Below are 144,179 nucleotides of genomic sequence, written 5' to 3'. Positions count from 1 at the left end.
GGACTGAGGTCAACACTGCTCTAGATAGTCCTCAACAACAAAAGAAATTTCAGATTTTTTAACTGAGTTGAAAAAAAATGAGATGACGCACTAATAACTGGCCATTTTGATGGCTGTGTTAGTTTTAAAATTCAGAGAAGGACTCATTGAGGAGGTGATCTTTAAACTGATCCTTATATGATTAAAAAAAACAGATTGCCATGGAAAGAACATTTTGAACAGAAGACACAGCAAGTGCAAAGGCCTTTGAGAAAAGTAAGAATAGGATGTATGAAAGTGTGTTGGAAGGGTTGAGATGAGGTGTCACGGAAGATCTGAGTAGGCAGAAACCAGAAGGATAATCTTCTGATCAGGAGAGGGTGAGAGAGACATTTCAGATAAAGAAATCAGTCTAAGGAAAAAGAGACAAGTAGTGTGACTGGAGCATATTAAAGGATATGGTCAAGAAATGAGGCTGGGGGGCCGGCCCCGTGGCTTAGCGGTTAAGCACTCACACTCCGCTACTGGCGGCCCAGGTTCAGATCCAGGCGGGCACCGACGCACCACTTCTCCGGCCATGCTGAGGCCGCATCCCACATACAGCAACTAGAAGGCTGTGCAACTACGACATACAACTATCTACTGGGGCTTTGGGGAAAAAAAAGGAGAAGGATTGGCAATAAATGTTAGCTCAGAGCTGGTCTTCCTCAGCAAAAAAAGGAGGATTAGCATGGATGTTAGCTCAGGGCTGATCTCCCTTACAAAAAAAACCCCAGAAATGAGGCTAGATAATTAAGTAATAGCCAGATCTTGAAAGCATTTTACTTCATGCTAAGGTTTGGACTTTATTCTGAGAAAAGTCGGATGATATTGAGGGAGTCTAAGTAAGGGAGTAATGTGAATTTTTTAAAAAATCACAAAAGACTTCTGCTTCCACTACGCACAGCTAAAAAGACTGGACATTATATAAAACAAACTTAAGAAGATTCTGAAAGAAGACAGAAGACCAGCTAGGAACTTCAGGAACCAAGGAACAAGTTGTAAGTTCCCTGGGTTTACCTTTTGCCTTATATATTCCAGACTCGGAGCTGAAGAATATAGCAACCTGGAAAGGCGAACAAGCATAGATAAAAATAGCCCTAACAAAAGCCTGCTCTCTCTAGCAAAAGGGCGAGGAGAGGAATAGCCTAACAAAACAGAAAACTCTTAGGAAATAATCACTGTATTCAAGTCAAATACCACAGGAAAAAACTAGCCCCACCACCACCCCCGCCAGTGAAAGCTCGGTGAAGAGCCAAGATTTCTGTCCTAACCAAACTGTAACAAGGCACTGGAACACCCCGGCTGCTGAGTAAGGAAAAGGGGCTTTCGCTCCCGCAGGGCGGTAACTTGGCCCACTCCCTCTCGTCAGTTAAGACCACGTGAGGATCCTGGACTTCCACTTTTACCCTGCAGTGAAAGATGCCACCTCCCACTCCCCACCCTGCAGTGAAACATGCCACCTCCCACTCCCCACCCTGCGGTCAAAGATGCCGCCTCCCACCCCCTACCCTGCAGTAAAAGATGTCACCTCCCACTCCCAGGTGTGGTGGGGTCAGAAGCGTTGAGGCTTTCACCATCACCAAAGGTAGTGAGGGAATCCCCCCCAAGCAGTAATAAGAAACCCCTCATTGGGTACCAATGGAAACTGATGGGGAACTGAACCTCTACGCCTACTAGGCAGTTATGAGAGAGTGCTCTCCTTTTCCCTACAACCTTGAGGAATGAAGGGAAAGTCAAGACACACTCAGATGAGAGAAAACTAAGAAAAGTTGTCACCAACAGAACTACCCTAAAATATTAGTTAAAGGAAGTCATGTAAACGAAAAGGAAACCATAAAGTAAGGAACCTTGGAACATCAGAAAGGAAGGAAGAATAACCAAGAGTAAAAACATGGGTAAATACAGAACATTTTCTTTCTCTTCTTGAGTTTTCTAAATAACGCTTGACGGTTGAGGCAAAATTATAATACAGACTGATTTGGTTCTAAACGTATATAAAAGAAATATTTATGACAATTTTATCATAAATGGAGGAATTAAAAAGATGTAAAGGGAAATACTTGAACTTGTACAATGTTAACAGCAGTAGACTGATAAATTATGTAGAGCAATCACAAAAAAAGCTATACTAAAAACACACTTAAAGACACTATAGATAAATCAAAATGGATTCTAAAAAAATATGCAAGAAACCTATAGGAAGGTAGGGAAAAAAACATGAAATGAAAAACAAAGAAACAAACAGAAAACAAAAAAATAAAATGAAAGACATAGTGATATATCAATAATTATATCATTTACGTGATATATGCACCTATTAAAAGACAGATATTGGCAGAATATATTAAAACAAAAAAACACTACCCAGCTCTATGTTGTCTACAAGAAACACACTTCAAATAAACGATATAGGTAGGTTGAACGTCTAGTTGTTCTATCTGTTATCGACAGAGTGGTGTTGAAGTCTCCAACTATTATTGTTCAATTGCCAATTTCTTCATTCACTTCTATTAGTTTTTCTTCATGTACTTTTAAACTCTGTTGTTTGGTGTGTATTTATGCTTGTTGTTAGGTGTATGTTTATAATTGTTATATCTCTCTGCTAGATTGAAACTTTTTTTTTTTCTATTGATGTTTTAATGGTTTCTAACATTGTGAAATTTTGGGTTGTACATTTTTGTTTGTCCATCACCACATATATGACTCCCTTCACCCCTTGTGCCCACCCCCCACCCCCACTGCCCTGGTAACCACAGTCCAGTTTTCTCTGTCCATGTGTTGGTTTATATTCCACATATGAGTGAGATCATACAGTGTTTGTCTTTCTCTTTCTGGCTTGTTTCACTTAACATAATACGCTCCAGGCCCATCCATGTTGTTGCAAATGGGACGATTTTGTCTTTTTTATGGCTGAGTAGTATTCCATTGTATATATATACCACATTTTCTTAATCCAATCGTCAGTCGAGGGACACTTAGGTTGCTTCCACTTCTTGGCTATGGTGAATAATGCTGCAATGAACATAGGGGTGCATAAGCCTCTTTGGATTGTTGATTTCAGGTGCGTTGGATAGATTCCCAGTAGTGGGATGGCTGGATCATAGGGCATCTCTATTTTTAATTCTTTGAGGAATCTCCATACCGTTTTCCATAGAGGCTGCACCAATTTGCATTCCCACCAGCTGTGTATGAGGGTTCCTGTTTCTCCACATCCTCTCCAACATTTGTTGTTTTTTGTCTTGGTGATTATAGCCATTCTAACGGGTGTGAGGTGGTATCTTAGTGTTGTTTTGATTTGCATTTCCCTGATGATTAGTGATGTTGAGCATCTTTTCATGTGCCTATTGGCCATCTGTATATCTTCCTTGGAGAAGTGTCTGTTCATTTCCTCTGCCCATTTTTTGATCGGGTTGTTTGTTTTTTTGTTGTTCAGTTGTGTGAGTTCTTTATATATTATGGAGATCAACCCCTTGTCAGATGTATGTTTTGCAAATATTCTCTCCCAGCTGGTTGGTTGTCTGTTCATCTTGATTCTGGTTTCATTTGTCTTATAAAAGCTCTTTAATCTGATAAAGTCCCACTTGTTTATTTTTCTTTAGTTTCCCTAGTCTGGGTAGGCATGTCATCCGAAAAGATTCCTTTAAAACCAATGTCAAATAGTGTGTTGCCTATATTTTCTTCTATGAGTTTTATAGTTTCAGGTCTCACCTTCAGGTCTTTGATCCATTTTGAGTTAATTTTTGTGAATGGCGATAGCACATGGTCCACTTTCATTCTTTTGCATGTGGCTGTCCAGTTTTCCCAACACTATTTATTGAAGAGACTTTCCTTTCTCCATTGCATGTTCTTAGCACCTTTGTCGAAAATTAGCTGTCCGTATATGTGTGGTTTTATTTCTGGGCTTTCAATTCTGTTCCATTGATCTGTGTGTCTGTTTTTGTACCAGTACCATGCTGTTTTGATTACTATTGCTTTGTAGTATGTTTTGAAGTCAGGGATTGTGATGCCTCCTGCTTTGTTCTTTTTCTTTAGGATTTCTTTAGCTATTCGGGGTCTTTTGCTGCCCCATATAAATTTTAGTATTCTTTTTTCTATTTCTGTGAAGAATGTCATTGGGATTCTGATTGGGATTGCATTGAATCTGTAGATTGCTTTAAGTAATATAGACATTTTAACTATGTTTATTCTTCCAATCCACGTGCATGGGATATCTTTCCATTTCTTTATGTCATCATGGATTTCTTTCAATAATGTCTTGTAGTTCTCATTGTATAGGTCCTTCACCTCCTTGGTAAGATTTATTCCTAGGTATTTTATTCTTTTTGATGCAATTGTAAATGGTATTATCTTTTTGAGCTCTCTTTCTGTTAGTTCATTATTAGCATATAGAAATGCAACTGATTTTTGTAGATTGATTTTGTACCCTGCAACTTTGCTGTAGTTGTTGATTATTTCTAATAGTTTTCCAACAGATTCTTTAGGGTTTTCTATATATACAATCATGTCATCTGCAAATAGTGAGAGTTTCACTTCTTCGTTACCTATTTGGATTCCTTTTATTCCTTTTTCTTGCCTAATTGCTCTGGCCAAATCCTCCAGTACTATGTTGAACAGGAGTGGTGAGAGTGGGCAGCCCTGCCTCGTTCCTGTTCTCAGAGGAATGGCTTTCAGTCTTTCCCCGTTGAGTATGATGTTGGCTGTGGGTTTGTCATATATGGCCTTTATTATGTTGAGGTACTTTCCTTCTATTCCCATTTTATTGAGAGTTTTTATCATAAATGGATGTTGTATCTTGTCAAATGCCTTCTCTGCGTCTATTGAGATGATCATGTGGTTTTTATTCTTTGTTTTGTTGATGTGATGTATTCACGTTTATTGATTTGCGGATGTTGAACCATCCCTGCGTCCCTGGTATAAATCCCACTTGATCATGGTGTATGATCTTTTTAATGTATTGTTGTATTCGGTTTGCCAATATTTTGTTGAGGATTTTTGCATCAATGTTCATCAGGGATATTGGCCTGTAATTTTCTTTCTTTGTACTGTCTTTGTCTGGTTTTGGTATCAGGGTGATGTTGGCCTCGTAGAATGATTTAGGAAGTGTTCCATCTTCCTCCATTTTTTGGAATAGTTTGAGAAGGATGGGTATTAAATCTTTGAATGTTTGGTAAAATTCACTGGAGAAGCCATCTGGTCCTGGACTTTTATTTTTGGGGAGGTTTTTGATTACTATTTCAATCTCTTTACTTGTTATTGGTCTATTCAGATTCTCCATTTCTTCTTGGTTCAATTTTGGGAGGTTGTATGTCTAAGAATTTATCCATTTCTTCTAGCTGTCCAATTTGTTGGCATATAATTTCTCATAGTATTCTCTTAATCCTCTGTATTTCCATGGTATCCGTTGTAATTTCTCCTCTTTCATTTCTAATTTTATTTACTTGAGCCTTTTCTCTTTTTTTCTTAGTAAGCCTGGCTAAGGGTTTGTCGATTTTGTTTATCTTCTCGAAGAACCAACTCTTTGTTTCATTAATCCTTTCTACTGTTTTTCTGGTCTCAATTTCATTTATTTCTGCTCTGATTTTTATTATTTCTCTCCTTCTGCTGGCTTTGGGCTTTGTTTGTTCTTCTTTTTCTAGTTCTGTTAGGTGTAATTTAAGGTTGCCTATTAGGGCTTTTTCTTGTTTGTTAAGGTGGGCTTGTATCGCTATGAGTTTCCCTCTCAGGACCGCTTTTGCTGCATCCCATATGGTTTGATATGGCATATTATCATTTTCGTTTGTTTCCAGATAGTTTTTGATTTCTCCTTTAATTTCATCAATGATCCATTGGTTGTTCAGTAGCATGTTGTTTAATCTCCACATTTTTGTCACTTTCCCAGTTTTTTTTTCATGGTTCAATTCCAGTTTCATAGCCTTATGGTCTGAAAAGATGCTTGTTATGATTTCAATCTTCTTAAATTTATTGAGGCTTGCTTTGTTTCCCAACATATGGTCTATCCTAGAGAATGTTCCATGGGCGCTTGAGAAGAATGTGTAGTCAGCTGTTTTTGGATGGAGTGCTCTGTATATGTCTACTAGGTCCATCTCGTCCAGTTTTTCATTTAAGTCTACTATTTCTTTATTGACTTTTTGTCTGGATGGTCTATCCATTGCTTTAAGTGGGGTGTTAAGATCCCCTACTATTATTGTGTTGTTGTTGATTTCTCCTTTTAGGTTTGTTAATAGTTGCTTTATGTACATTGGTGCTCCTATGTTGGGTGCATATATATTTATAAGTGATATGTCTTCTTGATGTAGTGTCCCTTTTATCATTATATATTTCCCTTCTTTGTCTTTCTTAACCTGTTTTATCTTGAAGTCTACTTTGTCTGATATGAGTATGGCAACACCTGCTTTCTTTTGTTTGCCATTAGCTTGGAGTATTGTCTTCCATCCTTTCACTCTGAGCCTGTGCTTGTCTTTAGTGCTAAGATGTGTTTCCTGAAGGCAGCATATTGTTGGGTCTTGCTTTTTAATCCATCCTGCCACTCTGTATCTTTTGATTGGAGAGTTCAATCCATTTATATTTAGGGTAATTATTGATATATGAGGGCTTAATGTTGCTGTTTTGTCACTTATTTTCTGGTTCTTTTGCATTTCCTTTGATTCTTGTCCCATTTGTTTTGGACTGCCAATTCAGTTTGGTTGTTCTGTCTTATGACTCTTCTAGTTTTCTCTTTGTTTATCATATGTGGTTTTGCTTTGATTATTTGTTTAGTGGTTACCTTGAGGTTTGGGCAAAAATATTGTGTATGAGATAGTCCATTATCTGATAGCCTCCTATTTCCTTATACTAAGTCAATTCAGTCACTTTCCTCTTCTCCTTCTAAGTTGCTCTTGTTATACCTTATTCTATCTTGTGTTGTGGCTGTGTGTTTACAGTGATGAGGTTAAATTTATTTTTGGTGAATTTCTTCCTTTGATCTTTGAGTTTAGTATTTAAGTGGTTGCTAACCTATTCCGGTAAAGATCTACTATTTTTCTGAGTTTGTCTACCTACTTTTCTCCTTCCTCCAAGCTTTGTGTTCCCTTTCTCTTCTTTTTTTCAGGCCTGAGGGCCTTCTTGAGTATTTCTTGTAGTGGGGGTCTCGTGGCCATGAACTCCCTTAGCTTTCGTTTATCTGGGAGAGTTACTATTTCTCCATCATATTTGAAGGATATTTTTGCTGGATAGAGTATTCTTGGCTGAAAGCTTTTGTCTTTCAGTATTTTGAATATATCATTCCAGTCTCTTCTAGCCTGTAAAGTTTCTGTTGAGAAATCCGCTGAGAGCCTGATGGGAGTTCCTTTGCACGTTATTTTTTGTTTTTGTCTAGCTGCCCTTAATATGGTTTCTTTGTCGTTGACCCTGGCTAGCCTTACCACTAGGTGTCATGGTGAAGGCCTTTGTCTGTTAATATATATAGGTGTCCTGTTGGCTTCGCTTACTGGTATTTCCTGCTCCTTCCCCAGATTTGGGAAATTTTCAGCTATTATTTCCTTGAATAGGCTCTCTGTTCCTCTTTCCCTCTCCTCTCCCTCAGGAATACCTATAATTCTTATGTTACATTTTCTAATAGAGTCAGATATTTCTCGGAGTCTTTCTTCATTTCTTTTTAGTCTTAGTTCTCTCTCCTCTTCCATCTGGAGTATATCTGTATTCCTATCCTCTAAAGTACTAATTCTTTCCTCCATATTGTCAGCTCTGTTCTTTAAAGATTCCAGATTCTCCTTTATCTCCTCCATTGTGTTCTTCATCTCCATCAGCACTGATTGGTTTTTCTTTATGATTTCAATCTCTTTTGTGAAGAAACTCCTAATCTCATTGAATTATTTGTCTGCGTTGTCTCGTATTTCGTTGAGTGTTTTTATGATAGCTATTTTGAAATCTCTGTCATTTAGTTTATGGATTTCTGTGTCTTCGGGGTTGATTTCTGGGTACTTGTCATTTTGTTTCTGGTCTGGTGATTTCATATATTTTTGCATTGTGGTTCCTGTGTTGGTTTTGTTTTTCCTCATCCTGGAAGTCTCTGGTTGCAATTTCCACCTGCCGCCACTGTCTGGTGGTAAAGGGCTGTGTAGTCTAAGCCCCCTGTGCTCTGCCCCGGTTTTTCTGCTGCGATCCGCAGTTTTGTTTTTTTTTTTTTCCCGCTGCGATCCACGGGTCCAGTCGTTTGATCAGGTCTGCCTCGGATGGCTAGGTCTGGTCTGGTCGAGCTGCAGAGTCCAGGTTGCGGGGAGGGGGGAGCTCTCTCTTTTGCCCTCTGGGTCCCTGACATGGGTGGCTTCTCGTTTGTCCCTCTTTATCTGCTCTCTGGGGTGCTCAGATGTTGATGGTAGCCCTGTGGCTCCTCTGAGTCCTCTGTGCAGGAGTTTCCCACTGGCTGAGAGAGTCCGAAGAGCCACGGTTTCCCCGCCGAGGGCCGCCCCTCCCCCCTCTCTGGGAGCCACGCGGACCGGGATCGCTGATCTGATGGGGAGGGAGCGGAGTTCTCCTTACCTCTCCCCACTTCCTCCGGGGGCCCAGCACGTTCCGCTCTCAGATGTGCGGCAGTGTGGATACCTCCGCTCTAGGTTTTCACTGTCTGGGATTCCGTTGTTGGTCTGTGACTGTTGCTTTTGTTGTATCTTGTCGGGGGAAGAGTTCACGGGAAAGCTTACTCCGCCATGATGCTGACGTCACTCCCTAGATTGAAACTTTTATAATTATTAAGTGTCTCTCATTTTCTCTCATAGCATTTTTTGTTTCAGAGTCTATTTTGTTTGATATTGGTGTAGACACTCCAGCTTTCTTATGGTAAAAATATATATTTTTTTTATCTTTTTACTTTCAATCTATTTGTATCTTTGAATCAAAAGTATGTTCTCTGTAGATTGCATATAGTTGAATCATGTGTTTTTTCTTCTTAATCAGCAATCTCTGCCTTTTGGTTGAAATTCTTAATCATTTATATTTAATGCTATTATTGATATAGTTGAATTTAAATCTGCCATTTTACTTTTTTGTTTTCTATATGTTTCATATCTTTTTTATTCCTGTATTTTTCCTTTTACATTTTTTAATGCATTAACTCTATATTTTCTAATGTATCATTTTAATTTCTTCATTATTTTTAGCTATATTTTTTGAGCTGCTCTAAGGTTTACTATATATATGTTAACTTATCAGAATAAAGCTTCAGATTTATACTAATTTAATTACATTGATATATAGAAACATCACTGCTATATAGCTCTGTTCCTTTCCTCCCCTTTTGTGGTGTTGTTACACATACCATATCTGTTAATGTTACAAATCCAACAACACATTGTTATAATTATTAGTTTGCCACCTATGGTCATCTTCTTGGTCTAATATACTTACCCACCTACTTTGTGCAATTATTGGCAAATATTACACATATGTGACATTTCTGTATGTCATAGACTTAATAATACATTGCATACATATTATTTTATACAATATCTTTAAAAAATCAATTAAGAGGTAAAGGGAAAAAATATGCATTTCTACTGTCTTTTATAACTACAGTAACCAGTACTCTTTATTTTTTATGTGAATTTGAATTACCATCTCGGGTCACCTGCTTTCAGCCTCTAGAACTTCCTTCAGTATTTCTTGTAAAGTGGGTCTGCTAGCAATAAATTCAGTTTGTGATTATTTGGGAAAGTCTTTATTATGCCTTCATTATTGAAAGATAACTTTGCTGAATATAGGATTCTTGGTTGACAGTTTCTTTCTTTGAGTACTTTGTATATGTTATCTTACTGCCATCTTGCCTAAATTATTTCTGCTGAGAAGTCAGTTTTTAATTTTATTGGAGTTCCCAACTAAGTTATAAGTTGTTTTTCTCTTGCTGCATCCGATATTTTCTCGTTGTCTTTTATTTCCAACATTTTTGCTGTGATTTCTCTGTTCGTGGATATCATTGCATTTATTGTACTTGGAGTTTGTTGAGCTTCCTGGATGTTTAGGTTATTTTTTTCTTCAATAAATTTGAGGCATTTTCAGTCATTACTTATTCAAATATTTTTTTCTGCTCCTTTCTCTCTCTTCTCTTTCTGGTATTCTCATTATGTGTATGTTGGTGTGCTTAATGGTGTCTCACATTTATCCGAAGCTCTGTTCCTTGATCTTCATTCTTTTTTCTCTCTTTTCTTTGGCTTACATAATCTCTATCAATCAGTCTATCTTCAAGTTCCCTAATTCTCTCTTCTGCCAGTTCAAATCTACTGTTGATCTCTTCTATTTCCTGTTTCTTTGCATGCCTCATAAATTTTTTGTTGTAAACTAGACCTTTTAAGTGATATATTGTTTTAACTCTAGGTTCTGCTTCTCCACCTCCAGAGATTGTTATTGTTATTTACTTGTTTATTTTTTAGTGGCAACTGGATTATTTTAGTGAAGTCTATCCCTTTTCCCTCCCCACAGCACACATACGGTGTTCAGACACCATGTTGTTGCTTAGGTAGAAACAGTTTTTGGGTATGCCCTGGGATGACAGTAGTATTGGTAGAGTTTTCTTTCTCTCTTTTCCTGGACACACCTAGCTGCTAAACTCCACTAATTGCTGGCTGATTGATCTGCTGTTTAGAACAGTGCTATGGGGCATGAATTGCTCTACAAAGTAATCCAACCAAATTGTGGCTCCTTTGAAGGAAAGATTTTTTTTTTTTTTTTTTTGCTGAGGAAGATTAGCCCTGACCTAACAGCTCTGCCAATCTTTCTCTACTTTATATGGAGCTTGCTGCACAGCATGGCTGACCATGGTGTAGTGGTGTAGGTCTGTGCCTGGGATCCAAACCCGAGAACCCAGACTGCCGAGGTGGAGTGCTCCAAACTTAACCACTAGGCCACAGGGCCAGCCCCAAAGAATAACTTTTAAAGTTAGCATTTGATGTTTGTTGTGACCCTAGAAGGGATCTTCCCAGCTGGCATGTTCCCTAGTTCTCTCTTGCAAACTAGTCAGTCTATAGTCTAAATTGTGTCTTCTTTAAATCCATCAATCTCCTTTCTTTTGTCGTCCACCATAACCTCCACTGCTTTTAAGAGCACTCTTAGGTTTAAACTTTTCCATGCTCTGTTACAAATGAAGTCATTTCCTTTGAAACAGATTAAGAGCTATCTGTCTTATGGCCTGCTTCTCCCCCAAGGCAAAATCTATAAGCAGGGCTCTGCAGCTGGGGATAGGGAGGATGCCAAACTTCTCTCTGAGTGACATCTCTGCTGTAGAAGCTAAGTGCTCCGTGTCGGGGCAGGCAGCAGCCTAGAGGTCCTCTGAGTTGCCTCTTCTGATGTAGAACCACCACCTTACAAACTAGGGCAATGGTAATCCAGGTCCCAGGATTCTCAGTATGTTGCAGCCAAGGCAGAGCCTCCACTTCACAAAGGTGGGCTGAGTAGAAGAAGTGAGCCCCCAACTCTCAAATGCACTAGCCGGGGCAACAGGTAACTTGGGGCAAGATGAGAATTGCTGATCTCCTTTTCCTTTCTGGAAGACAGTCTTCTCTCTGGGAGCTGGGGAGAAGGGGAGGAGAGGGAGCCCTGTGCTCTTGGCTGCAACAGTCTCCAGTGGAGTTTCCACTTCATTGAGCTGGGAGTGAGAAGGGAGGGTCTGGGTTGAAATATCACAGAGTTTTGCCTTTCTTACACACTATTCATAGGTTATCTTTAATAGAGTTTTCTTCATTTCCTGTTTGCCCTTAGGGGAATTTCCAGAGCATTTAAATGGTTGTTTTTTAAATAATTTTCATCAGTTTCACTGGGGAGCAAGTCAGTGGAGTTCCTCACACTTCCATCACTGTTTTACTGTAAATCGATCATCAAGGTATTATTTCTTACAACTGTATGTGAATCTATAATTATCTCAAGCTAGAAGGTTTATTTTTTTTAAAAATCATAGAATAACAGCCTAAGTACTTATGCAGGATAATTATTCAATCCATTGCTCTGTTTACAAGGAAGATTTAAGTAGACAAGCAAACTAATTTTCTTTTTCTAAGATCTTACCAGAGAAAGATCTCTTTCTACTTTCTGCAATTCATTAATATACTGCAAATAGCAAGTTACTTTTGTGAATAGAGTTGGTTATTATAAAGTTTGTTGACGACAGGTTAAAAGAGAAGATCAAGGTATATATACTGAACACCCAGCACTTAGTATCTTCATCAATTGTTTGTTAAGTGAATTATTGATTGTCCAAATAAGAAAGAGAGTAAGTCAGGTTAGCAGTAATCGTGTTGCATTCTCAGTTTATCTTCCTTATCAGCCTCCTAATCCCTCACCACCACCCTCATTTAAAACTCACTTAAAATGTCATGAGCAAGACATTGTGTTAAGGTCGCTCAGAGTTATTCAGTAGTGGCACTGCTGAAAAGGTTGTCATGGTCTGTTTTATAAACCTGTCATGTGAAATGAGAACGGTGGAAGCACTATTTTGTCGATTTTTATCCAGTGCCTGTGTGCCTGTGACAATCTGTTTTTCAGAGATTCTTATTTCACAGCTTTTTTTTTGTCCTCTGGTCAGAGGGTCAGAGCCTAAGAATGTGAAGACAAGTGTAGAGAGGCAGATCAGACACTGAGAGTGCAGCAGCCTGACAAGCCACTGGAGCAAGGAGGAGGAGCCTAGTGATGACAAACACAGCCGAGTTTGGGACCTGCTAACTGCTGCCTAATCAGAATGCGAGAGCCTCTGCAATGCCTCTAGTCCTTTTGCTTTTTCTTTCTTTTGGGCCAAGGCTAATTTGCATTTTGAAATAAGACATTAGCAGGCTTAGAACATTACAACGCATACCACGTGTGGATGGCATGAGGCGAAAGCAAACGGAATCAAAATGGACTAAATCATTTCTAACCCAGAAAAGAAAGCTGGTTTGGAAACGCAGACCACCAACACTGAATAATTTCATCTCACTATAAATAACACATTAACTGAGAAGGCAAATCAGCCAGGCAAGAATGCTTGCTTTATCTCTTTTGGAAATATGTTTTTTGACTGCAGTAACTGGTGAATTAAATGATGTCCTGACTGCATGGACATCTAGCACAATCTAAAGAGATTTCTTGGTTATCTTATTTGTTTAGTGCAGAAAATCAAGTTGGAAAATGCAGATAAAAATGCATTTTTGTCCTAGGACTCAAATGACCTCTACTGGATATCCACGTCAAACCAACTAGATAATCCTCAAATCTGATTTTGTTCTCCATAGACAAAGCATAAATGAATAGAAATAGTTTCAGCCAGAACAATAACACTCTCTTATCTAGAAGGGGTTTATTAAAAACATTGCCTATTCTAAAATTGGCCAAGTAGTGGAAAGTAAGGAAAAAAAATGAATATTTTAATTTATGCATGAAGAAGCCCTCCGTTTTTTATTCCCAGTCAAATGAACTATATATTTAATATAAAAAATTTAAAGCAGTGTTCCCTCTTATAGCTGCTTAGAAGTAATTAGAAATTAGAAGCAGAGGACTAGAGAGAGCTATTGGGGCAGAGATATTGAGAGCAACAGGGATAGCCAACAGGCCAAGCTTTCATCTAAGATTTGACCCCTCATTCTAATAATTTGTTAAATCTGTGTCCTACCTGCCAGGTTCCAAGCTTGCAAGACTCTTATTCATTGCTGAATCCACAGTTTTAAAAACACTGCCTAAAGCATATTAGCTCTAATCAATAAATGAATAAAATTCTGAGATTTTTCCAATAAATAAAGCAATGTTTAGGTGGTAAAGCCACAGACTGTCATCTTTCTCTTCGTTTTCTAGAGTCAGCAGTATCAGGGAAAGGCAAGTTGGAGTCCACATGGAGCAGAGTGTCAGCTTCTTGGTTTGGGGTCCAGGTTACAAACCGGTGTTGTAGTCATTAGAGCTACACATAAATATTCTGCTTCTTCTCCAGCTGAGAACATGAGAGGCTCGCTCTTTCTCACTTCCTTTTAAGATGTAATTGTTTTCACCAATGAAATGTGAACAGAAGTGTCATGCTACATTTCTGAGAGCCTGTGCACAAGTCTTCACTTTTCCTGCCGTGGTCATTCTGAAAGCATGACCATAGGGCCGGCCCTGTGGCTTGGTGGTTAAGTGCGCGCGCTGCAATGCTGGTGGCCAGGGTTCGGATCCCGGGTGCGCATCGAGGCACCACTTCTCCGTCCATCCTGAGGCCGAGTCCCACATACAGCAACTAGAAGGATGTGCAGCTATGACATACAACTATCTACTGGGGCTTTGGGGGGAAAAAAAAAAAATCTTTGAAAGCATGACCATCAAGTTTAACCTCCATCAGCCAAGGTTCCTGAGTGACTAGGGAGAGGAGAGCCTTCCCACCCCTGTAAACTTACATACTTTCAAAAGTTATTGCTTCCTTTTGATTCTGCAATCAAAAACATTTTCTCTACTTTTTTTTTTTTAATTAAAAATGAATGAGAAATCAGTTAAAACAGTACAGAAGAGCTAACAAGGGGCGCGTGAACATATAAGACTAGGTCAGCCTATAATATTGCTCTAACAGCCAGAGTGCTTATTTGGCAATTTGGGTGGTTGGTTAGACTGTTAAAAAGAAACACTGCGGGGGCTGGCCCCATGGCTTAGCGGTTAAGTGTGCGTGCTCCGCTACTGGCGGCCTGGGTTTGGATCCCGGGCGCGCACCGACGCACCACTTGTCCGGCCATGCTGAGGCTGCATTCCACATACATGCAACTAAGAAGGATGTGCAACTATGACATACAACTATCTACTGGGGCTTTGGGGAGAAAAGGGGAAAAGAAGGAGGAGGATTGGCATGGATGTTAGCTCAGGGCTCGTCTTCCTCACCAAAAAAACCAAAAAAGAAACACTGACTTGCTGCAATTAGATCCATTTTATGTCCAGTTTCACTTGTCTTACATTTTCTTACAATTACTGTCACAAACCTTAAACTGCAGGGTATTAGTGAAGTTTCTAGGGAATATTCTATAGCTAATAAACATAACAAATACTTTACATGTAAAACATTATGAGAATAAAAATACTTGTAATATAACAACATAAGATATTCTTGTAAAATAAGACAAGCTATATGATTTAATATTCTTCTTATTCTTCATCCTTAGGGTATTCTGCAAAGCTGAGGGCCAAAATGAGTATAAATATAATTACAAATAAATAACCTATTTAAAAATATCTATAGCAATAAACAATAATTTAAGGACTTGGTCTTCAACATGAATAACCTAGTTCTTAATACTTGATTTAATTGTATGTTTCGGATAGCATTGGGAAAAATTATTAGGTTTAGGTTTTTGGCTTCCTGTTTTTGACTCATTCATGGAAGAATTGCTTTGGTCATTTTTTTCTACTTTTTCTCTTTTTTCTAAACTAAATTCCCAGGAACTCTAATATCCATATACTTAGTAATAATAATCATAATAACAACAGTACACATACACCTCCTAATATGCAATGTCAACAACAGTAACATCATATTTATTTTGAACTTTAGTTTTAGCAACTCATTTATGTCCCATGACAACCTGATGAGGTAGGAACTATTATTATTTTTGTTTTAATGATAAGAAACCAGGTCACAAAGAGTGTTCTGAACAATACACCATACATTTGCTCTGTCTTTTCGACTTTCCCCCACACCCACTGTGTCGGCTCCAGGTGATCTGCCCCCACACAATAGAACGAAGAAATGGTGGGCCTAGGATTTGGACTTAGCACACCTGCATTGTAATTCATAGTCTACCAGGTACCAGCTATCCTTATTCTAAAATGGAGAAAAAAAATCAATACAATAGGGCCTTTGTAAGAATTAAATGAGATAATATATGTTAAGCTCTTACTTCAGTACCTGCCACATAGCAAATTCTCGATAAATTATATCAATTATTATAAATTCTTGCTTCTCAGCCGCTAAGAATATTTAGGATATGAAACTATATTCAGAGAATATTTAGGAAACTATGCTGATTGCCCCTATTATAAACTACTACTATGTAATTACAACCAACTTCAAGCTCATTTTCTGTGTATTATTTAAGCTATTTGCCAAAGCAGTATTTCAAATGTTACTCATACCTAAGCCTACGCTAGAGCCACTCATACCTTACCACGAAGGTCCGAAGTCACACAGCATGAATTTCTTCATCCACAATGCACAAATTATTGAGTTTACAAGAAGGCAGTGTGGTGTAGAGTTTAAGAGCTCAGCTTTTGGAGCCAGATTCCTCAGTTCCAATCCCAGCTCTGCCACTCTCTGTACCTCAGCTTTCTCATTTCTAAAATGAAGATGCTCATAATTCCTGCCTAATAGATTTGTTTTGAGGCTTGAATGCATTAATATATGGAATGTATTTTGAACAGTACCTGGTACATAGTGAGCGTTATATAAGTTTTGCTAATATTAGTTAATATCTATTAGATATCAACTATGAGCTAATATACTAGTGCTCAGGATTCAAAGAAAAAAGGTTTTAACTCCTATATGATATCTATTCTCAAAGCATTTCGAGGTTTTTAAGAAGCTAAATATGCTGATACACAACTAGAAGACCAGGTGGTAAGTACAACAGAAGAAGATGTACAAAATATTGCAAGGAGGCAGTGTAGTGTTCTACAGTGATGGAGTGGTTAGAATAGACATTATTATTTCCACTTTGTGGAGAAAGAAATCAAAATATAGAAAGATTGAAGTGGTTATGCAGCTACTGAGTGTTACAGGAGACACTTGAACCTAAATTTCTAATTATAAACCCCAGTGTTTCCACATCATGCGGTTTCTAGTTGTTTTCCCTCTATTTCTCCTTTTCTCACTCACAAATTTTTCTATCTGACAAGCCAGAAAAAAAAAATTGCAAGAGAGTCTTTTTCATCTTGCCACCAAAGTAACTAACCTATTTATATTTGCAACCATACTTGCTAGTAACAATTCACACTCCTATGTGAGGTCGGCCCCCAATTTGGGCATTTTAATCTGTTTTCTCTTAGCTCCTCAAGTGCTTTGCTCCTGAAATTCTTCCTTTTCTCCCCTGCACTATTGTTTTCTCTTTTTCAAAGTGTTCCTCTTGTCATACTAACATGCTATAAATCACGTCCCCTTCAGCTTGTCCTATTTTTCTGCTTCATTTTATAGGAAAATTTCTTGATATAGTTTATAGTCACTGTCCCACTTCCTTACCTCCCATTCTCTCCTGAGACCATTAAAATTAGCCTATTTTCCCATGACTCCTATGAAACTGCTTAACGTCATTTATGAGCTCGATGTGGCCAAACCCAGATTATTTCCCAGTCTATCTCATGCAACAGAGTTAAATAAGTGGATAAATCAATGAAGAGCTGAAAGCCCTAGAGGCTACCAGAGGAAACTATCACAGAAACTGAGTTTATGAAACTTTATGACCAAGAAAACACCACCCAGATGAAGTCTTAGTACATCTCAAAAGGAGAGGGATACTCCTAGGGTGTAGGGGTTGGGGTTAGTCATAGGGTCTTTGCAGAGTGGAAGTTGGTAAGTGCAGTGTAGTATGTAAGGCCTGAATTTGTAAACTGGGTGAGTTGTGTGTGTGTGTGGGGTGACGTGCAGAGTGTGTGGGAGAAAGACAGTGGTCTTATTTTTGAAACAGGAGTCCATTCAGAGTTTATCTCTGGTCTTGTCTTGGAAAATATGAATCTCAAGAGCCACTGTTAAAACTTCTGAGCTTAGATAGTTTTGTGTTTTGCTTTGGTACAGGTTATCTGTTTTGAGAATCATAGTCTCGTTTGTTTTGCAAGTTGGGGCTTCTATTTAATTTCTCAAAAGGATTCTTAGCTCTTTCTTATGCAAAGGACCTAGAACAGTTGGTCTGGCTACTCAAGTAGTTAGCCCCTTAAGAATGTGTTGATTCCTATTCTGACACTTAAACTCGCTAATAATCATGCCAATCTATATATTTCCACTTCTAAGAATCCGTATTTTTAGATGTATTTTCAAGCATACATCCTTATTGCCTTGTACCGTGCTTCTTCAATTATAGTCACGTGTTGCCTGACGTTGGGGATACATTCTGAGAAACGCATCTTTAGGCAATTTCGTCATTGTGCGCACATCATAGATTGTACTTACACAAACCTGGATGGTTATCGCCTACTACATACCTAGGCTATATGGTACTAATCTTATGGGGCCACCGTCATATATGCAGTCTGTTGTTGACTGAAACATCTTTATGTGGTGCATGACTATATATAAATAGCATCTTGTCTGAAGTGGAAACATTGCCATGACCTGAATTAATAATTGTGACTCTTGCAGGCTTCCTCTCATCTCAGCCTTCTAGAACATTCCTAAAATCCTAAAAGTACCAAAAAGACCATTGAGGGTGGAAGCAAAGTTAATGTTCTGTGGTTTGTATCACTTACCCCATAGAAAAGATTTAGACCAACTGATGATTATATCACTTTATTTTCTATCCCATAGAAAGGTAGAAGCTAAAGATTAGAAATGTTAGGAAGATCTTTTAGGTACTAGTAAGTACTCTGTTAGCAGTGAGCAGTGATCACTGAATATCTACCAGCAGAGAAAGACAGAAGAAAGAAAAAGAGAATCTGAAAGGCTAATAAGAACACATTTGCCTCTCTAATATGTATTACATATTTTATGACTCCTGATAAGGCTGCGTATAACGTAATTTAATATCTTCTTGATGATTGAAAGTTATCATTATCAACTATTTTAATTATCATATTACAATACACAAAATCCTTCAGAATATGGCTGAAAGTGTTTTATTTTATTCCAAAAAAGTAGCTTCCAAAGGTTTTACTGGACTATGACACAGTATAACAATGAACAAAAGTCATAGAAATATGGAATATATTTTAGAAAGATTTTAATAAAAATGAATAATTTTAAAACAGTCAAATATCAGGGCTTAAAGAATTGCCCATTGGTTATCTGGAAAATTGGCTTGGGATTAAGAGTTCATTTGTCAGCGGTGCCAGAGAGCTGACTCCTGGCTCTATCTGAGCGTTTGAATGCGTAAGGCAGAAAAAACCAAGACTGTTGTACTGAGTTATCAGCATGTATTGTAGTCTATGTCGGTCAAGAGCCAGCAGGGCTGTTATCATCTTCCAGTAGTGGGAACATCATTACACAGTTCCTACAAAGAGATAGCTATTATTTTAATGCAATTCTAATTGTACCATTTGCCACAATAAGCTACATAGGCTAAGAATACTGTCAACAAAAGTGCTAATCAGACGATTATTGTAACCACTATATTTAAGATTTTTTTAAAGCTGTTCTGCAGCTCAACAAACATGTGGCTGGCATGATCTTTCTTTGGCAGCAGCAAGTTGTATTCGCTGGAGGACAGTAAGTACAGGAAAGGAGGAGCTACACATTTTTGTGCTTTAATTTTGCTTTGCTTTGTTTAAAGCTTATGCAGTTGTGCGGCTGCTTCATGGTATCCTTCTCCTCTGCACCTGATGGAAGTACTTTGAATTAAATAAGATGCACAACTTTCCTTTTCAACATTTCAAAAGCATGCCCCAAGAGCAACTCCCTGTATTATCTTTGCTCATGTTATTTCCCAACTTATTGTCAATACAAATTTTGCAAACACAATATTGAATTCATACTTTCCTGTGATAACCTTGTATTCTTGTCTATAAACCACGTTTTGACCATATACTATTTTGATTCTTCACATGTGTGTGGTTTATCAAGCAGTCATTTCCTGTAATTATAGGATCATATGTTTGTATCATCTGGCATGGTAGAATATTCTCAAGAAGTGGCCTGATCCCCTTTTTTGGTATGCCTTCAGAAATACAAACCAGGACAAAATAGCGCTGATTCGAAATTATAAACATCCTTGTGTGTCGTAGACTTGATGGAAATAAAAATTAACTAGCAATCCTTCCTTTAGAAATAAATTAGGCACTTTAAGAGAAACATTAATGAAATGAAAGAAATAGTTTAGTCTCATGTTGTATATTAAAGCAGTGGTTTATTTAAGAACTGGTGACAGGAAAAAAATATTACATCTGTGAAAATATAAGTCTACAGTTCTGTTTATGTGCAATTACAAAATAGGCTATTTTGATTGAAATCAGCTTTTTTCTTTTCTGAGCAAAATTAACAGTCATTCTTTGTACAATCAATTGGACAAACCTGTAGTGTACCCAACTCAGCATTTACTGTGACAAAATAAGTGACCTACCTTCAGACCTGGTTATTAGATAAAGAATGTCATATATTAAGGTAAAATCTTACTGAGAAGCCTGACTAGTGTCTGGAGCTAGATTTTATCCAAATATTTCAATGTACAGCACATATTAAAGACATTTTCTTTGAATCCACATAAGCTATAGATTAAGAAAGCTCTATATTCAGTCAAAAAGTAAACCCTGGGAAGTGTGCCAAAACGTAAAAGAAATCAAGGAGTGAAAATGAAAATCAAAGAGCAGACCTAAAAGGATGTCGTGTCCAGTGTCTTGCCTTGTTTTATCTTCATAGAAACCCATGTCACCTTCAACTGGGAGACATAGTGCAGGCCCAATACCTTGTGCTTGACATTTGGCTTCAGAGCCAGTAAACACAACTGTCTTCCAACTTCACTCAGTTCGCCTGACTTTAAATATCTCAATCATCTCACTATAAAAAGTTACAAAAACAATTGTAAAGACAAAGAACACATCATAAAAAGGCATCTTGAATCCCTGCACTACTCTCCATCCCCGCTGCTTTCCTAGTGTCAGCCAAAAGTCCTCATTTAACAGTACATCTCAGCAGCTATCCGTGGTGCAAATCAATGCCTGCCATGTCGACTGAAATACTGTAAGATCCTGAAGGGTTTTTGGACCTACCAAAAAGTGGTAATTTTTGTAAAATACATTGTCGGCACCTCTTTTTAAATACAATTTCCAACAGAACTCGATTGTATAAAAAAGACAAAAGCAGATATTCCGTGGTAGAATCACAGATGTCAGTTTTTGAACACCTCGGAGGAGCTGCTGGGCTCCCTGAAACTATGTAAAAACTATCAGGTAGCACAGAGGAGGTGGTGCGATGCAGTGGTTAGAAGAATGGCCTCCGGAGCTCGATTCCCTGGTGTTGAATCCGAGCTCTGCCGTTGTCGAACGGTGTGAGGCCACTTGAGTCACTTGACTTCTCTGCGTCTTGCTTTCCTCATCTGTAATATAGAGTTATAAGAATTAAATGAGTTAACATTTGTAAAACATTTAGAGTAGTCATACACCAGTGTTTGTTTAAAGAAAAAGTCTTCCTTCCTTCATTCATATTAATATTCTTGGAAATGAGAAGTATGAACAACCTAGTGTTATGGGGCAAGATTTTATTGACTAGGATATTGTACTTCCTAACCAGATTACTCCTCCTAAATCTACTATACACTGGTTAATGTTATCCTCGAGGACCACTCACACAGTGATTCCAGACCTGGACTTGCATGTTCTATGTGTATACGTGTGATCTTTTCCCAGGTGGGCCGTGTCATATCACATTTGAAGATTAACGAGAATTTTAAAATAACTATAAAAATAATTATTTCTAATTTAGGAGCAGTTTCTTAATCTACTCTTCTTTGAGTTTCTCTACATATTAATTCAATTAACACCTAAACTAATATGAATTCATACTCCCTCAAAGAAATCCCAAGACATTTTCAATGGCCTCCAGCAATTATTGTGCAATTTTCACTCAGTCTGAAATAGAGGAGAGTCAAGCAAGAGTCCTTTACCAGCAAAGCTGTGTTTCCTACTTCTGTATATGGAGTTTGAATAAAGCCATTATAAATCAGACAGGATTAAAATCTAGGAAGTGATTACAGTACTAGTTTTCATTAGGTTTTTGTTGGTTTTTTGTTTGCTTGTTTGTGATAACTTGTAAGCCATTTATTTAGACCTAAAATTAAAACAGCCAACTATGGCAGGAGAGATGAAGGGAGACAATGCCTATCCCACAGAAATGTCTGCTTGTCATGACTAATTTATCTGCTGCACACTGGAAGTTTCACTTATACCTAGCTGACAACTTTGGCTATTTGGGGGTCTGTCTACAGCTGACAATGTTTTTTAACTTTGACAAAAATACAGCTGATGGTGAGGTATAAAGTTTCTGACATGTGAGAGAGAAATAGGGCATTTAATAGCATTTATTTAGGGAGGAAATTACAAGAATTTGCATTGAATTTGAGAAAATGACTGCAAAACAGAGACAGCACACTGTGCTACAGAGAGCAAAAAGCACATTCAGTCCTTGAACGTTCATTACCCACTGAGTTCAAACGGAGCACAGCTTTTTCCAGAGCCACCTCCATGATTAGGGCTTTAAAGGATGGTGGCACAGGAAAATAAGAAGCTGATTGGGAAAATTGCTAGTTGGTAGAACACATGTTTTAAGGTTCATGTAGGTATTGGGCTTACATAATACCATCATTACCTGTGACTACATCTGCTTGTGCTTGGTTAGAAAAAAGGTCATTTAATTTGAGTCATCTCAAAAAATATATGGCTAAAAGAATAAGATGGATAAATTGCTAAAATAATACCAATAGCTATTCAAAACTGCATGCTTTCAGTTACTTTAATATTGCATGCTTGGCTCATAGCAAACATTTCCCATTTCATTCTGTTTAAAAGGATATATCATGTTGGAAACAAGCAAACAAACAGGAAAACAAACAAAATACTACAAAAAGATAGTAGTTTTTAAACTCTTATTTTATAAAATAATGACTATTCTGATTACAAAAGTGATATATGCTCACTGTGTAATACATGGAAAAAAGAAAAGTAATCATAAGGAAATAAAAACAACCATTAGTCTACTGCTAATATTTAAAGCAGATTCTTTTTTCCCTCCATTGGTGTGTGTGCGTGTGTGTGTGTGTGTGTGTGGGTGGGTGGGTGTTGGGGGATATGAGAGTTGATATTTCTATACCCTTTTATTTTACTTAAACTATACCATAAACTTCCCCACATCATATATATATATATATTACACTATGTATTATATTTATGGACTTGCTATGATTTATTTACCTTTTTGCAATTATGAGCATGATGGGCATTTAAATTGAAATTTTTAAACAGTATTAGGATGAATATCAATGCACAGCTGTCTTGTACATAAGTTATTTCTCTAAGATAAACTCCTAGAAGTTCAGTGCACTATCGGAGTGAATGAGCATTTATAAGTCTGTCAGTAACTTGACACCACTTTCCAGGTATGTTGAACAATTTATACTAGCACCATCAAGTTATGCCACAAGGTTCACCATGTCAGCCAACTATTATTATTAAATATCTACGTATTTATATTTATGGCAAATATATATTTGCAAATGTGAATTAACAGAAAACCAATATCATTTTGTTTTAATTGACACTTGATTTATAATCTAATGGTTATCTCTGAGACTTAGGTAACATGAAGAATGGAACAAGCACACACAGCCTTGCAGAAAGTCCCAGGCTTGCAGAGAATCCCATGGAGTCTTTCTTAGTGGACGTAAGATCTTTAGTAACAGCTATTGACCATGACATAAGGCTGCTGAACCAGAGGTGGTTTTGACGTAAACCAGAGGTGGTTTTGACGTACAGTGGTGAGCTACGTGGCTTTGAGGGTAATAGAGCCCAAGTGAATGTGCTTCCGTTCACACAAGCATTACATTCTGAGAACTTGTAGAGTGATTGCATGTTTCTTTTAATTTTATTTATTTATTTTTTTCCCCCAAAGCCCCAGTAGATAGTTGTATGTCATAGCTGCTCATCCTTCTGGTTGCTGTATGTGGGACGTGGCCTCAGCATGGCAGGATAAGCGGTGCGTCGGCGGGCGCCTGGGATCCGAACCCCGGCCGCCAGCAGCAGAGCGCACGCACTTAACCGCTAAGCCACCGGGCTGGCCCTGCATGTTTCTTAATTGAGTCACATTTCAAGTATCTCAAAGTAGTGCCCAAAGTAAATGAACTTAGAAATAAATCATTTAAATATATTTCAAAAAATCCAAGAAATAATCTTAATGTTATACATAAGTCATCTAATGTGAGCCTTACAAAAACATTATGACCAACCCTTTGAGGATGGCATTTTTATTAGTTTCATTGTATAATGAGGAAACTGAGTCTTATGATAACGTATGATAAGATGATATGGAAACTTATCACCTACAAGTAAGCAACTTGCCCCACATCACACAGCTACTGGGTACTGGCTAATGTATTCTCTCTCTCACATATATATACACTATATAAATATACACATGCATATACATATATAAGCATATATTTATATATACACACACATCATACATTCATATACAACACATATATATTAATTCAAAAATGTACACAAATATATGTATATATTTGAATTAAGTGTTTATTGAGTTCAAATGGGTATGTGTGTGTTTGTGTTTTAAGTTTGTGTGTATATACATTTTATAAAGAATAGTATTTCAGAGTTTCAGAAATATTCCCGCATTCACTAAAGACTAGATATGATAAGAAGATTCACTGCTTTTCGATTCTGTTTGGTTTTCCAACTTATCTGTGACTCATCTTCAAAATGAACTTTCTTGCCCTTCGTTAATTGCAGGTTAAATATATCCAGGCCAGAAGAGGTCTGTCTTGGTGTCTCCTTGTACGTGGAAGAGTATAACAGGAGGATATTTATGCCTAGGGTCTGTGCAGTGCAGTCACCATCAATAGATCCAGAGAATTCCATTTGCATAATGAACTCTCCGAGTTGTCTTTAAAGCCTCTGCCAGCAAATATTAGAGAATAACCACCAAAGGATTATTGCTACACCCATTCAATGAGCTCTCACATGCTGCCCAATCTGAGCTGAGTTGCTGACCCTAATTTGAGGGCTAAATGAGTATTAGTGGTTTTCTAAGAGATCTTAAGTGCTGAGAGCTTTGGTTATCTGGTTGACACCTGGAGAATGGGTGGCAGGAAGTCCAGCCAGGCTAAGAGGGTAAAAAAAGGGTTTCGCATTAACTATGCGAAACTATGCGCATTAACTATGACGAACTATGTTCGTCAAACAGTTGAGAAATTGAATCTCAGTGTTCAATAAATATTTATTGAGTACCCAATATTAGAAAAATTTGGCCAGGTAGTTTTGGAAAGAAAAAATTACCAGAGATTGACTAAAAATTCCCCTTTTCACTGCTATTAGAACTGCTTCACCATGTAAACTGTGACCCCAAACATCGTTTGAGTGAGGTAAGTATTTACCTTACTGAGATATATTTAAAAGTAAATAAAATCCATTGTTTAAAAGATATTTCAAATTATAATGAAAGTAATGTATGTATATGTAATACAAACATAGATATAGAGAGCTATAAAAGTCAAAACTTTTCTTCCTTAGAGAACACTTCCTTGACTGTTTCTATTTTAAGACTCCTAATTGTAAACTCAATAACTCTAAGTAATGTATTTAAACCATTAATTCTTGACTTATAACTTTGTAGCTGTATTTATTATCTATTATGAAATATTCTTTAGTCGTACTATCCCCTGCCATCGTCCCTCCTCCCAATGGCTTTTTAAATATACACAGTTGTTTTAGCCTGTTGATTATTGTCTATAAATTTAAAAATAATCTTAATATTTATTTACTGGTTCAGGAACTTTAGATGGTATCTCAATTTCCTCCTGTACAAGAAGAAACAGTATCTTTCTCCTTCCATCTACTTCTTCTTTCCCCGTACCATCACGCAACTTCTGTCAGCTGTACCCCTCCTTTAATGTATTCAAAATTTATAACATTTACATGGTTTGTTCTTTTTTAGATTTAAAAAAATACTTCCATGCTTTGTCTACAGTAGTCGTTCTCAACTGGGAGCAATTTTTTTTTTTTTTTTTTTAAATTTTTTGTTTATTGCAGTAACATTGGTTTATAACATTGTAAAAATTTCAGGTGTACATCATTGTACTTCTATTTCTGCATAGATTACATCATGTTCACCACCAAAATACTAATTACAACCCATCACCACACACATGAAAAGATGTTCAAAATCACTAACTATCAGGGAAATGCAAATCAACTGGGAGCAATTTTGCCACCTCGCTGTGAAGGGACATCTGGCAATGACTGGAGATATTTGAGATTGTCGTTACTGAAGTGCTAAAGGCGTGTAGTAGGCCAGGGATGCTGCTAAACATCCTACAATGACCAGGACCGCCTCCTACAGCAAAGAGTTACCTGGCCCAAATGTCAATAGTGCTATGTTTAAGAAACCATTGCCTCTCTAGATTTGTTCTGAAAAATGAAAACCAAAAGTGACAATTTTTAAAATATCATGCAGTAGGACCCATGAAGAGCCAGGTCATAGGTTTTGTGTTGTTCAAAGGAGAATCTTGAAAGCACCGAGGTTGAATGACATCCATTTTCTTAAACTTCATCATTCAATAGAAATCATGCCACATTTCTTCCTACTTGGATCATAATTTTTTTCTGTACATTTTTGTTATTCCTGGAATTTATAATTGCTTATTTTAATCTCACTGAAAAAAGAAATATATTCTTCTTTATTATAGCACTAGGATTATGCAGCCTCTTGATAAAATGTCAGTTTTGGACAGACTGCTTTTTATGACTGCTGCATAGCTGTCATTCAGAGATTTTTTTCTCTCTTTCTTTCTCTCATGCCCCTCCCCAATCTTTCTTAGATTTGACATCTTCATATCTTAGATTCTTTTTTCATTTTGCTGATATATATCTTCACGTAATTATTTCAAGAAAGATGGAGGAGAGATAAAAAAGTTTGAATACCTTCATACTTGATGGTTTAGCAAGCTATAGAATCTCAGTTTCAAAACCGTTTATCTCAAAACTTTTGGGGTATTATTCTATTGTCATCAAGTATTTAGTGATCCGGAAAAGAAGTTTCATGTCCATCTCATTCTAATTCCTTTGGGGATACTCCCCCCCTTCAAAATTTTTGCAGCTTCTCTTAAGTCTTAGTTGTACTTGTTAGGTTATTTTTCGCTGCAGCTAAGAAATACAGGATTAAATTAACATAAAAAGGTGTTTATTTTTTTTTTTATAAAACAAAATATGAAGATAGGTGCTTCTGGGGTTGATTTGAGGGCTCTCAGCTGGCTTTTCTGAGATCCTCTAGGCTGTATCCTTATAGCTGCAGGTTAACTGCAGCAACTTGAAGCATCATGACCTCCTGGACACGCAACAAAGCATGAAGGACTTCTCTTCTTCCTCCTCCTCTTCCTCTTCTGTTTCCTCCTCCTTCTCCTCTTCCTCCTCTCCTCTATCTTCTTCTTTTTCTTCATCCTCTTCCTCTTTCTCTTCTTCCTTCTCTCTCTCTCTTTCTCTTAATCAGAAAGAAATTCTTTCCCTCAAAACCCCCTTTAGCCAACTTCCCTCTTTCATTTCATTGACCATAACTGGCAAACATCTTCACTCAATCACTGATCAAGTAGACGGTATATGGCTTATCTCCTGTGGTTGGGAGAGTATTAACCTTCTCTTATGATATTGTCTCCCACTAGATATCTGAACCAATTCAGATTCCTCTGAGTAAGAAAAAGCAGACTACTGAGTAAGCAAACGACAGTGTCTGCCACGAAGTATAATGAAATTTCATGTATGGGCTGTTTTTCATTACTTTTCATTGGTATTCAATGGTTTCTTTCAATACAAAGAGCCATATTTTTATTAGCTTTGGGGAATTTTTTTCCTACAATGTATCTTCCCATAATTTCTTTTTCCTCTTTTTCAGAAACTGCTAATAGAGAGAAGCTGACCGTCTTGAACTGATTAACTTTGACTTTTATTTTTTTCTCAAATTGTTTTATGTCTCTTTTGTGACATGCTCTGAAAAAGTTCTTCTAAACTTTCTTCCTTACTTTCCTGTGATATTTAATTATGAGACTAATTTCAATTCCATGAAGTCCCGCATTGCTCCTTTTTCAATGTAAGTTGTTCTTATGTTAGTGCAAGATCTTGAATCTGTCATAAAATACTGTTAGATTTTTTAAAGCTTTATTTTCTTCCAAAATTATCATTGTTTGCCAGAGGGCCACATGTCTTGGTTGACTAATTCTTGGTCATACTCTTTCATGCTGAGGATTTTTCTCACATCTTTGGTAACATTGAAACATTAATTCTATGGAGAGGTTCACCCTCACCCCTCCTTCCCCCACTCAGTATTCCTGGCTTCTGCTATGAATGAGAACATTCATAAGCTCTAAGCATGAGGGCAGGGAAGAACATCCAGCAGACAGTGCCCCCATACCACCACCAGAGCTACGAGGGGAAGGATCCTATACTGGAGCACCAAATCCCACTCTGATAGCTTTATCCACTTCCAAAAGGTCACTCTGTTTTTGTAGAGGATTTTCTTTAGTTCAGACTGAAAGCAAAAATTTATATATATATATATATGGTATGTTTATTGGTTTGGGGAATGGTTTAACAGATGTGACTGATAGTAGTTCATTCGATCACTCCCATTTCTGCCGTTCTGCCAACATTCATTCTTCATACCTGTCGAATCTAAGGGTAAGACTATGAAAAATGGCTCCAATCTCCATTCAAGACTTCTCTGCATGCCATGGCTGTGACTTTCTCCACTGTTGTAATCCATAAATCATACCACAATAGTCTTCTATCTTCCTGAAATTCATCCGTCTTTGGTTTACTCGTGACCTCTTTCCCCATTCACATTTTTAAAAATAAAAGTACATAAACATATACTTCCTAGATAATATTTCAATGATTATTGAAAAGATATGGAAAATAAGAACTGGCATTTTTCTGCAGTATTGAAAAGGGAATCAAGTCAAATTTAATTTTATTGATTGTATACCCTGTCCAGGCTGAGAGAACAGATTGTTGAATACATAGGTTACACAATTTCTACATGGTCATGCAAGACCATATATAGCTCCACAGTTCTATTCTTTGCTCATAAGAGGATTAGACATAAGTCTAATCCTCACAACATTGTCATCACTGTGTTCTGTGATATGCTTACATTGTTTACACCAAAACTGCATCTTTAGCATAGCGACTGACACATGGTATAAACTCAGGGCATATTATCTCTATTAATAGATTAATGAATGCTCACTAATCCCAAAATATTCCAGAAGAAGAGCCAGCATTGATGGTTGCTCAGAAGCAAAACAATTCATGAAATATCATCATGAATATTTTTCATAATTTGTCTGTGTGTCGCATAACTATCAATTGCTATTGGTGTTGGTTCTCCTTTGGCCTTCTCATTATCTGTCCACATTGCTCCATAGGTCTTCACTAAGCAGTCCCTCTATGGCTTTAACCAAATACAAATCATTTGGTGTCCCCTACTTTGGCAAAATGCTCCAAACATTTTCCTCTTTGGGACTTCCTCTATTGCCCACTACGTTCAATTCTCAATGTTTTCAGAAAAATTGAGGTGGTTCACAGTAATATTTATGTGGTTAAAACAAGAACTTTGTAGTCAAATAATTTTTGTTTATTTTTCCACTCTGCCACTTACTAATTGTGTAAATCCAGGCAATTACTAAACCTCTCTGAGCCTCAGTTCTGCTTTTCTGTCAAATGTGGATACAAACAGCACATTAGTACACCAGATATGATGGGGAGAACCAAGTGAGATATTGAATGTAAAGCACTCAGCAGTTTCTGCCATATAGTTAGTGCTGAAAAAAGTTAGAAAATTATAGAGCAAATATTAAGGCAGTTCAAAAAGAGTAAATTGCAGTCATAATATGTCTAGCACCAAAGAGAAAGAAAGATTGGAAATTTACAAGCAAGCTGGAAGCACCAAGGGCCTAAATGGGATAAGCACTCCTAGATTAATGATGTCATGTTTGCACCTGATAAATAGAATGTGTTCAATAAACGAGGGTACCTCTTACTAGTATAGATGGTAAAGGTATATAATTTAGTAAAAGTATTATCTTTGGTAAATGAAAGCAGTCATTTGCAGACTAAAGAAGCAAAATAAAATTTATCCTTGATTCAATCTGAGCCATTTCTGATCAGTTTTATTTTTGGTATCCTGGGAAATCCTTTGGGAGACGTACAATATCTAAAGGAGAATCGATTTAAGTAAATAGTACTCATAATTTTGATTTTATACTTCAGTAGTAAAAATTTTTCAGGACCTCCCTATCTTTGGATACATATGGTAATTTATGAAGTTTATATATGTAGTACTGCTCTAAATAATAACAATACTGTACAATAAAAAAGCACAAAACTAATGAAGTAATAAATACACATTATAATATACACTCCTGTGTTCCAAAGCACTTATTTTTATATGTACATTCCATAAGGGAAAAGGAAAAAAAAAACATATTCTCAGAATCCAAAAATATGATGAAGTACACCAACAGCCAGGTAGGTTGGTTCTGCTGTTTTTGACCATCAGGCTGTATCCAAGTCTATCTGTGACCTTGCACTGCTGAAGTTCATCGGAAGTGGATACCTTACAAGTAGAGGTAATCTTTTAAAATCTATTTCATCCTTTGCCTCAAGTGGCACTGTTTGAGTCATAAAGACAACATAGTGAAAATTAATGGTGCTTGATTGTGCTTCCAAAAATTTTCCTGTCATGTCCTCATAGAAATGAGAATATTTGTATAGCATTTAGGGACAAATAATCAAGACTTCTTGCAGCCAGAGGTGACCGGCTGCAGGTCTCTGTCCACCCATGGCTCTTCAGGCTGCCCCGAGGACTGATGCTAGGCACACCCCGGGAACTGACTTCTGGTATACCAGAGCTTTGCCTGAGACCACGGATTGCTCCTGTGAGGAAGTGATATCTGAGTTGTGCTTTTCAAGATGTGAGTCAAAAGTGGTTTCTAGTACGTAGGACATCTTTCACGTATTATGCAACAATAGCATTTTCAGACTTGATTGTTTTTGTGTCTTTGTAATCCTCCCCTTTGGACTCGACATATCCTAGTACAATTTGAGCTATTTAACCTTCCTGATACTATGTCCTCCCAATCTACTCCCCATACTACTGCCAGATTTGTTCTTAAGCATTACTTTCAACAAGTCTCTTCATTATTTCAAAACCTCACTGACCCTCTGTCTTGATACATCAAATTCCAACACTTAAGCCTGACTTTTACAGCATTCATCCATTTATGCACCACACATGTATTGAACCCCTCATATGCACCTATTGTTGTGTTAGGCATTAGGAATTTAGAAATTAATAAGACATGCCCTCAATGAACTAGCAGTCAAATGTAGGAAAATAGATACAGAGAAAGATTATTATACACAGCATGATAAATGTCCTGATAGAGATATGAATAAAGTGCAGAGGAAGGGGTTATCCTTTACTGGCCATTGCTCTTGTGTTAATGAGGCCACATTACTGAGGGTTTTAGTAGTGTTTTATTATTTAAATGTTTTCATGTTCCTTAAAACGTCAACCAATGGAAAGGTTTTATTTCAGAAATGAATCTGCTGATTGTTTACAGGAAAAAGGTGGCAGGCAGTGTGATACAGTGCAACAAGCTCTGAAAAGTTAAATTCCAAAACATGATTAACTTACTATTTGACATAGAATAAGTTATTTTACAGGTTTAGGCCTCAGTTGTCTCATCTATAAAATTAGGACTTGGCCAAGTCACCTCTAATGACCATTTCCGGATTAGTAATTTATGGTTGTATATTTGGCCACTGTGGTATCTGCCCTCCCAGATGCCCAAGTAAGAATATTTATGACCAGTTGCAAACAGATGGATTTGGGATCTGGGATCCTCAGGTAAGGGTAGTTATGAAACACACTTGGACTGGGCTTCCTAACTTCATATATAAGGGAATCAGCCAGAAATACTTATAGGACTTGCGAAGTGTCACATGCACCCTTCCTTCTTCTGGCCTGGTCATGAAGGTAGTGGTCTGGAGCACAAAGTGACTACAGGAGGCTCTGAGATGATGCCTCCTCTCAGGCCTTGATGCCTATCCTCCTGGAAAGGCCACTGGCCAGATGAAGAAATGACACTCCTTGCTGGGAAAACATTAAAAGGAGTGTGCTCAGATAGAATTGGAATGAACTGTATTTGTTCTTCACTTAAGGCAGCAGCTCTAAAGTGGTTGGATATTCCCCACCTGAGTCCAAGCTCCTCTTCCATTTACTCCTTAAATCCTCTGAAAGCTCTCTAACATTCTATTTTACCCGCAGACAATACTTTCCAAAGATAACTTGCATTTCCTTGTGTTTATGAATGTTTTAAAGTTTTTCTTTATGATTAGAGTGTGGGTAGATAGAGTTCAGCTCCTTTCCCAGAGGCTTTGATTAAATATATGTAAGTTTGTCATTTGTCTTTAATGTGGACAACTAATATTCAGAAAAACAAGTGCCTCAAACCTCCATCTTTGCAGTCAAGATGTCGGGAGTTCCTTTGTCTATCTGGAACTTACTCAGATTCGTTGTCTATGTCCCAAATGCCAAGACGCTAAAATAAGAAAAAAAAAGAAAACTGGATAAATCTTTAAAGACTAAAAAGTCCAAAATTGAGGTGAAGGCCAAATATGAGGGCTCACTCTCTCCACCTTTACTATGAAAGGTTCTACTGTGTGTTATACAATAGAGTATCATGGAGAGAGGAGGAAACTGAAATGGGGAGAATTAGCCAAGACTTCACACTTGGAGAACGGGAGTATTTTCTCTATATAAATTTTTATAAAACATACCTATTTGAAATGGACTTGCGACATCATGGCACCTGTTTCCGTGATGGTGGTAGGCATCATGACATCAGTAATTTTTCTAAGATTCTGGTAGTCATAACTGATTAGTCCTCTCACTAAGCTATCCCAGGAACCCCTAGAAAATTATAACCCCTAAAGTGATGTGCTAACACCAGCAAAAATTCCTATTGATCTTGTCCCAGACTGTGACAGAAAGGCCACAGCTAGTCTGGCTGCCTAGAGAAATGTCTCTTGAGTGAGAAACATCTCTTAGATCTCGAGGGAGCCGTAGTTGAGGTAAAATAGAGAGAGTGAACAAATCCTCAAGGTGAGTCTGGGGAGCAGCAGGATCAAGCAAAATTGGGGACACAAAAAAGACACAGAGAAGAGGCAACATGGGTTGCCAACACAAGAGTGAGGATCTAGAATAGATATTAGTAAATGGAACATGAATCCAGAAATAAAAAGAACAGATAAATGAAAAGCAGATCCAGTAGTGGGAATAGGCAAGTTGGAGGTTGTTAAGGTTGAATGCTAGATTTGGGCTCTTTCCCAAAGCTATATTCATTTGCTCTCTTTGGCTGGCTTACTCCTTTAAAAGGGCCAGGAGGGGTACTTACTATAATGTTCCAAGATTCTGTGATGAAAGGACTGGATACTAGGAGAATAATTCTCATTAGGAGAAAACAGTTTCTGGAGTTTGAGTCAGTAGAAAGATCTGATAGAGAACATAGCTTTACCAAGCATAAATTTGAATCCCAGTGGAACAAAATGCCTCTTCAGATTATATAGGTGCCAGAGAACAATATCTGCAAGAGATAAGAGTACAGGAAAGTACCTAAGCAGGAAAAAAAAAAAAAAAAAATCAAGGAAATATCAGTGGACAAGAAAAGGCCCACCTTCAATGAGATCAGAGAAATAACAAGACTAGAAATAGGGGTAGACATGCCAAAAGTCACGTCTTTCCTTCTCTGTCTTTTATGCTCTAAACTTTGTGAGGGACAATAGGTTTATATTTGGGGCTAGAGGCCGAAAAGAACCCTGCACATGTGGTAGCTCTTAACGATAATTAGAACAAAAGAGTGGGACTAGGATAGGATTTAAAACCTTAGAGATTCTCTCTCCTGGACGTGTGTTGAAGATTTTTAATTTCATAAGCAATGCACTTACGTGAAATGCTGAGAATGTGGATTTATTTAATAACTTTAGAAAAATATGTATTATAATATTTTAAAATTGTAATTGTAACAGATATATAATTTTTCTGTTTGTTGTTTCTGACCGTCACACAGATCCACACCTAACGACCCACTCCATGTGGTTCTGGATGCCAATCATAGCACTCTACCACCACTACTAATTCAGGAATATCCATGTGACTCAAGAATATCCTATTCTCCTGGCCACAATGATTGACCCATGGGTAGTATATGATTTAATCCAGGCCCATTCAGGATCTTACTCTAGGTTTTGTATACTAACATTGGAATGGAAATTTTCCGCAACCCACCGCCTGATACCCTCAGGAAGAGTTGAATGTGCATTGTTGTTTAGCTGGGATGATGCAGCCCTAGGGCTGCCTACAGCCATTTTCCAACCCCAGGATATAAAGCTGTGTGTAGAAGAGAAAAGAGCCAATACCCAATGTAGTAGGGACAGGAATGGAGAGCAGTTGGATAAAAGCTAAAACACTTTTAAATCTCTAGATCCTGGTGTTTCTTAAAACAAACATCACTGCTGTTATTCAGAGTTAATGGAGCCCAAAATTATCCCCATCGATTTTTTACTAAAACTAGTTTAAATCAGATTGTTACCTGTAAATGAAAAAAAAATTATGAAAACATAGTATCTTGAAGGTAAATCATTGCTTCTGAGGAGATTGCATTTTGTGACTTATTCCAGAGTAGCTGTGTATCAGAGCTAAACAGTTACAGTAAAGACAATACTATGTCTTTATGACACTGATGTAATCCTACTGGTAGAAACATTAATTTGGTGCTTTTTATAGGCTAAAGATAAAAGTAGGAAGGAAAACAAACAAGCACAAAAATAAGCAATAGCCTTTCTTACCCATAAAATCGATTTGTTTACCTCTGAATAAAACGTTCAGTACCAGAGTTATTATTCTATTAAACCTGATAATTATATTGTGGTATGCCCCCACGATTTGTACATTAAGGATAGTGTGGAAGACAGTTGAACCATTAATTTATGACTAATCTTAAAATAGTAGTTTCCTTTGCCATGGATAATACATTCAGGCTTTTCTCCATTGTCCAAGACAGATGTTCCTTTGTAGCAAGTTCTAAATAGCTGTTTTGTAAAGTTTATGGTCAATGCTATTTTTCTGCGGTCACTTGTCAGAATTCAGTTAATGAAATATTTTCTCAGCATTTTGCAAGCTAGACTGGTCTTCTAGGATCTTAAATCTCTGGTTAAGAAAAAAAATGAATATCCATAACATTAATGTTCCATCAAATAATGACATATTTTCATTTTGCATTTTATCCATAGAAAATCAAAGGAATTGTATATTTATGAAATGCTTTTAAGTGAGTGTGTAAATTCCTTCTATATCTTCAGCGTCTGCTAAATGTCAACCCTTCTTTAGAGTTCTTGAAGCTGACGTTAGTAAGGAAAACTGGAGAAGAGGAAGAATGGGGAGGAGCAATATACTTACATTTATTTGTGATAGCTCCATGAAGGCTGCATCTATCCTTCTCATCATGACATGCCCAGGGCGTAGTACAGTGCTACCACGCACATTTAGGTACTTAAGATGCTCCCTAGCCTGCATGGCCGTAAGTCAACTGCCACAGTCTCTTAACTGATGGTCCTCCTTCTGATCTTGCCCTTCTGCTTTCCCTGGCCAACCTATCTAAGAAAGCCATGCTGAATAAGTCATATTTCTGCACCGAATGTATCCATACCTGAAGTTATACAATATTTCTACTTGTTCACTTCATTATTATGAAAGGTAAAGTCATGAGAGTAGGCAATTTCTTTGGTTGGTTCATAACTGTAGCTCTGGGAAGCTACCTTGGGAGTGCCAGAGGAGCCATTCTATAAGTACTTTTTAAAAAAAATGAATAAATAAATTAATAAATGTAGTTTGAAAGGAAAGGAGGGAATAGATGCAAGAAATATTAAGATGGACATTTTCATAATTTTCATAATACTGGATAATTTAATGTATAGAGGGGGAGAGATGAAGTTCAAGCTATCTCCAAAAGTCACTAGATGATTGGAAGAATGGGTTGTCATTAACTGAGACAGACAGCAGATGTAGAGGTGAAGGTGGAAGAAAGGGCAGAGAAGGTGTTTATTTTGAGAGCCTGCCCTGCTGCCCTCATGGAGAAGTCCATTAGATAGGTAGAAAGGCAACTTTGAAGCCTACAGGAGAAATATGACAGAAAAGTAGATTGAAATATTATTATCATGGAATTCATAGTTTACATTTTCACATGTATTATTCCTTCTGCCTGGAGTGATCACCTTTTCTTCATATATCTTGACAAACATTGGATTTGTTCTTCATGGTCCAGATCACTGGTGTCCTCACTTGAGAAGTGTAATTGACAGAGGATATTTCGCCATTTCTCCTTGGTACCATCATTATATTATTCCTTGAACACAGTAATATACTTACGGCACGGCATTACAAACAATAAGTTTATATTCTTGTCTGCTCTAATCCCCATGTTCACACATATTTAGCTAATTTTGAGGGCAAGGAACATATTTATCATTGAATAATAGTAATAAAACTTTAATAATAATAATGAGCACTTTTATAGCTGAATAAATGAAAGCAGTAAATGGAAGCAATAAACAAGAGATTGAAGAGAAGCTGGTAATGGAATATTGGAATAAGCTATATTAAAATGGATGAAGAAACGGAATTTATGATTGACGAAGAAAGAGCAGTAAAAAAAGATTGAGATGGAGCAGAGGGGTAGGAAATGAAGCAAGAAAGTTACTTGCTACTTCTTAGGAAGGGAGATTTCAACAACAAGGTTCTATACAGGTCAAAACATGCAAGAAGTTCAAGTAGTACATTGCCAGGGACAAGACCTGTGCGTTCTTAGTGACTCAGGGCACTGGTGACCTATAAGAGGACTATTTGATGGCATAAAAGGGATAGAATCAAGGTTGAATAAAGAGTGGGAGAAATGCAATAATGAGCAGAGGATGTAGTCCAGTCTTTCCAAAAAGTTTAAGGGCAGGATGAAAAGAGATGTAATGATAATTCAAAGAGTTGCAAGATCCTTAAAGATGTTATTTTAATTAATTTTAATACAGAGGAGAATTGAGACATTGTGTGCTTTTAAAAGAAGATATCCAGTGTAAAAGAAGACACCAAAACTCCAAGAGAAAGAGACACTTGATGGAGCAACATCTCAGAGCATGTAGGAGAGGAGAGGAACATGAACAAAGGTCGGGGCTGGGGGCAGATTTGACTGGCTTTGGAAACAAGGAAGGATAACTCTCTGAAATGGGAAGAAAGAAGAAATAGTGAAAATAAAAGGATTTTATTTCTGCCGGAAGGAAAAATTGCGGGCATTGCATAAAATAAGAATTTTTTAAATCAATGTTATTAGATAGATACAATGGCAATAATTGTATCTGTGTCAAAAAGATTGCCAGTTAGATGTGAACAGAAACGTACAAATAATAATAGTCTTCCCAAAATGTAATTGAAATACAGTAAAAAATTTAATGACATTTACAAAATCTTTTAGAAACCCAGAAAACCCCTTTTGAGCTTTTGATTATCTTAGTATTTTAATATTATAATTACAGCATGTCAGTACTCTATTTAAAATGTAATTATCAAAGCTCAGAGGAAACTGATTCTTGTGCATCCATAATTTCATACAATATAATTTTAGAGCTTGAGCTATTTTTATGTTATCATTTTAGTCATAGAAACATAGTTGAAAGTCTAAGGACTTGTATTTTTCATTTTTCAATAGGCTTTTCAAGATAATCTTTGCTTTTAAAGTGGCCTTGTCACTGAATACACGTTTATCTGAAATAAATCAAATTTCTTCCGGTGGAATAAAATGGTTCATGTGGTTTTCATAAACATATCATAACAACAAAACTGTATCCTCCAAAAACCACGTTTTATCAAACTCTTTCATGGAAACCATTTTACCTACAAGAATTAGGAGGACATTTTTAATTATATTGACTGATGGATGCTTTATTGATTTCGTTTGTGTATTTACTTAAATGTCATCTCAAAGTGGCCTTCCCCAGCTATCCTATTTAAAATAGCCCCTCAACAAAGCATAGGCTCCTTGACATCTGGGGCTTTGCCTTGTTCACTAGTGCATCCCTAGGGCCCAGAAAGAGGCTCTTTCATGCTGAATCAACAACTGTTTTTAGGAGATGCATCATTGATTGAAACAGTGGTAGTTCTCAAGCTAACTGATAACAGAATCACCTGGAGAGACTTTTAAATACTGAGATTTCCAATCTTCACCTCTTGGAGACAAGATTTTGATGGGTTTGAAGTTCAATTTAGGATTTTTTAAATAATTTTGTAGGTGTTTCACATGATCAGTTGGCAATCAACCAGAAGCAACAGCTAATTTATTTTTTTATAAAGAATTGCATAGCCTATGTCCCTTTCCTTCCTTCCTTCCTTCCTTCCTTCCTTTCTTCCTTCCTTCCTTCTTTCCTTTCCTCTCTCCGCATATATTATCAAGCACACTAAATACTAGGCGTTGTGGATACCAAAATCAAGTAACTAATTGTCCCTGCCCTTAAAATGCATACAATAAACCAGAGGAAAGTTTTTACCCTTTGAGAGTGGATATGCTTTTTGCAAAGAGTCAAAGATGAGCAAATAATGAATGATGAAGCTGGTTAATATAGCACGCACGTGTGTATGTGTGTGTGTGTGTTTCAAAAATGAAGTGTGAATGAAGTAATGAAGCTAATCTTCTCATGAGATTTATGACAGAGACGGGAGACAACGCAAAAGAGACACTGTAAACATATTGTGAGAAAGAGCATAGGTTTTGAAATAACTGTGGAAAAAATCCCCAAATGCCTTGACCCAGTCTCCTACCCAAGCACAGATTCCCTATACAAACAAACTCTTTGCATTTACCAGAAACATATATGGTTGTTAGGTTCTTTGGCCAACTAAATCTAACTAATACATTAACTGCTTCAAATAGATAGGACCCAGAACCTAGCAACTATGTCTAACAATATTTCCCATCACATTCAAGGCACTCAAACAAGATGGCAGGAACTTATTACTTTTCCTTGCAACTCTGGCCCATAAAAGGATTCTTCTCTTCTCCCTGTAACTTCCCTGCTGAACAGTTCTTATCACAGTTCTCATCACAACCTTGATAAGCTGAAGCCGAGTTTACAGCAAGGTGATGACTTGGGCACAAGAAGGGGCAGCAGAGGAAAGGGAATCTCTCTTGTTCCCTTTGTCACCATTCTTTCTTCATAGGCATCCCCTTTCTGCACCAAAATAATCAGCTCTAAAACAAGGCAAGAAGGAGAGACTAGGACTAAAGAGTCGTGACTGAAGTTGCTCTCGGCTGGTAAAAGAGAAGGAAAGGACGATGGGAGGAAGAGTGGGTAATCCCCACTGATGGCAAGTGGGATCAGCCATTTTTGAGTAAGGACATAGAGAATTCAAGAGCTGCCCATATTTGGCAGAGCAAAGTTTATTTGTATGTGTAAGTTCAGTTGTGCATACTGATAACCAGCTTCATTATTGTAACACCTCATAGTAGCATTGAGAATGATAAATGATTTTCTATTTAAAATAAATATATGAAGGAAAGCTATTTTCAGGTCATTAAAAAAGAAGAAATTATTCAACTAAGGAAAGGAGTTTTATCTTATTTTGTCTAGGGGTTGCTGTGTTGGTTTGAAGTCAAATCTGTTTACCATAGTTTAAAATGGAATAACAGAAAATCTCAGAAACCTTTGGTTTTCAAAGAATGTCAACTTAAGAGGCACAAATAGGTATTAATAATTTTTTTTATTTATTTTTTTCCCCCAAAGCCCCAGAGGATAGTTGTATGTCATAGCTGCACGTCCTTCTAGTTGCTGCATGTGGGACGCAGCCTCAGCATGGCCGGAGAAGCAGTGCCTCGGTGCGCGCCTGGGATCCAAACCCGGGCCGCCAGCAGCGGAGCGCACGCACCCAACCGCTAAGCCATGGGGCCGGCCCGGCACAAATAGGTATTGACATCAAAGTGGAAACCAGAGCTTGCATTAACCTCACCTCTGCGTTCCTCTGATGGGCCCTTAATTTTAGTACTTGTTATATTGAAACAATGTTGAACTGAATTAAGTCTGTTGGATCATCCACAAGACTAAGATTCTTGGTGGCTGAGGCAGTGGTGTTCTGATGAACATGTTCTGGAGTGTGGGGGCCCTGATTTGTACCATATTCCAATTTTATTGGTGTAAATACACCCACCATCACTGATTTCAACTTCCCAAGGGTTTAACAATTGCCTCACAAAATTCCTGAATATTTAACTATTGGCTCCAGCAAATACTGGCTGGGACAGAATCTTTGCACCATCCTTGCCTAATGAGTGGCCCTGCACAGACTGTTAGACAGTAAACATTTGCTGAATTCTAGTTGAGAGAGTTTTAAAACAATCGTTATGTGAATATCGGCTTTGCCAATTCCTGCATTGTCTTACTTCAGGCCACGCCAGTTTTTGTGGAAGCAATTTTACTTTCTCCAGCCAGTACTATCCCCTTTTATGGCCTGTGAGAGATGAGAAGATAGAAGTTTAGGGAAATAGTGTCCTAGGTACTGCATCACAAAGTCCGTGAACATTTCCAAATGCAGTGGACTTCAAAGGCTGCTTTGATGGCTAAGGCAGGCTTGTCTTATGTCATTAAATGGATAGTAGTTAAGCGTATAAATGGATTCTTTCAAGATTCCCTGTAACTAACATTTTTATAACAGAGTGCCAATCGATGACAAGAGTGTCTGTCTTTTTGTTACCAAAGAGGACAAAGCATATTTTGAGTGACTTAAATATGCCAGGACTTTAATCTTATATCTGCTGCCACCTATTTTACAAATTAAAACAGTCACTTAAAGACAAAGTTGAACGAGTCAGGCAATTGCAGCAGAATGAAGACTAGAAACTTGTTTGATAATGTCAAAGCCTTTGCTTGTGCGGTGAGGACATAGCAGAGCTGTGTGTGATAGGAGTTGGATAGGGGTCTAAACATAGCCTTTCCTGCTCCTGGCCTTCTGAAGAGGACGACGCTCTGTTTACTGCTCAGTTCCACTAGGCTCTCCGGGCTTCTGAATGGGTCAAGACACAGAATTTAAGAAGTCAAAAGGGAAAGCCGAACTAATCTTTATGAGAAAAAATCATTGCATAACTAGTAGAAAAATTTCTAGTCGTGGAAATTGGGTAGAGTGGTGGCAGGGGCAAGGTGCTATTTTAGGAAACTCAGAGAAGGAAGATAGAGGATGGGGTAATGCTCTGCTGAACAGCACTTCACGGGCAAAAAAAGATGCATAGAGGATTTTTTAGGGAGTTTTGCTGAATGTTGGCAATGTAATTCTCCCCACCCCCACCCCTCTGCTACTGATTTAAGACACTTCAGGAAATATCTTTCCTAATTATTTTCAAGGCTTTGGAATGAGATGGGTGTTTACATTATACGCACCGCCTTTACTGAGACTTGCCTAAATGCAGTCCCGCTTTATTTTGGTGGTTACTAATCAACAAGAAAAAAAAAAAGGAAGATTGCAAATGATTAGTCTGTGGAAGAACTTCTGCTTCCTGGGGAAGTGAGATATTAAGTGTTTGATGCCAGCTATTTGTCTATGATTTCATACTCTTTTTAAAGGTAAACAGTTGTTATAGATTTTTTTTTAGTCATTTCAAGTACAAAGGAAGGATTTTCATGAGACTTCAAAAGCATAGTACTTCAGCAATTTTACTAGAGTTATATATTTGACATATAATTAAAAGGTAAAATATGCATAGCTTTCCCTTCTTACCTGAACATCAGTAACATTTTTCAGTTTAGGCAAAAACATAAAGTTGCTCGCCATTTGTTATTCTACCAAAGAAATATTTCATTTAACATTTTTCTGCTTGTTAGTTCTTGAGTATCTTAGATTATTTATTGACTAGAAATTCTGGCAGTCACAACAAAAAAGGAATCCAGCCAAGTTCCCTCAAATATTAAAATTTATAGCCTTGAATATGTCAGAGGCTAACTTTGATAGATACCGGCCTCTGTGAAGCCAGTTCTTCTTTTTGATTTATATGGTCACGTACAATGATTTTTCAGGAAATTGATTAAAAAATATTTTAAGAGTTTCAAAACATCATGTTTCAGTTCACAGACATTGAAAATGTAAATAGAGCTTCAAGGCCCAAGACCTCATGGTATCTCAAACAGCAAATGTAAATAACATGATCAGCATGTGTTTTTTGCCTCCATTGCACATATTCTTCCTTAGAGCCACTCAAAGATCAAATCTACAGACCTTACACCTCAAAACCAACAAACTGCCTCCTCTTAAACTTCTTTCCATCTTGCCCTTCTTTTGGGGTGTATCTAAATTTCCATGGATAAAAGTCACTAAATACAAGGCAATGACCCCAGGGAAATCAGATTCTCTGGATCTAAGTGTGCTTGTATGTGGTGGGGGGCAGTTGTGCTGTTTACTGAGGGCATTATCATTATGTCAGTGAAGGTATCTGGTCATTTCCCTCTCCATGCCCCTCAGATAAGACTCTGCACACAAGTCTTCATGCAAGGTTTACTTCACAGCCAGCTTTTAGTGGTGGCATTAAGTGAGGAATGTGCTGGTGGGCTTGATTACGAAGTGTTAGTATGTCAGAAAGAAATCAAGAGACATTTGGAAACCTAATAATAAAACTGAAAATGTAAAACTTTGAGCAGCAAAGTAAACCAAATTTGGGGGTTATTTTTAGAATTTTTTCTTAAATTTTCAGATTTTTATTCCCTTAGGAATTTTGGACGCTGTGTCAAGAGAAGACAAAATAAAAACTTTAAGCGTGGAATTGTATAAATTTCTCATGATTATAGTAGGTTTAATATTAGTCCACAAAAAAAACATATTTTTAAATATCTTTCTTTCTGAAGGGCCCTTTAATTTTTCTTTGTTTGAGAGATAATACGAAGTTTTGTCTTGGTTAAGGGTTGTCTTTTTTTACAGAGCCCTCTTTGTTTCGGGGTGTCTGAGTCAGTATTCTCATAAAGGTGAGATGAGCTTGTATTTACAAGGCTTCTAAGTCAAGCCTTGTGACCTTGTTTTTCTTTTAACATTTATTAAAACAATATAAACTGAGTGCTATATGACAACACTGTTCTGGACATTTTTATCACATTGTTATCCATGTTTTCCTTCTGTAGCAATTCTAAACAGGAATTTGGAAGGTCTCTGGCAGTTCTTCTTTATAAGTCACATCCCATGGAACATGAAGATCAGAAGTCCTGGGGACCAGAAGTGAAGTTCACTCGGGGCTGCTATGTCCAAAGCCGGGCTTTGGAATATCCTCGGAATTGCGTTCTGGGATCCAGCCACACCGTCCTTGTTAGAACCATTTAGAGTTCTTGATAACTCACTCTGCTAAATTGATGTTCATGTGGAGACACTGACCTACGCCAGAATTTTCCAGGACATTGTGTCTAATGCTAGATAATGTGGTAATTACTAGCTCAATGACCTTAAAAGTCATTTTACCTCTGGGCTTTAGTTTTTTTTTAACGGTGAAATGAACCAGATTGGTACTAAGATTCCATCTAACTCTAAAATCTAAACTTCTAAAAGGACACTTTAGTTAGATGACATGTGCAGTATTCATTCACTAATTTTGTTATTGACCAGGCTTGGCCATCAACACCTCATGGTATATAAGACAATACATAACAATCTCTACTTCTCTTTTCACTGAACTTAGTCAATGAAATAAGTCTGGACAATGGGATTACCTGAAGATCAAGCCTGAGATACTTTGCTTTGACTTTCTGTGATATTCTTTGGTATACTTTGAGATAACCAAACACCAAGTCTGGACTTGCCAAAGGGGCTTCTGCTCCAAATGCATCTCCTCTGGAAGGGATAACTGTAAACAGACTCCAGCCTCTTACGGGCAGGATTGTATTAGCTTGGATCAGTGCTGGCCATTTGTGCGATGTTAAATTATTAAGAGTTTGCTACTGTAACAGTAGATACAGTGGCAAATTGACTCAAGAATGTATAATGACTCCAACAAATAGATGCTTAATTTTTGCACATGTAACAGTACTTGGCAGGTTTATAGGCTGAGGGAGGGGGTGGCCCTACCTCACGAAGTTCTTTAAAGACCTAGGTAGATGGAGGTTCTATTCCTTTCAACACATACCTTCTGAGGTTACCCTGGGGGTCACCTCCATGTTAGCTAGCTAGTAAAAACAGCATGAAAGAGTACCAAAGTGGAGATTTGTATGCCCTGGGCTTGCAATTGGATTACATAATCTCTACTTCTCTTTTATTCTCTTGGTTAAAATAAGTCACTGACTCAACCTAACTAGATGAAATCTGTGAAATGCTGTACCTGGCTGGGCAGCCAATAATTAGCAACAACTCTACACAATGGAAAGGGCAAATACAAATTTTTGGTGGACAGCTACCTGTGCCCAGCACAGTTCACCCCTTTGCTCACCAAATTTTTATGCATGACCTTCTTCCCACACATAGAGCACACTTGCCACTCCCCAAAGGAGATGACCCCAAATCTCATCCAGTTACTGTATTCAGCTCAAAGCCCATGATCTCTCCTTATGGTTAAGGAACTTATTATTTAAAGATAAATTAATGTGCCTCTTTTATATCCATTTTACACTAGTAGGGGAACAACAAAGTGTCAACAAATAAACAATTCCCATTGATAAATGGGAGATGAAGAGTAGTCATAGATGAAACCCTGCTGGTAGTCAGAGATGAAATCATCACCACCACCACTACTTCTAGACATGAAGTAATGAAGCTTCCAGGCCTGAAGCTGGTGCTAAGGCATAGCAATGGAAAGTTGGAATGGATGCTAAGTGCTAATCCTTCCTACCTGCTACAATCAGTGAGGAGACTTGTGGAACTGGAGCATAGTGACAAGAGAGGAAGATGGTAGAAAATGAGGGTGAAAAGATGTTATGGATTTGGATTTTATTTTAAGTGTGATGGGAAGCCATTGGGCGGGAGGGGAGTACATTTTCTGATTTATATTTTAAAAGGATCAATCTGCTGCTATGTGGATAATAAGCTCCAGAGGAGCAGAAATGGATGCAATGAGACCAGCTAGTAGGCTATTATAATTTCTATGGTTTGGACAATTAGCAGCTGAGATTAGATGGTAGCAATGAAAATAAGACTTGGTTAGATTAAAAATATATTTTGAAGATAAAGCCAACACTATATCTTTCTTCATCCATTCTCTGTGGAATTTGGGTACAAATAAGTCAAATTAAACAATGACCTAAATATCCCAAGCTCTTATCTATACCAGTTCACAAAATACTTCCTCTGCTTTGGGATTTCTAGAGCCCCAAGGAGTGTCCCACACATGCTCACAAACAAATCATTTCCTACCAAGTGTTGCAATTGTCCTTCCCTTCCCTTCCCTTTCACAAGTATTGACAGATACCAAGGGCACTCACTAATGGATGTCCTGTATACCAAACTTCACCTCAGAGTTCACTTCCAGAACCCCCAAATACACATAATTGAGCAAAAGGGAGTAGAAAAGTCAGACCTCATAAAATTTAGATACCAATGGTTCTTAGAAAAGGAGGGATAGAGCTGATCTGGTATCATTTTAAAGTTGGAGTAGTTTGTCATGGGTGCTTTTTCTATGTTTTAATTCCTAGTCCTTCTCTCCTCAAGTAGCTTTTCAGTATTAAAACTAACAGAGCAAAACAACAACAACAGAAAAACTAAAATCAGAATAAAGCAGTTCCCAAATAAAATCTCGTTCTCTTTCCTCCCAACATACATTTCTTTAATGCAGGTGTTAGAAAAGATAAATATAGGTACTTTTGTTAGTTTGTAAACATCTAAGGTATACATCGTCCCAGACAGACTATAACTTATTAAAGTTCATTATAGTGCTATGTGTTATAATTTTTTATTTCTATTTTATTACTACTTGTGATAGGTGTTGCAAATGTAGCAGATTTTGCAGCCAGGTCTCAACTACCTCTCCTGTTCCCTGTACCTTCTGAGTGTTGGAAAGCCCCTGCAGGGTCTCTGCCCTGCCTCCTGTCATACCACACAGAGATTCCCCTGTCATCTTCATCTCCTAATGGAAGCTGAGATCAGCTTTCTGGAGATAATTATTCTTTTCTTTTCTTCTCAGAAATAGGACAATTCTTCAGTAGAGTTTTGCTTCTTTCCAGAAGCTCAATTTTCTGGCAAGTCCCAAATACCAAAAGAACTTGCTATCACAGCATACAATGTCCTTGTATTGCAAGAACCTGCTCTCTGTTTTGACCGTCATATTGTGATTAAAAGGTTGTATTTTGAAAATGCACAGAAAAACCAATAAATTCTGGAGTCATGTCATCTTGATTCAGGATGAGGATAGGTGATAGAAGAGTTTGAAAGTGTATTTATCTATTAACTAGAAGTGCTTATATTTCAACAAAGTCTTACCACAAAAAATCTTTATTTTGTCTCTGTTCTTAGCACTTTGTGAATTGGAATTGTTGGAGTTTTTATGAAGTATCTCTTTCACTTCTATACCCTCTAGGACAAGTTGGTTTTCTTTAAGTGAAATAACTCTCTAATTGAGATTTTAGGAAGCTGGGGGAAGGAGTTGGGGACAGGGGAACTATTCGATCGATCAATTGATCAATTAATCAAACATGTATGGAGTGCATAGTATGTGTGAGAGTCTAAGTAGACTAAAGTCTTTTCTATTCATAATCTTTCTCTGGGAAGAGAAATAGGGAGAAAGAAATGCAGAATCAGATGAGCAAGAATGTGTTCTGAGACCTCTAGATATTCCTGGACCCCTATACCACAAAAGAACTGTTGTGTCTGAGTTGTCTCAGTGCAGGTGTTTTGGACATCATCAGTAAAATAGACAGTTTACCTTCAGGTATTGAGAGCTTGGGCTACATAGACAAATGATACTGATTCTTATAATAGTAATTATACTGATTTACTAAAAAGTGTTTGTTGTTTATGATTTATGTATATCACTAAATAAATCAGATTAATCGTGTTTTAAGTCATTCTTGCAGAATCCATTCCTACATGCACCACACATGTGGTGAAGATCTTCCTCTATATTAGATACTGTTCTAGGCAAAGGCTAGAGATACTTCAGTGAACAAGTCATGAAGAACTTTGTCTCATGAAGTTCAGTTGTTAACTATTCAATCTTAAAAATAAATTAGAAATGGGGCTGACCCAATGGTGTGGTGGTTGAGTTCGCATGCTCCACTTCGGTGGCCCTGGGTATGCAGGTTCAGATCCTGGGTGTGGACCTACACACTGCTCATCAAGCCATGCTGTGGCGGTGTCCCATGTGCAAAATAGAGGAAGATTGGCACAGATATTAGCTTTGGGACAATCTTCCTCAAGCAAAAAGTGGAAGACTGGCAACAGATGTTAGCTCAGGGCCAATCTTCCCCATAAAAAATAAATAAATAAATTAGAAATTATATAATTCAACACATTTTTTTTCTGTCTTTCATAATCTTTATAATCTAAATTGAAGTATTCAAAGTGTGGTAGTGTCAGAAGATAACAACTTGCAAAAAAGATCATTTAAACCTTAACTTTACCTCTAAATCCTTATTCTAGAGTTTTCCAAAGACTCGCAGAATAAAAGTCATATTCATAGCAATGTGAATTTAAAAGACTTCTGAGAAGCATAGTTGTTTATAAATTATAAGACTTCAAATGGTATTTAGATAAGGGATTCTAGTTCTAATAAAGATTTTAAAAAATTAATGGGATGAGTAAAAATAATTTTTCATGTACATATATCCTATCATAAAATATGAGGTATTTATAAAATAAAAGTTAAACAATGGAGCAGTCAGGATCAATAGGCTGCCTTCTCTGTTTCTTTTGGCAGCGTTACAATTGAAGTGTGTAAATCTAATCTGATTAGGGCTAGAAAATTCTGACTTGAGATTTACAACATAAGTGAAATAGATTTTCTGGCCTTGTTTTATTCTTAAGTCAGTTTCAGTTCTATTCTGAAATTCCTTATTGATGGGAATGTTCTGGATTCTAGCTAAAAGTGCAGGATCGTGGCTTTAGGGAGACTCCCATCATTAGCACAGATAGTATAGAAACCTTCCCTATTGAAAGTAAATTTTTGTAGTATATTTAAACTTGTTCATTTATTTAAAGAAAATAAAAACTATAAACACATTGCATTGTTTTTAATCAAATCCAACGTTGTGAGGTTTCTAGTTCACTTTCAGATTATAGATCATTTTAAGATGATCTCAAATCATATGTCTACTTTTATTGCCTTTCATTTATAGTATTTAAGTGTTTAGTGTGTAAAGGGGAATCAATAATTGTGAAGGTCGCATTTAAAAGAAAATTGGAAGTTTTTCTTGACAAGATGACTTCAAAGTTGCTATGCATTTAATGATGGAAATCAGTAAGCTTCTCAGGGTGACTTATTTGGGAATAGAATGAATGGAAATACAATAACGCAAAATGATTACATAGACCAGAAGTGCAAGAACGCTTATCTTTAATTTTATTCTTTCTCTCTCTTCAAGAGTTTATGGTCCTTTCCTAATCTGAAATAATTTCCTCTGAGGCCTTTGAATGCAATGAGTTTTAATTTAGTAACTGATAATTATAAACTACTCAGCCTTACTTTTTTAAATTGAATTATTGTTGCTTTCAGCCCATTTGATACGTTTTTATTTCTATCCATAAGTTATTTTATTTCTAATAAAAGGAACCAGTAGCATGGAGTGGCTTATAAAGGCTTATTGACCTTGAAATTTTCCCACATCTTTTAATCCAATCTTTCCACATTGCAAAAAGGGCATAGATGTATTTCTGTATGATTACACAGCTCTGTGTCACATATGCTGCCCAAGTTAATGATGACCGTATGATCTTACAGAGCTCTTACCACATGCCAAATGCTAAGCTAAGCGCCTTTCATGCATTGCTTCCTAGTCTTACAAATGCAGTGATGTCATATTCTTATAGTACCCATTTTAAACGTGTGGTAACTGAGGCTCTGAATGGTGAAGTAATTCATTCAAGGGCTTATTAATGATAGAATCTGGATTTGAGGCGGGTGTGCCTGATTCCAAAGCAGGCGTGCTACCTCTGTGGTATGCTGCCCCGCACGCACCTACAACTACTTAGTTGTAAAAGAACTCAGTTGGATTCTCACTAAGAAGTTAATATCACTCCTAAGTTGCCATTGTTTAGGGGTGCAACATTTACTAACAGTAAACTTCCTGACAGCATCTCTCAAAAAAATAAAAGAAAAGAACAATGAAAACCTCAATCAGTTTTTTGCCTATAATTTAAACCTAAAGTACAGTATTATTAGGCTTATATAATAGTTGTGAAGGTGATTCACTAATGTATGTAGCATATTTAATGGTAGTGATCTCTTTCCTGGCCTCTTCCCTGTGTCCTGGAACCTGTCTTCTTGCTATATCTTTTATGTTCTCATATGTATCTTTTGGGTCTAACAATTAATAAATGATAAAAGGCATACCTCATGCTGATCCAGCTTGGCCCCCAGGACCTTCTCTGAGATTCTGTCCCTGTGCACTATGCTTGCAGAGATCAGGATTTGAATAGAGACTCCGGTAAAGAAATGGGTGTATTTTTTTTCCTTCTGAGAGTGAAGAGATTCAGAAAGTGAAGGAATAGGCAAGATGGTGACAGAAGGTAACAATAGAAATAAATGGGGATACGTTCTTGGTGTGGCTAGGATTCTAATCCGCTGGGGGCAACAGCATTGAAGTCGGGGAATATCTCCACTGAGTGACAGTTCAGAACGTTCTTTGAGTCTTTTCTCAAATTACATATTTTATTCTTTTCACTTTATTCTTACTCTTCCACTCACACACAGATTCTCATGTCAAGACTCCCCATGCCCACCCTGGGTAGATATTTTCCCCAGTAGGGAATCATGCAATTTAATGAGAAATGTTGGTGGGAATACTTGGCAGGTGAAAGGTCCAAATACTAAGCCATTACTAAGAATCATTTTACAAATATTCAAGCCTGAGGGACAGAATTGCTGAATTGAATGTTAAAGGTACCTACTAGGGTGACAATATTGTGGCTAAACTCACAGATTTCATATTGACTTGGGAAAGTCACGAATTCCGTAAGCCTGTTTCTTTATCTAGGGAAGGGGAAATTTTAACAATATCAGCCTGGTAAGGACATCGTGAGGTTTAAATAAGTTTATTGTAAAGACCATTAAGCATGACCTTTGGCACACTGTAAGTACTCAATGAAAGGTAGCTATTACTACAGGGAACAATAATTGGCCCAGAAGAGAACGATACGGAGCCTTCTTTCATCTAAACTTTACCTTGTATGACTTTATTTCATGAGGTATGCAATAGTAGAGAATTTAAACTGTATAAAACATTTAACCTGAATATATAATCTGCATTTTAAATATTTGGGATTTCTCTTCCTCTGTTTCTATTACTCTGTTGAGCCTAGTTGCAAATGAGGCTGAGGAAGAGGCAAGGAGGATATGCTGACTGTTCAGAAGAGTGGATAATATGACATATGTATGGTGAGACTATGCCAAATAAAGTGGAATATTTCTAAAAACAGTCCTCTGAACCCTTTATGAAAGCAATGAAGCAAGTTCCAATGAGAAAGTTACAGAAGTGGTGGGTGGGGTGTTCTTTCTGAACAGCTGTTTTAGAATACTGGACAAATTATTTTACCAACTCTGATGGTAGTTTCACCTGTCTTTCCTTAAATTCTATTTCCAAATATGGAAATATATAAGGAGATTAACTTAATTCAAATTTATATTTAATTACATTGTGTTGTTCTATTATAAAAGAAGACATTTGTAGGATCTGAGGGAAGTAACCTATGCATTTTCCCATAGAATTATCCGCATGCTACTGTGTCTTACTTTTAGTTTAATGCATTAATTTACTTTGCTTATAAGGATGTCATTCTAGAAGTCTCTTGGATGTGTAACCATGGACCCTTTGGGACCAGTTCAACTGACTCCATCTTATCAACAGAGTAATTAAGAGTGGTTTTCCAGGAACTGAGACCCCTTGTCCAGTTCAGGCTGATTGAGACCATCAACTGGGGCTGCACAAATGCTCAATAAGTGACCTTTTTGACATGAAGGAGCTAAAAACTCCACCCTCAGATCATGGTAATGCCGCCATTTTGTGAACATGCATCCTATGAAGAGCCATTAAGCTTGACTACACTTGCACAGATCATCAATTACCTCGCTTCTCCTTACCTCTAATCATCTATCTCCACACTTCAGACCACCCTGCCCTTCATCCCATAAATTTTGCCCCAAGCCATGGGTTGGGAAGACAGATCTGAGAGCATATGCCCCTGTCTCCTTCAGATTGATCTAGCAATAAAGCTGTTTTCTTTTCTCACAGCTGATGCCATAATAAATGGCTTTTTTTAATGTGCATCAGGCAAGAGAACCCCAATTTTGTGTGGTAACAGATGTACATACCTGATGACCTGGCAATTCTATTCAAAGATGTATATACTCAACAACGAGTACAAATATCACCAAGACATGTACAAATATATTTATTTCAACATTATTTGTAATAGCCCCAAACTGGGAAACATCCAAATGTCCATCAACATTATAATGAATAACATGATATATTCATAAATGGAAACCGATACATCAATGAAAATGAACTAGCTACAGTTACATTTAAAGATTTTATTTATTTATTTTTTCCCCCCAAAGCCCCAGTAGATAGTTGTGTGTCATAGCTGCACATCCTTCTAGTTGCTGTATGTGGGACGCGGCCTCAGCATGGCCAGAGAAGCAGCGCGTCGGTGCGAGCCCGGGATCCGAACCAGGGTCGCCAGCAGTGGAGCGCGCTCACTTAACCACCAAGCCACGGGGCCGGCCCTACAGTTACATTTAATCACGTGAAGGAATCTCACATATTATTGAGCAAAAGAAGTCAAAAACAAAATCAAATAAATATTATATGATTCCAGTTATAAAAATTATCCAAAACTAGCAAGACTAAACTACTGCACTTGGAATGCTTGTATGGATAGAAAAATATGAAGAAAGAAAAGGAAGTAATTACCATAAACATCAGGATAATGATTATCTTTGGATGGGAGAATTCATGAAGAAGATTTCTGGGGTCCCAGCAACATTTTATTTTTTTAAACCTATTTCATGATCACATAGTATTTTGCTTTTGCTAAGTCATTAAGCTGCACATTTTTGTTTTGTACACTTTTGAGTATGTGTGTTAACAATTCAAATAAAAAAAGCCCACATCATCAAACATATTTCTAATTCATTTAATAAATTGTTACTATTATTTGTTATATATACATGTATATTATGTACATATGTACTACATGTACATATAATAAGATATATTCCATTTACACTTTCTTCTTTATTATGTTAATGAGATCATGATTTTTTTAAGGAAATTATTTAGAGATATTTAAAGCCATTATAACTTATTGGTTCTTAAATCAGTCAATTAGAAATTCACATGCGTGTAAATATAACTTCATTGCCTTTCTTTGATTTATATTACAAAGAGATGTTTCTAATACTTAAATATCTCAATCAAAAACTTTTCTAAAAATTGCATTTATTTTCTGTTTTTCTTTTTAAAAAAAGCTTTGATGTTGAAATCAATATTTCAGCAGTTTTTTTCCTGGTACATATAAAGTTAATTTCCAATTTATAAGAAGAATCAATATATACTCACTGTTGAATAAGAATAGTAAGGCGAAGGAATTTACCCTATCACTTACCAGATCTTACAAAGTTATGGCAATTAAGTACAGGAAAAGACAAATAGAATAATGAGAGAAAAATCAAGATGCAAGAAACAAATCCACACATAAATGAACTTTTAATCTATCCCAGAGATGGTATTGAAAATCATCTGGAAAAGAGTGAACGCTTCAATAAATGCTGTTGTGATTATCTGTTATCCTTCATGAAAAAATGTAATTGAATCACTTTCATACTGTAACCAAAAGGATTTCAAGATAAATTAAAGACAAAATACTAAAAGTAAAACTATGTAATGTTTAGAAAAAGTAACAGAGAATGAGTTAAACTTATAGCATGAAAAACCTTCTTAAACATAACACAAAAAGCACAATCCTGAAAGGAAAAGATTTTGAAATTCGACTGTATTATATTTAAGAAGTTCTCTTCCTCAAAAGCTGCCTAAAGGATGTTTTTGAATAGTTATTGTAATGCAACTATTCTGCTGATGAATTCATTCTGTTTTTGCATGTCTGAAATATTTGTATTTCATCTTCATTTTTGAAAGATTTTAATATTTTAAAAATATTGCTCCTTTTCTTCTAGCTTCCAATGTTTCTGATAAGAAATCTGCTAATTATACTTACTTTTGTTTCTTTGTATGTAATGTGTCTTTTTGCTTTGGTTGCTCTTAAGATATTCTCTCTTTCTCTCTCTTTTTTTTTTTTGTGAGGAAGATCAGCCCTGAGCTAACATCCGATGCCAATCTGCCTCTTTTTGCTGAGGAAGACCGGCCCTGGGCTAACATCTGTGCCCATCTTCCTCCACTTTATAGGGGACGCCAGCACAGCACGGCTTGACAAGCGGCGCGTTGGTATGCACCAGGGATCTGAACCTCGGGCCGCTGCAGCAGAGTGTGCACGCTTAACAGCTAGACCACTGGCTAGCCTCCAAGATACTCTCTTTATTATGGGTTTTAAGCAATTTGATTGTGATGTGCTTTGATGTACTTTTCTTCTGATTTCTTGTTCTTGGGGTTTGATGATTTTATTGAGCTGTGGATTTATTGTTTTCTTCAAATTTAGAACATTTTCTACCACTATTTTTTTCATATATTTTTCTAATTCCTCCTTTTTTTCTTCTTACCTTCTGAGACCCTAGTTACACATAAATTCAGGTACTTGCAATTGTCCTGTATTTCACTATGGTCCATTCATTTTTATGACAATCTTTTGTTGTCTCTGTTTCATTTAGAATACTTCCTATCTATTACTATGTCTTCACACACACTAATCTTTTATTCTGTATCATTTAATCTGCCATTAAACTCACCCAGTCTAATTTTTATCTCAGATGTAGTGTTCATTTCTAGAGATCTATTTGCCTCTTTTTAATATTTTTTATGTCTCTACTTAACATGTTCAATCTTTCCTCTAGTTTCTTGGGCATACTGAACACATTTATAGTATCTGTTTTAATGTCCTTGCCCAATTCTCTCATATCTATACTTTTTTGGTCATTTCTGGTTGATTTATTTTTCTCCTTATATGGGTTTTATTCTCCTGTTTACTTGAAAACCTATTAATTTCTTATTTGATGCCAGATTTTGGAAATTTTACCTTGCTGTCTGATAAATAGATTTGTACTCCTATAAATATTCATGAGCTTTGTTCTGGGACATGCTTAAGTTACTTGGAAATAGTGTAATCCTTTTTTGTCTTGCTTTTAGTTTTTTTAGGTAAGACTAGTGCTCCTTTTAGCCTAGGTTTAAATTTTTCACTGCTAAGCAAGATTCTTCTTAGTAATCCAACTAATGAGCCCTGAGTAATGGCTGTTGGGAACAGATACTATTCTCAATCCTGCGTGTATTTTGGTCACTAATTCTTTCAGGTGATTCTTTCTCCATCATTGAGTAATTTCCTCACAAGCATATGCTGATCAATACTCAACTGCATACTTGAAGGGGATGCACAAGATCTCTGGAATTCTCTTTATGTGCAGCTCTCTCTTCTCTGATAATCTGCCCTGCAAACTCACACTACCTTGCCTCCCCTAGATTTCCCATCTCATCTTCTCAGTTCAGGGAGACTCTTGAACTCTACCAAGCTGCTTGCTCTCTGTACTAAAACCTAAAAATTTTCTCCAGGAAGTAAACTGGTCAATCACAGGCCTCTCCTCATTTGTTTCTCTTCTCTCATGGGTCAATCTCCTTCTTTGCCTGATGTTCAACATCTTGAGTGCCATTGTGTCTTATATTTGGTTTGTCTCTTCAGTTGTTTCAAGAGGGAAAGTAAATTTATTACCTGTTACTCTATCTTTACTGTAATTCGAAGTTTGTTGTTATGTCTCTTCAATCTCCTTTATTATAGTTTGTTACCTTCCTTTGTCTTTTATGACTTTGACTTTTTTGGAGGGTGGTGTTCAGGAAGATTGGCCCTGAGCCAATATCTGTTGCCAATCCTCCTCTATTTTCTATGTGGGACATTGCTACAGCATGGCTTCACTAGTGGTATGTAGGTCCGTGCCCGGGATCTGAACCCACGAACCCTGGGCTGCTGAAGTGCAGTGTGCAAACTTTACCACTATGCCATCAGGCCGGCCCCTATGACTTTGACTTTTTTATGAATCCAGCCAGTTATTTTGAAGAATGTCTTTTGATTTGAGTGTCTGATGTGTCCTCATGGTTAGAGTAACGTTATGAATTTTTATCAGGAATACCACAACAGTGATGCCATGTCCTTCTCATGGAGTCATTTTAGGATGATACACATGATAATAACTTCTTCTATTACTTGTAATGTTAACTTTAATCACTTGTTAAAGTGGTGCCTGACAAGTTTCTCTACAGTAAAGTTACTATTTTCTCTTTGTAATTAATAAATACCTTGTGGAGATATAATTTGAGCCTAGGAAAGTATCCTGGTTTTCATCAGACTGTCACCAACTAGATTTAGCATTCATTGATGATTATTGGCTGAGTCAATTATTACTGCTGTTTTCTAATGTCATCATTTCTTTTTGGTTGGCAAGTGAGTGAAGTAAGAGCTTTCCCTTTTCCTTTATTTATTTGTATATGCATTTAATCATTAACAAAATTGTGAATTTATGCATTTAAATATTTCAACTCAAGAATTCCTTACAATTGGTTATGATTTATTGTAATTATTTATTTTGATATTCAAATCATGTTATATTTGGACAGTGGATGCCCCATCAAGCTGACTGTCATTCTTTTTTCATGTCCCCTTTATTCTTAGATCACTTGCTTAACTTCTGGCATAGTAGGATTTCCAAGTTCATCCTAAATTTATTTTCTCAGCCCCAACAATGGAATCAACATTTTCTCCAAGAAACTCTTGGCTCCATTTATGGCATACAAAAAATATCTGGGTGCTAATTGTTCTCATTGCTACTAGGCCCTCTGAGTGGATACACTTAGAAATGTAGATAGGTGATATGCATATTATATATGTACATACGTATGTATTTTTTCTATCTCTATTTATCTAGTCAATTGTCAGTTATGTTTCTTCTATCTGCTTTTACTATGGAGTCTCTTTCCACATTTAGAAAGTTTTTAAAAAATTTCCTGGATTTTACATTCCTCCATAAAGTAATTTTATTCTTATCCTTAAAATATTTCTGTGCTGTCCTAGGTTTATTTGGTCCCCAACAACTTTCTCTAGTCTGGTAGCCACTAAGCTGCCTTGTCTTTTTTTAGTATCATCTTTAAATTAATGATCTTTTGATATATATTTCTATTTTTTCTCTTTCATGCATCCTTAACTTGGCCTTCAAAAAACTTCAGTGTTCTTAAAAATTACCTTCACATATTCCTCATTACTTCCATAGTTTATTCTCTGTCATTTCCAAAAATAAAACCATTTCCTGAGCCAAAATTCTCTGTTCATGTAAAGCAGAGAGCAGCAAACTTTTTCCATAAAGAGTCAGATAATAAATATTTTAGTCTTTGTGTACCATCCAATTTCTTCCACAATTATTCAAAGTAACAATACGTAATACATAAATGAATAAATGTAACTGTATTCCAATAAAACTTTATTCACAAAAACAGGCAGTGTGCCAGAATTGGGCTGCAGATTGTGTAGTTTATTGATTCCTAACCTAAAACATCCTGAAATTTTTCTTTCTTAAGAATTTTATCTGTTTCTCTGCAAACATAATTCCTCAAATTAAGGTTTCATTAGTACAAGCTTGCTTTCTTTACATTTTGGACCTTTAGAATTATCATAATTTCATTCAAATTTCCTTCTGTCATCTACCAAAATGGAGGTTATATCTCCCAATTTAGTTTGGATAATTAAGCTTGTATGACAGAGTCCTCAAAAAACAGTGACTCAAAGCATATGAAGCTCATTACTTTTTCTCATAGAAGCTTGAATTGAGTATTTCACGAGGATGGGCATCACATTGCCACTGACGGACCCACGCAAATGCTGAGTTTGTTATCCTCAATGATGGCTTCCCAGGATGCTGTGGGAGTCACCATGCCAGCCAGGGGGGAAAGGGTAGGAGTGTATAGGGTAGGCACACACACAGTCTTACCTTGCCCCAGAAATGGCATACATCTCTTATACTCACATTCCGTTGGAGATAGCTTAGTCATATGACCATAATCAACTGCAGGAGATACTGGAGGATGTAGTACAGCCACATTCTCAGCAATAATTTTATCACTACGAAAAAAGTAGAAGATAGATTTTAGTGGACAATAACAATCTTTTCCATCTTCAATGTTGGAACCATTTCTATTTCCCTCTGATAATAAATTCTACCACATTTTTAGTGGGTCAAATTGCAACCTGGTCTCCCAAATTGACAGGCACGATTAGTACTTGATGAAAAGAAGGGAATCAGAAAGCAAACAAAGGCTAAGAAGATGAGTCAGGTTAGCCTTGGCCCTGGTAAATCCTTACAATATGAAGACCAAAAAAATACATAGTCTTCTATTGGCTATAGTTCTGGCTGAGAAACACAATAGAAGGGTGATTCTACTTCACTTGGCAATAAGTGGACTGCCAACATTCAGAAACTGTTCTAAAGTAGAAAACAATGTGAAAAAAAGAAAACAAACATATAAAGTCTAAAACTAAATGCATAAATCCTCCCTTCATTGACCCCATCAAAAACTCCTGGCATATAAATTTGATCCCTAAATGCTCTGTAACCTCTATTTCTCAATTAACCAGATGTTGGGGCCACAATTAGTCATTAGGGCCAGTGGCCAGGAGAAACAGCTGAATGTGGCACGGAGGAGAGTGTAGGCAAGCTAGAAGCTACCCAAACTGCATCTGTCTGTCTCTGCATCTAAGCATGACAACCTTCAGAGAATAATGACTGTTGCTTCACTTGCTCCCGCCACATCTCTTTTGGTCAACTCCAATGTAGAACTTTATAGGGAAGCATATACCAGTAAATAAAGTCCCAGCCTAAATGAGCTGACAAGAGTCCAAAACGCTACAGATGTGAACATGCCTAGCAGATTTTTTTCAAATAAAAAAGTAGATATTTGAATTTTTTTCCTCTGCACTTTAACTGTCTCCTTCTTAATCTAGAAAAAGTTTTGTATGCCTATTTTACAAGATTTTCTAAGACATGGATTACAGTTGTCATTTTATCACTGACAGGATCAGCATCCTTAGAAAGATGCTTAGTTTATCTGCAAGGTAATAACCTTATTTGAAAAACGAAGGGGTTGGAATGGATGATTTCTAAGATCTCACCTTGCTCTTTGTTTCTAAGTGTACATGTGAAGTGTTTCTTTCTTTTGAATGAGATTTTCACAGAGCTCAATTCTTAATAATAGAAACCCAGATTTTTTTCTAATATTATTCCATTTAGAAAGTCTCTCTCATCATAAACACAATATAATTCTACTTTCAAATGCAAGAAGTCGTGTTCAAATACAACTTTGATCTGCCTTCACATTAGATCTGTATAATAAGGTAATTGACAAAAAAGACAGAAATATAGTACATTATGGAGCTTCAATTAAATTTCAGAGCTGGAATATGCACAGAGGGAAACAGTCAACCACAGTTTAATGCATTTAAATTGCAGATGTCATTAGTGTTGTACATTAACAAAGTACAAATGAACTGTCTCATGACATTAGGTCTTAAAAACCACTTCAAATGCATTTATATTCAAAATCCAAATACATTCATTATTTTAAACAAGAAATTGTATCTTATTTGTGGCTTATAATATGAACCAATATGAATATATCCTCTTCCTTTCATTTTCCTATTGCGAAGAATGATATAATGTACATAGAAACACTCAATATACATATTAACATTTCACTTCAACCAAAATAAAAGAATGTTATGGGTCAATGGATTTCACTAATTTTTCTAGATTGAATATCAGACTTTTAATTTAGATGTTCTTGAGTTATATTTCCTATTTTAACCAAAATTTTAAAAATAAACAAGTGCTAAAAATAGAGTTTACACAGGGTTTTACTCTTTTAACCAATTTTTTCTTACCATTTCTTCTGTGTTTGAATTAGTCAAACAATGACATGGTTCTCAACCTGAGGTCTTTGTATGCCAAAATTTTTGTTCTAAATTATCTAAAGCTTATGTTAAAAATTCATATTCCTTTGGTCCTACTTCATTCCATATCGTATTCTGTTTGGACAGAACCTGGAATTCTGAATGTGAACAAATTCCTCAGCTTATTTTCATGCATATCCAAAATTGGGAACCACTACTCAAATATTTCCAAACACAGCTATATTTGTCAAATAATAAAAGAGACTTTAAAATATATAGCCTCTGAATTTCCAGTCCCTGTGTCCGTATCAGTCTCTCACCTTATACTACTTGATTGGTTTGGGCTCTCGCCGGTTCTTTCCTAGGCTGACAGAAATAGTCCCAATTCTGTTCTCTTTCCCTCATCTCCCATTTCTCCTTTTACTCATTCTTCATTGCCATCAATGTACATTTTCCTCAAATGTAAGTATTATCATGTGATACTTTTCAAAATCAAGCCACAGATCTATCTCCCTAGCCTTATGTCCTAATACTAAACTTTAAGCAATCTATATTCATACAAAACGAGGATTCTCACTGTTATCTAAATATAACGTGTCCTGACTGGATTATGATTAGTGTTACCTTTGCCTAGAATGTCCATTTTCTCCTTCACTTTCTAATTTATTAATTACACTTATGTTTAAATAAGCTTATTGTTTTAAAAAAATTTTAGATTTATAAAAAAATTACCAAGATAGTAAAGAGTTCCCACATACTTCAAGCCCAGTTTCCCCTATTATCAAAATTTTACATTAGTTTGGTAGATTTGTCACAATTAATGAACAAACATAAATACACTATTATTAACTAAAGCCTACACGTTTTTTATGTTTCCTTAGTTTTTATCTAATATCCTCTTCCTGTTCCAGGATCTCACTCAGGACACCACACTACATTCAGTGGTCATGTCTTCTTGGGCTCGTCAGTGGTTCCTTGCTTTTCATGACCTTGACAGTTTTGGAGTGTACTGGTCAGATATTTTGTAGCATGTATCTCAATAAAGATTTTATAATGTTTTTCTTATGATTAGACTGAAGTTATGAATTTGAAGGAGGAAGACCACATAGATAAAGTGCACTCTTATCGTATCATATCCAGAGTAGACACTATCAACATGACTTATCACTGATGATGTTAGTCTTGTTAACTCCCTGGCTGATATAGTGCTTCTCCACTGTAAAGTTACCCTTCCTGCGAACCCCTTTCCATACTATACTCTTACAAGAAAGTTACTGCATACATCCCACACTTAAAGACTGGGGAGTTATGCTCCACCTCCTAAGGATGGAGTTTCCACACAAATTATATGAAATCTTCTGCCCAGGGGATTTGTCTCCTCTCCCCCATTTATTTGTTTATTCAATCATTTATTTATCAATATTAACTCATAGATATTTATTTTATATTCTTCATTATAATCCAATATTTCACTATTTATTTGGTTGCTCAAATTGCTCCACCTTGGTCTCTGGAAGCTCTTTCAGTTGGCTCCTGCGTCTCTTTGTCTGTGTCACATCCCCATCGTTGCGGGCTTTTTTAATTTGGTTAGAGCACTTCCTTGCTTTCAGGAACTATAAAATGCTCCGGGCTGATTTTCTGTATTTCCTCACCCAGTTCTAGGATCAACTCGTTCTTCAAAAAGCTCTGGTTCCTTTTATTGGAGAATGTTATTGGACACCAAGGTCTGTGCACTAGGTATGCTCATTGCTAGTGAAGTGTGATTGCTTCCAAGCCATCTCAGCTGTCAAAACAAGGAAATATATGTGCATACTGTATTAATTTCCTATAGCTTCTGTAACAAATTACCATAAACTTAGTGGCTTTAAACAGCACAAATTTATTCTCTTACTGTTCCAGAGGTCAAAAGTCTGAAATGGGTCTCAATGGGCTAAAATTAAGGTATGGGTAGGACCGTGTTCCTTTCCAGAAGTTATATAGGATAATTCATTCTCTTATGCTTTCCAGATTCTAGAGATTGCTCCTATGTCTTGGCTCATGACCTCCTTCCATCTTCAAAGCCAGGAATAGCTGGTCAGTCTTGCTTACGTCACACTATTCTGACACTATCTTTGCACTTATAAGGACCCTTGTGATTACATTGGGCCTGTCAGATAATCCAGGACTATCACTCCATCACATGGTCATGTTAAATAATAAACTATTTTAAGTGAAATAGAAGGCATTAGAATCGTTGTTAAAATTTATTTCAAATAAACTAAAATAATTTATCATAATGTTGACAGGGTAAGCTTTTTGTTAATTTAATCTTATTAAAAATAATTTTAGTAAGCCAATTAAATAAAAGCATTGCTTTAGTTATTTAGAGAGAATTGAAATCTATAAGACAGATTTGAATAAAAACCAATGTATAAAATTAGGTCTGATATAACTATTATATTTGAATTGGTCAATTAAACAAGGCAAGTTTAAGATTGGGCTGAAAATAAGAATATAACAGAGTTTGGCAAGAGGAAAAGACATACAATTCATATATCTCTGATGAGAATAAAATATTCTCTGAATGCTCAAGTCTTTGGAACACAAATTCTGAAAGCTAATAGGGTTGATTTTAATTATGAGAAATAGCACCAGGAGATCAACAATCTTTCTGCTTTATAACTATGATTTCCTTGAGTTTACTCTAAAGAAAGTAGGATCTACTTAGATTCCTCAACATATATATATATATATATAATTTTTTGTGTGTGTGAGGAGATCAGCCCTGTGCTAACATCTGCCAATCCTCCGCTTTGTTTTATTTGCTGACGAAGACTGGCCCTGGGCTAACATCCGTGCCCACCTTCCTCCAAGATTCCTCAACATGTATTTTTAATTGTTTATAGTTACATATCATTAAGCTTCTATGTTTTATGGAGTAGGAGGCAATATAATACAGTCCCTAATTGTTTAAACCCTGGAGGTGACGTTCGTATTTAGACTTTATCACCTATCAACCATATCAACCATATGAACTTGACAAAATTATTTAACCTTCATAACAGTCATTATCTTTTAGTTGTTGTTGTTGGCTTTTTTTGGAGGGAGGGGAGGGGGTGAAGATTAAATAACACTATACAAATAGAGAGTTTAGCACATAAGTACTCAAAAAAGGTGAGCTATTATTTTTAACGACATTACAACCAGAGTTATGTTCAAAGTGGCAGAAAATTCTAAAGGGTATTCGAAAAAAGGAATACCATGGGCTACAAAATATGATTTTTAAGAAAAAGGACGTGGCCAGAGGATTTGTCGAAAGGAAACTCCTGTTGGCCTTCACCCCAAGAGAAAATCTATTGAGGCTAAAGTATTCATGTTTTCTTCATCTTGATGGTTCCTTTCTGACTCAGTAATCAACAAAATTAAGGGAACTTTTGGACTGTAATTTTAACAAAAGTATGGTAACATTGTGAATCCTAGCTATTTCACCCTCCAAAGCCATCATCCCATAAGTTAACCCCTACTCTGTCCAATTGAGTAACCCCTTTATTGACAGCACTGTACTTTGCTGCTTTCTTCCACCTTTAGGCCTATGGGTACACTGGTCCCTGGCCTGTAACACTTATTTCTCTCTGTTTGTGCTCCTCTTCACACTTTAGCATGGCTGATTCCTACCAGCTAGATCTCACTTCCTCCAAAAAGCCTGCTGGTGTGATGTACCTCCTAAAATCTCAACAGCATTTAGTACTTCTCCTACTAGAACACAGATGCTCTATTTTATAACTGCCAGTTCACTTGCCAGTTTGACCCTCTAAACTGGTGATTTCGATATCAGCTCTACTGACATTTTGGGCTGGATGATTCTTGGTTGAGGGGTGGGCGGTGAGGGGTGGGGAGTGAGGGAGAGCTATCTGTGCACTGTAGGATATTCAGCAGTATCCCTGGCCTCTAACTACTAGATGCTGATAACACTCACCTCCATCCCCAGTTGTGACATCAATATGTCTCTAAACATTGCCAAATGTCCCTGGGGGGGAAATTGCCCCTGGTTGAGAATCACTGCTCTCGACAACTGGATCTCAATCTTGATTGCTAATTAGAATTTCCTGGAGAAATAAAAAAAATAAATAAATCTATGCCTGAATCTCCCTCAAAAGATTCTGTTTTAACTGGTTTGGTTTGAGATGAAACCTAATCAGGATTCAAAATAAAGATTAAGAAAAAGAGAAAAAAACACCCTTGACATTTAGCTTGCATTAGTCACCAAAGCAAGGGGTTTGTCCATCTCATTTATGGAATATTACCAGCACAAAATAAAACTTGACAATTTTTTGGCAATTACCAGATATTGTGAAATGATGAAATGAAAAAAACGAATGAATTCAGCTGCCTGTGCTTGTCTCTATCACAGACACGATTCTACATTTTATTAGCAGTTATCTGTATATTTGTTTATCTCTATATTATGCATTCTTTGCAGGAATTTGTCTCTATATTTCCATTCTAGCATAGTACTTGGCATATATTTGACAATTGATGAATATTTTTGAAAGGATGCAATAACGAATGAATGAATAACTGAAGGACCATAGCATTTTGCACTTACCTCATTGCTATTGTGGCAGAGACTGCTGGTTGTAGTTTGTTATTATCATTAAAAATTTGCCAATTCAATATCCATTCTCATTTTTTTCTCAAGCAAAAAAATGCTGATTTTATTAGGGAAGGAACGTGCCAGCTCAAAGACTGGATTTCCTAGGCTTTTTGTAGCTGAGTGTGGTTATGAGAATACATTCGGCCAGTGAGATGTACGAAGAAATTATGGAATGAGGTTTCTGGGGAAGCTTATTAAAAGGGGAAAGAAAATGACACCCATCTCTTTCTATCTTCTCTCTTTTCCTTTTCTTGCCCCTTAATCCAGATGGTGGGAGCTCCAAATGTTTTCGTGGACTGCAAGATGACTTTAGGAAAGCCATTTGCTCAATGGAAGAAGCAAAAAACATAAGGATCACATGCTGTCATACCAGCCCTGGACTGTCCACCTTTGCACCTTTAGATTTAATTGAGAGAAAAATAAAATTCAATCTTGTTTCTGATGTTACTAGTAGTTTAATGCAATTCTTAACTGCTATAACAGTCAATTGAACACACTATGTTAAAAAAGCCTATTTTCTTTATCTCTTCCTCATTATATTAGGTCCTTTTCAGGAGAAGAGGGCATACATTTCAATTATGTTTCATTTTATCATAATGTTTATGAGGATGAATATATCATCCCACGGTTTGGGCAAATGCATTTTTATCTGGCTTCTTATATTAAACTAGTGTGTTCCTTTATGAAAATCATGTCTAGAGTGTTCTTTCAGAATTCCAGAACATGCCTTCAATATATGTCTAAATTGCACTTCATAATGTTCACTTGCCTTTAATGGGAATTTTCTTACTGTGAACTGGCTGTCCATGTAAGAATGCTTCCTTTCAGAGCTTGTATTAAGGATTGTAAGCTACACATATAAAAAATGACTGGCATGCCTGCTGTTAGTAATTGTTTTTAGAAAAATAAATCTTTTCCTTCCAGCAAGATTCAGCTATCTAAATTCACTCAAATGGAATGGAAATTGCCCTCTCAACTAATTGTACACTTAAAAATGTTCACTTAACGATAATTGTCTACTGGTAATTACCCTCACCATCCACCATGTTTAAGAGGTAAGGAACTAATTGTCCAATATCCTATTGAATATTTGAATGGAGAAATTGTAAAAATAATTGTATGCTTTTGCTGACAGAACTCTGAAATATTTATAGGCCTCAGATTCTCCCCATAATTGCTTTAAAATGTGGGCTTATTAACATGATCACTCATTTCCTCTTAGCTCCCCAAAATATAAAAGTAATAAGCTTTGTCAATTTATTTTTTTGTGGAACTTAACAGTTTTCAAGAACTTAAAACAAAGCTGGATTTTTTGTTACTCACTTATATTTTAATGATGTGTTTGGGTCTTATTTTCTCTTGCATGGGCAAATCAGAAAAATATTATTCTAATGGGGAAAATAAGAAAAACTTTTGAGTTGAAAATAAAATTTATATGATAGCAATTCCATCACAAATACAGCAGTAATCATTTGAAAGGCACTTTGTTTAGTCTATAGAACAGGGATATGGATAGAGGATACATTCCCACATTATAGTCATTGCCCAAAAAATAAAAGTAATGGAATATATTTAATCCAGCTGTTTTAAATCAAATCAAAAGCAATTAATGTTGTAGTAGTTCTAAAATGTCTTAAGTATAATTTTGTTATTAATCTATTGGAACTATATTAGAGAGACGACTTCAACATTTAGCTTTTAAATCTGTTACCATTCCTCGGGATATAGTTACGATATAGTTGGGCAGAGTTGTTTGCCATTCATATGGATAGTACATGCTACTAGGTGCTTAAGAGGCATTTTAGTTTATTGAACAACATGGTCCTTGCTTTGGAAAATTATACACATTACATTCTTGTTTTTTTAAAATGATTATAATTAATAGTTTTCTGCATATCTTCCCCCTGGACTGGGTGAAATTGATTAGGGAGAGTGTGTGTCCTGACAAGTGGGCCCAGAGTGTAGGGAGAGGAAGACAGCAGCTGAAGGAGACGGTAGAGGAAGTGGGCAAATTAGAAACCATGGACTGAAAGTATTTTGAGACAGGATTTGTCAACACTGTCAACAACTGCTGAGAAGTCAAGCAAAATAAGGAATGAATAGTGGACATGAATTCTAGTGTCAGATGGGTAATTGGTATTGTGACTATATACGTTGTTACGGTCCAGATTGGGACACCTTAAAGTGAGACTGTAACACCTATGTAGAGTATTGTTGTTTCTACCCTTAAAACCAACAGAAGTCACCAATTTTCTTTACAAGGAAAATAATTATTTCCTCATTAGGATTTTATTTTACAGTTTATATATTTTAATGTCTTATTAAAAGTACAAAATATGAGTAATTACAAAATCTCAACATATGCTGTGAAATGGTGGCATATGTTGACACAGTATATTATGAAGGCCCAACCTTTAACGGCATTCATCACCCAAAAGATCAAAATCACATTTGTTGTTCTCAATATATTTCATTTTATTTTAAAACCATTTTATTTTAAAAACCAGAAAAATTGAACTACATTATATTTAAGGCTTATTCTGAATTATGAACCTACAGTTTAGTAAGTGGTGGCACTGTCTAAATGCATCCATACACATGCATAGGTATAAATTCATATACCTACACACAAACACATATATACATCCACACACATATTGTTTGAATACACATATTCATTGTGTGGATTCCAGTTACTATCTACTGGCCTTTCATTTTAGCCTAAAGGACTTGCTTTATCATTTTTTAGAACAAGTCTGCTGGTAATGTCAATTTCTCCTTCATTTTTGAAGGATAGTTTTACCAGATATAGAACTCCTGTTTCATGTTTTTTTTTTCTCTCAGCACTTTGAATATGTTATCCTACTGCCAGCTGGCCTCCAGGGTCTAATGAGAATCAGCTATTGATCTTTCTGAAGATCCCTTAAATGGAATGAATCACCACTCGCTGCTTTCAAGATTCCTTGTCTTTAACTTTGAAAGTGTGATTATGTTTCTCAGTGCGGATCTCTTTGAGTTTATCCAATTAGAGTTTGTTGAGCTTCTTGGATGTGTATATTAATATTTTCCATCAAATTTGGAGGTTTGTAGCCATTATTTCTTCAAATATTCTTTCTGTCTCTTTCTCTCTCTTCCCTCCTGCTTGGACTCCTACTATGTGTATGTGGATGTGGTTGATGTCAGTGTCCCACAGGTCTTTTAGACTCTTTTCATTTTTATTCTTTCTTTTCTTTTTATTGTTTCTCAAACTGTAATTTCAATTGTTCTACTTTCAAGTTTGCCAATTCTTTCTTTGATCTGCTCAAATCAGCTACTGAGTGCCTCTAGTACATTTTTTGATTGTTATATTTTTCAACTCCAAGATTTCTATTTTTTATTTTTGAAATAATTCCTACATATTTATTGACATTTTCTATTTCGATACATTGGTTTCATGCTTTCCTTTAGTTCTTTAGACATAATTCCCTTCAATTCTTTGAAGATATTTAAAATAGCTCATTTAAAGTATTTATTTAGTAAGTGCAATATCTGGGCTTCCTCAGGTACAGTTTCCATCAATTGCTTTTTTTACCTCATGTGTGGGCCATAATATCTTCTTTCTTTGTATGCTTCATAATTTTTGGTTGAAAACTGGACATTTCTCTTATTACAATGTGGCAACTCTGGAAATCATATTCTCTCCCATTCCTAGGGTTTTCTGTTGCTGCTTGTTATAGTTGTTGCTGTTTGTCTGTTTAGTGACTTTTCTCATATAATTTTGTAAAGTCTGTGTTCTTTGTCTTTTGTGGCCACTGAGGTTTTTGTTCATTAGCTTAGTGGTCAGCTGATCACTGGATCAAGATATCCTCAAATGCCTGGAAACAGAAAATCTCTGTCTTTGCCGAGGGGCTCTATGTGTGTGTTGGGGCATCCATCAACATTTAGTCAGGCAGTTTACATCTCTGCCTTAGCTTTCACTTCCTCGTGCTTACACAGAGTCTCAAGATCAGCCAAAAGTAAGAGGTTCAGAGCCTTCTCAGGTCTTCCCTGAGCGTATGCACAGCCCTGGTCACGTGTGCATGACCCTCTAGATTCCTGGGAATATGTCAGAGCTTTTCAATGCCCTTATTTTCCAAAACATCTCATTCCCCCAGCCTTTCTTCCTAATCATTTAGGTCAGTTCATTGTTTGCCCCAACCATTATCCATTGCTTTAGGCAGCAGTGATTAAAACATTTGCCTGTATGTATATAAATATATATATATATTTCTTTTTTTTTTTTGACAAATGACCTACTCCCCCACCTCAGATAGAAGCTTTACCACTAAGCAAGTTCTAAGTTACGTAAGATAAAGACAAGCCTTTTGAACTGGTCTTCCAGGGAGTCACCAGATAGATCAGCTAAGGTCAGCTTTTTGCAAATGAGGCCGATTCTGATTACTCCAGAACTGGTAATGGGATTGTGGGCTGTTATTTTATTTTTGTGTGTGTGTGATGAAGATCAGCCCTGAGCCAACATCCATGCCAATCCTCCTCTTTTTGCTGAGGAAGACCGGCCCTGAGCTAACATCTATTGCCAATCCTCCTCCTTGTTTTCCCTTTTTCTCCCCAAGGCCCCAGTAGATAGTTGTATGTCATAGTTGCACATCCCTCTAGTTGCTGTATGTGGGACGCCACATCAGCATGGCCGGGCAGGCGGTGCGTCAGTGTGCACCCGGGATCTGAACCCGGCCGCCAGTAGCAGAGCGTGCACACTTAACCACTAAGCCATGGGGCTGGCCCCTGTGGGCTGTTATTTTTAAGGCCACTGCTGATCTGCGGATCAGGGGATGGGACCAGGATAAATTAGAACGGCCACAAAGCTTGCCGTTTTTCCTGAGATCCAGCTGGGTTTGTTTGTTTGTTCGTTTGTTTTTTAATAAGCAGTCCCTGGGATGCTGCAAGCTTTTGATAAGTTTCAGAATTCCAAAAGGAGACCATTTTACCAATTTATAAGTTTCCATGGCTTCATATCTTATACTTAGTATTATCAGCCTTTTTAATTTGAACCATTCTAGATAGTGTGTAGAGGACTTTCATTTAATTTGCAGATCCCTATGGACAATTGGAATATCCTCTTTTGTCTAGTTCGTTTTCAAATATTTTTCCCATTTATCTATTGAACTTTTTAACATTGATTTGTGAGATCAAATCACTAATTGGTTATATACACTCTAAATATCTTCTCCAACAGTTCAGGCCAGTCTTTTTCTCCTTATGATAATATCTTTTGATTAGTAGATGATCTTAAATTTATTGTAGCTGAATTTAACATTTATTACCTTAATGCTTATCTCTTTGTGTTTCCTATCTAAAGAATTTTTGCCCACCTTTTGAGGTCATTAGAAAATCATTTGGCAGTAATTATTAAAACTAATACATAGTCATTAATACCATAATTCCAATTTTGAGTATATATCCAAAAGAAATTTATCTATATGTACACTAAAAGACATGTGGAAGAATGTTTATAAGTTTAACACATTTTTTAAAAAAATATAAACAATCCCAATATCTATTAACAAAAGATACTATTTCAGTAGAATGGACAAAAGTAGTAAATTTATGCAATGGTATACCATACTCAGACAAGCCCGAAAAAGCTACAACTACACTTACCAACGTGGATGGATCACAAAAAAGTTTTTGTTTAACCAAAGATGTCAGACACAAACTGTACACAATGTGTGATTCCAAATTTTATAAAGTTCAAAAGAAGGCAAAACTAATCTCAGGTCATGTTTGGGGTTAGGATAAGCAAGAGAATGATTACTGGAGAGAGTAAGCTTTGACTAGAAGACAAGTTGGTGTTTCTGTGGTGTCGGGATTGTTCTATTTCTTGATCTTGGTGATGGTTACAGGGTTACATAAATGCGTCCACTTAGTGAAAAATGTAATGAACCATTCACATGTGATTTGTGTACTTGGTATGTATACTAACCTTCAATTAATAATTTTAATTTAAATAAAGAGATACCATTGCACTAAGACCATTAGGAAAATAGATATTGCAGATTAAAAGATAATTAAAATGTACATCATGTTTTCAGGAATCCATAATGATTTACTAACAAGGGTCTCTTATCTGTTTATTGTGAGCAACCAGTTGATCTTCTGGCCTGATTTTACTTGTGTGATCTTTGTTCTAAAAAGTATTTTATTCATCAGATTGGCTGGTTACTGCTGCAATGTCCCTCATGCTACCCCAAGAGGTTCTCTTGGGAAGGAAATTTTGGTAATCCTCATATACAAGACAAAAGATACATTCTGTTAAACCTCTTCTAGAGTTACTGTTATGTCCTTTGTCTCCTCCATCTTTTAAATCACTAAGAGATTCAGCAATCTATTCCTCTCTTTACCATGTTAGTTCTAAATCTTGTAAGCCTTGCTTTACAACATAAACAAATTTTCCTAAGTCTTTGTGATTAATGTTTAGATTATTTATCCCAGGAGTTAGTCATAAAGTAGTAAGTTTGATTGGCCCTTCTTGTCTACTAAAAGGGCATCTATATTTTCATTTGACAAACAAAGAGCTTAAAACATTTTACAAATGTATTACTTATGTTTTAATTCCTAATAGTTTTGTCTCTGTTTCATGTGTATATTCAACTGACTATAACTATTGGAAAAAATTTATGATTAGAAGATGTTTGGAGACAACGAGATATATTTATACTTGCATTGTTTTAATATATGAGGTATTACAAATCATCCACAGAAATATTTCAGTCAAGAAATCATCAACAAAATGTGTCTAGGAAACCAAAATTATAGAACACATGTGATAAATAATTTCAGTCTGAGTTCCTGAGGTTTTTCCCTACATTTTTTTTAAAACAGCCTCTTAGAGAGATATTTGCAAGACTGGTATGCTGATTTGGTCACTATAACCTAATCTAACAGTAACAGTTAAGAATCTCATCTATAGAGTATAGATGGCAAGAATACATGGCTTATTCCTCTCCTTCTATTTTTAGAAACTCTGACAGGTGAATGATGCTAAATCTATCACTTTAAAAGATATCACTATCACTTTTTTTTAAAATAAATTATGTCTAATACTTGCTATCCATTATAAATATACTCTTTCTAATGAAGATAGAATTGCTGAAAGGGCTCAGTTCTGTTCTATTATAGCAAAATAAGCAATTTATTTTATCAAGCTACAGAGTCCTTTAAAAAGATATGTGTTCTCCTTTTAAATTATACTGATATTTACCAGTGAACAAATTATATTTGCTGAAAAGATTTGATCATCAATTTGGAATGTGCTAAATAGTTCGTATATAAAGATGCATAGGGCATGTGTTTTTCAATTTTTGGGAAATAAACACAAAAATTATTATAAAACACAGTAATAAAAGTTACCATCTGAGGGTTCAGCCCCATGGCCTAGTGGTTAAGTTTGGTGTGCTCTGCTTTGGCAGCCCGGGTTTGGTTCCTGGCCATGGACTTAAACCACTTGTCTGCAGCTGTGTTGGGTGGCGACCCACAGATAAAACAGAGGAAGACTGGAATAGATGTTAGCTCAGGGCAAATCTTCCTCAGAAAAAAAGGTACTATTTGAGATACACAAAGGAGAATTTTATCTAAAAACAAGAATTAATAATAAATTCAGCTACTTTCCAGATATTCCTAAAGCATTAGTTTTTGTCAAATATGTTCTCATTTTCCTACCTTATAAAATAACTTCTATTTTATTCTATAAATAAGTATTCTTGTTATTTAGTTATAATCAGCCAAAACTGCTTAGATTTTTACCTTATTTTTATATCTTTTGTTAATTCTCTAAGTATGGCTGAAAAGTAGTCTGGATAGAGAAAAATAAAAGTAAGATTAAAAATAAAAAGCGGTAGTTTCTTCTTAATAGGCCAAATATTAATTGCTGAATTAGGCCTGATCTTGTAAATCAGCTGCAAGATCCAGAAATGGGAATGTGAGCATTGAATGAAAGAAAAGGAGAAATTAAGTCAAACTTAAATTTACTGAGTATATGAAACAGTTCTAATTATTGTGCTTTCCACTAACTAAAAAAGAACAAATCCGTGAATCCAAGTTCAATTGCACTGGTTTCTTATTTGCTTTGTAGCAGAGTATCTATTTCGACAGAATTTATACATTGTACCTAGTGTCAAAGGAAAAGACAACCGTTCACTATCTAAAACCCAAAACTCAGTATCTAAAACCATAAGGCAAGCTATGCTGGTCAGGTCTCATTCAACACAGGAAAATGTTGATTGTACATAGGGCTGTGTAGGTTACAGAGAAAGGAAGGAGTAGGTTGATTTCAGCCTTAGAAATGTGTTTATTGGAAGAGCCTGGAGCAGGCTTAAATAAATGAAGCATCCATCTCAGGAACTACATTAAGGGAGCACCAAAAACTCAGTAATCAAGATAAATAATATTGTAATGCAATATTTAAAAGTTGCAAACATCTATGATAAAAAGAATACAAAAATTTTAAATATAGATGGGATCAAAAGATGTTTCAATGAGCTAAAGTTAATTTAAAAATATTTAAGATCATCACTTGCTTGAGAAAAATTGTCAAACATGGCAATAATTTTGATTAAAAGAAAGATAAGCAAAGAATTTGATTTTGAAAATATTATTGATGAATCTGCTTCCGTTAAATCAGGAAAGCAGCATTATAATGAATTGGATTTTGTCCAGATAAAATATTTAAACTTAAATTAGGTGGATTTTAATATACCAACTTTATCATTTTCCAAAATTTTTCAATTATTTTAATGTTCTAGAAAAATAATCACTATTTAAAAAAATTTGTTAATATATATTCAAAATATATTTTAAAATATACTCTCAGAAGTGTATTTTAAAATATGTATATAGGGTCACATATATTTCCTTTTCCCTCAGCTTTCAGTATGGTTTGACAAAGCAGTATTTTCTAGAGTTAGTTGATTGTCGATTGGCTGACTTTAAAAGTATTGGTATCTCTGACTGGTTAACTTTCAGAAAAATCTTTATTAAAGTGAATTTTCTCTATAGTTATTGGTTTAACAGGCTTAAAACCATCTCTAAACTTCCAGTGACAATGAAGATGATATAAATGCCCTGAAACCAGTCTCCTCATTTCTGAAAACTATTGTCAAAATACAATATACACAGAAAAATTCCATGAAGACTTTAGAAATTTAATAATACTAAGGAGATAATAGGAGAGTCAAAAATTGAAGAATGAACAATACGGGGGTGAATTTCTCCTTTTTTTCTTCCACGTTTATCTCTCACTTTTGGCCATAGGGTGACCCCAGCATAGAAATGCTTAGTGGATTTAGGAAGTAAAATCTCCAAGAGAAAGCCTGTCTTTCTGGCCAAAAGACTAGGAAAATGCAGAAAAATGCAATAGCATCTGAAAGGAACCTCAGTTTATATTTTCCTTTATAAATTTATTTTTATTTTCTCCATTCTATGCCCCAGTCAAGAAGTGGCATTGCAGTGGTGGTAGTGGCATAATCACCTAAAATTCTGAGAGAAAACCAATATTTCTGGCTGAAAGAATCGGGAAAAGAAGACGTGAGGCGTAAAAAGCAAGGAGTGATCACCATTTCTTCTTTCTATCCTTTGTCTTGCCAATTTTCCCATGGTGGCCCCGACCACTTCATTTTTTTAGCCATATTACTAGAAAAAGAAAGTGTAGGAAAAAACTTGTAGAGGGAAAAGGTGGGGAAGAGGATGTCCTAATTCTGTGTATGAATTGACACAAGCCCTAGGCTCACCCCTGTGCTGTGTGTATGTACAAGAACAAAGCAGCAACAACTCTGAAAACTGAACTCACATTAGAACCAGTGTCCACAGAAGGGAGACAGAATTTGCAATCTGAACATAAATGGATTGATTGTCTACTGGAACAAAAATAACAATAAATACAATATTCTCTAAAGAACATTAACAGGACCAAGAGTCATAAAACATAATATTCAAAGTATCTAGGATACAATTCACAGCTACCTAATACGGAAATAACAAATGCCGCTGGTTGGACTTTTGTGTCAAGAAGAGCTTCCAGCTGTATCCTGTAGTTGGGTGGGGCTAGAGGCTGTGCTCAGCAGTCGGTCGGGTCACTGTCCAGACTCCCATGTTGAGTGGGTCAGCGGGCTATGGTCAGTGATTGGGTGGGGTCACTGGCTGGGCTCCCTGCTTGGGCCAGGCTTCAGGCTGTGTTCACAGTAATTGAGCAGGGCTGTAGGCTGGGATCCGCTGCTGCCTGGGGTTGTAGGCTGGTAGAGACCTGTAGAGGTCTGCCCAGGGTCACTGTTTAGGCTTCCTAGTTATGTAAGGCCAGAGGCTAACGCTCAGCTGTTGGGCATGGCTGTGGCTTGGTTCCCTACCCAAGCAGGACTGTAGGATGGGCTCTGGCTGCCCAAATTCTCCGGTCAGGCTTCCTGGTTGGGCGGGACTGGAGGCTATACTCAGCAGTTGCGTGGGGCCTGCCCAAATTTGCTTTCCTGCCCAGACAGGTCCATAGAAGAGACTCCATGGTTGGTACAGCTCATGGGCTGGGGACCCAAATCAGGCAAAACTGCCAACCAAGCTCCCTGGCCACATGGAGCCACAGACTCCGTTCTGCAGATGCGTAGAGCTGCTAACTGGGGGGTCTCTGTTTGGGCGCCACTGCAAGTGTGGCTGTAGGAGGTGCTATGCAGCTGCCCAGATTCTCTGGCCAGGCTTGTTGCTCAGTCAGGACTGCAGACTAAACACGGCAGTTGGGCAGAGCTTCAAATTTGCTTTCCTGCTGAGCAGGGACCAGTGACTTTAAAGCGGCCATTATAATCAATTTCCATGAGGTAAAGGTAAACTCTAATTCAATGATCCAAAAAATAGAAGTTTTCAACAGATAAATAGAAACTATAAGAAATAATCAAATAAACAATAGAAATTAAAAAACAATATTTGAAATAAAAATTCATTGGATTTTTCCCAAGATGGAAACAAGGGAGGAAAGAACTAGTTAACTTGAACATTGATCAACAGAAATTATGCAATCTAAAGAACAGAAAGAACAAAAAAGAAATCTGAGAGATCTGTGAGACAATATCAAAATGTGTCATATTTGTATCATTGGAGGCTTAGAAATGGAGGGGATAGAGATGGGTCAGAAAAAAATGTTTGAAGAAATAATGACCCAAATCTTCCCAGAGTTACTAGAAGACTCAAATTTTCAGGTTCAAGAAGTTCAGCAAACCCCAGATATAATGAACTTAAAGAAAACCATTCCAGGATACATCATAATCAACACGAATACCTTGAAAGCAGCCAGACAACATAAATGACACATTACATAGAGGGAATTGGTGATTCTAAATGGACTGCAGTAAGGTGAGTACAAACCCTAAAGCAACCACCAAAAACAATACAAACAGAAAGTAATAAAAAAACTCTAATAGATAAATTTAAATGGGATACAAAAAATATTCAAATAATGCAAAACAAGACAGAAAAAAAGGAACAGAAAGTTAAAAAATATAACAAAGGAGACCAGGATTAAAAATAACAGTAGACACAAATTCAACAATATGAGTACTTTCGTTAAATGCCAGTGATTTTAAAAAACCAATTCAAAGACATGTGCTGTTATATTTAATAAAAAGGACTAATTAAATGTTATCTATAAAAGTATACTTTAAATATATAATATAGATAATTTAACAGTAAAAGTTTATAAGAGATATAACATGCAAGCATTAATTAAATACAACTGGAGAGACTATATTAACATGAGAAAAAGCAGTTTTCAGAACAAATAACACATGAGATAAAGAAGACTACATAATTATAAGAGAAGAAGATATAATAACCCTAATATGTATATGCTTGATAACAGAGCTTCCAAATAAATGAAACAAAAAATGATGGATCAGAAAAGAATAATAGGCAAATCCACAATCATAATTGGAGACTTCAATACTTATTTTCTGTAATTGATAGAACAAGTAGATAGAAAAATCAGCAAGGGTATAGAATAACTGAGTAATACTATAAAATAACATGACGATTAATATTTATACACATTCTTTTTAAATGCCCAGGAACAATTTTAAAGACTTTCCATTTTCTGGTCTATAAAACAAATCTTATCAAATTTAAAAGAATAGACATCATTTAAAGTATGTTTTCTAATCACAAAGGAATTAAACTAGAATTTAATCCCACCCACAAGCTAGAAAGTCTACAAATATTTGGAAAGTTTTTTAAAAACCCACATTTCTATGTAATCCATGTTCAAAGGAAGAAATCAGAAAATATTTTGAATTAAATAAAAAGAATGCAATATATAAAAATTTGTGGAATGCTGCTACAGCAATGGAAAGTAGTAGTAGAGGGGAAAAAATGTAGTGGTAGAAGAAAGTGGCAGCAGCAGGGGAAAATTTATAGCACCAAATGCATATATTAGAAAAGATGAAAAAGTCTCAAAACAATAATCTAAGCTTCCACCTTAAGAAACTAGAAAAAGAAGAGTAAATTAAACCTACAGCAAGTAGGAAGGAGCAGAAATCAATGAAGTAGAAAACAAAAATAATAATGGATAAAATCAAGGAAGCCAAAGCTTATCTTTGAACAGACTAATGAAGCTTTAAAACCTAAAGTTAAGACCAAGAAAACAATGAAGAGAGGACACAAATTACCAATATTCAGAATAAAAGAGGGGATATCACTTTAATAAAACTATAGACATTAAAGGATAATGATAGAATACAATGAAGAACTTTATGCCCACTAATTTGACAGCTTAGATGAAATGTAAAAATACTTTGAATGACAAAAACAACCAAAATAGATACTTAACAGTTAAATACTTGAGTATCACAATTGCTCCAGAAGAAATAGAAAACCTAAATAGGTAGTTATCAATTAAATAAATTGAATTCATATTAAAAAATGTTAAACAATAAACCTTTGAATCTACATGGTTTCATTAGAAAATTTTGCTAGACGTTTAAGGAAGAAAAAATACCAATTCCACGTAAACTATTTCATAAAGTAAAAGAGATTACTTCCCAATTTCATCAAGCCGGTATTACCATATCATCAAAGCCTGGCAAGGACATTATAAGAAAAGAAAACAATAGAGCAGTATTCTGCATGAGCATAGAGACAAAAGTACTCAACAACGTATGAGTAAACTGATCCAGGAACATATTTAAATGAAAACACATCATGACCAGGTTGAATTCTGAGAATGCAATCCTAAATCAAAATTTGAAATACAATTAATGTAATGCACCTAAATAATTAAAGAAGAAAAACCATAGGATTATCTAGATCAATGCAAAAATAAAATGGATTTGACAAACTTCAAAAGCCGTTCACGACAAAAACCTCTCAGCCAGCTATACATACATGGGAACTTCCTTAACATGACAAAGATCATCTGCAAAAACTAAAAGCTATAGCTAATATCATACTTAATGTTGGAAAACTGAATGCTTTCCATCTATTTTTGGAAACAAAATTAGGATTTCCACTTTTACCCCTTTTACTCAATATCATACTAAAGCCTTTCCATTACAGTAAGTCAGGAAAAACAAACAGAAATTACACATATTTAAAAGATAATTGTTACACAGCAATAGATAACTAGAACAGTGGGTTTTGTAATATACAAGGCTATGTAGCATATTTTGTGGATTTGGAACTCTATCCTAAAATGATGAGATTTCTTTGAGTGGTTTTGTGTTGGCAGTAAAGGATCAGACTTGCTTTATACAAAGGTATACTGTCTGTGCTGTTTAGAATGGATTTGGGTGGTGGAGGGAGGAAGGCAAAGACCACACATAGTGCATTTACAAGGCTTATATTCTAAATACAGATGAGAGAAAAAGGAATTATGGCCTAGACTAGGATGGCTGTAGTAAAGACAGAAAATGGAGAGAAAGAGTAAGCTACGGTGTTTAATTGTATTTAGGGGTGATGGAGATGGATAATAGAAAGAAATCCAGTGATAACTTCTGGGTTTCTGTCTTGAGCAACTGAGTAGTTTTCTTAAGACAGGGACCATAGAAAATCTGGTTGAGGATAGGAGAGGTGATGGATTCAGGTTTGTGCGTATGTAGCAGAAGCAACTTATCTGCTAAAGATATTTTCTCTCTTTCCTTGCAAACTGAACTTCAATTCTTAGCTGACCATCTTGTCTCTCTGAATAAAGACTCGATACTCCAATTTGACTTGCAGTAGATGTGGTCATGTGACTAGATTTTGGCCAATGAGATGATATCATCAGTGTTGAATAGGACTACTAGTAGGGCTGCTTAATAATACCTCCCGTTTATGGGAAGAGGCATGCCGGCTTTATCCCTTCCTGCTGTCTGAAATGAGGTCATTGTGTTTGGAGTTCCAACTGATGCTAATATGGCAGAAGAGGAAGGAAGAAGAAGCCTGGATCCTTGATATATCTAGAGCTTCCGCATCGATTTGGGACTAAGTTCCTCTAGACTAATTTTTCATAACAGAGAATTGTATGTTTATCTATTTTAGATATTGTTATTTTTGGCTTTATTTCGTATGAATTTAAAATGGATTCTAACTAATAAAGCACATGATTCAAATACCTTATGATCTCTCTGAACTGTGGATTTGAAGAGAGAACACTGTTTCCAAAAATAATATAATGTAAAGAAAATTCAACCTTTTGGGGGAGAAGCATGCTTTAGTAATGTCCAGGAAAACATGTAAATTTCTTTTATACACAGATTTCTGCCACACACAATATCTTTCAAAGAAGCAGTTGCCACTGCTTCCAAACCTCTCTCAAACTTTCTATCTATCGATTTCCAAATAAAATTTTCTCCCAAAATAAATCTGTGAGCTTTTGTCTCTTCTGTCTCTACTATACCAAATTTCCTTATCATTTTTTCCACCTCTGGTTTAGCTTTTCTGTTACAGAATGTAAAATAATCTTTAGTCCAACTTTGGCTCTTTCTGGGTTTTGCTCTCTTTCCTTTATTTTAATTAGACTAAAAGAAGTCCTAAGATAAAACCAGGATGATTCAGATTCTTCTTCAGTAACTACAATACGGAAGAGTTAGAGAAATGCATGGAATATGCTTACATTAATATTTTTTAACTTTATCAAGACAGGTTGAGAGAGAGATATTTTTGAGACATCTAAGTAAAGATATTTAGTGGACGCTTCTATATAAGAGTCTGAAGCTCGGAGTGGAATTTTTGGGTTGACATATGAATTTGGGATTTGTTAACATAAACACAGTAATTGAAACTATGGTTATTGATGAGATTTCCTAGGTTGGGAATGTAGAGTCAAAAAAAAAAGTGCCTAGAACCAAATGCTGAGAATGTTCTTCATTTAACTCCTGGGCAGAGGTCAATGAGCTGGCAAAAGAGCTGAGAAAATAGAGACTGAGAGAGATCCAGGACACTGTGGTTTCAAGACACATAGCTGCTACAAACTGGTTTCCACTTACACAGAGTGTTTCAAAAAATGGCTTTCATTGGCCATTTTGTTAGACAGTGAGTCTAAGCACACAAAATGTGAATTTCCCAAAACAACAAAATGAGATATACCAAACAGTAAATGTACAAGAATGACTATTAGCTTATGATGATTCTATGGGTAGAATGTTGCATTAGGATTGGTAGATTTCATTTTACCATCTGAAAGAGCAGGTGAATCGAGTCAATCACATAACACAATGCTCGTTTGTTGATTCAATTTAGCCTCCTTCCAGACTGAACAGGAAATATGCTCAGCTGTGCTCTAAAGGGTTAGGTATAAAAGGTAAAGGCTGGCATCTCAAAGGAGTTGCGTAGTACAGCTCTAATACAGGTTTTATTTAGGGGCTAAAATTCAACCATAACATTTTCTTGCTTTGGAATTTGTATTAAAGCCATTCTGACAGTCTTGTACTATTAAATATATTGGGAAGATAGCCTTCTGTATATTGACATAATTTTGCCAATGTTTCTTCTATAGTAAGCACTTAAAAGGAAAAATCCTGATATCTGCAAGCTTAACATTTGTTCTGTTTTTCACATGAAAGAATGTGTAGCAAAATATTCTAATTATTTTCACTTCCTACTTGTTTAGATTCCAAGTAAATGAAAGGTTTTCCACCAAAATCTGAGCAAATCAGTCATTTCTGTCTAAACTCGCTTGGATCATCTAAATATCTTCTTTCTCGGAGATTAGAAATATGAATAAGGCTTAAAACATCTAGACATTCTGATATACATCTTTGCAAATTATTCTTTCCTCCTGTTTTTGATGCTTGTAGTTTTCAATGATAAGCTGCAACATATGCTTAATTACTTTCTAATTGTTACCTAAATTGTTGAATGTTTATTAACAAGTACATTTTGAATAGGAAATATGTTTAATTTTCTTATAAAATATAAACTGCAAGAGTAACATGTATTTCTTTCCTCTTACACAGAAGCTACTAGCCTGAATCAATACTTTCTATTTGCATTTGAGCACTACGTCATCATTCTCTTTGATGCATGACTTCCTCCGTTTCAGGGAGCTATTTTAAATGCTTCTTTGCACCATAAATTTATTTAGATTAAATTTTTAAAAAGGGCTACATTTTAAAGACTAATCTTAACCGGAATTTTAACCTTTTGAATTATATCCGTTTGCAGTGAGCGTTATCTATTTTAATGATGTACTTTTCCATCTGCTCTCAAATATTAACCTTCATTTGTGACTAGAAATGCAAAACTAGAAAAATGTCCTTTTTGCCATCCTATATAGTGTATTATTATTTTATCTGAGATTAAAATTTCAAGAATTGAAAAACTAAAATAAAATATATCTTCTGTTAACACAATAGTATATTATGGGGAAAATGTATAGCTTTCCAAAAATTGATTTGGAAATATAATTTCTGGAACATTATTCATAGCATATGTCTACTTTTCCCCTGAGATTCCTATTTCAAAAAGAATAATAAGGGGCTGGCCCTGTGACGTAGTGGTTAAATTCGACGCACTCCACTTTGGCAGCCGAGGTTCACAGGTTGAGATCCCAGGCGGGGACATACACCACTCGTCCACCATGCTGTGATGGTGACCCACATACAAGAAACAGAGGAAGATCGGCAAGATGTTAGCTCAGGGCTGATCTTCCGCAAGCAAAAGAAAAGGAAGATTGGCAGCAGATGTTAGTGTATGGTGAATCTTCCTCAGCTTAAAAAAAAAAGGAATAATCAGAGAAAAGAGGCAAAGTTTGAGATTTTGATTCTCTGGGTGGCAATTTTAGCTCTGTTACTTATTAGTTGGGTGAACTTGGACAAAATATTTCGTTTTTTCATGCATCAGATTCATCATCTGTAAAGTGAGGAAGGTGATAGGACCTGATTCATCACATGGTTAGGATGTTTAAATGAATTAATAACTGTAAGCACTGAGAACGCTTTCTAAAGCATAGAAAATGCTGTAATAATGTGGGTGCATGTGTGTTTCTAAATAAAATGTACTGTCAGTTATTTCCAGTTACTTGCCTTCAGACAGACTATGGTCCATTTTGGAGTTTACTTCATGGCCAAGGAAAGATAAAGTACATCAAAATGAGACTTTTATAAAGCAAAATTCATTCATTTGATAAAATTCTCCTTTATTATGAAATGATATGTTTGCTTATACCATTTCAGTGATTGTATGTCCTTCTTTTTATGAAATATTAACCCTAGTAGATGATCATTATTGTTGTTTTTGTAGCTATGTTTGCCTTTAATATCTAGAAAAAAACAGTGTCACAAAATGTAAGTTATTTTTTATAAAGTGTTTGCAATTTTATTATTCCATGAACTGAAAAGTTTATAAACCACTAAGTTAGAAAATCTACCCCAATCTATATTTCTATAGAACTGTTCATTTGCAAAGCAGCTGTGATACAGTGGAAATACCCTGGATATAAAATCAGAAGACTTGGGTTAAAATTTATTTCTGTTTATCAATTACTTAGTCACAATAAGCAAATAAATTAGCTTTTCTTAATTTAAATGTCCTTATGTTAAAAACAGGTAAAATATATTTCTGCTTTGAAAGAGTAACTGGTACAAGATTTGGCATTCCAACAAAAACACCTATAAAATTGTGTGAAATATGAGTCACTATTTTCAGACACTGAAAAAGAAGCAGTTCAGGACTGTGATCCCTGAGGAAAGAAAAACAAACAATGTGAGCCTTGACCTTCTTCTAGTGGTACTTTACTGACACAGCAGGGAGATGGAACAAACCTAAATAGGGGACTTGCTGAACTGAGGAGATGGAGTCCAGATTTGCAGGCTATTGGGGCAGCTGGAATTTGTAGGACAAGGTATCTGAGAAGGGGGAACTGTTGAGGGGAAGGTTACCTATGGGTCTGCATGAATTTACTCTGTGCTTGGCCAATGGACAGTCTGAAAAAGCAAAGGATGAAGCTCTGTGACTCCTAGCAGGAAATGGTTACTGTGGTGCAGGAAGCTGAACAGTGAGAGGCCAGTAGGGCTGGGGGGCCGTGGAGTTACAGTTAGTCCAGAGTAAAAAGAAATTACTCAGCACAGTGGCCTTCAGTTGAGAGTCCAGAAAGACCATATTTTTCAGTAAAGACCACATCCAAGAGTAAGCGCCAAGCCATAGGACTAAGTTCGAAAGCAAAATTGATATGGCTTAACAACAAATGAATCCAAGTCTGACGGGACCAAAATTACCCACCAGCAATTTATCTGACAAAACAAAATTCAACACTCTTCAAAGGAATTTGATGCTATCCAGATGCCCTAAAACTATCATACACAATGTCCAGCTTACAGTATAAAATTATCAAATGTGCAAAGGAACACAGATATGTGACCCACCATCCAAAGAAAAAGCAGTACCTAGTAATCAGCCCTGAGATACTTCAGATATTAGAATTAGCACAAGAGAAATACAAAACATATAGCTGCTATAATGAATATTTTCAAGGACTTAATTAAACATATGGTGATAATATATGAAGAGATAGAAAATATGAAAAAGAAACACATGAAAATGTGAGAAATTAAAAATGTAATACATAATTACATACAAGAAAAAATACTGGATGAGCTTATTGCAGGTTGGGAATGGGAGGAAAAAAGGTCAGTGAACTTGAAATTACATCATTAGAAATTCTTTGCTTGGAAGAATAAATAGAAAAAATTTGAAAAATAAGCAGAATCTTAATAAATTGTGAGACAATACTGTTTAATACATATGTGTAATTGGAATCACAAAAAGAAGAAAAGAGAGGGTTGGTCAGAAAAAATATTTGAAAAAATAATGGCCACACATTTTCCATATAAAGAAGACCAGCAAATCTCAAACAAGGCAAATATAGCAAAAACCATAAGTACTAGTTTTTGATCTGCTGATGACCAAGAAAAGAAAATGTTAAAGCAGCAGTTAAAGCAAAAAGACACATTGCATGTGGTAGAATAGCAACAAGAATGACTGCATTTTGTTATCAGAAAGAAAGACAGAAACAAGAAGACAATTAAAAAAATCATTAAAGTGCTAAAATAATAAAAAAAGATAAACCATCAAACCAAAATTATGTAAACAATGAAAATATTCATTAACAATGAAAATGAAATAAAATTTCAGATAAACAAGACCAGAAGGAATTCACTACCAGCAGACTTGTACTACAAGACATACTAAAAGAAGTTTCTTAGATTGAAGGAACTAAAGATATATAGAAGAGCATGCAAAGAACTAGAAACTGCAAATGTGTGCAGAATATACATATAAATATCTATTTAGCTATATATATGTACTCTTAATTTTTCTCTTGTTTTATATATTTTTTCTTATTTAGAAAAATAAGTAGATTATAATGTAATGGTGGATTACAATAATTGGCTTTCAAAGATTTATCTAGCCTTCCATTCTTGAAATAAACTTCATCATGGCATATTATTCCGTTTTGTTTTTGCTGAGGAAGATTCACCCTGAGCTAACATTTGTGCCAATCTTCCTCTCTTTTGTAAGTGGGTCGCCACCACAGCATGGCTGACAAGTGCTGTACATCTGTGCTCAGGATCTGAATCTGCAAACCAGGGCCACTGAAGTGGACCACACGGAACCTTAACCATGATGCCATGGGGCCTGCCCCCTTATTACCCTTTTTATATACTGTTAGATTCTATTAGTTAGTATTTTCATTAGGACTTTTGCGTCTATGTTCATAAGGGATATTTATTTATTTTGTATCTATGTTCATGAGGGTCTTTAGTTTTGCTACTTTTGGTGCTGTCTTTGATTTTGATATCAGGGTGAAGCTGGCCTCATAAAATGAATTGGGAAATGTTTCTTCCTCTTCTGTTTTTCTGGAAGAGATTTTGTACAATTTTGTAGAGTTCACCATGAAAATATTTGGATCTGGAGGTATTTTTTTCGGAAGGCTTTTAACCACGAATTTCATTTCTTGAATCATGAACTCAATTTCGACCATGAATTCAGTAGTTATAGGCATATTCAGATTGTCTATTTCATCCTGGGTGAAGTTTTTTTTTCTCTTTCTAGTTTGTGGATTTTGAGAAATTGATCCATATCATTTAAGTTGTAGACCTCAACTGTAAGGAAATAAATAATCCCATTAGAAAGTAGGAAGCAATACTTGAACAGACTTGAACAACACTTTACCAAAGAGGGTATACAGATGACAAAAATCACATGAAAAGATATTCAACATCATTAGCCATTAGGGAAATGTTAGTTAAAGTCACAATAAGCTAACACTACACACTTGTTAGAATGACTAAAATTTTTAAAAAGTGAAAATACCCAAAAAAGCCAATACCATAAGGTTACATATTGTATTATTCCATTTATATAACATTCTCAAAATGATAAGATCATAGTGATGGAGAACAGATTCAATGTTGCCAGAGCTTTAGGTTGGGGAGGTATGCCTGTAAAGGGGTGCCATTGGGGACTTTCTTTGAGGTTATGAAGCAATTTCTGTCCTGGACGTATCTCTCTCTCTCTCATCATCTATCATAAAATTTCTAGAACTACACATCAGAAAAGAAAATCACTGGTTTGATAATGTACTATGGTTATGAAAGAGGATCATTGGAGGAAGATGGATTCAAGGTACAAGGGGACTCATTGAACTATGTCTGCAACTTTATGTGAGTCTAAAATTAAAAAGAATCATCTGGAAATATACAGCTTATGTAACAGATGAAAATTTGATGAGGTCAAGTGCTACATAATAGGCCAAATAAACTTAGACAAATAACTAATTAAATTAATTAATTAGTTAATTAAATATATGACCATGGTAAATGATTCTGTAGTTCACAAAGCATGCTTTTGAAGGAGAACTAATCAGGTGAGCCCTTTATGCAAAACTTTATCAGAAAAATGACATGAAAAATGAAAAAAGCGTCAGAAGAATCCTTTTTTCTGGCCTCAAAGAAAAAGAAAACTGTCATGTCATAGTTAGGGCCATGTGAGCAAGAACTTCAGGTGGTATCTAGAAGTTAAGAGAGACCCTCTGTGAACATCCCCCAAGAAAATAGGGACATTTGTCTTATAAACGGCAAGGAACTAAGTTCTGCCAAAACTTGAATGGGGTCAGAAAATGATCTAGGTTAGATAAGATTAGGTCTCCATTATGTTTACCTCAAAGTCAACTGACTAGTAACCTAGTCACTGAAGTGATATTCTATCACATACATAGGCTTCACCAACATTCAAGAGGAGAGAATTATAAATGGGTGTGTACACCAAGGAATGGGGTTCTTGGGTAGTGGGATGGGAGCACTCATCTTAGAATTCTGTCTGCCATAGCAGAATACTAATATACAAACTGTTGGTTTGTTAAACCAGGTGTCTGCCATGCTATATTTGTGAACTTTGTTTTTGGGCGTATTGGAATTGTTATTCCTTACTTCCTAATAAGTTAGTAAAAGTTTAACAACTGAAAAATGAAAGCAAATGTCTGTATATTAGGTATGTGAAATAAAAAAGAATCTTTTAGAAAACAATGTCAACAGCTTAAACAAAGTAACCTCCCAAACAGCAGACACAGATATTTAAGAACAATACTGTGCTGTAAAGATAATTAAATAAATACCTATTTTTCAACTACTCTGGTACACCTGTGTTTTTTCACTTAATGAAAATTTATGTGTGTCACAAGAAAAGAAAATTACAGGCCAATATCCCTGATGAATATAAATGCAAAAGTCCTCAACGAAATATTAGCAAATTGAATTCAACAATACATTACTCTCATACACTGCTGGTGGGAGTGCAAACTGGTGCAGCCACTATGGAAAACAGTATGGAGATTCCTCAAAAAATCAAAGATAGAACTACCATATGACCCAGCTATTCCACTGTTGGGTATTTATCCAAAGAACTTGAAAACACCAATTTGTAAAGGTACATGCACCCCTGTGTTCATTGCCGCGTTATTCACAATAGCCAAGACTTGGAAGCAACCTAAGTGCCCATCAAGGGACGAATGGATAAAGAAGATGTGGTATATATACACAATGGAATACTACTCAGCCATAAGAAATGATGAAATCCAGCCATTTGTGACAACATGGATGGACATTGAGGGTATAATGCAAAGTGAAATAAGTCAGAGGGAGAAGGTCAAATACCCTATGATTTCCTTCATTAAGTAGTAGATAATAACAACAATAAACAAACACATAGGGACAGAGATTGGATTGGTGGTTACCAGAGGGGAAGGGGGGAGGGAGGAGGGTGAAAGGGATAATTTGGTACATGTGTGTGGTGATGGGTTGTAATTGGTATTTTGGTGGTGAACATGATGTAATCTATGCAGAAATAGAAGTATAGTGATGTGCACCTGAAATTTATGCAATGTTATAAACCAATGTTACTGCAATAAACAAAAAATTTAAAAAAAAAAGAATAATTGGGAAGAGGAATCAGAAAAAAAACAAAAAAACAATACATTAAAAGGATCATACACCATGATCAAGTGGGATTTATTCTAGGAATGCAAGGATGGTTCAACATCCATAAATCAGTCAATGTGATACACCACATTAACAAGATGAAGGCTGGGGCCGGCCCTGTTGCTTAGCGGTTAAGTGCTCGCACTCCGATGCTGGGGGCCCGGGTTCTGATCCCGGGGGCACATTGACACACTGCTTCTCTGGCCATGCTGAGGCCACGTCCCACATACAGCAACTAGAAGGATGTGCAACTGTGACATACAACTATCTACTGGGGCTTTGGGGGGAAAAATAAATAAATAAATAAATAATTTAAAAAAAAACAAGATGAAGGCTAAAAATCATATAATCAATTCAACAGATGGAGAAAAAACATTTTACAAAATTCAACATCAATTTATAATAAAAACTCTCAATAAAGAGCGTATAGTAGGAATGTACCTCAACATATTACAGGCCGTATATGACAAGCCCACAACTAACATAATACTCAATGGTGAAAAGCTGAAAGCTTTTCTTTTAAGATCAGGAACAAGACAAGGATGGCCATGCTTACCACTTTATACAACACAGTATTAGAAGTCTTAGCCAGAGAAATTTGACAAGAGCAAGAAATAAGAGGCATCCAAATTGGAAAGGAAGAAGCAAACTGTTACTATTTGAAGGTTACATAATATTATATATAGAAAACCTTAAATATTCCATAAAAAAACTGTTAGAATTAATATATAAATTCAGCAATGTTGCAGGATACAAAATCAATACACAAAAATCTGTTGCATTTGTATACACTAATAACAAACTATCAGAAAGAGAAATTAAGAAAATAATCCCATTTACAATTGCATCAAAAAGAATAAAATATCTAGAAATAAATTTAACCAAGGAGGTAAAAGACCTACAAATTGAAATTGACAAGGTATTAAGGAAAGAAATTGGAGAAAACATAAACAAATGGCAATGTATTTCATGCTCATGGATTGGAAGAGTTAATATTGTTAAAATGTCCATACTACCCAAAGCAATCTATAGATTCAATGCAATCCTGGTCAAAATTCCAATGGCATTTTTCACAGAAATGGGACAATCTTAAAATTTGTATGGAACCACAAAAGATCCCAAATAGCCAAAGCAATCTTGAGAAAGAAGAACAAAGCTGAAGGCATCACACTCCCTGATTTCAAACTATACTACAAAGCTATGGTAATTAAAACTGCATGATATTGGCATAAAAACAGACATACAGATCAATGGAACAGAATAGAGAGACCAGAAATAATACGGTCAATTAATTTTCAACAAAGGAGTCAAGAATATACACCGGGGAAAGGACAGTCTCTTCAACAAATGGGCAAACTGGACAGCCACATGCAAAAGAATGAAACTAGACCACCATCTTACACCATACACAAAAATTAACTCAAAATGGAGTAAAGACTTGAAAGTAAGACCTGAAACCATGAAATTCCTAGAAGAAAACATAGGCAGTAAGCTCCTTGACATAGGAGCCTTGGCAATGTTTTTTGAATGAGGCACCAAAAGTAAAAGCAAGAAAAGCAACAATAATCAAGTGAGACTACACCAAACTAAAAAGCTTCTGCACAGCAAAAGAAACTATCAGCAAAATAAAAAGGCAATCGATGGAATTGCAGAAACTATGCGCAAACCATGTATCTGATAAGGACTTAATATCCAAAATATATAAGTAACTCTTACAACTCAACAGAAAAAAAACAAATAACCCAACTTAAAAAGTGTGCAGAAGATCTGAATAGACATTTTTCTAAAGAAGACATATAGATGGCCAATAGGTATATGAAAAGACGCTCAACATCACCAATCATCAGAGAAATGCAAATCAAAACCACAAAATCACCTTACACCTCACATGACCAAAATGAGATAGCACACACCTGTTAAAATGGTTATTATCAAAAAGATAGGAAATAAATGTTGACAAGAGTGTGGAGAAAAGAGAATCCTTGTACACTGTTGGTGGAAATGCAAATTGGTGTAGCCATTATGGACAACAATATGGAGGTTCTTCAAAATTTAAAAATAGAACTACCATACAATCCAGCAATTCTAGATCTGGGTATATATCCAAAAGAAATGAAAGCCTTACTTTGAAGAGGTATCTGTACTCCCATGTTCGTTGAAGCATTATTCACAATAGCCAAGATATGAAAATAACGTAAGTGTCCATCAACAAATAAAGGGATAAAGAAAATGTGACATACAGGCATACCTCATTTTATTGTGATTTGTTCTATTGTATTTTGAAGACACTGCCTTTTTTATAAATTTAAGGTTTGAGGCAAACCTCTGGCGACCAAGTCTATCGGCGTTATTTTTCCAACAGCATTGGCTCTCTTCGTGTCTCTGTCATATATTGGTAATTCTTGCAATATTTCAAACTTCTTCATTATTATATTTGTTATGGTGATCTATGATCAGATATCTTTGCTGTTACTATTGTAATTGTTTCAGGGCATCACAAACTGCGCCCATATAAGATGGCAAACTTAATCAATAAATGTTGTGTGTGTTCTAATTGCTCCATCTACTGGCTGTTCCCCCATCTCTCTCCCTGTCCTTGGGCCTCCCTATTTCCTGAGAAACAACGACATTGAAATAAGGCCAATTAATAACCCTATAATGAATTTTAAATGTTCAAGTGAAAGGAAGAGTCACACACGTCTCACTTCAAATCAAAAGCTAGAAATGATTAAGCTTAGTGAGGAATGCATGTTGAAAGCCACGGTAGGCAGAAAGCTAGGCCTCTTGTGCCAGTCAGCCAAGTTGTAAACACAAACGAATAGCTCTTGAAGGAAATTAGAAGTGCTACACCTGTGAAAACGTGAATGATAAGATAAGAAAGTGAAACAGCCTTATCATGATATGGAGAAAGTTTCAGTGGTCTGGATAGAAGATCAAACCAGCCACAACATTCCCTTAAGCCAAAGCCAAATCCAGAGCAAGGCCCTAATTCTCTTCAGTTCTATGAAGGCTGAGAGAGGTGAGGAAGCTGCAGAAGCAAAGTTTGAAGCCAGCAGACGTTGGTTCATGAGGTTTAAGGAAAAAGCCTTTTCCACAACATAAAATGCAAAGTGAAGTAGCAAGTGCTGACGTAGAAGCTGCAGGGAGCTCTTCAGAAGATCTAGCTACGATCATTAACGAAGATGGCTACACTAAACAACAGATTGTCAATGTAGATGAAACAGCCTTTTATCCGAAGAGGATGCCATCTAGGACTTTCATAGCTGAAGAGGAGAAGTCAATGCCTCGCTTCAAGGCTTCAGAGGACAAGCTGACTCTCTCGGTAGGGGCTAATGCAGTTGGTCATTTTAAATCAAAGCCAATGCTCATTTACCATTCTGAAAATCCTAGAGCCCTTGAGAATTATGCTAAATCTTCTCTGCCTGTGCTCTATACATGGAACACCAAAGCCTGGATGATAGCACATCTGTTTACAACATGGTTTCCTGAATATTTTAAACACACTGTTGAGAACTACTGCTCAGAAAAAAGATTGCTTTCAAAATATTACTGCTCATTGACAATGCACCTGGTCACCCAAGAGCTCTGATGGAGATATACAACAAGATTAATGTTGTTTTCATGCCTGCTAACACAGCATCCATTCTGCAGCCCATGGATCGAGGAATAATTTTGACTTTCAAGTCTTATCATCCAAGAAATACATTTCATAAGGGTATAGCTGCCACAGATAGTGATTCCTCCGATGCATCTGGGCAAAGTAAATTGAAAACTTTCTGGAAAGGAGTCATCATTCCAGACGCCATTAAGAACATTTGTGATTCACTGGATGAGGTCAAACTATCAACATTAACAGGAGTTTGGAAGAAGTTGATTCCAACCCTCATGGATGACTTTAAGGGATTCAAGACTTCAGTGGAAGAAGTAACTGCAAATGTGGTGGAAACAGCAAGAGAACTAGAATTAGAAATGAAGTCTCAAGAGGAGACTGATTGTTCCCATCTCATGATAAAAACTTAACAGATGAGGAGTTGCTTCTTATGGATGAGCAAAGAAAGTGGTTTCTTCAGATGGAATCTACTCCTGGTGAAGATGCTGTGAAGACTGTTGAAATGACAGCAAAGGATTTAGAATATTCCATAAACTCAATTAATAAAGCAGCAGCAGGGTTTGAGAGGATCGACTCCAATTTTGAGAGAAATTCTACTGTGAGTAAAATGTTATCAAAACAGCATCACATGCTACAGAGAGATCGTTCATGAAAGGAAAAATCAATCAATGTGGCAAACTTTATCGTTGTGTTATTTTAAGAAATTGCAACAGCAACACTATCCTTCAGCAACCACCACTCTGATCAGTCAGTATCATCAACATTGAGGCAAGACTCTCCCCCAGCAAAAAGATTACAACTCACTAAAGGCTTAGATGATGGTTAGCAGTAAGGTATTTTTTAATTAAGGTATGTACACTTATTTTTTAGACATAATTCTCTTGCACACTTAGGCTACGGCATAGTGTAAACATAACTTTTATATGTACTGGGAAACCCCAAAATTTGTGCAACTTCCTATATTGCAATATTTGCTTTATTGTGGTGGTCTGGGACTGAATATGCAATATTTTCCAAGTATGCCCATATATACAATGGAATATTATTCAACCTTAAAAAATAAGAAAATTCTGCTGCTACAACAATATGGAAGGACCTAGAGGGCATTATACTAAGTGAAACAAGCCAGACAAAGACAAATACTGTATAATATCACTTATATATGAAAACCAAAAAAAAAAAAGTAAAACTCATAGAAACAGAGCAGAATGGTGAATTGTGGTTGCCAGGATCTGGGGCTGGGGGAAATACGGAGAGGTTGGTCAAAGGGTACAAACTTTCAGTTACAAGACGAGTAAGTTCTGAGGATCTAATGTACAGCATGGTGACTAACAGTTAATAGTACTGTATTACGTGCTTTAAATTTGCTAGGAGAGTAGATCTTAAGTGTTCTTACACACACAAAAATGTGACTATGTGAGGTGATGGATGTGTTAATTAACTTGATTGTGGTAATGATTTCACAATGTACATATATATCAAATCATCACGTTGTACATTTTAAATATATTGCAATTTTATTTGTCAATATACCTCAATAAATCTGGGGGTGGGAGAAAATTGAGGAATCATGATTGTCCTAGATTAATGTGTTAGAGGAATCTGCAGGAAAAAAAGACAAGGCTTATCTCTGCCCTAGTGTTGATTAGTTGACTAGTAAGTTAGTATTAATTAGAACATTAGTATTAATTCTCCATTCCTAATTTTCCTAAAAGTAAGATCATATTCTCACTTTTTAAAACACGGCTATTTCATATATAGGTAAAGAGAATAACCACTTTTAATAAATTAGCCAATCGGTGATATCTTCCTATACCTTTTCCTATACAAACCACATACATCTCTTTTCTTTAAGCAAAGAGTTTCATACATGACCATAAATGTGTAGGTTTCTCTATCTTTCTCTTTTTTTAATAAGATGAGATCATGTGCATGCTGCTTTGAAACTTTTTAAATATTACAAATAATATGCATATAAATGAAAGTCTTTCTAATGCCTGCATTACATTCCATTTTATAAGAATGCTATAATTTATTTCACAATTACCCAATGAAGACCATCTCACATTGTCTTGATTGTACTGTATTGAATATATTATAATATCATATTATTATTATATTAGATATTATTTTATATAACATTATATATTATATTACATTATATTATATTATTAGCTGTGTGATCATAAGCAACTTAATTGAACTTCCTCATATTTAGGTTTCTTCACATTTGTTCAATATCTCTAAATACCAGATTAGTAGAAATAAGGTTGACGGTCCAAAGGGAGGTACATTGTGCTGGTCATGGTTCTTGATACCAATACTGGAACCAATTTAGTTAGCTTAGGCCGAAAAATACTTTATCATAGGATTATTGTGTGGTTCAGAGCATCATCAGAAATTTTAGAGAACCAAAGTCAGAAAAAGTCAGAAAACTAGGAAGGCAGGGAATAGGCAATGTCTCATGATGGGCTTGTGCGTTTCATTATTTTTCTGAACATAAAACATTACAAACATTAGGGCTAACTGGCAGTGAACAATCTTCACTACAGCACTGGGCCCTTAATCCCACCACTGCCACCACAAATCACCTCTCACTGTCCCTACACATTGTGTCAATTCTCTCAGAGAGCAGAGTCCTGGGCTGAAGTATTAGACTGATCTAGGCTTAGCAGTGTTGTTAAAAAATTTCAAGAAAGGGCGTCTGCTTCACTGAAGCTTTTGTGCAGGAGGTGTGGTCCTGGGTTCCCCCAAATTGAGAAGCCTATGCAGATATTGAAGAAGCTTGAGAAAATTGCTCAAAGTATACATGCATTTTCAATTTTAATAAACACCATCAAATTTCATTCCAAGTAAATTGTACCAACTTACCCTATCCATGGTAGATGAGAGTATACTATTTCCAGTAAGCACTGAAAATTATCAATTTTTAAACTATTACTAATGTGACAAAAAATGAAAATTATCATTGCATGCTGTGATTTGGATTTTGCTGGTTACTTATGAAGATTAATATATTTAAATTTATTTTAAAATATTGATAATATACTAAATTTAGCATATTTAGCATATCTTAATAATAAATTTAGCATATTTTTATATTTGTGTTTTTCTTTATTTTCCTTTTAGAGGCTACTTTTATTCTAGGGATGTTAAATCTTTATTTAATTTAATGGTGTGAATAATTTTTGAAATCTATTTGATTCTTGTTAACCTCATCCAATATATTTTATGTCCCTCTTTAGTTTGTGTAATCTTAAAATTTGAGAGTATACATAGTATTTGTTGAAAAAAATCGATGGGGTTAGAATGTGTTTACATGACATAATCTCGAAGCAAGAAGTTCAGAGGGGTATGATGATTAATATCCACAGGTAATTAGGCCACCTTCAAATTCACCACTGGAACTAACATTTCTAAATTGTCCAGTTGAGTGTCATGAAACACTATTAAACATCTTTTCGCTAAGTTAAAAATACACTATTGCTGTACCATTAGGTTGATTAGAAACTCTATCATTGAAGGCAGTGAGGGCCTTTTTTTCAGCCATATTCATATTTATTATCTCACTTACGTGCTATGAACTCGGTGCCATCATCTCACTTTTATATTCCATATTCATTCAACAATATTTGTGGAACAACTACTTTTTTCAGGGCGCTGTTCTAAGTTCTGGAGATATAGCAGAGAACAAAGCAGGCGACCTACTTTTATGAGACTTACATTCTATAGGATGAAAATGGCAAAAAAAATAAAGATGAATAAACATATAGTAGTTCAGATAAGTATAAGTGCTATGAAGAAGGATAACACAGGGAAAAGGGGAGAGAGAGAGCTGAAGAGACGCATGTGCTTCTGCACGTAGAGTAGCCAGGGAGGGTTCTCTGAGAAGGTGCTTGTTGAGCAGAGGCTTGAAAGAGGCAAGGGGTGAGTCTTTTTTTTTTTTCATAATTTTATTTTTATTTATTTTTCCCCCAAAGCCCCAGTAGATAGTTGTATGTCATAGCTGCACATCCTTCTAGTTGCTGTATGTGGGACACGGCCTCAGCATGGCCGGAGAAGCGGTGTGTTGGTGCACGCCCGGGATCCGAACCTGGGCCGCCAGCAGCAGAGCATGCACACCCAACCGCTAAGCCACAGGGCCGGCCCAAGGGGTGAGTCTTGTAGGCAGCAAGAGTGGTGAGAGCCAAAGCACTAAGGCAGGGTCATGGATCAACAAGAAAGTCGGGTTACTGTACAACAGATTGAGAGAGATGGTTCTAGGACGTAGACAGGTGGTGCTCTAGATTACACAGGACCGTACAGTCATGGTGAGGACTTGGGCTTGTACTCTGAGGGACATGGGCAGCCATTGCAAAGCCATTTGAGAAATTAAGTGGTATCATTTGACTTATGTTTTAAAAGGATTGCTTTGCTGTTTTGTGGAGAAGAGACTATGGAGGGAGAGGAGGGGTAGAGCAGGACACCATTTAGGAGACTATTGCAACGATCCAGGCAAAAGATAACCAGGGCTCAGAGGGACTGAATCATTCCAATATTTTTAAATGAGAAGGCATAGATTCCACAGGTCAGTTGATTTCATGGACAGTCATTTTCTATCTGTACAAACTGTGTGAGTGTGAGAACTCGAGAACCACAATGTGTGGGTACCACTCTCAGCTGTACCAGTTATTAGTTGTGTGATCATGAGCAACTTAATTTCTCAGCCTCAGTTTCTTCATGTACAAAATGAAGTATTGTGAGGATTAAACAATTTATCTATATAAAGTACATACACTACTGCCTGACACACAGAAAGTGCTATGTAAATGTTAGCTTATTATTATTATGTTTATTTCAGGCAAAACTCACAACGAAATTTCTAGAGAAATCTTTATGGCCAAATTGAGTGGTTATTAATGTGTTAGGTTCTCATAAAAATAATATTTTCAGACAAACACAAGTGAACAAAAATCCTTTCAGTTGGATACAAGTCAGTGGTTCTCAATTAGGGATGATTTTGTCCATCAGGGGACATTTACCAATGTTTGGAGACACTTTTTTTTTTTTTATAATTTTATTTATTTATTTTTTCCCCCAAAGCCCCAGTAGATAGTTGTATGTCATAACTGCACATCCTTCTAGTTGCTCTACGTGGGACGCGGCCTCAGCATGGCCGGAGAAGCAGTGCCTCAGTGTGCGCCCGGGATCCGAATCCAGGTCGCCAGCAGCCGAGTGCGCGCACTTAACCGCTAAGCCATGGGGCCAGCCCTGGAGACACTTTTAGTTCTCATTTATTGGGATGAGGGAGAGATGCTACTGATATAGAGTGGGTGGAGGGCTCGGATGCTGGTAAACATCCTAAAATGCACAGAACTGTCCTCCACAAAAAGAATTATCTGTTCTAAAATGTCAATAGTGCCATGGTTGCGTAAACCTGATGTAAATTCTAGAAAGAGATTAGCACAAGTATTCAAACTTTTATGTCTGCTTAGAAAGATTTCAACTGGAAAGATTTCACACTGTGCTACACTTTTCTACTTTTCTCAATGTGACAATCACAAATGCATCTCTTGCTTCCTTTTCTTTCTTCTTTAAATCTTTCCGTCTCTGAAAAGTTTATCCCCAAATCACTATAGTTTTTAAGATCACAGAATTTCCTGTTTTTAGTGTTTAAACCTGGCACCATTATTACAGAAAGGTCTTGGAGTGTGAGTTCTGCTACTTGCAGTGTTTTCCATGTCCTATCAGTATGTCCCAGTGTATCCGCTAAACTTTGAACTTTCTCATGGGATTTGTTTCTTCTGTGTTCATACATATTTAGAGTACTATTTAGAGTACCTTTTAATTGACTGTTCCAGGTATGGGACATTTTACTTTGTATGACTTTTCCCTTCATAGGAAACCACTTTGGATTATCCAGTTGAATTTACAGGAGAATGGACATAAACCTGGAACAGTGTTAGACAAGTACCTTGAACAAAACTGTAATCTGAAACGCAGGTGAGGCCGCCTGGCTGGCCCTGTTGAGGCACTCAGGAATGTTTTCTCACTAAAAGACGTGAAGAAAGTTGGAAACCTTTTCTTGGGGCTGCTTTAATCGCTTCTCCTCTTTTTCTTACTGACAGTGATGTATGGTTTTACAACTATCGTAGTTGTCAAATTGTTTGTAGACTCGTCTATGTTATCTGTGTGTTATCACTGGATCTAGGTTACTGGCAATCTGAGAACACTAAGGTCTAGGAAACTCCTTACTTCCTACTTAGGTAAAGACTTTCAATTTATTCTTCTTTTACTGCTTAAAAGAGGAGCATTATAACATAAAACTATGTATCACACTAGCTTTACTTTGTGTTTTTTTTTTTTTTTAGTTTTTTACTAGTGCCTTCATGAACAGCTTCAAAGACAAATGGCTCTCGTTGGCGGGATGGGGCTGGCTCTTACCACCTGGAAGGAGCCAACTGTGCATATTCTTTCCTCTCTTTATGTTCAGCGATGTCCTACTGACAGCTTCAAACTGGCTGTGGTGGAAGAATTTATGCTACTGACGTTGGTGAGTGTTACAGAGTAGGGTTTTCTTCTCCAGAGAGCTGGTAGTTAGCTTTAGTGTCCTCCTAGGCATCCAACTTGCTCTCTTTGTTTTGTTAGAAACTTGCATAAGGACTACACAAGCTTTCCCAGTGGTTTCAGTGCAAGAGTGTCTTGTCATTATTGTCAAGCTGGGAGTTACAGTTTATTTTCAACTGTGTCCTCCTACTTTACATGAGAAACATTTCTTCCAGTTTATGAGATCCACTGAGATACCTTGGTCAGTCAAGGTGAATTAAGCAATCATTTTTAGTTCCTCCCATCATCAGGTTACTGCTAATTTTTCTTAATGCTCTTCATTCATGTCTTCCTTGCTGAGTGGCTTTTATTAGGTTAGGTATTTCTGGCAGGTAGACATCCACAGATATACCTGGGAATAAATATTGTATTTACCCACTTCGCTTGTTTTGGAACCTCTCAAAAATAACAATGGGGTGATTTTGTTATTGCTTTCAGCATTCACTGAAATCACTGGGTTGCACATTTGAATTCGGAGTCACTAATTTTTCAATAATTATATGTTAGTATTTAATTCTGTAGACTCCAAAAACAAAGATTTGAAATTTTATGTCATATCTGCATTGAATACATCTCTGAAAGGATCTTTCCTTTGGGTTTCTGTTCAACATTGTTCTCGTCTGTTCCATCAGCTAGGCTACAATTTTTGATAGATGCTTTCATTCAAGGGTATATGTCCATTGCCAGCATGTTTGGTGGGGAGAGGGGTATTTCATAAACACAGCACCCCATATTCCAAATACATGTTTTATAGATGCAGCATTTATGTGAAATCATTTAGGACTCGTGTATTACAAGCTATATAAGGCTATTTAGGACTTATGTATCAATTAGCCTGCTTGCTACCTATAGATTCTCAAACTCTAGTGCCAAGCCCAAATCTCATATTTTAATGCTGCTTTCATTAGGAAAATATTTTGAGTTTTCAGATCTTAGTGAAATGCATTTTTTTATGTAAATCACATAAATGTAGAAAAATAAAATAAACCATCAAATTAGAAACACATCACACAACATTCCCCAAGTTCTTAAGCATAAGCCTGCCTTCCTATCATCTGAATTTTCCACACAATTATCTCCTTAATAGTAAGCTGTAAGTAACAAGATTTGGGGGCTTCTCATTCAGTAACGTCTTGTTCTCAACTGGAGGCTTCGGTAGGTTGGTCCTTTTACTTTTATTCTGTATTCTATTCTTCCAATGCCTCAGTCTTATCAACTCCCTGTAGTTGCCTCTGTCCACAGCTCCATAGGTGGTGTTAAGAGCTGTTTCCTCTTCCCACAGGTGGCCCCACTTCTCTCTGGGCGACGGCTGAGAATAGGCTGCTCAGTAGTTCCAAGATGGGGGCCCACAATGGGCTGTTGTCATTGTGGTGTTTGTGCCTAGACATTGTGCAAACCTGCCTTTCTTCATTTGACATGTCGTATTTCTCTGTGTGAAACTCTTCATAAACTGTGGCCTGTATAACACTTTAAAACATTTTCAAAATACAGAAGTTATAAACATTCAATGCAAACAACTCGGCAGAAGCAGATAAACGCAAAGAAAAAGTAACACACAAAACCGTCTACTCAATACTTTGGTGTATATACTTCCAGCATTTTCTTATGCTATATTTTTCATATCGTTTGTTTTTCACTTATCGTTGTATAATGAGCATTTTCCATATGATTGTGTATTTTTCTCACAACGATTATTTTTAATGGCTGAATATCAGCACCGCATCTATTGTATACTTTTACCATAACTTTATCAGTGATCAAGTAATGGAATTTAGATATTTTTAAATAAAAAAGTGTGATTAGTATCCTTGTACATACAGTTGTTTAGAAAGTTGCTTTAAAATAATATCACTGAGTCCAGCGTAAACTAATGACATTTTAAAGCATTTAAGATATTTTTCCCAATTGCACTCTACACAAGCTGTTACACACTCCATCAGCAACATACAGAAGCACCTACTTTCATACGCCTTGGCTGCTCGATAGAATACTCAAAGAATTATAGTTCTTCATGAATTATATCCCAAGAGGAAGAAACTTTTCCATTTATTTTTTCAATAAAATACTTGCACATAGCTGTCTGCATTTAGGTTGGATGTCTAAGGACTCAAAGGTTATATTTTAACATAGAGAGCACAGATAATGTTTCCAAGAAATGACCACCTTGCTAAGTATGCAAAGATTCTCACATTTGGTTTTTTTTTTCCTCCCATAGTACACATTTTTTTTATGGTCTTTTGAAGAATATTATTACAAAATTTTGGCTAAAGTTGTTTTATATAGTTGATGGGTGATGGCTTAATAAATGATGACAAATTGTGATAGATCATGCTGATGTAATATTTATAATACGTGACTTGGGATTTTATATTTTAGAGTATTTTAATTACCACAAAAGCATAAAAAATAGAATGTTAGTAGAATATGAAATATGTGATTTTAGCACGATAATGATAGAGTGATGTAAAAAATAGAGGGCCAAACAAAGAATTAATTAGAATTGCTACATATAAAAGTATTAATGGAAAATATTTTTATGTAGCATCATTCAAAAAGTGCATATTCAACACTCAGATGGATTTGGATAAGTATCACATATTCTCAGTAGCTGCCATTTATTATCCAGAAAAAATTCATTTTCTCTGGGCTCGTATGGTCTATTTTTCATTTAAGAGCCAGATTTTTCGTTTTCTGATATTTTAATTATGTCAAATAAAAACCACGTGTGATAATCCACAAGCCTGCTTTTATCACTGAAACTTAAGTGCTGAAAACAATTCATCACAGTTTTTACAGAGTTTACAATTCAGTTCGTATGTATGAAAAGAACTTACTACCTTCCTCAGTTGGCTTTTCCTTTGAGAACACTGTTAACCCAATTCCTAATAAGGAAACCGCTTTGCACATTTACAGGAAAAAAGGCACGAGTTTCCTTGGCAACCGGAGCCATGTGCAATCTCTCAGAACAGCTCCTCCTACACTCAAGTTTTCTAGGTAGCAGGCGCATATATTTTATAAAGACAATGGGATAATGGGATACCTGTTACCCTGTTCAACCCTGCACGTGAAAAGCTTCAATGGGAAAGACGCATTTGCTATAATAACTGGCAATTTGAGAGAAAAATCTTAATTGTATAGTGAGGTTGCTTCGTCCATCTAATTCAGGATTAACAGTTTAATTCAAGGTCCAAAATATATTTAGGTATTCATCAAGATTTTTTTACGGGTAAAAATAACCGCCTCCCATCTAGTTCACCCCCATCATTCCACTGCCAAATTAGCTCATATATGTTTGCAGCTAAAGCCAAAGTTAAGTTGCAGGTGAGCGCTTTCATGGTAAATAGCAGTTGCTTCACAGTCTCCTAGAGCTCTGTCACTGAAGCAGAAAAGCTAATCCTTTATCTCACAGGAATGGAAAGCAACTCAATTTATCCTGAAACTGACTGTAAAGGGTCACAAAAGTCTAAAACCTCTAAACAAAACTTGTCTATAGATCTGGAAAATATTAGGAAATGAATCATAAATGGCCTAAAAGAAATTTATACTTACAGTAAAATAAAAAATTAAGAGTAGTCATTGAGAAAATTGATTATGCACAGTCTATACACAGGGTTATTTTCTGGGTGTATGGGTGGTGGGACAAAGTTAAGTGAATTCATTTATAACATGCAGATTTCTCTGTTTTTCTAAAATAAAAACATTCAGAAGAAATCAAATTAAAGAGCAGATGTACATCATTGTTAAATGTGGACAGAGCCAATGCAAAATTTTCTGGCTAATTAGGAATCTTTACAAGTCAAATATTGTTTTAAAAATTATTTTTGAAACCTTTTTAAATTTTTAATTTCATATAATGGGAACTCCTATTCTCTGACATGCAACTCTTATTCTCTCACAATGCAATTAACTATAATTATCCATTGAGTTACACACAGAGAAAAATATAATTTATATGTAATTAATCAGCTCTGGAGCATTGTGAATTTTAAATTATGTGCAACTAGAGAAGTACAGATTACATTGTTTAAACCTGTTTTGCTGAATACTTAGTAGAACATCTTTACAGCTAGAACCTGAAGGGAAGAATATCACAACACATTCATTTTTATACCCTTCTTGCAAGATACACTGTGGGATATTCTATACATGTTTATTTTTTGAACCAAAAATTGGGACAAGTTTTTGAATAAAAATTTGGGACAAATATTTTTATATTGCTTTTTCAAACACAGTTACATTTAATCTCTCTCTGTCTCATGCACACACACACACATTCTTTTCATCCAATCACTTTTATTGGATTAATTAAAATACTATGTTTTTCTTTAAGGCATCATAGGCTTTTTTTCAGGTCAACAGGTGTAACATAATGTAGCTATTTTTAATAGATACATTTTTATTCTAGTGTATAAATTTAACATAAATTACTTAAAAATTTCTCCTGTGGTGGATACTAACCTAATTTACTTCAACTGTGTATACAACCACACACACACACACACACACTTATCCTTTTTCTTTTCTATTTTTCTTTTCTTTTCTATTTTCTTTTCTATGATTCCAAACAGTAGTGGGTGCAAGATTTCAGAATCAATCTTGGAAAGTGATTTTGAGATTTCAATAATGGGTTATAAATAATTTATGACAATAACAGCACAAACTCCTTATATTTGTAATTGGTGGTTTAGTGAGCTATAGGGTATGACTAACTACTACATCTGCAGGTTTACTTGTCTCACCATGCAAATTTGCTAAGTTTGTTCAGCAACATCCTTAATTCTTGCTCTTATTCAAGTGTGCCTTCCTTTTCCTCCCCAGAATTCTAAGTCCAACTTTCCCTCTTCTATTTTCAAAAGCAAAAACGCGATGATAACAATAAGAATGGGCATTTACTTAGTTATTTAATTATTGAATTAGTTTTGGTTTAATATGTACTAGCCACTGAATGTTTTACTTGCATTAGAGGGTCAAATGTCAATTATTAATATCTGTTACCTGATTATTTTGTTATACTTTCAGTCTTATTTCCAATATAATTTTGTCAGGCAATTCTGTTTACATTTTTGTGTATCTAACGATAGTTTAAAGCCCATCTTCTAGCTGGTTCTAAGATGTGTTGTTTTGATTTTTTTTTAATGAGGAAGATTAGCTGTGAGCTAACATCCACTGCCAATCCCTCTCTTTTTACTGAGGAAGATTGGCCCTGGGCTAACATCTGTGCCCATCTTCCTCTACTTTGTATGGGAGGCTGCCACAGCATGGCTTGACAAGCGGTGCATAGGTCCATGCTCGGGTCCAAACCTGTGAACCCCAGGCCCCAGAGCAGTGCACAAACTTAACCACTGCGCCACCAGGCTGGCCCCTTGTTTTGATTTTTTAATCAAGAAGATCTTTCCCATTACCCCTAATAGCGCACCATGAACATATGTGAAAACGAATAAAATAATAAGAAGAAAATTACTAGCATCTGGTTTGGTTATACAGAAGCAATGCTTTTTCTGATGGGTTACTAAACTATTCATCATTTATAACTAATGACTAGTTGCCATGCAGCATAGTGATTCCAAAAAAGAGTGTCAGAGCAATTTGTATACACATTCCACCATAGTTGAATTTTATCTTATGGTGAATAACACTAAAATCAAGGCCATATTTGACAGGCAGACAATTTAATACAGTTGTAATTTTAGTTTCTTGGTAGTAACTATACTACATTTAAGAAAAAGATGTTTGAAATGAACAAAAGATATTAATTTCGTTTGATAAATGATTTAACTTGTATGAGATGTTGCAAACAGAATCTCTTGCTTGGATGGATTACTTGGATTTTGCCTGTAAGCCCTTTTCCATCTCTAAGATATTCTTAAATCTTATGTTGCAGTCTTGTAATATGGGTCACTATTCAAGTCTTTGTATGGTGCTGAACTTTGTCCTTTTCAAATCATGTGAGCTCCATTACCCACAGATAAGATCTTTATACCCCTTTTCAGTAAAATGGTTAATCTTCACCTAAAACTGGCAGAGTAATATTCTTTAATTAGTTAAAGCTATGATGTAATTAAGATAAATCTGGCTATTTTAGAAATAGTAAATATTTGTTATATGAAAGTGGCAACTTAAAATTTCCCAGGAAAAACAAATCCATTAATAAATGGTATGAATACATGGTTGAAGAAACCATCAATGTCACGAAAACCAATTTCCATTTGAAGGCTTATTGAAGTGCATAAAATAGATCTTTCATTAAGCTTTTATGACTATGAGGAATTTTCATTTTTGGCATTTAAAAATGTATTCTTTAGGTTTATAAAAATCTACATGTAAACATAGACTTCATCTTCACAAAAATGCACTTCTTTCTTCTCTGAAGAAATACACACTCATATATACCCTCCCTGCTCTATAAGATAGTCTATGGAGGGAAAAATAATCAACTATCTTTTACTTTGCCCAACATTCAACTGCTTGTTTTTCAACATATCATTCAGTATATTAAGCCACATGTAATGGACTCTAATCCTACAGTGAAAGCTTTCTTATTTGATTTGCTATTTGCTTAATAGAAAATCCGAAGAAAATGCAAAATACATCTGTGGAAAATAATATGGAAAATAATATTCCTCTTTCTCATACAGCATGTGAAGTTGTATCGGCCTCGTACTAAGGAAATAATAGTTGCATACAGCAGTTTAACTTTCTCTATTTTTGCTTTATCAAATTTCAATGTATTGGATAAACACAAATAGATATAAGCAAAATAAAAATGACTGACAAACTAAAATGATCTAGTAAACAACCATTAACCTACCACCCAGTCCAAGGACTAGAATATCATCAATAACTTGCACTAGCTATTGCTGATTTTTGTCTCTCTCTCTACCTCACTCTATGTTTGATCATGTAGAGGTTCTTCAAAACAATAAGTTGCTTAGATTTTTTTTTGTTAAATTAGTGAAAGGAAGATGACATACTACAGGTAGTCTTGTGGAACTTATTGCTTTTACTCAACACTGTGCTTCCAAGATCCATTCATGTTGCTCTGTGCAAATGTACTTCATTAATTTCTCTGCTATAGAATGTTTTATTGTGTTACTATACCACAATTTATGAATTTGGATTGTTTCTCGGTTGTTTTTTTCTAGTAAAAACTATCGGTGAGAACATGTTTTGCACATGGTGCAGTAGGCAAAGGTTTCAGTATAGGTCTATGAATGGGGTTACTGGGAAAGGGGTCTGCAAATATTTAGCTTTATGAGACGGTGTCAGATTATCTTCCAAAATGGTTGTAGGGATTAACGTTCTCGGTAGAAATATATAAGATCATGGTTGTATTATTTGAATTCTTAACTATGAAAATCTAGAGTGTATAAAATGGTTTCTCATTTTTTTTAAAATTTATATATCCTAGATTAATACTGACTTTCAGCAGCTTTTTGTATATGCCAATTGGCCTTATGTGTCTCTTCTTGTGTCATGCTTTTGGCCTATTTTTCTACTGGGCTGTTTTATGTTTTATTTATTGATTTTTAGGAGTTCTTTATACCCTGCATGCTAAAATTTTATTAGACACACACACATACATACACACACTTGTATATTCTCCCAGTTTACGGTTTATGATGTCTTTTTTTTTTTTTACTTTTACCTTTTTATATTTTTCTTTTTTTTTTTAATTTTTTGTTTATTGCAGTAACATTGGTTTATAACATTGTATAAATTTCAGGTGTACATCATTATACTTCTATTTCTGCATAGATTACATCATGTTCACCACCCAAATACTAATTACAACCCATTACCACACACCTGTGCCGAATTATCCCTTTCGCCCTCCTGCCTCCCCTCTCCGCCTCTGGTAACCACCAATCCAATCTCTGTCCCTATGTGTTTGTTTATTGTTGTTATTATCTACTACTTAATGAAGGAAGTCATACGGTATTTGACCTTCTCCCTCTGACTTATTCACTTTGCATAATATGATGTCTTTCAATAAACAGGATTTGTGAAATTTTGTTTTGGTCACTTTTTATCACTATTTAGACTGTCTTTGAGTAGCAAGCTTAGTTCAAACAGGCCATAGTTTTTTTTCTTGCACCAGGCTAATCACTTTGGGGTTCCAAACCACAGGCAAATAAGGAAGGTGGTGAGTCTGCATGTAATAGCCAAACAGTCCATACTTATAAATCTTCCTGTCAGGAACCCAACACAAGGAAATGAGGAAACCATCTCACAAACAAGCAATATTTGCTTTGCACTGAATGGCTGCAAGCCAACTCAGAACTGCCTCTGCAGTCAGAATCTTCTAGTGCTGACAGACTGATTTACGTGCTCCGGCTGGTGGACTCCCTGCATGAAGTATTGTTTCCTCACTATTAAATGGGTCACCTCTCTGCAGACTGTTTGGAGCACGGCATTTGTCTGCACTTTCATGTAAAAACCACACATTGATAAAATCACTGCCGTGAATTTCACAGTGCTCTTAATAATATTGTTTGGTGCAGAGTGAATATAATTTGCCCAAATTCCTAAGACTCTGGCTTCACTCCCTCAGAATCACAATTTTACTGAAATTACGTTTTTACAGAAATGAATTTTGATTCTATCCATAAAAATATTCTTCAGTTCAAGTGCTTCATTAATAATATAATTTGGTCTGGCATCTGGGTTCACATTTTACTTATCACAGGCGCTTCTTCAGATTTTGAATCTCAAACGATATTCATTCTCTGAATCACATGTTTTTAAGCCTTTCAACATCAAATTCAACATCAGATTCAATATAAAAGAATTTATATCATGTTATTATAGCCAGAAATTTTGGTTTGTCAAAAGGAGAGAAAGAAAGGATTTGGGGGAGAGGTGTAATGTTCTTATGTTTCCACACAGGCTTCATCAAGCCTTCTTTCTGTGCTCCGTACATCTCCACTGAGTTACCAGAGGGCTGGGAGAAGGCCACCGGTCAACACAGTCAATGTTCCCTTTTTAATGACAAGGATTCGCTTGGGTTGTGGCACCTCTCAACCTGGCAACTCCTCCCCTGCGCCATTACAAGCATAGGGATGAGCAGTGGAGAGGCCATGAATTACAGCAAACTCAACTGTTCCAACTTCAACCCTTTTTTCCCTTTCTCTTTCTCTCTTGAATCTTGGACACTGCATTAGTAGAAAACTCTCTGGTCCCTTCCCCTTGCTTCACTCTGATTTAGCCTTTATAAAGAGGCACCTTGGGACAAAAGATCTAAGATTAGAAGGTTAGAAGTGCTGAAGTGCATTTAATGTGTGAGTTAATACAAGAATGGAAATCTTCAAGTAGACTCCAAACCTACACAGGGCATATGATTGTCAACCCAAGACCCTCAACTCACCCAGTTAGCCAAGCACAAAACCTCAGACGCATCCTTCTGCCTAGTTCCCAACACGAGTTTTCATATTTGCTGATTATATTGCATCATTATTGTTCATTTTTACTTTTTACTTTCTATTTTTACGTCCACCAACCTCATCTAAGTTATATTCACTTCTTGTTTAGGTTTTACTAATTATATCTTGTCTGGCCTTCTCTCTTCTAGGCACTGTTTTCTCTATTCCAGCCTACAATCTACTGCCAGGTTAGTTTTCCTCAGCTCTAATCATGTCATTTACCCATGCTTAACAATCTTCAAATACTACTTAATGTTTTCTGATAATGCCCTAACATTCAATTCTGATGGCAATGAGGCTGAAAGGATGGCGATTTCTCTGTAGAATGACAACTTTGAGAATGCTCCAAAATGTACACTGGAGAATTGAGCACCTGAAGTAATAGTCTTGCTCTTACTTTTGTGCTATTAAAATAATGCACTTTTATAGTCTTGTAAATTAAGTAATATACGCTAATGAAGTCAGTGTGCACAAAATTATTTTTTTAAAAAATGACTACTAAAAAGAAAATATTTGGCAATGTATCATCTACACCAAAAAGAAATGTTTAAAATCACAAAGTTTATTCATCTTCCCTAGATATGTGGAGTGTCTACATGAGCCCAGGAGCCTGGGTGAGTCTGCTTTAAAAGTAGATCACTCTGCCCTAATGGATGATTACAAGGTTCTAGTTGTTACAACCAACTGTATTTTACTGCAGGCTTACAAATGCATGCCTTCAAACAAGAAAAAGGAACCAAGTCCTATGGAGAAATGAATGAGGAAATTACAAACCATTATATATACACATATAAGACAAAGAAACCTCATTATCAAATATGAAGTTTGTGCCCAGTTTTAGAATATGTACATACAAAATAACACTGACTTTTTTTACTAAGAATAAATCTCCTGTATATATTACCACAATATTCTTACTATAAATCCTTTCTTTTTTTTGAAGTAGAAATGCCCTTTCTCTTGGTCAGATATGGGTGATAAAATAGGTCAAATCCATTTTTTGTTGTTTTTTCAATCTTATTGTTTAAATGTTTTTTATTGAACTAGACTATACATACCAAAAATGCACAATTCAAAAGTGTACAACTTGACTTTTACAAACATATGAATCCAGTGATCAGCACCAATATAAGAAATAGACCTTTACCAATATCCAAAACCCTACTTCCCAGTCACTGTTTCCTAACACAGGCAATCACTATGCTGATGTCTTACTCCGTGGACATGTCTTACTTCTTAATGACATTTTCATTAATAGAATCATGTAGTATATACTCATTTATACCTGTGTTCTTTCATTCAAAACAGTATATTTGAGGACCAGTCCTGGTGGCCTAGTGGTTAAGTTTGGCATGCTCTGCTTTGGTGGCCTAGGTTCGGTTCCCAGGCACAGACCTACACCACTCATCAGTGGCCGTGCTGTGGCAGCAACCCGCATACAAAATAGAGGAAGATTGACAGCAGATGTTAGCTCAGGGCAAATCTTCCTCAACAAAAACAAACAAAAAACTATTTTTGAGATTTATCCATTTTTTATAAACAGTATTTCATAATTTACTTTTGTGTTTCCAACATTGTCTATTATTGATAATACTGCTATGAATATCCTTGTACATTTCTATTGGCAAACGTACGTACATACTTACGTTTGGATATACATAGGAGAGAAGTAGCTGAATGGCTAGATATGCATACTTAGCTATATTAGATACTGTTAAACACTTTGGTTGCCAATTCACTCTTCACTAGTGTCTGAGAGTGCTGGTTGCTCTACAACTTTACCAACACTTGATATCATCTATCTTTTTTATTTTAGTCACTCTGGTAGGTGTGTAGTAGTAGTAATCGTGGTTTTGAACTGAATTTCCCTAATACAAATTAATTCCATAAACATATTGCATATGTTAATTACCTTGACAACATTGTCAAGTATGGGTTTAAGCCTTTTGTCCATTTTTCTGCAGAGCTATTGATCATTTTGTTACTGATTTTTTTTTTAACATTTATTTATTTATTTATTTTTTGTGAGGAAGATCAGCCCTGAGCTAACATCCACACCAATCCTCCTCTTTTTGCTGAGGAAGACTGGCCCTGGGCTAACATCTGTGCCCATCTTCCTCCACTTTATATGGGACGCCGCCACATCATGGCCTGACAAGTGGCGTGTCAGTGTGCACCCAGGATCTGAACCCGGGCCGCCAGCAGAGGAGCTCATGCACTTAACTGCTATGCCACGGGGCCAGCCCCGTTACTGATTTTCATGTCGTCTAGATATGAGACCTTTGCGAGATATATAAATAACAAATACCTTTCCCCATTCTTGCCTTTCCAGTCTCTTTATGATATCTTTTGGTAGACTTATGTTCTTAATTTTGATAGAGTCCAATTTACCAATTTTTTTCTTTATAATTAGTGATTTTAGTGTCTTATTTAAGAAATCTTTCTATCTCAATAGTATAAAGATACGTCCTATGGGTTTTTTCCTAAAGTTTTGTGTAGTTACATTTCATGTTAAGATCTACAATCAGTCTAAAACTGAATTTTGCAAATGGTCTGTGGTGGGGGCAAGATTAATTTATATCTATATGGTTATCTAGTTGTCCCAGCACATTTGTTTATAAGATTGTCATTTTCCTCACTGTACCATGGTATGACATTTGTCACAAACCAAATTACCCTATATGTATGGGTCTGCACTCCTCACTCCGTTCTGTTAGTCTCATTGTCTATGTGTGTACTCATGTGGCATTGTCTTAATTACTATATTTGTTTTTCTTGATATCTAACAGTAAAAATTCTCTAGCTTTGCTTTTCTTCAAAATTTTCTTGATATATTTGATCTTTTGCAGCTCCAAATTAATTTTAGCCAGCTAGTCACTGTACACACACACACACACACACACACACATGAATACATATAAGCTTGCTGGGATTTTGAGTGAGTTTGCATTGAATTTGTAGAATAATGTGGAAAAAAATAATACCTTTAAAATATTGAGTCTTGAAATCCATTAACATGATCTATCTTTCCATTCATTTAGTTCTTTTTAGATTTCCTTAACAATGTTTTAGGAGTTTTCACTTTACAGTTCTTGTAAAACCGATTTTAGAATTATTTTTAAGTAATAGTGTTTTCTTGATAACAATAGAAATGATCTCATTTAAGCTTACTAAGTTTACTTATAAATCAGTGGTACTGGAACCTTTTTCTTGGCTTAGCTTGTAATTTGCAGTTGCATGCTGGTCATTGGAGGTTGGGCGGTTTTCTTCTTCCAAAGAGTGTCTACCCTTTTAGGCAGATAGAGAGGCCTGATCACAACAATACAGTCAGGGCAAAGCTGTATAAATTCTGCATTACAATATTGGCAATGTTCCAACCAGCGGCCTCTGGATTGCCTCTGCTTCTGGGTCAAAATCTTCCAGAGACCCTATCTGAAACTCTGGGATGTTCGCCAGCCCTCCCTCTGGCTGGTTCTGAACTAAAATTTCCTCTTCCCATGTAGAGAGTTTGGAAAATGTAATCTACATTTTTAGCCTCTTGCTCTATGCAGTTGCAAAATGTAGTAAATAACTTTAGAGGAAAAGCAATAAATTGTGGAGTTATGTCTTGGACACCTCCTTCTTCCTTAACACCAAGACTCTAGTCTCACAATTCTGTAATTTTCCTTTTTCTAGCACTGGGTATTTACCCAAAACATAATCAGTTTCTCTGCCTTTTAACAGTAGCCTCCTGACCAGGCACTCTGCCTGGATCTCTAGCATCTTGCCTCATACGCAGAATGTGCAAATGTCCTGAGGTTACCAGAGACTGCAGAATGATGTCTCATCTTTCTTCCTTTTCTGGAAATTTTACCCACAAGTCTAGCTTGTCTCAATACTTCCCAAATGCCTTCAAACAAGTATCCTATCTCTCTATCCATTTCTCTATCTATCATCTATTATAATTTATTGGACTTTTTTCCTGCCTTCTTTTGACAAGATATTTGGTTTGTACAAGCTACTCCATTATATCTGAAAGCAGAAGTCCCTCACTTACATTGTATCAATTTTTAATGATATTTCTTTTACTATTTTAAGACTGAAACTCTGAAAAGTTAAGATTCTATTTTTCTTTCATTACTTATGAAAAGATATTACTTTAATTATTGACTTCAGTTATTTTAATTAACCAATGTATTGGAGAAAATAAGTATATAGAGTTAAAATACTTTTGTTCATTACACAATTGTGTACTGTGTATGTGTATTTTTATTTTTGTTTTTTTTTTCTTGTAATGTGAAACTTATTAGTCCCTCAGCCAAATGAGATAATTTATAATTTTTTTACTTTTACTTCTAACCATTAGTGGTAACTCAATTGTATTTCAAGCTAATATATGTTCTAACCAAACACATAACCTGTAATTGCCTCTAATTTACTCCTCTTAGATTTTAGATGGTTGTTTTTGTCTTTCCTATTTCAAGCTAGAAAAACAACAAGACCTAAAGTATAAAATTTGCAGTAACCTCATTCCATAGCTACATATTTATGTAGAAAGTACAGAAATGGCTAAGTCTACAAATGGATAATTAATCAGTTTCTCAAAAAACAAACAAACAAAACCCCACATATTTCTGCATTATAGGTGCAGAAAGAGAATAATTGTTTTGCATATTTTATTTTAAGAAGACATAGAGACTACCTAATCTTTTCTAAAAAGACCTCATGTTTATTAACTGCTAAGGGAACAAACTCTTATATACTAACAACCTTTACAAAATCAGTTATCAGTTATCTGATAAAATGTGCATAATTCTTCCCAAACTGAATCAAATAGGCAATAGATTATAAATACAAATGAAAAGACAATACAGACTCATCCCACACAAGATCACATATGATGGATAAAATTTATCTTTGGTAACATAGTTTCTGATTAACTGGGTACACTGGGAAGCACCTCTTCTGTTATTTGAAGAGAAACATGATCAATTTTTCCCAATTTCTCTTTACATCAGAAGGTAGAACTTTCCATTTACGTTTTCTTTTTTTTGCCTTTGGGCTTAAGACAGTGATAAAAAACACTAACAATAATATACAAAATTTATTAAAGAATATTCCAGTCAGTAATTCTATTCTTTTTCTAAACCACACTTAGAATCACTCTGATACTTAATACCGTGGCTAACTTCCCGGAACTCAACTTTTGCCCTCTTATCTCACTTATTGCCTTGAACAAGCTACATTTGCACCTTCTATTACCCTCACAAGAAATGCCTCTCCTCAAGACTTTGCCCGTCTTTCTTCATCCCTTCATTCAACTGCCTCAAACATCAAAATGACATTTAAAATCTACTTAGGCTGTGAAAAGGCAGATCTTTGGGTAAAAAAGAAAAAGAAATCTTGAAAAGTTTCCTTTTAGTTTTAAAATAATTAAACATACTCATTTAATTTTCTTCAGAAATTTTTCAGGCATATAATGAAGCTTCTCTAAAATCTAATCTAATAGGAACCCCTATTCTTGGGTATGTCCACATAGTCGATCTATGAACATTGGGGTCTTGTCAGTAATATTTACCACTATGTCTCCAATTTCCTTAACGGTATATGTCAGTAGCTCTGAAAATAATCAGACCTGTACTGTTTAATAGCCTAGTGTCACAGCTGGAAATGAGCAAAAGATCATGCAGCAGGAAATGTCTACGAGAAAACACCTATTCTCAGCACAAATTGTTATAAAACGTATCACCATCGGCAGGCAAGGTAGCTAGAGTGTGACATTTTGCTGAGGTTTTGCTGCTGAAATCAATTGTGCTAATCATGTGCTCTAGTTGTCAATACTTACTTTATAAAATGAAGAAATTCAACTGTTTTCTCTATAATCAATAAGACTGCAGTAAGCGCTAATCTATTACTAATTAGCTCTCCAGAGTGACCCCCCATGAAAAGCAATTTTACAGAAAAACAAGGGGAAAGTTAATATTAATGAAAATTGTCATTCAGGTTTAGCCCTATGACAAGAGAAAAAGTGTCTTTTTCCTTAGAAAATGTTGACAAGAGAATTGGGGGAGTAACATTTTAAAATTTAAAACGTGTGCCGCATGCTCATGATGTGTCTGTTTATGAATGACATCACACATGTTTCAATCTGCTCAGCTATATCTTAATTTTAAGTCAGCAGAAGAAAATAAAAAACGAAGAAGCTTAAAATAGAAGTGGATTATTTTCTCTTAACTTGAATACATTTCTACTCAAATTGAAGCTGGAATATATTTTAGAAGATATCTAAAATTTGATCCTTTTTGTCTTTCCCAGCTGTAGTTTCTAATCGTCATCTTTAAGCTAATTTTCAATCAGTTACATAAAATGAAAATTCTCCTTTTTCCTTCTGACCATCCTACTGTGGCAAATGTGTGCCTCCCACAAGCTTCTTTTGAGCCCCATTGGTGGTAATGTTTAAAATAAGATGACTTTTCTCTCAATCTCTCTTACCTGAAGCATATTTTTGCCTTACTTTTCACATTCCTTTCAATTTCATGAAGAAACCCAATGTCTCCTTGTAAAACAAATGACTAACTGTTTTCTACTAAATGTCAGTGATGTGCTTTTGAATGGTACCAGGATAGAAAGTCTTATCTAGTTGAATGTTAGATGAGATGAATAATGTCATTTTCATATAAAAGCTGATTTTAATGAGAAGACTATACCATTTATATTAACAGTTGCTTTTCTTTAGAAATCCTTAGAACAGAAAGCATGTCAAATATTGATTATAATTCATCACCAAATTGTGATGTATTATCAAAAGTCTCAAATAATGCCAATATTACTTAATTAACTTCTGCTTTTAGAAGTACTATGAACTGGATATCCTGCTTAAAAACATCCTGATTCTGGATAAATTATAACAAACATGACTTTAAATGTCTTGCTAAACTTACAAAATATTAAAGAAAATTCCCAAGAAGTAATCAAGTAAAAAAACAAATAGCTAGTTGAATCAGCGTCAGGACAAAATAAAAACTTTTTTTTTCTGCAGAAGGAGGAGGGTTTAAGTCTTTCGCAAATAACTTGGACAATGATTGGACAATGAAAGACTACTCCCTCAGAGAAAGACTGGGAGTGAAGGAATTTAAACACAACAGTGAGCAAAGACACCCAAAGGAAAACTGTCTGTGTTTTAGTTCCAGTTTAAAATGATCTCTCCTGAGATTTGGTAATGAAGGCCTGCCTCACGTGGGTCTAGAGCTTAAATGTGTAGTATACACATGGTTAGAAGATCTCTAGCGAAGGATTGAAGTATATCTTGACACACACAGAGGTCAGTTCAAAGTTTCTGAATGAAAACCTCCTCAGATAAAGATCCTCAAGCTAATGTTGAGGTAAAATGAAGTCAAAATAAAGAATTACGGGGGCGGCTGGGTGGTGCAAGTGGTTAAGTGCACGCGCTCCGCTGCGGTGGCCCGGGGTTCGCTGGTTCGGATCCCAGGCACTCACAGACGCACTGCTTGTAGAGCCATGCTGTGGCGGCATCCCATATAACGTAGAGGAAGATGGGCACGGATCTTAGCTCAGGGCCAGATTGGCATCAGATGTTAGCTCAGTGCTGATGTCCCTCACAAAAATAAATAAATAAATAAAATAAAGAATTAAAAAACAGACAAAGAAGAAAGTTAATATGAATGAATACAAGAAAAAAGACTCTCAAGGATTTCAGAAGGAATTATCAGAGATAAAACACTAATGATTAATTATGTACAAAATTATTAAAAAATAAAAGATGAACTTGAAACAAAATAATCATGGATTAAAAGGCTATCAAAAATAGCCGGAATGGTTTTTTTTTCTTTTTTTTTCTTTTTTTTGTGAGGAGATCAGCCCTGTGCTAACATCTGCCAATCCTCCTCTTTTTTCTTGCTGAGGAAGACTGGCCCTGGGCCAACATCTGTGCCCATCTTGCTCCACTTTATATGGGATGCCGCCACAGCATGGCCTGCCAAGCAGTGCATCGGTGTGTGCCCGGGATCCGAACCAGCGAACCCCGGGCCGCTGCAGAGGAGCGCGTGCACTTAACCACTTGCGCCACCCGGCCGGCTCTCGGGAAAGATTTTTTTAAATGGACCAAGGAACTTCTAGAAATTAAAAAATAATAATTGAAATAAAGAGCAATTGATGAGTAATATAGCAGATTTTGTGATAGATTAAAAAATTATTGAACCACAAGATATACCTATGAATTACACATCATGCAGTGTAGAGATATAAGCAGAGATGGAAAATATGAAGGAGAGTTTAAGACATAAGCTGAGTAAAACGAGAAAATTTAATATTCATTTAAACAGAGTTTCAAAAAGAGAGGTGAAAGATAGTTTGAGGATATAATGTCTGAGAATATTCCAGAAAAAAAATGAAGGACTTGAAAGCTTGAGTTCAAATAGCTCAGTGAATGTTCATACTGATAAAAAAATAAAACCACATCTGGTCCTATTGTTGTAAGGATGCAGAGCACTAGAGAAAATATTAAATTCAGCAAGCAAGAAAGGAAAGATCATATACAAACTCATCACAAAGAAAACTAACATGTATTGGAACTGTGCACTCAAAATGCTAGGAAACAGAATGACCAACCCAGAACATTATACTCAACAAAACTATCTTTCAATAATGAGTGAGATAGGGGCCAGCCCCATGGCTTAGTGGTGAAGTGCACGTGCTCTGCTACTAGCGGCCCGGGTTCAGATCCCAGGCGCACACTGACACACTGCTTCTCTGGCCATGCTGAGGCCACGTCCCACATACACCAACTAGAAGGATGTGCAGCTATGACATACAACTATCTACTGGGGCTTTGGGGAAAAAAAAAAAGGAGAAGGATTGGTGATAGATGTTAGCTCAGAGCCAGTCTTCCTCAGCAAAAAGAGGAGGATTAGCATGGATGTTAGCTCAGGGCTGATCTTCCTCACAAACAAACAAACAAATAAATAAATAAATAAATAAATAAATAAATAAATAAATAAATAATGAGTGAGATAAATAAACTAAAAGAAGAAAAATGACACTGGAATAAGAATATGTCCAAACTCAATAGAAAAAAGAAGAAAGAAAAAAAAAATGTCATAGAAAAATCAAGACAAATTTGAAACATAAATACAATGTGTAAAAGATATGAACAACCATTTCATTGAAGAAGAGAGATGAGTGGTCAATAAATACATGAAAATGCCCACCCTCATTAGTAATCTGAGAAATGCTAATTAAGTGAAATATAATTTTACACCCAACAACAAGTAGAGTTTGTGCAAAGTACCAAGTGTCAGTGAGAACATGCAGCAATGGGAATTCCTATATATAGCACTTGTGGAAGTATATTGGTATAAACACTTTTGAAGACAGTGTGACACTATCTAGGTAATTTGAAAGATATGCATACTGTGACAAGCATTTTCGATCTCAGGAAAGTACCGAAGAGAATCTCATATAAATGGGCATTGGGAGGCATTTGCAAGAATATCACTGCAGTACTGATTTTAATACAAAAAGTAAAAATAGTCTACCTGTTTGGACTTTGCACTTTGACATATTCACTCAGTGCAATACTATACTGAAGTGAGAGTAGGTAAATGAGAGTTAGAGGTATAAATAAGCATGGAATTCCAAACATAATATTAGGTGAACAAAGCAAGTGGCAGAGCAATACAGAGAGTATACACGGCATTACACTATTTATATATAAAATTTATATACATGCATATATTTATAGAGTTTAATAACATATTGCTTTGGTATACATACATATGTGGTAAAATTATAACCAGAGCTAGGAAAGTATGAACAGAAAAATCACAGAAGCAGTTAACATTGATGGCAGAGCCACAGGGGTGAAGAAGTGGAATGCAATTAAGAAGTAGCAAACTGGGGTCCTTAAAATTATTAACAATATTATATTTTTAAAGATGAGTGGTTAGTACATAGGCTTTGATCTATTATACTTCATGTTATGTATAAAATATAGTTTTCTTCACATATGAATATTTCCTTATTAATGAATTAGGTAATTTGGCCAAATATCTGTTACTTTTAAATTTAATTTAAATTTGCTGTATAATGCTTGACAATTATTCATCAAAATCAAAAGCCATATATGACTTTAGAATTATGGTATTAAAGTTTTACTTCAATTTATTATAATTTTAAAGTTATAAATGGCATTGCAAATACTATTTCTAGTTAGTGTATGCTGTATTGTTTGAGTTAGAATGGTTTGTGTTTCCCTGAGGACTTTTTGGGGCTCATTTTGCAGTGTGGGATTTATTATGGAGCATGAACTATAAATAAGGGAACTGTTACTATCATAAGGGAACTGTTGGTCCAAATTAACTCCCAGATATCTTGGACGTAAGTCCCAAGGAAGGTAATGAGTCTCACTGTGGATGTTTTTTACTCTTTCTCATGTGCTTTTCCCTTTTTGTTTTTTTACCCTTTGCCAGTTTCTAAGGATTCAGTTGCATAGCCAAATTCCAAAAGTCTCAACAAAGTCACTCCCTTTAACTGGACTTTAACTTTGAGCAAAGGAAAATATATTAATTCTCATTGGGAACTTGGTATTATTATTATTATCCTGATTTTATGTGTATGGAAACTGAGGCTCAGAGAGGTTAAGTAAACTGTCCAGGGTCACACAGATATTAAGTGATAGAACAGAGACTCAAACTCATATTTGAATAACATGCTCTTTCTTATTTTCCAAAACATGATGCTGAAAGAGGAATTTCAATGTGTATATATATATATTTGAATATAGGTTCCTAAATGAGTATTTGACTCAAAACATTTTTATCATGGGCAGAATTTTCATTTATTTCATCTATGCATTCCAGTGTCATAATGACTCTGCATTTTGACAGTTTAAAGAAACATTTTCAGTATTACCTTATTCAAATTAGTATTTATTGAAGCAATCTCCCACTACACTGGTCTAATACCTTCCAGGCCTTAGATACATGCTAATTGTTAAAATTGTTCTTATGTATGACTCATCCATTTTGTCTAGATTTGGTAAATATAAAGTAAATTATGCTTTGTCTACAAATCTAAATTTTGAGTAGTGTTAGCATAATTTTAGCAAAACTCTTCTATTCTAGACTATGGAAGCCCTGCTTACAAAAGGCTGCCAGGAGTTCCCTACACAATCTTGTTATAAAAAAAATCTAATAATAATATATAGTGACTTCCATTCATGAATTTGAAAGGAAATCATTTATACAATACTCTTTTGCCTAAAAGACATTGTATTTTTATCACTAGATGATTCCAAATGCCAGAAAACTTTTGCCTTTAATTCATTTTATTTTGAAATGGAAATGTATATTTTATGAAGGCGTAATAATTATTAGAATGTACCTAATATTGAATGACACATAAAAGATGACAATGGACAATTAGCCAGAAATATGGTGTTACTTCATAAAGGCAATATAAGCTTTCATGATTAGCAGGTCATTTAAAAAGCAAAGACCATGAAGAAATAAAATAATTGTATGACTATTAAAAACATAAGCACATAAGAGATCACTTGAAAATATTCAAATTGATTCCTCCATACAGATACAACCTACTTTAGAGTCATTAATTCAAAAGATTTTGCTGTTTTAAGGCTAGAACTATTCTCCATTTATATGTCTTCTCTGTGAACATGTATTCTCTATGCAATATAAAATCTCTATCTTCAAATTTAACCTAATTGAGTAGACAAGACCTATATAGGTAAAATGTGAGGATTAGATAAACATACAGTCAACAACAGCATAGACTGTTAGTTCTCAAGGAATTGTGAAAATTTGAACAGATGAAGTGAAAATTGGCTCATTTCTAGTCAAAAGGGTTGGGATGAAGTGGAAGATGTCAGGGGGCACCTAATCCTCTTAAGAGACATCGCTGTTCTCCCAGTTCCCAGGAGGGAGTCCCATTCTCTCAGTCAATTAGATTAAGTTAAAAGTTGTACTTGCAGGGTGATGTCAGCATCATGGCGGAGTGAGCTTTCCCGTGAACTCTTCCCCCTACAAGATACAACAAAAGGAACAGTCACAGACCAACAACAGAATCCCAGACCGTGAAAGGCTAGAGCAGAGGGATCCACACTGCCGCACATCTGAGAGCAGAACGTGCTGGGCCCCCGGAGAAAGTGGGGAGAGGTAAGGAGAACTCCTCTCCCTCCCCATCAGATCAGCGATCCCGGTCCATGTGGCTCCCAGAGAGGGGGGAGGGGCGGCCCTCGGCGGGGAAACCGTGGCTCTTCGGGCTCTCTCAGCCAGTGGGAAACTCCGGCACAGAGGACTCAGAGGATCCACAGGGCTACCATCAACATCTGAGCACCCCAGAGAGTGGATAAAGAGGGGCAAACGAGAAGCCTCCCACGTCAGGGAACCAGAGGGCAAAAGAGAGAGATCCCCGCTCCTCGCAAACCGGACTCTGCAGCTCAACCGACCAGACCAGACCTAGCGATCCGCAGCAGACCAAACCAAGTGATCCACGACAGACCAGACCAAGCGATCGGCGGCAGACCTGATCAAACAACTGGACCCGTGGATCGCAGTGGGAAAACAAAACAAAACAAAACAAAACAAAACAAAACAAAACTGCGGATCACAGCAGAAAAACCGAGGCAGAGCGCAGGGGGCTTAGACTACACAGCCCTTTACCACCAGACAGTGGTGGCAGGTGGAAATTGCAACCAGAGATTTCCAGGATGAGGAAAAACAAAACCAACACAGGAACCACAATGCAAAAATATATGAAATCACCAGACCAGAAACAAAATGACAAGCACCCAGAAATCAACCCCAAAGACACAGAAATCCATAAACTAAATGACAGAGATTTCAAAATAGCTATCATAAAAACGCTCAACGAAATACGAGACAACACAGACAAACAATTCAATGAGATTAGGAGTTTCTTCACAAAAGAGATTGAAATCATAAAGAAAAACCAATCAGTGCTGATGGAGATGAAGAACACAATGGAGGAGATAAAGGAGAATCTGGAATCTCTAAAGAACAGAGCTGACAATATGGAGGAAAGAATTAGTACTTTAGAGGATAGGAATACAGATATACTCCAGATGGAAGAGGAGAGAGAACTAAGACTAAAAAGAAATGAAGAAAGACTCCGAGAAATATCTGACTCTATTAGAAAATGTAACATAAGAATTATAGGTATTCCTGAGGGAGAGGAGAGGGAAAGAGGAACAGAGAGCCTATTCAAGGAAATAATAGCTGAAAATTTCCCAAATCTGGGGAAGGAGCAGGAAATACCAGTAAGCGAAGCCAACAGGACACCTATATATATTAACAGACAAAGGCCTTCACCACGACACCTAGTGGTAAGGCTAGCCAGGGTCAACGACAAAGAAACCATATTAAGGGCAGCTAGACAAAAACAAAAAATAACGTGCAAAGGAACTCCCATCAGGCTCTCAGCGGATTTCTCAACAGAAACTTTACAGGCTAGAAGAGACTGGAATGATATATTCAAAATACTGAAAGACAAAAGCTTTCAGCCAAGAATACTCTATCCAGCAAAAATATCCTTCAAATATGATGGAGAAATAGTAACTCTCCCAGATAAACGAAAGCTAAGGGAGTTCATGGCCACGAGACCCCCACTACAAGAAATACTCAAGAAGGCCCTCAGGCCTGAAAAAAAGAAGAGAAAGGGAACACAAAGCTTGGAGGAAGGAGAAAAGTAGGTAGACAAACTCAGAAAAATAGTAGATCTTTACCGGAATAGGTTAGCAACCACTTAAATACTAAACTCAAAGATCAAAGGAAGAAATTCACCAAAAATAAATTTAACCTCATCACTGTAAACACACAGCCACAACACAAGATAGAATAAGGTATAACAAGAGCAACTTAGAAGGAGAAGAGGAAAGTGACTGAATTGACTTAGTATAAGGAAATAGGAGGCTATCAGATAATGGACTATCTCATACACAATATTTTTTGCCCAAACCTCAAGGTAACCACTAAACAAATAATCAAAGCAAAACCACATATGATAAACAAAGAGAAAACTAGAAGAGTCATAAGACAGAACAACCAAACTGAATTGGCAGTCCAAAACAAATGGGACAAGAATCAAAGGAAATGCAAAAGAACCAGAAAATAAGTGACAAAACAGCAACATTAAGCCCTCATATATCAATAATTACCCTAAATGTAAATGGATTGAACTCTCCAATCAAAAGATACAGAGTGGCAGGATGGATTAAAAAGCAAGACCCAACAATATGCTGCCTTCAGGAAACACATCTTAGCACTAAAGACAAGCACAGGCTCAGAGTGAAAGGATGGAAGACAATACTCCAAGCTAATGGCAAACAAAAGAAAGCAGGTGTTGCCATACTCATATCAGACAAAGTAGACTTCAAGATAAAACAGGTTAAGAAAGACAAAGAAGGGAAATATATAATGATAAAAGGGACACTACATCAAGAAGACATATCACTTATAAATATATATGCACCCAACATAGGAGCACCAATGTACATAAAGCAACTATTAACAAACCTAAAAGGAGAAATCAACAACAACACAATAATAGTAGGGGATCTTAACACCCCACTTAAAGCAATGGATAGACCATCCAGACAAAAAGTCAATAAAGAAATAGTAGACTTAAATGAAAAACTGGACAGGATGGACCTAGTAGACATATACAGAGCACTCCATCCAAAAACAGCTGACTACACATTCTTCTCAAGCGCCCATGGAACATTCTCTAGGATAGACCATATGTTGGGAAACAAAGCAAGCCTCAATAAATTTAAGAAGATTGAAATCATAACAAGCATCTTTTCAGACCATAAGGCTATGAAACTGGAATTGAACCATGAAAAAAAAACTGGGAAAGTGACAAAAATGTGGAGATTAAACAACATGCTACTGAACAACCAATGGATCATTGATGAAATTAAAGGAGAAATCAAAAACTATCTGGAAACAAACGAAAATGATAATATGCCATATCAAACCATATGGGATGCAGCAAAAGCGGTCCTGAGAGGGAAACTCATAGCGATACAAGCCCACCTTAACAAACAAGAAAAAGCCCTAATAGGCAACCTTAAATTACACCTAACAGAACTAGAAAAAGAAGAACAAACAAAGCCCAAAGCCAGCAGAAGGAGAGAAATAATAAAAATCAGAGCAGAAATAAATGAAATTGAGACCAGAAAAAAAGGAGAAAGGATTAATGAAACAAAGAGTTGGTTCTTCGAGAAGATAAACAAAATCGACAAACCCTTAGCCAGGCTTACTAAGAAAAAAAGAGAAAAGGCTCAAGTAAATAAAATTAGAAATGAAAGAGGAGAAATTACAATGGATACCATGGAAATACAGAGGATTAAGAGAATACTATGAGAAATTATATGCCAACAAATTGGACAGCTAGAAGAAATGGATAAATTCTTAGACATACAACCTCCCAAAATTGAACCAAGAAGAAATGGAGAATCTGAATAGACCAATAACAAGTAAAGAGATTGAAATAGTAATCAAAAACCTCCCCAAAAATAAAAGTCCAGGACCAGATGGCTTCTCCAGTGAATTTTACCAAACATTCAAAGAAGATTTAATACCCATCCTTCTCAAACTATTCCAAAAAATGGAGGAAGATGGAACACTTCCTAAATCATTCTACGAGGCCAACATCACCCTGATACCAAAACCAGACAAAGACAGTACAAAGAAAGAAAATTACAGGCCAATATCCCTGATGAACATTGATGCAAAAATCCTCAACAAAATATTGGCAAACCGAATACAACAATACATTAAAAAGATCATACACCATGATCAAGTGGGATTTATACCAGGGACGCAGGGATGGTTCAACATCCGCAAATCAATAAACGTGAATACATCACATCAACAAAACAAAGAATAAAAACCACATGATCATCTCAATAGACGCAGAGAAGGCATTTGACAAGATACAACATCCATTTATGATAAAAACTCTCAATAAAATGGGAATAGAAGGAAAGTACCTCAACATAATAAAGGCCATATATGACAAACCCACAGCCAACATCATACTCAACGGGGAAAGACTGAAAGCCATTCCTCTGAGAACAGGAACGAGGCAGGGCTGCCCACTCTCACCACTCCTGTTCAACATAGTACTGGAGGATTTGGCCAGAGCAATTAGGCAAGAAAAAGGAATAAAAGGAATCCAAATAGGTAACGAAGAAGTGAAACTCTCACTATTTGCAGATGACATGATTGAATATATAGAAAACCCTAAAGAATCTGTTGGAAAACTATTAGAAATAATCAACAACTACAGCAAAGTTGCAGGGTACAAAATCAATCTACAAAAATCAGTTGCATTTCTATATGCTAATAATGAACTAACAGAAAGACAGCTCAAAAAGATAATACCATTTACAATTGCATCAAAAAGAATAAAATACCTAGGAATAAATCTTACCAAGGAGGTGAAGGACCTATACAATGAGAACTACAAGACATTATTGAAAGAAATCCATGATGACATAAAGAAATGGAAAGATATCCCATGCACGTGGATTGGAAGAATAAACATAGTTAAAATGTCTATATTACCTAAAGCAATCTACAGATTCAATGCAATCCCAATCAGAATCCCAATGACATTCTTCACAGAAATAGAAAAAAGAATACTAAAATTTATATGGGGCAGCAAAAGACCCCGAATAGCTAAAGAAATCCTAAAGAAAAAGAACAAAGCAGGAGGCATCACAATCCCTGACTTCAAAACATACTACAAAGCAATAGTAATCAAAACAGCATGGTACTGGTACAAAAACAGACACACAGATCAATGGAACAGAATTGAAAGCCCAGAAATAAAACCACACATATACGGACAGCTAATTTTCGACAAAGGTGCTAAGAACATGCAATGGAGAAAGGAAAGTCTCTTCAATAAATAGTGTTGGGAAAACTGGACAGCCACATGCAAAAGAATGAAAGTGGACCATGTGCTATCGCCATTCACAAAAATTAACTCAAAATGGATCAAAGACCTGAAGGTGAGACCTGAAACTATAAAACTCATAGAAGAAAATATAGGCAACACACTATTTGACATTGGTTTTAAAGGAATCTTTTCGGATGACATGCCTACCCAGACTAGGGAAACTAAAGAAAAATAAACAAGTGGGACTTTATCAGATTAAAGAGCTTTTATAAGACAAATGAAACCAGAATCAAGATGAACAGACAACCAACCAGCTGGGAGAGAATATTTGCAAAACATACATCTGACAAGGGGTTGATCTCCATAATATATAAAGAACTCACACAACTGAACAACAAAAAAACAAACAACCCGATAAAAAATGGGCAGAGGAAATGAACAGACACTTCTCCAAGGAAGATATACAGATGGCCAATAGGCACATGAAAAGATGCTCAACATCACTAATCATCAGGAAAATGAAAATCAAAACAACACTAAGATACCACCTCACACCCGTTAGAATGGCTATAATCACCAAGACAAAAAACAACAAATGTTGGAGAGGATGTGGAGAAACAGGAACCCTCATACACAGCTGGTGGGAATGCAAATTGGTGCAGCCTCTATGGAAAACGGTATGGAGATTCCTCAAAGAATTAAAAATAGAGATGCCCTATGATCCAGCCATCCCACTACTGGGAATCTATCCAACGCACCTGAAATCAACAATCCAAAGAGGCTTATGCACCCCTATGTTCATTGCAGCATTATTCACCATAGCCAAGAAGTGGAAGCAACCTAAGTGTCCCTCGACTGACGATTGGATTAAGAAAATGTGGTATATATATACAATGGAATACTACTCAGCCATAAAAAAAGACAAAATCATCCCATTTGCAACAACATGGATGGGCCTGGAGCGTATTATGTTAAGTGAAATAAGCCAGAAAGAGAAAGACAAACACTGTATGATCTCACTCATATGTGGAATATAAACCAACACATGGACAGAGAAAACTGGACTGTGGTTACCAGGGGCAGTGGGGGGTTACCAGGGTGGGGGGTGGGGGGTGGGCACAATGGGTGAAGGGAGTCATATATATGGTGATGGACAAACAAAAATGTACAACCCAAAATTTCACAATGTTGGGCACAAGGGGTGAAGGGAGTCATGTATATGGTGATGGACAAACAAAAATGTACAACCCAAAATTTCACAATGTCAGAAACCATTAAAACATCAATTAAAAAAAAAAAAAGTTGTACTTGCTACGCTATGACTATGTCTGTTTTCCCTCTTATTGCGGTACTTATTTAAAATAAATTAAATTATATTTAAATTAAGTAACCTTTTTATTAAATGTGCTACAGAAGGAATAAAAGCTTCATTTGAGTCAAGCTTACCCTGCGTTTATTAAATGATATTAGGCCCTTATTAGTCAATGCTGAGGAAGCTGTGTCTCCAGGATAGATGGTGAAGGGCTTAGCATCAGCACGAGAGGGGCAGGCTGAGTAGAATACAGACTTGAAAGCAGGAATGGGCCCTGAGGAAATATTAGTTGGAAAAAAGAGGAAAAGGGATTACTTTGTTCTTTGATTTTATGTGACATTTCCCAAATATAAACAATTTCTTCTCTTTTTGCAGCTTGTTTTTGTGCGTGAAATGCATAAAATGTCCACGCCTGGATTAAAGGCCTTTGCACTGTGGCCGTGGCGTCTGACTGCAGGCAGTCTCCCCACTTGTCACCACTCACTGCAAAGGCAAGTTTGCCTGATCACACGACGGCCCAGTACATACTGAGACTACAGCCAGGCAGCGATTCAGGAAAGGGCTTTCTCGCAAAATAACCTAGAACTACAGGGGACGCTCCACTGTTTAGCTTTGCCTATCAACTCATATCTTTGAGAATAGTCAAAAAATGTATCAATTTGAAAATACCTGATGAATAGAAGAGATGTGCAGAAATGACCAAGTTGAACAAGTTGTTTTTAAACTGAGAGAGTTCATTGATTAGATGAAAATAATAATTAGGAACCACAGAGAATTTTGAAAGATTGTTGCATCCATCAAACAAAAGTAAGCTAATGAAAAGATCTCTGCATATTTTGTATTAAATTCCCTAATATTTTATTTTGAGTGGGGAACAGTTTATATCTTTTTTTAACCGGTCGTTTGTCATCTTTTTTACCAAATTGTGAGAGTTCTTCATATATTCTAGATAAAAGTGCACTGTCAGATACAGATTTTGAAAGTACTTACTCCCAGAGTGTGGCTTGTCTTGTCCATTTTATAATAGTGTCTTTGGAAGGCCAAAGTGTTAATTTTGATGAAGTCCAATGTATTGACTATTTAATTTGGTAGTGTTTCACTTTTTGTGCTCTATTTAAAATTTCTTTAACAAATCCAAAGTCATCTGATTCTCCCCGTGTTTTCTTCTAGAAATTTTACAGTCTTAGCCTTTATGTACTTGAAGTAATTTATATGTATGGTATGAAATATGTTTTATGGTATCTAATTGTGGTTTTAGTTTACATTTCTCACATTTCCCTATTAATAATGATATTTTGAGCATTTTTCATATGCCTTATGTCAAGTTGTATCTCTCTCTCCTTTTTTTAAGTTTCTGTTCAAATCTTTTGCCCATTTTTTCCCCATTTGGTAACTTGTCTTTTTATTATTGAGTTATAGGAGTTCTTTAAAAATGCTAGAGACCAGACCTTGTTCAAATTTTTTGGTGAATATTTCTGTCTATGGTTTGCACATTTATTTTCTAATCAATGCTTTTGATGAACAGACTTTTCTAAAATTTCGATGTATGTATGGTTATTGCTTTTTGTGAACTGTCCAAAAAAACAAAAACAAAACAAAAACTCATGTATCTCAAGTCATGTGGATAGTTGCTTATGTTCTCCTCTAAATGTTCTATTTTTATAGCTTTTACATTTAAATCTATGACTCATATTTAATCAATTTTTCTGCATCATGTAAGATAGGACTCAAATTTCTCTCCCTTTATTTTTACCATATGGATATACAGTTTTTCTAGCAAAATTTGTTGAAAAAAATTTTATTCCCCTATTTAACTAATGTGATGCCCTTTTTACAAGTCAAATGTCTGTATAAATGTGAGTATGTGTTTGAGCTCTCTACTTAGTTACATTGATCTTTTTAAGTCAATATGTGAGTCAGTACCACACTATCTTGTAGCTTCGTAGTAATTCTTGAAGTCAGATAATATAAATCTTCCAACCTGGTTTTTCAAGATTACTTTGGTTAATCTAGATCTTTGCAATTTTTTATACATTTTAGAATTGACTTGTCAATTTCTACAGAAAAGTCTTCTGGTGTTTTGATTTGGATTGCATTGAATTTGTAAGGCTATTTGGGTAAAATTGACATCCTAACAATACTGAATCTTCCATATGTAAGTCCAGTTATTTAGATTGTCTTCAATCAGGTCAGCAACATTTTGTATGCTTTAACGCAGAGGCAGTGCATATCTATTATTAAATTTATTCAAAGGCACTTTATGTTTATGGATGCTATTTTAAATGGTATTTTTTTCTTCACTTCTTTTTACATTTATTTACTGCTGGTATTTATTAAACTTATGTCATGCAACCTTGCTAGATGTATTCAGTAGTTTTAGTAATTTATTTGCAGATTCCTCAGGATTTTCTATGTAAATAATCATGTCATCTGCAAATATAAGCAGTTTTACCTCTTCCTTTTCTATCTTTATTCTTTTTTATTTCTTTTTCTTTTCTTGTTGCATTAGAAAAGAGCTCCAGTACATTGTAGGATAGGAATGGTGGAAGTGGGCAGCCTTTCCTTTTTCCTGATCTTTGGAGGAAAGTGTTCAATATTTCAATATTAAGTATTACTTTAACTGTAGGTTTTTTGTTGATGTCTTTTATCAGGTTGCACAAGTCTCCTTATATTTCTAATTTGCTAAGAATTTTTTATTTGCTGAATTTTGTTATATGCTTTTACAGCATCTATTGAAATTATCACAGGTTTTTTGTCCTTTGTTCTTCATTTTATGGTAAAATATATTAATTGATTTTCAAACGTTAAACCAATCGTGCATTACTGGGATAAAATCTTCTTGCTTACTGTATATTTAGCTTTTTAAATATTTCTGGATTTGACCTGTTAATATTCTTTTAAATAATTTTGCATTTATATTTATGAGAGATATTGTGTACATTTTTATTTATTTTTATTATCTCTTTGCGTTTTGTGTTCATTTTGTTGTTTTGTGTAAATTTGTTTATTTTGTGTTAGGGTGATGTTGTTCTCATAAAATGAGTTTGGAATTGTTCCCTGCTCTTTTGCTTTTTTGTAAGAGTTTGTGTGGTTTGGTATTTTCTTCTTAAATATTTAGTAGAAGTCATCATTGAAGCCATCTGGGCCTAAATTCTACTTTATTGACAGAATTTTTACAAGGTGGTAGATGTCTCTAGGCTATATAGTGATCTTTCATTTTCTCTTTAATTTTGAATCAGTTTGGGTACAGCACATTTTTTGAGGATTTTTTTCTCATTTCATTTAAGTTGTCAAATTTATTAGCCAAAAATTAGTCATAAAATTTCTTATTGTCCTTTTATTGTTGTAGTATCTATCACAATTCTCCAGCTTTCATTTCTGAAATTAGTAATTTCTAATTTGCCTATCTAGGAGTTTATCAATTTAATTGTTGTTCCATGGAACCATTTTTGGTTTTGTTAATTTTCTCTATTATTTATATCTTATTAATATCTCTATTGTTCACCGATTTATTGATTCTTACTCTTATCTTTATTATTTCTTTTTTTTTTTTTTCGTGAGGAGATCAGCCCTGTGCTAACATCTGCCAATCCACCTGTTTTTTTTGCTGAGGAAGACTGGCCGTGGGCCAACATCCATGCCCATCTTCCTCCACTTTATATGGGACGCTGCCACAGCATGGCTTACCAAGCAGTGCGTCAGTGCATGCCCGGGATCCCAACCGGCAAACCCCAGGCCGCCACAGCGGAGCACGTGCACTTAACTGCTTGCACCAGTGGGATGGCCCCTATTATTTCCTTTTTTTATATGTATTCAGCATTTGCTTTGCACATCTGCGTTTAAAGCCATACACGTATATCAGGGCACTGCTTTTCCTGTATCTTGCAAATTTTGAAATTGCATTTTCAATATCATTCAATTCAAATACTTTCTAGTTTATTTTGTGGTTACTGCTTTATAGATTATTTAGAAGTATGTTGTTTAACTTCCAAATAGTTGATGTGTTCCTAGATATCATAAAATTATTGATTTCTAATTTCATTTTGTAGTAGTCAGAGAATACAATCTGTATGATTTCAATCTTTTAAATTTACAGGTATGTGTTTTATGGCTCAGTCTATGGGCTTTTGTGGTGAATACACTATGTGCTCTTGGAAAAAGAAATATCCTATAGTTCTAGGGTGTATTGTGCTTTAGTATCAATTGGGGCAAAGTGTTTAGTAGTCTTGTTTAGATCATTTCTGTCTTAGTGATTATTTTATCTACTTTTCTTTCAACTGCTTAGAATGCGGTGCTAAAAGCTCCAATCATGATTGTAAAATAGAGTAAAATAAATCTCTTTAATTCTGTAATTTTCTCCTTAATTAGGAGAAAGTTAGGCACATACACTTTATGGTTTTATGTTTTCCTGATGAATAAACTCTTTTTATCATTATGAACTGTTCCTTATTTTCTATCATAATATACTCTGTCTTGGAGTCTATTTTATCTAATATTAATATAGACAACCCTTGTATAGACAAGCTTTATTATCCTGTTTGTATGATACACACTTCCATCAATTTACCTTCAACTACTATGTGCATTTACATTTAAAGCCCATTTATTTAGAAATGATATTGATGAGTCTTTTTTTTAATTCATTCTGTCAGTCTCTGCTTTTTAGCTGTCGTGTTTACCCCATTAATGTTTAATATGATTATCAATAAAGTTGGATTCTGTTCTACCATTTAATTACTGGCTTCCTTTGTGTCTCCTCTGTTTTTTGTTTCAACTATTTATAAAATTAATGGTTTTCTTCTTCTTGCCAAATTCCTTAGCTTCTTTTAAATCTCTTCTCTAGCTCCCTGAGTTGAATAACATAGACAATTTGCTTTCAGTTTTTAAGTATTTTTGACAGGTATTTAACTTAGGATTTAAATAATGGAGTATTCTTGAAAACACTTGCTATTTTGGTAATTACACTTAAAACCATCTTGCAGTATATCCTAGTCACTTTATAGCACTTGATCATATCTAGTACTGAGATCTCATGAAGATCTTAAAGGAATTTGTCAGAATTATATACAAAACCAATTAGTTTGGAATAATAAAATGACAAATTCAGTATATTATCCTCTGGGTGAGAAGAGAAGCAGCAATAATTAATTGTAGGCACAATATTTTAAGCATCACTTTTCATGCTATTTTACAGAATATGTTCATTATAGCCACCAGCTTGCCCTAGTTACTAATTGTCTGCCCTTTATGATTTATTTTTTCCTGTCTCCTTTTTTTCTTCTTCTCGGCTCTTACATCGTTTACTCAGTGATTAGTGCCATCATCAACTCCTTTTCTTCCAACATGTTGATTTAATTCAGCATGTGCAGTTCACAGCTGCATGGTTATTGAGAAAATTTTGAAAAACAAAGATAGGTTTATTTTAGTACCATACAACTGGTAGACACTTTAGAGATTTACGTGTTTCCTTTGAACATGAACTGCCAAAAACTTTTTATTTTTCAACAGCATTCATATTTCTTCTTCCAACAATATGCTTAACAATCTAAATCTCACCTAAATGGTATATTCCCTGAAAATTTTACTTTTGAAGTTAAAAGGTGGTATAGAAACCTCTACTGGGTTATACAAATTATTTAGTAACAACAGATTTTTGTCAACCACACAACAGAATAATTTGTTATCTTTTAATATGTTAACTGCTTCTATATTAATGTTTCCCTAAGGTATTATTAACAATACCTTATTTATTTATGAGTTTTAAAAATTATGTATCAATCATTTCATCATCTCAGTAATCCCAAGAGGTAAGCAAGGGCAGATATTATTTATGCTTTACCATTAAGAAAAAATGGTTAACTTAATAGAATGAGCAAGTTGTTGAATGAAAATAAAGACTAATTCCTTGATTTCTCAGATCTTAGAAAGTTCATCATTATTAAAATGATTATTCTGTATTGACTGCTTTTAAAAATACATCTTGTGGTGTTCAAAGCTTGAAGTTAAAGAAAGGATTAAAAGAAAGGATCAAGTAAATTGAGAATTCAGAAACTCTTGGATAACACTCTAACCAACATTTTAATCTCTCTGAAGGGTTTTTTTTTTTCATTTATTTCAACAAATGAGAAAGTATGGCAACCAAGTAAGTGACGCATAACATTTGATGTTGCCTTCATTTATTGCTAGAAAGCTGAGTTTAGACATCACTTAAGTTTTGCTGTGACCAATAATAGAAAACCCACATGAAAGTATAGAATAAAAGAACACTAGGGCCAGCCCCGTGGCTTGGCTGTTAAGTGCGCGCACTCCGCTGCTGGCGGCCCGGGGTTCGGATCCCAGCCAGCTTTTCCGGCCATGCTGAGGCCGCGTCCCACATACAGCAACTAGAAGGATGTGCAACTATGACATACAACTATCTACTGGGGCTTTGGGGGGAAAATAAATAAATAAATAAAATCTTAAAAAAACCCCACTAAAATCAAGATCTTATGAAGAATTTTCAAATGTATTTATTCTAGATTTTCTCAAAGTAGTTACAAAGAAATAAGGAAAAAGTATAGATAGAAAATAGAAATGATACAAACAAAAAAGAAATGATAATGAAAACAACACTGCAAACATCTTCTATATTCCTAGAATATTACCTAAATAATAATAATAAATTAAATAATAATTAAATCTTCATTTAATCTTGACAAAATCAGTGCAGAGTTACATGCCTATTTTATAGATGATGATAAAACTAAATTTCATGAAGATTAAGTATTGTGTTCAAGGTCACAATATTGAAAGTGATAGAATCAGGATTCAAACCAAGGTCTTCCTGTCTCCAAAACCATGATGCTCCCACTGTACCATATAGGAAAGAGGTATGGGATGAAAGGAAAGACAGATAAAGGGTAAACTACAACCTATGGTGCAGTGCTAGCTAATTTCACACATAATATTTCATTATTCACAACTTAGGTTGGCATTTTTACTTTCATTTATTTTTAACAAATTAAAAACATGAAATTCAGAAATTAATAGTGTCCTAAGACTAACAGTTAGTAGAGGGTGGAGCTAAGATTCAAAAACAGGTATTTCTATTCTTATGTCTTAACGTCTTTTTCTCCTAAGTTCAAGACCCACATACCACTATTAAAACAGTCTACAATGGCTCAGGTGGCTCCAAATAAACATGTCTTAAACCACCTTAACATCTCTAACCTCTCACCATGCCCAGTGTGTTTTCTCTAGCTTGATGAATCCTACCAATATTTACCCAATAATAACAAAAAAGAGCCCCAGATGTATTCTATGCCTACACATTTTAGTACCGTATATTCAGAATGTCAAATTGCATAAGATGATATAATACAAGCATCTCATTTTATTATGATTTGCTTTATTGCTCTTCACAGAAACTGTGTATTTTATAATTTGAACGTTTCTGGCAACTCTGCATCGAGCAAGTCTATTGGTGCCATTTTTTCAACAGCATTTGCTCACTTCAAGACTCTGTGTCACATTTTGGTAATTCTTGCAATATTTCAAACTTTTTCATTATTACTATATTTGTTATGGTGACCTGTGGTCAGTCATCTTTGATGTTACTATTGTAATTGTTTTGGGGAGCCATGAACTGCGCCCATGTAAGACTGCAAACTTAATCGATAAATGTGTGTGTTCTGACTGCTCCAGCAACAGGCTGTTCCCATCTCTCTCCCTCTCTGAGGGCCTCCTTATTCTCCGAGACACAACAATATTGAAATTAGGCCAGTTAACAACCTTACAATGTCCTCTAAGGGTTCAAGTGAAAGGAAGAGTCGCACGTCTCTCACTTTAAATCAAAAGCTAGAAATGATTAAGCTTAGTGAGGAAGACATGTTGAAAGCTAAGATAGGCCAAAATCTAGGCCTCTCGTACCAAAGAGTTAGCCAAGTTGTGAATGCAAAGAAAAAGTTCTTGAAGGAAATTAAAAGTGCTACTCCAGTGAACACATGAATGATAAGAAAGTGAAACAGCTTTATTGCTGATATGGAGAAAGTTTCAGTGCTCTGGATAGAAGATCAAACCAGCCATAGCATTCCCTTAAGTCAAAGCCTGATCCAGAGCAAGGCCCTAACTCTCTTCAATTCTATGAAAGCTGAGAGAGGTGAGGAAGCTGCAGAAGGAAAGTGTGAAGCTAGCAGAGGTGGCTTCATGAGGTTTAAGAAAAAAAAGCCATTTCCATAATGTAAAAGTGCAAGGTGAAGCAGCAAGTGCTGATGTAGAAGCTGTACCAAGCTCTTCAGAAGATCTAGCTAAGATCATTAATGAAGGTGGCTACATGAAACAACAGATTTTCAGTGTAGACAAAACCGCCTTTTACTGGAAGAAGATGTCATCTAGGACTTCCATAGCTAGAGAGAAGTCAATGCCTGGCTTCAAATCTTCAAAGGACAGTTTGACTCTCTTGTTAGAGGCTAATGCAGCTGGTGACTTTAAGTTGAAGCCAATGCTCATTTATCATTCTGGAAACCCTAGGGCCCTTAAAAATTATGCTAAATCTTCTCTGCCTGTGCTCTATACATGGAACACCAAAGCTGGAGGACAGCACATCTGTTTATGACATGGTTTACTGAATATTTTAAACCCACTGTTGAGAAATACTACTCAGAAAAACAGATTCCTTTCAAAATATTACTGCTCGTTGACAATGCACTTGGTCACCAAAGAGCTCTGATGGAGATGTACAACCAGAACATCCATTCTGCAGTCCATGGATCAAGGAGTTATTTCAACTTCCAAATCTTAGCATTTAAGAAATACATTTGTAAGCCTATAGCAACCATAGTGATTCCTCTGATGGATCTGGGCAAAGTAAATCGAAAACCTTCTGGAAAGGATTCACCATTCTAGATGCCATTAAGAACATTTGTGATTTACGAGATGAGGTCAAAATATCAACATTAACAGGAGTTTGGAAGAAACTGATTCCAACCCTCATGGATGACTTTAAGGGGTTCAAGACTTGAGCAGAGGAAGTAATTGCAGATGTGGTGGAAATAGCAAGAGACCTAGAATTGGAAGTGGAGCCTGACGATGTGACTGAATTCTGCAATCTTGTGATAAAAATTTAACAGATGAGGAGTTGCTTCTTATGAATGAGCAAAGAAAGTGGTTTCTTGAGATGGAATCTACTCCTGGTGAAGATGCTATGAAGACTGTGGAAATGACAACAAAGGATTTAGAATATTACATAAACTTAGCTGATAAAGCAGCAGTAGGTTTTGAGAGGATTGACTCCAATTTTGAGTGAAGTTCTACTGTGGGTAAAATGCTACATCTTTTGTGAAAGGAAGAGTCTATCAATGCAGCAAACTTCATTGTTGTCTTATTTTAAGAAGTTGCCACACCACCCCAACCTTCAGCAACCACCACCCTGATCAGTCCACAGTCATGAATGTTGAGGTGAGACCCTCCAGCAGCAAAAAGATTACAACTCGCTGAAGGCTCAGATGATGGTTAGCATTTTTTAGCAATAAAGTATTTTTTAATTAAGATATGTAAATTTTTTAGACATAATGATTTTGCACATTTACTGGACTACAGTATAGCATAAATATAACTTTTATATGCACTCCGAAACCAAAAATTTTTTATGACTTGCTTTATTGCATTACATCTTTTATTGTGGTGGTCTGGAACAACTGGCAAGATCTCCAAGGTATGCCTGTATATGAATCCAAGGCTCCCTTACATTCTATAAAATATGTTTTACTTTTCTATAAAGAGAGAAAAAGTGATTAAATAGTGTAATCACTATACTTTAAAGTAATAACGATAATAACAATAGCTAACATTTATAAATTGTTTGCTTGTGTGAGATACTCTTCTATGCACTTTAAGAGTTTTAATTAATTTAATTTTCATATTATTACTATTTGCGGATAGGAGACTGAAGTAGATTGAATTTAAGTAGTTTGCTCAGGGACACGCTTCCTAGGAAGTGAATGACCATAATTAAAATCCAGGAAATTAGTCTCAAGAGCCTGTGTTCTTGATCTCTATGCCACTCATTTAGTGATTTGGAAGAGGTAAAGTTGACATACAACGGTCCATTGTAGTTCCAGGAGCATAAGAATGTGGAGTGTATTTCTTTCAAATTCAATATACAGGGGACCAGAGAAAAATCCAATATGACTACAGAATAATTACCTGTGTCACTTTAGGCAAGCTACTTAATATTTCTGGTTATTAGTGTCATCATATATAAGAGATTTGGTCTGACAACCTTTGAGGTACCTCTGTGCACTAAAATTGTGTATTGAATAAGTACATTAAATCTATTATTCTCTTCAAATCAATCAGTATATTGAAATACCAGAATTTTAATTGAAATGACTTGTAAGGCAAAGAGTACTTAAATTCAGCATATGACATATTGTGGGAAAGTCATCTCAAATTCAAAATATCATCTGTATAGCTGTATGTCCAACTAGAATGTTAACTCCTGGCGAGAAGAAAATGGATCTGTTTTATTCATCACCATCATCCTAGTGTCTAGAACAGTGCCTGGAGGAAAGTACCTGTCCAATCATTGCATATCACTTTTTTTGAAAGCTAACTATTGAATTTATTAACCACTAGTAGAAAATAATTCATAAAACAAAGAGACAAAAAAATGAAATGCTAAACACCAAGAAAATCTTTTTTCTATACATTTCAGCTATCCAAAATTATAGTCATCTTGGAAAGCACACTTAGCCCACAGTGCTAGTGAGATATTCTGGAAAAGACGAGAGACTATCTCTAAGGCAATTGTCTTGGTCATTTGGGGCTGCCATCATAAAATACCACAGAGCAAGTAGCTTATAAATAACAGAAATTTATTTCTCCCAGTTCTGGAGGCTGGAAGACCAAGATCAGGGTGTCAGCATGGTCCTACAGGAATAGCTTGCCAGTTATTTTCTAGTCTCTACATTCTCTTTGAGAAAGATTGTTCTGAAAGCAGATTGGAAACAGTTGTTGTAAGTGTGAAAGTGCTCGATCACATCCTACCCACTATTTCCTCTTTTTCAATCCTTTCAGTGACAGCTGGCACTGAGACAAGCTCATAAAATAATAAACACATTTTTACATGAAGCCATGTACAGACTTGGGACTAAATAATATGTACCTTTAAGAACAATACGTCTTCACATTTGCATAGCTTACTAAATGATGATCTCACGACATCATCTCAGAGATAAGAAAGGGAGGTGCCAACTTGTTAGGAGACTACCACATACTGGGTATAGTTGCTGTAGAAGAAAATAATAAAGTAAATGCCAGAGCAGTTCATAATCCTGGGAGCAAAAGTGCTCAGTTCAGGCTCTGCTGAAAGTTTGGAGGGGGCAGGATGCAGAGGTTCACAAGGGAACACACAGTTTTTGCATCGCTGACTGTGTTCAGGGACATGAAGGAGATACAGAGTGGCATACACTCTTTGTTGAAATTAATGAGGTCACAGCCCAGACATCCAAGAACCTAGAGCATCATTAGACCAGTATCTGAGCAGAGGCTCAAGTGAAGCTAAGAACATGGGAGAAGGAAATAATTTTGCTCGTTTCTCTATACATTAAAGGGTGCTCAAAACAGGTTGAAAATGAGAGGTCAAATCTGTGCATATTTATTTGGAAATAGAGATGAGATCCATTGAAAGTTTCAAAGCAATATATTTTGTATTAATAATTTTATGGATGTAAATATTCTACTAGTAATGGTTGTTATGAGCCATCAAGTCCATATGTTAATACTGTCTTACATGTTTATATACACTAAATAATAAGATAAAGGGGCAATTAGCTTACATATTCCAAAATTTCATTTATATTCTTAAAAAGATGCTTTTTTGCTTTGTAATATTATTCCACAGTCCACTCTGTTTCAAGAGAAGTTTGGGATTTTCTCCCCACCATATCTGTTAATGGTACATTAGTATACTGTATTTTTGAAAAAGACATATGATGAGACATCAATTTCATACTTAATTGTTACATCCTTTTAGCTGATACACTTTGTATTATTCATATCTTCTTCACCTGGAATTTAAATTTAACAGTTTCTAATTGAAAGTAAGAATCCAATAACTTTTGTTTTTTTATAAGGTGTATTTTGTACTGTATAAATGCATTTAAATTATTCTTTCACAAGTTCACTATCTGACACTTTCCTTCCTCAACATGTCTTAAAAATAAGGTGATGACAGTATCTTCCACAGTAAACTTTATTTTAAATGTACAGATCCCTAGATTTTTTTAAAGGATTTTCTTTTAGTCTTTTTCCCTTAAATCTAACTTCTAAGAATATCTATATTATGTCTCCTTATAATATGGAATTAGGATATAATGTAATTATTCACAAATGTTTAATAGGTCACTATATTTCCTATCTGTAAGATGCTTAGAAATGTGATTTTCACATATTTAAGCAATAGAAAAAAACAGAACTAAGAAGTCTTTTCAATTTAGAATATTTGTAGCACAAAGGCCTTGCCTTTTAAGACAATGATTTAGATTTCTTTTTCCTCTTCTGGATACGTGTTTCTAAAATATTTTACCTAAATTTGTTCTGGTGAGAAAAGTCAAGAAGGAATATAGCCGCTTTAAGGAATTTGGGAAGAAGCAATTCCCGTGCCATTTGGTTTAAACTAAGCCCTTGTGTGTGACTGAGCCATTTTGCACTAAAGGACGTATGAGAAGATCAGTGAGAGGCTTTTCATAAATGTTCACATTTGCCAAATTGGAACTATGCTAGAGATATTTAACCTATTATTTCACTTGACCTTCAAATCAGCCCTGAGGGTAGATAGCAGGAAGCTGAGGTTTGGAGATATTACACACCTTGTCCAAGGTCAAGTGGTTATCAAGGCAGAGCTGGAATTCAAACCCAAGTCCTGACAAACCCAGGACATTTCCTGCCATGTCATAGCCACCTGCTCATATGAATTGCTAATGTTTCCCTGGGTATTAGGACTATTAAGTTAGAGATGCTTACAGTATTATGCTTTCCAAAATTAAAGGAGAGGATAGAACCTTCTTTTATTAGAGTATAAATGCAAATGTCTTTTCCAAATCATATACCACCAACAGGAAGCTTGCAGAAATTAATAATTGTGCCAGCTATCAATCTTTTCATGCATAAAATTCAAAATTTCTTACTCTGCCCACAGATGAAATGTCATTTTATAAAAAGCTAATAATATGTACCCACAAGTTTGCCTGTCAGCACCAATGAGCCAATAGCAATCTGCAAAAGCTAAAATTGAGTATAATATTAAAATCATTTGAACATTGGCATAAAATTACATAGTTTATTCACACTGTATTGAATATCAATAGAATTTAGTTTTGGAATGAACCAGAGGCTTTTGGAGTTGCAAAATTAAGGATAATTTGAATGACATTAGAGCTTATACCTAATTATAGGCAAGGACTCTGAGGACCAGAGAGAGAAGTGAATTGCTCCTGCCTGGGTGGAGGCGAGGCTGACGTGCAACTCCTTTTCCTATGCTTTCGTGCCGGGGATTATACAGGACTTCATCTTTAATTTCTGTTCTGTGCCTGAAGTTGTACAAGAATTATTCATTTATTTATTTAAAACTATTATAACTCATTCCAGAAAATAACTGAGATAGCTTAGAAATAGAATTTTAAAAGGTGGAATAAACTAAAAGTAGGAGTAAAAGAAGAAATAAAAACAAGGATTGAGTTAGAAATAGTCCTAGAAATGAGACAGCAAATAGCGTACCATGAAGGCCTACATATGTGGTTTTAAATTAGCTTTCAATTCTGCTGTAAGTTTTGTGGTACAAATGCAAGAATTAAAATTTGGTCCCATATGTAATGTACAGTATCCATGGGGTAAGAAATATGCTTATCCTGAAAGTGGCGGTGTTCAGGAGCTGACTCACACTAGCTCATGCCACTTCCTGAGATTCAGTTATAAGCATCTCTTCCCAAATCTGAGTCCAGTGATGCCACATCGGTATCTTGAAATCAGCCATTGTGGAAGAATTCACATCATGGGAATCAGAACATGCTATAAACGAGGGCTTTCCGTCCCCTGGAGAGCTCGTCGCCAAATGTTCACCAGCCACCACTACTTAAAGGTCTTTTCAAGACACATACAGACACCGTAGGCCTGTTTTATAGCATCCCTCCGTGCAGGTATGTTACATCAAAGAAACAATTCAGTAAAAAAAAAAAAATCTCATGGCGCACTGATATATTGTAGTCTGGATACCCTCATCTTAGTTGATATGAATTGATCAAAGTATAGATTTTAGATTCTATGGAAAAAGTAATGGACTACATATGCTTCATGCTACCTTCTTTGAACGTTTTTCTCTGAGCTGAGTATCAATCAATACTGGGCAGTAATTAGTTCAAGATAATAGTATCTGACAGCTACTTAAAATCTAACCAAAAATAATAAAGCCAAGAGAGTTGAGGCACCTTAAAAGGTGATATATCTATACAGTGGAATATTATTCGTCAGTAAAAAGGAATGAAATACTGATGTGTGCTACAACACAGATGAACTTTGAAAACATTATGCTAAATGACAGAAGCCAGTGACAAAAGCCCATGTATTGTATGATTCTATTTATGTGAAATGTCCAGAAAGGGCAAATGTAAGATAGGAAGTAGATTAGTGATTGCCTAGGACTGGGAGCAGAGGTTGGATATAAGTGAGGAGTCACTGCTGCTGGTTATGAGGTTTTTTGGGGTGATGAAAATGTTCTAAAATTTATTTTGGTGATGGTTGCACGCCTCTGTGAGTATACAGAAGCTATATATACTAAAAACTATTGAATAGTACCCTTTCAGTGCATGAATTGTGTGGTATGTGAATTATTACTCAATAAAACCATTATAAAAAAAGAGTACCACCAATCTTCCAAGGAACGTATCCTCATTATCATGGCTATTAGACTCAATTCACATCATTATATTTCTGAGTCAATCCTGTGTCTCCAAATAGGGTAGGCGTCATGACAGAAACCTCAACATTCATCTGAGGTAGAGGACTTTTGGTTTTTCATCCTGGCTTTGCTGTTTACTATTTGTATTGCCTTTATCTTTGCAAGTCCCCTCTCTCTCCCTCAGTCCACTCAAACGGAAAATGAGTAGATTAAACTACGCGGTTTCTAAGATCCCTTCTAGAAGGGTGATATACCACAGGGGATGTGGTATGTGACCAGATTTAAACAATTGATATTTTATACCCTTCAGTAATAGATCTGTCATATAAAAGTGATATAAAACCAATATAAACATCTCATTTGGATAACTAAATGGCAATATTATTTTCTTGTTCCTGAGCTAAGTGATAAGGACGTCTTTAAGGTAAAAATTAACTAGGCAATTGTCCATTAATTTTTTTTCCTATTTTTTCTCTATAGATCTCACCTCTGTCACTTGCTATTTGTGTGACTACCTATAAAATGGGGACACAATAGTACTTATCTCAACGAATTATCGTGATGACTAGTTGAGATAGTCTCATTACCTGGAAAAGTGTAAATCTTCAATAAATGGTTGTTTTAACACAAAAGAAAAATCTTCAGTGACTAGGTTGTCCAGTATAAAAAAAAAATTCCATTTTATATAGAACATTTCACATTGTTTTACTCATTGAAGACCAGGCTGAATTCTAGATTTACCTGTAAAACCTGACCCAAACACTAACATCTATAGAATTCCAAGGACCTATGCCAAAATCTCTAACTGACCTCCTTTCCAGTCAACTATCCTGCTATTAGTTTTGGTGTGCAAAAAGAATACTTCTCTGAGTCCCCAAAGGTTCCTTGGATATTTGTTATTCATTGATTATTCATCACTTACATATGAATCAAAGCTGTGTCATATTGTGAAAGCTTTATATAATTTTTAGCAACATTTTCAATAATTAGTCATAGTTTCAGATAATTTGACTTTCACATCAATAACTGAGAAAACTTTAAATGTGTTTTGCAATTATATGGACCTGGAACTGTGAAATAATAGTTCATTTATAAGAATATAATTATGATTACAGGTAGGTACTCTGAAAATCCCCATCTTCAATTCAGTAATACTGCAACTTTCACATAAATGGTGTGCTTACAAATTAGTTTCATTGGACTTTGTGCTATATTTAAGTGTTTAAAGGTTTGTCTATTTCAATGAAGTACCTGAAAGTCGGGTTTCACGTTTTAGTTTTCTTCAGAAGACAGCATATATCTAATTATTGAATATATTTATAGTTAACGTATATTTAATGTGTCCTATGTACTTTGGCGTGTACTGGATATATAATAGATTAAAAGGTAAGCATAACTGTCTTTTTGCAGTTTCAAATCTATTTCTATAGACCATTATTGTTGAATGCTTATTTAAATTATTAGAAAAAAATCTTTATAAATCTATCAAAATTAAACATAATATAATTGATTAATTGAGCAAAATGTTCAGAGATTTCTTACCATAGGTAACAACAAGTGATTTTATTTTTGAAAATAGGAATAAGTGGGGACATGATCCTCTTGAAAGTTATTTGAACAATGTCAATGAAGTTAGGAGAAATGGGTCTTAGCTTTGATTTTTGTCACTAAGTAGATATGTGATGTTGAACTGATAAGAGTTTCAGCTTCATTATGTGCAAATGAGAGAATTAGACAAATTCCAAAATCCATTCTGCCTGTAAAATTTTATTATTCAATACAAATATTTTTCTAAAAATACCCTTTTGTTTTCTTACGATTAATGTTTTTTTTCCCCTACGCCACCAGGGGCTAAAAAAATCTTTTCAATCAGTTTAGAACTTTCATTAGGAAAAGAAAACCTAAATGGAAATTGCTTATCAAGATATGAGCATGGGCTGGAGCACTCTATGACAGGTGGCATTTTCCTTCCAGAGAAATGAAAATCAGCTCATGTTTTCATTTTTAAAGAAAGGTGGTATGCCACAGCTGCAAAGCCAACTTTCCAACTTTTGAAATTCCTTCATTTTGCAAGCCTCCCACCAAGAAATGCAGCAATCTTCCCCAGGAGATACAGCAGCAGGAGGTGTCTACCTGCTAACACAGAATGGAAAAAATAACTGTGCACATGATGGTGCACACAGAAGGATATGTGCCATGCTGCTTCACGCACTCTGCTGCTATAAAGAGAATCATAATTTCTGGTGGTGGAAAGGGGGGAAATACATGCATATTTTAAAGGTACCTTTGTGTGTGTGTGTGTGAGGAAGATCAGCCCTGAGCTAACACCCATGCTAATCCTCCCCTTTTTGCTGAGGAAGACCGGATCTGAGCTAACATCTATTGCCAATCTTCCTCCTTTTTTTTACCCCAAAGCCCCAGTGGACAGTTGTATGTCATAGTTGCACATCCTTCTAGTTGCTGTATGTGGGACGCGGCCTCAGCATGGCCGGAGAAGCGGTGCATGGGTGCGCACCCAGGATGCGAACCCCGGGCCGCCCGTAGCAGAGCGCCCGCACTTAACCACTAAGCCACGGGGCCGGCCCTAAAGGTATCTTTAAATTCAACCTCAAGATACACTTTTTTGTTTATAAGTTAGGCTTTTAACAAAGCTATTTAAATTTGCCACTTCACCATATTCTCATTAAGCACACTGATATATTGTATACTCGATAATTTTCATGCTGAAAATTCCCAACTTAAAAGTAAAAGGTGGTGAAATATATGTTTTGAAGATCTTTCTAATGCCTGAGTCTGGGTTCTTTTTCAACTCCTGAATGCCTCCAGGAGAGGGAAGAAGAGGAGTCAAAAAATCTTATGCATGCTATTCTCGTAATTAGGGTAAAACACAAAGTTTAAACCACAAAGAAAAATGAAAGAACTAGTTCAAAATTGAGGTGGTAACACCATTCATTAAAAACCAGCCTCAGCCCCTTACCACTGCAGCCTCCAGTCAGGACTATGTAGAAATTTTCTGGGAAACTCCTCAAGCAGCCTCCTGGAACTCCTGTTTAGATTGTGGGCCAGAGATTCAAAAAAAGGTTTCCTATGAAAACCAGCTTAATAGGAATCTTTTGGGATTTACTGCTTAGATAATGTTCCCCAGTTATCTGGTTAACCATAAGGCTTTTATTCCTCACCTTGATCCCTATCCCTCACATCTCTTTCACACAGGTGCATGCACAAAACTTTGTTAAATATAAGCAGTACGGTATATTGGAAAGAGTGCTATTATAATGGAAGTTTTTAAATATGTATTTTTTACTATTTTATTTACCATTAACTATGTGTGATATTTTATGCATGTGAACTAGCTCTTTGAGCTTCCTTTCCTCCCTTTAAAATAGAAACAGATTTTATATTTTTTCCCCAGGGTGCTGTGAGGTGATGTCTGATCATACTGAATGGTATTAGTGAAAACCCTGAGTCAATGCACTCATGCCTTAGAGGACAAAAAAAACAGCGACTTGTGTTCTCAGGATACAAATAGAAAGATGGTTAATTTTTAAAAATATATTTTCTTAAATACCATCTTTAACAGAGTATTAGTAAGATACATGGATAGCTTAATAAGTATGACCTACTAGACACTATTTAATTTTATTGTGATGATTCAAGGTTTATGGTGCTTTGGAATCATAATTGTGCATATTAATATTCCTTATATAATCCTGCAGATGTAAAAATCACTGCAGATTAGATTGAATATATATGGGTTCCAAGTCATATGCAGAAGAATATTTCTTTACCACTGTATAATGTGTATGTTTTTCTTTGTATTTATCTTTTTCTTCTGAAGACTTTGTTTTTTTAACTATATAAGACTAAGATTTTACATGAGGTCTTATTAAAAGACATGTCTTGGATATTATTAGATTTTCCTCAATGCTATAACAATCAAAATATACACAATGACTTTTTGTAGGCATTGGAAAGCAATCAATGCAAGATTATGGTCTTTGAAAAAAGGAAGCATATGAGGTTAGGACTACATGCATTCCAGCTTTCCTCCAAGAGCATTTTCCAATTACTAGGCTGCTACATAGAGCCCAAGATAAAAGCGGCAGTCTCCCTAGGCAAAAGAAAGACAGACGGAGTTCCCGGGTGCCAAAGTGGGGGTAGGGTTCCATGTTGGAGGGGGACATGGAGAAGAAGCCTCAAAGTGTCATGAAAATTCTCCTTGGGTGCTTGGCCAATTCCTAAGCTGTAAGTGCACAGGGGGAGATTCTAGAAGGCCCTAGCATAGAATAGCTTCTGGAAGGTGGAGATCCTAGCAGAGATCACAGAAGCCAAATAGTACTTGGGAGATGAAAAATGGCATTGGTCCCAGCTATAGTGGAAATAATCTGATGAATACCCTGAACTTTAGCTTGAGACCCAATAGGACCATTTTATGACTGAGAACAAATTCCTTTGAATACAAGCAAAACAGATAGAGTAACTTTAAAAAGCCTAAAACAAAACTTGAAAGTATTAAGATGTGCTTGGATTTAACTGCTTGCCAGAGTGAAACTGAACAGTCTTTG

This window comes from Ceratotherium simum, chromosome 10 (genome assembly GCF_057802395.1).
Source record: "Ceratotherium simum simum isolate JZ-2026a chromosome 10, ASM5780239v1, whole genome shotgun sequence".
NCBI lineage: Eukaryota > Metazoa > Chordata > Mammalia > Perissodactyla > Rhinocerotidae > Ceratotherium > Ceratotherium simum.
This window is presented reverse-complemented; position numbering follows the sequence as displayed.